This window comes from Cinclus cinclus, chromosome 3, assembly GCF_963662255.1.
Source record: "Cinclus cinclus chromosome 3, bCinCin1.1, whole genome shotgun sequence".
NCBI lineage: Eukaryota > Metazoa > Chordata > Aves > Passeriformes > Cinclidae > Cinclus > Cinclus cinclus.
This window is the reverse complement of record NC_085048.1, coordinates 70789028-70931259: the sequence shown is the minus strand read 5'-3', so window position 1 is coordinate 70931259 and position 142232 is coordinate 70789028. Positions and strand designations below refer to the sequence as shown.

Sequence of the window (142232 nt, the reverse complement as noted above, 5' to 3'; positions counted from 1 at the left end):
ATCTCTGCTGGGCTCACTGAAATCTGCCCCTCAAGTGCCCAACGAGGCAGCTCAGCCAACTCATGCCCCTTCAAAGCCACCTGGTGCCATCCACCAAGCTTTTATAAACCCTTTGGAGGAGGAAGAAGGCTCTTTAGGATGGGCTGGGATCACCAGTGGCATGGGACTGGTCACAGGCAAGGCCAGATGGCACCACAGGGCTCATTGCAAATACATCCCTGCACAGACTTTCTGGTTATCCCACAAATAATTACCATGTCCCTGTGGGATGTGCATAGCATGTGCCAGCCCAATTAAAACACATGGAGTAGGAGGGGATGGTGCCATAAAACAGCAGCTAATAATGAAAATTAGCCCTGAGGGAGGCAGGGAGGGGAAGCCAACTTCCTTTACTTTCCTTTCCCTATGTTTAGCTTCTTTCATGTTTTCTCCTTCAGCTTCTTTTCTTGTTTTGCAATCACTGCATAATTTTTTCAGTGGTCTTTGTTCTTGATGGAAGCAGGATTCTCCTTCTGCCAGGCAGGGGCAAAAATGCTTAAGGGCAGAAGCACTGCCCTTTCCAAGCTGGTCACCCATGAAGGCAGCTCCAGATGACCCACAAGCAGTGACACAGCCACATCTTGGAGCATAATGCTCTTGTAAGGCTGCAACAGAAACTTAACATTCGCTATGAATAATCACAGATTTTATTTATAGTGACAACATGAGAGGGCCTTTTATGCAATATTGACTCAGGTTACCCAGGTCAATAGCAGCCAAGTCATAGTGACTCATACTGTGGAATTAAATATTTTAAACATAGCACAGTTATAGTCTGAGCCTGACTTGCCTTCAGTAACTGCCTTGATCTCATTTTCCTCCTTCCTCCACCAAAACAGACTAGAGAATTCAAAGTATCCCATGCAATACAGCACCTGATGATCAAAGACAGGGAAAGGAATGCTCATGCTGTCTTTTGGAAGTTTTGCCGAGTGATCTATAGCAAACGGGACACATGTAGGATGCAGCTGTGATGCCAGGATCCAAGTTTTGTAGGGTCATGTTGTTGCTGCTTTTACAGTAAGGTTACTTGAGGACCCAGGTAGCTGAATGATTCATGCAAGGTCATTGAGAAAACCAAAACAGAAGAGTGGGGGATGGAGTTTTAAAGTTCTGAGTGCAAGGCCCCACTAGGGACTTGCCTGCAAGTTTTGCAGTTCTAATGACTGAAGGGAAAGTAATGTTTGCTGAAGCCTTTCAGCCTCTCCTTACAAGGTAATAAAGGACTCATGCACTTGGTCCAGGAACAGGTCCTGCTGTCCCAGCATAGCTTTAACAATGATGTGATAAAGAATCCCCCACTGAAGGCGCAAGTTGGTACCCGGGCTACTCTAAAGCAAAGGCTGGAATAAAAGCATCAGAGAAGCAGCACCCTTTGGGCTGGAGGGCATTCCTCACCGGAGACCAAAGAGTTACACTGTGAAAATTTCAGATCAGTCATCAGAAAGGATTTGAGTTCTGTATGGTCAAAACCTGTCCAACAGTGTGTCCCCAGTCCCAGGAGGATCCACCTGGCCTTGCTAGTTCCTCGGAACAGAGGAAAACCACTGCATGAATCTACCAGAAATTACAGGAAATAAGGAATTTAATAGAGACACAGGGTTTTCTACGTGATTATAAATTACCTTCTCTACAAGCTTTCATTCAATGACAAACTTCCATATTTTTTACCTTATGGGGTTAGCTTTGGCTGTCCCTGAATACATGGACCCAAACTACAGGCCTGAAACAACTTACAGGTCAGAGCAAATTAGGAGCGACCCCGCTGGATGCCACAGTGCCTCGACTGCTGGGAGGCAATTCAGACTCCGTTTGCCTCCCATGGCTTTGGGGTATTGATCGCCCCCCGCGCTGCCAGCGTGCCGACCGTGCTCTGGCACTGCAGGCACTGGGGCAGAAAGTTCAGTGGCTGTGTCAGCCCCGGGAGGCCACATGTGCTCTGCAAATGTTTTTTAAATATGCCATTCAACATGGCTTCCCGAGACTATGGAGCATGCAAGCTGCAGCCACTTTTCGCGCTAACGTGTTTTCAGTATGCCTTTTATTTTTCCTCCCAGTAAAACTGACCAGAAGAGAAACTACACTGAGACAAGGACTAAATTGCTCCTATTCAAGTCTTTCCTATTTGGAAGGGGCATTATTGAAACAATGGATGTAATAAAGTGATTCTTGTTTACATGACTTTTCCATTAGCAGAGGAGGATTTGTGGGAGATGTAAGCTTCTCCAGACATTCAATTAGAGCTGTTTAATGAAACATTATGACCAAAGCATCAGGGTATAAGAGGGTGATTTACCACAGCTTATTGCTTAGTTAGAGGAGAACACATTAAGTAAGTGAGAGTAAGAGATCAAGCCTACAACATCACAGTACTTAACAACACACATAATCTTCTCTGACCAGAGAAGACCAGAGTCATTTCCCAGACCACAGTCATCATTTCCATGAGGTCCACAGCAGCCCAACTAAGTCTGCTCAGAGAAGGAAAGGCTTCACTCAGCAGTCTCTGGTTACACAGCTAGGTCCTTCCAGGGCAGCAGTGTCTGTGTTGGTGAAGGCATCATTGCTGTGTGTCACGTAGCACCTTTGGCCTGAGCAGTGGAACCTCTCTTACTAAAAAAACAAATGTTCAGCTAAAAATTGAAGTAATTTCTTCCCTCTCCAGCAGAGACACTTATGCAGCAGGGAGGTGCAAAAGGACTATCCATTTACTCTGCTACTGAAACATTGCTTTCCTCTGAAGGAGCAATAACTCCCTACAGCTGCCCTAATATAGTCAAAGTGGTGTGAAAACAAAACTTTGTGCTAGGACTTGAACAGCAACATGACACCCAGCACTTGGGATCTCATTGAAGGGATTTATTGTGCTCTGTTCTGTGCAGCCAAGCCTGTTTGGCTACTGAGTAAAGACAGCCCTTAGTATTCTTTGGGTGAGTATGATACCAGGAAAATGCTCTCTCCTACAGCAACAGCAGTCATCTTATGGGGTGTGTCTGTGCTCATTGTAGGGAAAGATGCATAAAGTAGGAAGAATTTGTGCAAATGGAAATGGAGCCAGAGTGGGTCAGGATGCTCCCCTAATGGTCTGAGTATCAGAAAGCACAGATAGCCACTGTGCTACCACGTGGAAGCATCACTTGCTACAAGTCAGTTATTGATCCTTCATATAGCTGCTTCTTGTTTAATTAAGTCTCTGGAGTGGATAAGGGAGAAAAATAACTTCGGAAATGAAAAGTATCAATAGCTGTAGCTGAGGTTCTGAAGAGTCTTATGAATTCAGGGTGATGGAATAAACACCATGAGCTCCCCTTGCAGAAAAATTATGTTCATACATAAAAAGTCACCTGGAAGTCAAATTAGGGCAACTGCTTCTCCAAACGCAGTTATAAAAGGGAGAAATTTTTACCTTTGGGAGAAATTTAGTTTTACCTTATATCTTAATACATTACAAATTCTCCTGGGAATACACTGAATATAGCAGCCTATGGCTGGTCCTGTTCTCCCTGGAAGAGCAAAGGTATTCTGCCCTAGCACATCTTTCAAACCCTCCAAGCAAAACTTCTGAGGCCTCTCTTTTAACTGGTTTCCCACTACAATAACTCAAGTCTAATAACAAACTTGCACTGCAACATCACCAGACTGAAAAACTGTACACTTCTATTATAAAAACCCTGGTTTTTCCACACCAATAAGCCAGCAGCACTAATAGCTGCCATTAGCTAATAGCACTTGGAGCATCTTTATAGGTCAGCGGAGAGTTTGTGCACGGCATCCATACATGACATGAGGAAAGAAGTTCCCTGTTCATAAAATTAAGAGGAAAGAAAGAAGTGAAGAAGAAAACAATATCAGAAGAAGAACAAATACAGGAAATACAAGTGATAAGGTGACATCAACATGTCCAGTGTAGTTCTCAGTAATTTTGAAGGACTTGGTAACCCCACAGTTCTTACATTTGGCATTACAAAACTGGGAAATTCTGCCACAGGAAAAAATGTTAAATGCACTAGGATGCTCTCAGAGTAAATGTATGAATAGCTTGATTTGTCCTGATGGATGGATAGACATTGTCACAGTTCACTTCATCTGACAGAACTAAGACTCATATATGGTACAAATTGATTCAGAAAAGAGAAGACTGTCACATGCTATTACTGCTACATTTGATCTTAATAACTATGTACTATAAACAGATTCTGGTGCACGGCTGCTTCCAAGGGAAAAAATGAGGAGTAGCCCAACAAGAATCAGAAGCTCTCCTGAGTATGTTCCCCTTTGCACACCCTGAGCACTTTGAAGGGTGGGAAGAATCCAGTTAAATCTTGTTCTGCTTTCCCCCTTTCATCCACCTCATCATCACTGCATTTGGTACTCCTAAAGGATTTTATAAGGCCAGTGAAAAGAAGGAACTCGATCTGTGCTGCATGTGTCTTCCTGATGTTAAAACCAAACCCTCTTACAGCTGTTAGTTCTTCTTAATCTCTGTTTAGAGAAGAAATTCTGGGTTTTGTTTATCTTCTCATGCAAGACAAGTAGGATTTTAGGGTTTTTCCTATATGCTCCAGCCACTTGTCACAGTTTCATTGACTGGACATACAGAATGGCTGCATCACTGAGGAAGAGGAATTTAAATAAGAGGTATCATTGAACAGTAAATGTAAAACTCTCAAACACAAAATCTAACCAAAAAAAAAAAAAAAGGAAAATAGGCAGTGGTAACACAGAAACCCAGGTAACAACTTCCATCCCCTCACCCACCCCATGTCTCAGCAAAGGCTGGACAAAAGAGCAAGTTCTGCAGCTGGTGACATGGCTCACTGCTGGGAGATTTTCCAGCAGCTCGGGAGAAGCATCCAGCCTGGCACAGAAAGCCCTCCCCTGTGTTCAAAGAGATGACACTCTGTCCTTGGCCCTGCCCAGCACTTGCAAGGTGATTCTGGATGCATCATTGCCTGTCTCTTTGCCAGCAGTAGAGCAGCCTCCCAAGAGCAATGGGGGGAAAAAAGACATATTTGTTTTTCTGTGATCAGTCACTGAATATATTTGCTTTTTTTTGCCTTCCTTTTTTTTTCTTTTTTTTTCTTTTTTTTTTCCTCATAAATAGCTCTTATTTCTTCATGGGTACTTTCTGCCTACAAGAGCAGAGGAGGATAGAAACAAGGCATAATCTGGGTGTTAGCAAAAGTCACCCTTTGTAATCAGAAAAGCCCTAAACATCTCCTTTTCATCTTCCTTTTCTTTTCTGAAGCAAACAATCAAATGCTATCAACTGGGGAGTGTGATTCATAATAAAATCTCTCTGTCTAATCGGCATGCCCAAAAAGATTTTTGTCTTATAATTACACAGAGCACAGAATTCTCAGAGGTGCTCCTTCCCAGTGTACATGAGCCACATGAGGCAACCCTTGGAGTCCCACAGCCCTTCACCTGATGGGCAGCTTCATTCCCTGGTCACAAAGAAGAAGTTTGAATAGGTTCCATGACTGTCAAGGGCAATTGGTCTGACACCAGAATAACACATTTCTTCCCACTTCCTACTCCTCTCCTCAATGCAACACGTGTGGGCATAGGCACAGGTCCACTTGGACACACTTAGTCCACTTTCCTTGTCTGTGTGGCATACCACCGATGGATTTTGGCACCTATAGAGGCAGAAGCAGCAGGCTGGGTATCTTTACCAAGAAAAGCACTTTGCTGCAGCATGGCAAGATAGAAGGTGAGGGAATTGGAAGGACATAGTGGAGAAAGCATCGGCAAATGAAAAGATGGAGTGGATAAGTAAAGAAGAAAGAGCCTTTAACAAAAATGCACGACAAATAGAGGAATGTGAAAGATTGTTTCTATGGCAATGTAAGTAAGACTGCGAAACTGCCGCCTGCAAGCAAATGTATTTAAAATGAAACATGAGGTAACTGAGGTAACAGAGTCTGTGTCATTAATGGCAACGCAATTTAGCATCACCAAATCTTCAGCATCCTTCATGTCTTTGCCACAAGGTGCAATGCGACCACCCAGATTTTAGCACTGGGGACATTGTCCAGGCAGCTGTCACCAGGGAGCACCACTTGGTGCACAGGTCTGCAAGGGCAGGCAAGAGAAATGAGTCTATTCCCACATGGATCAGGCTCGTGTCTTGATCCAGCCATGCTGACTTGAATAATCTCTTCCTGCACAGTTTTTGGCAATCTTAAAAACCGAGCATTTTAGACTCCTGTTGAATCCCTGTTTGAATGAACTCTATAATGGGATTTACTCCTCTCCCTCTCTCTGGCTGCTGCTTTCTCAGCCAAACCACTGCCTGTACCTGGCCTCTGAGGCCAGGGAGCCTTTCTGGAAAGTGGTGGGAAGATAGGACAGACAGGGGCAGGTAGCCCCATACAAACAGGAGCTACCTGCCCTCTCATGACCCCAGTGCCATCAGCTCACCAGCACCCTGTTGAGCCCTCCCTTTAGCTTGCCTTAGACAGGTGACAAGAGATTATTAAGACCTTGAAGCTGTGTACACATAATATATTCTAAAATAAAACATGTTACTCTGTATGTGGTAGATAAGGATAATTTTAAGGTCAAACAGACTGAACTAAAAGCTTAAAATAGAGGGGAAATAAACTCCAGTACAGCTACCTGGCTGTATGAGCCTGTTCCTAACCTGCTGCAAGGAAGGCAAAATTATTAAAAAAATTAATCAGTGTTTCTTCCACATTTCCTTTCTTTGAGACCCTTCAAAGTTCTTTCCTGGAGACATACAAAGACCTTCCTTTCCAAACCAGGACTGAAATGAGAAGCCAGGCATGGAGTGAGAGGCAGGTAGCCAGCTGCCAGCAGCCCCAGGTCTCCCAGACTGGAAGACCAGCCCCTCTCACTCACCCCCAGCAAGCTGTCCTTGCTATACCAGCATCAGAAGCAACGGGCCAAAGATGACAGGTACACTTGTCTAAATTAAATGTTGCCAAGTGGTTCTCAAGAAAAGGGCTCACAGCAAAGCGTAAGATGTAAATTGAAGTGCAGAGAGAGTGCTTCAACAGACGTTCTTATCAGTTGTGCTGCTAGACGCCCTTTTTCAGCTACGTGACATTTTGGTTCCTTAAACTCTATTATGCCCTATTTATTTCCATTTTCTGAATAGTAAAAGCTGTAACCTAGCACCTCAGGCACTGGTCTGAGGCTTTGGAGAGTTTGGTCTGGCTTGTTGCTGTGCACGCAGCATAGCAATGCCTTTATTGAAAGAACAGGAATAATGTGTCCATGCTGCAACTAAACCCAGCTTATAAGAGCCTCATATGAGGGCCCTTTGAGTGCTGAGGGCTTATGCTGCTACATGTATTGTTTTTGAATTAAACGCAACCTTTTTTTCTTTTTTCTTTTTTTAAGCAAGACAGCTTATTTACTCTTAGTGCTTTTATTTGTGCTATGCCAATGCCATTTATCTAAATGCAGTTGTTGTCAGCTATATTTCTCTGCTGTTGACCTGAGCAAAACAGCAGCGAATGAGGCCCTTTCCTTTTAATTATCTGCCTTTTTTTTCCAAAAAAAATCTGTATCTGGATATATTTTCTACTATATTAATCAAGGGGTACAGATCCTTCCCAATCTCTCCAAGATGTTGCACAGAGAGCACTTAGTTCCTCTGTCTGTTTTTTGTTCATTATGGGAGAATGCCCATGACTATAAATCAATTATTTATGCAAGGAAGGAAGCCATGCTGGTGCCTGAAACATTCTCAGGTGAGGTGATGCCTGCTTTTGCTTCTCAGTGGTCCGGACTTCAATTCACCCGTACTCTTCCCTCCCACTTTAACCCGAAAAGCTACCCTCAGCCTGCTGGTAGGATGGGCTGAAAGACACCTCTCCTGTTAACATCAGACACCCCCAGTTCTCTCTTTTCTTCCCCTCTGTAAGTTCAGGGTTTGTTTTGGTAGCTGGAATTTTCTGTTTAAAAACAGTCCTCATGGAAGCAGCCTGCTTGACAGCCCTGCTGGCTAAAATCTGCTGTTTATCCACAGAATGGAATGTTGTGTGCCACAGAAGCTTTCTTATTCTCATCACCTACATGCCGCAGGTCTGCTCTACCGAAGCACCTCTAGGGGTGAACGCACGCTTCTGTCTCTAAGCTAAATTCAATCCCTGATCTCTTTGCAGAAACGAACAACAAGGGAGAGATTTGGCATGACTGATGGGAACCAAATGAATAATTCATGGCAGATAATTTATTTTGATGAATTTTATCCTCTTTTTCTGTTTGCAAATTGTCTGCAAGTAGCTTATGAACATCGCAGACGTACATGGGATTTGAAATTAACTGCTGGATACTTTCCGCAAATAATTCCTAGCCTGGAGATTGCTCATGAACCGTTCAAGAGAAGCATTTGAAATTTCAAATTCTAGCCACATTGATTAGCTTTGATTGCTTTTGTGAGCCAGAAGCTCATCTACAGTGCTGGTGTAAATGCAAAGGAATTCCATGGACTGCGCTGAGGCATGACTCCAGGATGACATTGGTGTTACCAGCCTCAGGGTCTGCCTAGAAAACATTCCTGTCCTCTGAGCAGGAAGGCAGCATTTGAAATCAAGTATCCTCAGTGACTGGGAGAGGAGAAAGTAAAACAAAATAATTTTATGTTTGTATTTATTTTCCATGAAGCATAAAACGCTTTGTTCTAGTAACAATCCCTGCCAAGTAAATATCCACATCTTTAACATGCCTGGCTATCAGTCATGAAACCTGTCATTTCTTACCTGTTTACCTGATGCATTTCCCATCAGTTGCTATGACATTTCCACTTCTAGAAATCCATTCAATTAGTTTGCTAAAGCAAATACAGGACTAGATTCATCATCAAAATGTCACAGCTTCATGCCAGTGGTGCTGCACTGAAATCAGGGGTGTAAAACTGGCAGGTTACAACAGAAGATTCCACCAGGGGAAATCAGTTTTATTTTAATATTTATCAATAGTCTGGCAGCAAAGCAGACCGAGAGAGCTTTTGTTGATGGGATGCTATTTTGGGAATCCTCAAACCTCTCATTCAACTGGATAAATCTTGATATATGCCCATTTAGTGAATGCTTATGTGATATTCATCTGAGCCTGGTGGTACTTGTGCCAAATTCCTGCTGGCTTTCTAGGGAGCACCATGTCTATTTTACACAATGTCATAAATGCCCACGCAGCTGGTAGAGCCTGTCAGCCCCTGTCATGCTATTTGTGTGGAGTACATCTGAACAAACACCCCATCAGTGAAAGGCCAAGTCACCAGCTCCCAGACTCACGGTTGTCAGCCAAGTGAACAGATACGAGTTTGTCTTAACTTACAGCTGAAAATCTGACTGCAAATCCTCTCCGATCAGGTTCTCTCGCCTCAGCAAGACCCCAGCTACTCGAAAGTCAAGACACGCTATTGCACACATCAAGAGACAACCCATCCGACCTCTGAGCGACAGCTGGATATTGGTTTTCTCCAAATTAGTCCAGCTGCAAGCAACATGCAGCACAGTGAGAGGAACAGGGAGCTCTTTATCAATGGGTATTAGCAGCTGATGCTGCTCTCTCTTCACCTTTCTACATCTCTGTGCCCCTGAAATCCCTGATACCAGACCTGCTGCCACCCCCAAGTACTTTTTACTTTTGCCACAGCTGTGCTTTGCCAGGCCTGCTGCATCATACTTGTTTTCTCACTCTGGTCTTATTGCATCAGAAACCCTGGGATGGAGGAGGAGGCAGGATGACAAACACAAGTACCCTTTGCTGCAACAGCAACAGGGCGGAGGAAGGTGCTGTGCCAGGGTGGGGGGTGGCATTTCCTCAGGGCAGAGTATAAATTGTGTGGCACTACCCAGCCCACCCCACATTTGTGTCAGCCTTTTGCTGAAATACTTGTAATCTTGTCACTGCAGAAGTCTTTTTGGCAGCCAAGTCTTAAATATAGTCTCTAATCACAACTGCACATGTTGTACAATCATCCTAAAAACTGATTAACTTTTGTATAAACTTATGTTCAAGGGGCAATTCAAGATGTGAGAGCTGGCACCAACTCAGGGTCTGGGACTGTGTCTCTTTGTCATGTATACTATAAAAACAGTGTATGGCAGACTTAAAAGAGAACCAAATAATATATATTGGGAGATTACAAGGGAGAACCATGGAACAGCCTTCATAAATTAGGTGGACCTTTGGGCTGTATTACATATATGTAATACATAATCTGATGGAACAAAGTGCTGTGAAAATGCTTATTTCACCTAGGAGTCTTCACAGGTTTTATTATTCAGTAGGGTTTTTTTTCATGAACAGCAAGTTTTTTATTTAATTTTGAGAAAAAGGCAGGAGGGAAAAATAAAGCACTCTGGCTCATAACATTTCTGTGGAAGGAAAAGGATGGTGTGGGAGAAGAAGGCATTTGTACCTATCCAAGCCCATCACCGAGGCACCCTGTGAGTTCAATTCAGACATCAGGGGATATGTTGGTAACACAGCTAGTTAGGACAGCAGTCATACCTCAAGACATAAGGTGATCTACAGCAAGGTCTACAGCTGAGACCCAGCAAAATAATTCCCCTCTGGAATTGAACTTCAGAGAAGTCTTCACCTTTGCTTGAAAGATTTAGCACTTACCATGCTGGGAGGCACAGAGTTTGACTTGATGGCCCTTTGATCTCTCCTGGTTCTTTAATTGCACACTATGCATTTCTGAGCAACTGGACATTATTTCTATGCAATCCTCCCTACAAAAATAACCCCTTTATTGGTCCGTAGTTCCCACTGGTCATATTTCATATCCCAAGTCCCCAGTGCTTCTCACTGCCTTTTGGTGCACCGAAAGCGAACTGTAAAGCAGTTAGTGTTTGAACAGCTGCCAGGAAGAGCTCCTACTCGAAGGGCTTGCTTTCCCAGGCAGTGGGTGCTTCATCTTTAAAATCAATCTGATGCATTGGCACAAGCCCAGAGAGTGTTAGTCCATCTGCTGCCTAACTCTCCCAGTTTGTTTGCAGAGGCTTGCTGTCAGCTGTTCAAATCCCTCTTTTTCCCCCTCCAAGGAATTTCCTTTCCCCCCCCCCCCCCCCCCCCCCCAAAGCCTCTACCAGGATCCCATTAATCCCCACTTTACTTTCACTGCTTTAATCAGCTTCCTGAAAGCCATGGAAAGAAGCTTAGGAGCACACAGAGCAATTAACACTATGTCTTATTCAGCTGGCATGGTGAGCGCTGTACAATGGGGCAGGTGAGGCAGGAGAAGCTCAGGTTTCTAAGTCAAGAGTTTTGCACGGACAATCCCCAAACCAAACACCATTTCCTTGTGGAGCTAGAGAACAGGATCCTACATCCCACACTTTCCTCCCACCTACTGCAGAAAACAGCAGTCTTCAAACCGCTCCTGGTAAGAATCCAGAAGACTCTCACCTGCAGCCTGCTGGTGGTCTCAGACAAACTCCCACCACTTGGGTGCTTGTACGAGACAGTCAGCTACAGCAACAAGTAAGGACTTCTGGGGCTGTGGGGAAGAGAGCACTGCTGATGGATACAGCAATGTGTTCTGTGGCTGCTAGCCATCGGTCTGAGGGGAAATGCTTTTCACAATCCAGGGGGGCCTGGAGTCCCTGGGGAAGGGCTTTTCATGCTGCATGACAGGTTAGCTGCCTCCCCAACAAAGTTTGAGGTGGCACCCATCACTTAATACCTGGCTGAACTCAGGTGTCTAGAGGAACAAGTCTCTGCACCACACTTGACTTTCTGTCTCCACCCATACTATCCTTCACCCTCTGAAGGTTCCATTTAGGGAGGAGACCATCTCCCAGGCAGGTTAGACTTAGGACTCTTCAATCTCTTGAGTTGAGCCCAATAGCTGCAGGAGCAGGATGAACCTTGTGCATGCCCTGGCTTACTCCTGAATGACCCTTGGCCATAATTCTCTGGGAAGAGCTGTAGCCAACCCCTTCTCCCTTTCTCAGTGCAGAGCAGAAATGAACACCAGCATGGACAGGCACTGACCTCAACTCCACAGGGCAGACACAGAGGATGACATTGTTTTCCCCTTGGGGCATCCCAAGGCTGTTGAACACGTGCCCTGAACAGGAGGAGACATGGGTTCGGCTTTACCAGCACCCAGTTTCTCTCTCTCCCCACCTCCTGCCTGTGGCCACGCTCCGTGACACAGAGCTTCAGTCCAGCAGCACTTCTGCTGCTCCAGCGCTGAACAAAGGCAGCCATTCAGCCCTGGCTGTGCAGGGGTTTAATGCTAAACATGAACATCTACCATTGTCGCCAGCACTGCAGCCCAGGGAAATTAAATGCAAATTGTCTTTGTTCCCCAGCACAGATCCCCATTTCTTCAGCCCTAGGAGCCAAACAAACACCCTCTGTACTCCCCATTTTTTCCCTGCACATCACCTGCTTGTCAGCTAATACAGAATTTAGCCTTGGGCACAGCCTGTTCACGTGCAACAGCATACAGATAATCTTCTAGGGCTGTAGCTGCACAAGTATCTGATACACTGGGATGTGTCTCAGAATAAAAACATTGAAGATCAGTCAGGAGGTCAAAAAAATGACACATCTAAAAGGCAGCAGATTTCCTGTTTGTAAGGGAAAGGCACCGCTACTTCAAAGACTGTCCATCCATAACTTCTCCACAGTGAGGCCAATGGTGATACCATGCCTCCAAACCTTGATGTAAGAAATACTACTTCTCCTGCCATGGTACCTTTTATTCAGAAATAAGAGGATAAAATTGAACCAATGAACTCAGGGTTGAGATCAAACAAAATTTCCCATGACAATAATCTTTAAAGGTAGGAAATACCTTCCTGAGGATACTGAGAAAGGCCTGTTTTCGGAGTGGTTAATCCTGTGACAGAAAACAAACTGCATGCAAAAACTCTCAACTTTGGACAGAACAGGTGACACGTCACATAATTTAAAGAGCTTGGTCTGCCAAGACACTTCTCATGTAACAGAGACATCCATCTGTGAGACCCCTTGATACACAAATGCCTGGATTCCCATTATTAACAACTGAACTGGCAAACATTCTGAACCTCTGCCTACTGCAGCTCAGTCTCTGTGTGACTGGACGTCAATTACCACAGAGACAGCTCAGTCTCACGGTAAGAGCCATGTGCCCTCCACTCACAGTTCAGACTCTTGATCAGTTGCTAAGCTCAGGAAGACACTGCTTATCAGCCAAGCTGCAGCGGCAGACTGCACGCACACTTGGACTATCACAAAAGGGAGATTAAAATGTATTTGTTTAAATCTTTTTCATTGTGGCTTATGCAAACATGTTTTACCTCAGGTTTGGTCACAGTACACTCACCTGCCTGAGCCTCCAGCTCATAGCAGGTTGTGATTTTAGATTCACAAATCCCAGATTCAAGCCTAGATGATGATGATGATGATGCCTAAGGCCGTGATGTTCTAACAGAGGGCACAACATGTGCACAGAGCTGACAGCAAGACAAAGGTTTGGATTTTTTATCAGCCTTATCTCCATGGCATCTGATCAACTATCCGCTCCCTGCTATCACTTACCTCTGTAAAGCAAGAACGTTCAGATCACCAGCTTTAAAGTCTGTGAGCAACAAGGGAAACAAATCTTTAGTTTCGAATAGATGAATCTCCAAATGGCTGATACATAAAATGAGAAGCTTAATTTAGAGTAGCCAAGTGGGGGGTTTTCCCCCACATTTAGAAATCTTCATCACCTGCACATAAGCTCATCAGCTTCTTCAAATACACATAGATATTCATGCTCACAATGCACCGAGGGAAAACTCCATTTCAATGAGTCAGTTCCTGGTAGAGAGCACAGAGAGCTGGATAGTCCTCTGCCAAGAGGAAATTATTAAAGCCAGAAATCAGCCAAAACCATATGGTTACAAAATGTTGGGGTTCCCCACCCACTCCATAAGGGCAGGGCAGAATTCTTGCAGATGTTGAGAATATTTCCTTGGCTCACAAAATGCAGATGAGCACATCTGATCAACTCTTAGCTGTGAAAATACCCAACCCAAGACAGGAGGAACTAAAGGATGAACACAGCAGCATGGCTTAATGCAGATGGCTCATCATTAGACTGGCAAATAGCAGGGCTTGTAATTTTCATATTGTTGCAGAAGACCCCCAGAAGTTGTTGTCATCAGAACCAGAGAAAGATATGGCATTTCAGAAGGTGCATATTAAAAACAAGAGTTAAAAAATCTTGAAACATTTAGAGCAGGTGAAGCTGCTCAGAAATTTGCTATAGAGACCGGCTTCACCTCAAGTTGTCTTACACACCACATTCATTTCTCAGACCAATTTAAACTCTCAGAAGCCTGAGAGTTATGGACATAGTTACCACATCTGGCTGGGGGAATATTTCACCCTCAGTACTGAACTGAAGCTTCACTTTTATTTAACAATCACAATAACAGCCCACATTTCTGGAACCTAAGGAATGCTGTAGTGCAGGCAAAAATTATTTCTGCAATCACTGTGCAAACAGAGGAAGTGCATGAAAGGGTGAAATGCTGCAGAAGCTGGGACGTGGCACTTAGAAAGGAGGACACACTGCCTGACAGGGATGACCCTGCCCAGGACTGAAGATTAGCACCTGGGCAAGATGAAAGCTCATGAGCGTAGCTATCCACAAGAGTTGAGCACAGAGCCACCACAGCCTTTGCTCTGCCAGAGAGCAGTGGAAGACATTACCTTTAGTAAAGGCTACAGCACAAGGAGCACACAACACGTCCCAGCTCATGCAGGCACAGCTGGGTAGGGCTCCCCTCGTGTTCTAAACACCTTGAAAGGGAAAAGTGCCACATGCCATGGGAATCCAAGGCAAGGAGAATGAAACCACCCATACTGTAACACACACCACACAGGTTTCAAGAGCCGTTTTTCAAAGCTCTGGAAGTCCACCGCTCCACCTATCATCTGTCAGCTGCAAGAAATTAGTCTCACTGTGGCCTTGCTCACCTGCAGCCTACGCTGGCTCCAAAAGAAAGGGAAGACAGGGTTACCTACCATGGCAGGGCTTTTTTGGTTTAGCTTTTTAGCCTCAATCTTTCCCTTTCCATACTGAAATTCCCATCCCAGCGGTCTTTGAAAAAACAAAATAAACACATTCTTGACGTGCTATGAATAGAAACAGCAGGGCAGATTTTGCTTTGAACTGAGTTACACTGGTGATTTCTTCCAGGGAGCTTTTGACTTTAACATTTCCTACTAGCTTTGAAACAAAATCCTGAAGGAGACCTGCATCTGAACTTGTGAATGTTTCCTTTTAAAACTGTCCCAAAAGGATGGACTCCCAAGCTGTCTAGTTCCTAAACAACAGGGGTGTTATCAGTGAACCTTGATGTCATGCAGCCTTAGTGGCTTATCTCCTTCACTGAACAAGGTTTAAAGCTCAGTTCTAGCTACAGAAGGGAAACTGCATTACAGGACCTGCAACCATAAACTTTATTTTGCTCTGGTCCAGTTTCACTCCCTTATTCCTCTTTTGCTGCAGAACTCCCATGTTGCTCAAAGAAAGAGAATCCATTCTTGTGTGAAGTCCAAGGCAAGGCTTTAAAATCAAGGCATGTCTGTTTTGCCACCAAAGGTGTAAATAACTGCAGTACATCTGGCTGTCCTTTGGCCAGCTCTAAACGAAGTGTTTGTGATGGCAGACCCTGAGGTGCCAGGGTAATGAGAGCTAAAGGAAAAACAGCACCCCCATGACCTCCAAGGTAATTAGTGGCCAAGACTGAAGCTCCACTTTTGAGCTTTGGCATCTGTGAGAAAACAGCCAAGAGCTAGTTTCCTGCTGGTGCTGTGAGCGCCTCCATCTGCAGCACACACATACTGCTGGGCGGAGTGGGAGGTGTGACAGGGCTGAGCTCCACCCGGAGTGTGCAGGACCAGCAGTGCCCTCGGATTTCAGGGGCAGGCTCCTGCTGGCCACATTGACCTAGCTGCATCTCCTTCAGGTACTACCTCGAGTTTCACCGGCTGTGTTTGTCCTGCCTGTGTGCCAAAGACTACTGTCCCACTGTCCCAGAGCAGGGATAGAGAGAGCAGAAGTGTGTTAGCTTCTCTGCAGCTCAGCGTTTTATTTTTAACCATTCTTTCCAGGGGTTTGGGGTAATGGATCAGGCTTGGAACTGCAGGGTCTGAGGCAAGACCACAGCTTTGCTCCATTGATGCTGCCATGTGGAAAGTAACCTCCAGCAGGGTGCAGAGAGATTGATACATCCCTGCGCTGCTTTGGTTAAACCAGCTGAAGCTTATCCATCCCAGGGCTGTAGAAAGCAATTGCCAGTGGTGGAGGGGGTATCATTCCTGTCACAACAAATAAACTCCGATCACTTCTCGGTGCACATTATCATCTCACCCGGTCCCTTTGCAGCCTGCCTGCAGTCCATGGCAAATTCTAGACAGCCAAAGGCAGCAAGGGGAAGAGATGAGCTCCTCTGACAGCCAGGCAGGTGGTTAGGAAGAATGCTTCCATTCCCATCATCCTGTCCTGTCACAAACACTTCTATTTTAAGTCAAGGTTTTATCCCTTCAAGATTTCAGACTAGGTTAGCTCTTACAGTAAAAGAGGATGCTGACAAATGTCTCCCTGGTCTGACAGAGTCTGAGCAAAGCTGTGGGAGTGTCAAATCCACGTTAGCTGAAAGAATTTTTACCAAAAACCCCGACTTGCTCCACTTGGCCAGCCACTTTCCATCAAAATGGCACAGACAGACTACTTGATCCTTAAATTGGGAATTAAGAAATAGAAGAATGGGCCTGATTCCCCATGTTTATTAAAATCTACGTTTGAGACTCAGAGCATTTATCCTGCATGCCACCAGCAGTAACATTTTACCCCCTTACTGCTGTATGGAGTCCAACTTACAATCTGCATTTCTGGAGAGCAGCTCCTCGTTATGCTGGTTCTGGGAGAATTTTACAACCTCCTCCACTGCATTAAAGAGCCATTCCAATACTGGTCTGCTGCTCTGCATAAGTATTTGCATACCGGAATTGAAAAGCCACCTCTTAGTCCCCTTTCTGAAAACTATGGTTCATATACAGAAGCTGGACTCACAATCAAAAAGAAAATTCAAAACAACACAATCAACCTAACAAGCTTAACCAATAAAATATTAATAGATTTTATTATAAGTAACATTATTGGTATTACCCTTGGTGTTCTTTTTCTTGGTGTTGATACTAGTTTAATAGCACTGCTGAGAATATCTAATTAAAGCATGGATAGAACACAACTCCTGCCTTGAAGAGCTTAATGTCAAAAATTTGGCTTCATGGAAGATATGTTGCAACCACCCACAGGTTATAGGGTTCACTACAGCAGTAACTATTTCTAGCTCAATCGACTGTGATGTGATACACAAGAGGTCTGGCAAGATGATCTAGTAGTCCCTCCTGGTCTTAAGCTTGTGAATCTAAATAAACAAGACAGGAAGAAGACAGAGGTGAAATCACTTGGCAAATGGCAGAGCACTGCAAAAAAATCACTAAATTCACAGTGCAGCATCCCAGGCACTAAGTTATCGAGTCTCTGAACTTTTCAGGAGCACGTACTTTTTCAGAGAAAATCTTTTCTGTCCTTCCACCAACATTTACTGCCGAGAGTATGAGCAAAACTGCGTGTGTATGATAGCAGCCACACATTGTGGATTTGTGTGTGCTATAAGGGCATGAGCAGCAATGCTTGAAGCATAAAGATGGAGAAGGAACATAGGATTTTATTTGCTTTAGATGACAGTTTTCAGCACCTTAAACTCCCTGACACAGTCTTACGTGACCTTCCTCCACCCCTGCAGCTCACCCACTGTGAAACAGTGATAGGTTATACCAGTTCTCATAAAAACACTTAAGATACAAGCATATGTAAAAGTCAAACATTCACATAGGCTTTCTTCACCTTGCAATTGCAAGCTATTTTCATGCAGATTCAAGTCATCCATTATCTCCTTTTTTTTTTTGCATTTGTGTGTGCTAGCATAAATGTTACATAGACATGCAATTCCCTGTAGGTTAGGTAAGAAAGCTTGCACAGCTGTCAGCTGGGAATTGCAGGGGTAGGTGGAGTTACACCTAAAATCAAATTGTTCCTCTCCTTTCACAGCACAGCTTAATTTGCCTTGGTCTCCTGTTCTCATCATCCCTGTTCCTTTTCACGTCTTTGCTCTTAAAGTTATTAAGAAAATTATCCATTCAATTTCTTGTAGAAGCTGCCCAAAGATAAATACATTCAGCTAATAAACCTATTTAGCAGGATGGAAGGGGAGAATGCCTAATTAATGTACTAATGATTATAATGCCGTTTGAAGATGAAAACTGCTGGGAGCTCTAAGGGCAAGTTTCTGCCCTCTGAAGTCCCTAGGAATCATGTGCAGAAGCTGATTCTAAACATTACCACTGCTACAATGTGGCAGCAAAAAAGATGCATGTACCACAACTCCTCCGCATCACCCCAGACCTGGATGCAGAGGTGAGCCCATTTTCCAGATACTGCCTACATTAAGACAACACAGCCACACAGTCTCCTCCAAAACCAGGATTAGAGGAGTAGTGCTATTGCAGGGAAAAGGCATGTGGGTCAAAGGAGGTTTCCAGCTGGTGAAGTTTCCATGGCTCAGAAACAAAACTATTTCTACTCCACAGGTTCCTCCTCATTCAGACAATATTGCACAGGCTGAGTTCTGAGGAACAGATTTGCCTCTTGCCACAATAAGAAATCTTCCTTTACAGCAAGGGAAAACAAGTTGCTTAGAAAGTCCTTTAGATGTCACTGCACAAACAAAATACAACCTGCTAATAACAGGTTTCTTAGTCACACTTCCTTTGCATGTGGCACCAGGAGGCGCATACTGTAGGCTCTCAGTATTATGGTCTTAGGTTATGAAAACTTTCATGAGCATATTTTAAATTTCAGTCTGTAGGAATCAGGTACTAGCAGCTGACATTTGCATAGCTGTCTCCTGAAGACGCTGAACAATCTCAACAAAGCCTGGAAGAGATTAAAATGCACACTAAAACATCAGTAAGATTCACTTACATCTTGTGAGAAGACAAGAGGGGCAGAAATTATGCAATTAGTCAACATATTTTCTGGGGATATCACTGGGGATACTGTGGATCAGATAAATAATGCTGTATCACTCATCTCTGCAGCAATCTAAAAAAAAAAAAAAAATAAAAATCTGTTTCCCTAGATGCCCTCAGAGCATTAAAAATTCTGCAAACTTCACAAATCTCTTGTGGGGAAGACTCCTGTCTGTGTCAAAGGCCAAAGAAGGCAAGGTCTCAGCAAGCAAAGCACACAGGTGACCTGCAGCAGCTGCAGGACCAAAGCCACCGCAAAGCACCAAGGTTTACTCCCAGCCATAGGTGCTCAAAATCAGGGGCACTCCTGAGCCTCGGGATCAGGAACAAGCAGCAGCCACTTGCATTTGGGCAGACCAGCTGTACTCAAGTGACAGTGGTTTTTTGTCAGGCTAAAATCAGCATCTGTTTGTTCTAGTGTCTCTCCTCAAGTGATAAGCACCGATGGCCACTTTCCCTTCAGGGGATTATGGGCTGACAATTACTGAATGAAGAGTGATAAATCAGCCTTCTCTCCATGAGTTAATGCACTCTCTGATAAAGCTGAGGCTTTGTTTGCGAAGACCACATAATTTACCGATGGCAGTATTGATCAAATTGTCTTTTATGGATTTGTCTGCTTATTCCCCAACATGATTTTTTTTTTTTTAAGTAACACAATCCTTTACTCTTCCTTTCTTTTCCTGGAATATTAACAAACCCCAAACCCAAGAATACTCTTCCCTGGGGTTACTGGAGAGAACTCCCACATGCTGCTCTAAAACTGGCATAAAAATCTAAACAGAAATCAATCACTTCTTCCCACAATATTGTTTCTTCTCCCACCCACTGTCTCTCACACCTGGCAGTGTGTTGGGACAGCAAATGCCCGCTCACAGTTCACACTACTGCACACGTGGTGGCCTGTTGCCCAGAAAGGTTTCTAGGTGCTTGGAGCAGACCAAATAAAGCAATGGATGTTTAAGATGTACTGAAAATCAGGAGCAGCCTGGTTTTCAAAGCTGCTCTGCTTTCAGCTACCAGAAACTTCTTTCTGTCTTGTAAGCAACTGATTCCTATCCAAAATTAAATCATTAATAAAGTCATCTCAGAGTCTTGACAATAGACTGGATGCATCCTTGACCTCCATTCCTGCTCCTTTTCTTCTCTCTTTTCCTACAGCATAAGCAGCCCATGGTTGTCATCCTTAGAACAGCAATGTGCCAGCTTTGTGCACGTTCATGAACAGCCCCAGCACAGTTCTGTGAAAGCCTGGAGAACCAATCCCCCAAGCAGAGGCTATAAAAATAAAAGCAGGTACACCCGAACCTAACAGAAAACTTGAACGGATGAATTAACAGGGGACCTGTCCCCAATTTTCATCTCCTTTTATTCTTTGTTTGCTTCCCAAATCCTCTCCTCCAGCTATCAGCAAAAACAACCTGTTCTCTGGTTGTGGGGAAGAACTGAAAAGGTATTACAGTGACTTCCCAGCCAGAAAGGGGCCCTGCAGCAGCCTCCACAAGAAGATGTCTAATGCAAAGGAGACCGTCTGCGGAGCTTCTTTGAAGAAGCAATTCTGAATCCAGCTTCTACAAAATGTAATTAAAATAATGACAACTGCTTTGGGGCAGAAATTGGTCTCCACAAATCTTAAAAGAGAAGCCTCAGGAGCACAAGTCAGAATTAAGCTCTCCTGAAATAAATAAGTCTACACCTAGAAAGGAACAAGCAGTCACCACTTGAAAGCCACACAAGGCCTGTAACTCTTGCCACTCTGTGCTTGCATTAGAAGATTCCTACAAAACAGATTTGGTCATTTATGTTTGCTACCATCTTCAGAAATAGGTACAAAAATGTCAGTATCCTTCTTTGAAAGTAAAGGGATGGCAAGACATCTTAGTCACTTGGGGGGGCGTTTATTTATTCTTTCCAAATTCTCTTGAAGAACTTCCAACATGTTTGCTAGAGGGCTCTCCTAGACTAAAACTTCTGAGAAGGTCACAGGGACACACTTGCTTTCAAAATTTTCCAGACTTTAAAGTCAATTTAAAAAAAAAAAAACAAGCTTTCATATTTTTTAAAAAAGGTGTGTGAATACAAATCAGTACCACTCCATAGCAAGTCAGGTTTCACTTCCATTTGTCTGGGACATAAATATCACTGGGTAAGTACAATAACAGGAGCCTCTTCCTTTTTGGAAATTTTGACTGCTTAAAGAATGTATCACTGATCATTCAGCAGCAAATGTCAGTACTGCCTACAACAGTATTTTTGCATGTTTTGCATTGAAAAAAAATCAAGCAGTCATTTAGCTGGGAAAAAAAAAAAATTTCTCTGTTGAGGAATCCACCACTTCCCTGGGGACATGACTCCAATGGCCAATTGTTCTCTCTGTGAAAAATTTTCCTCTTGTGTCCAATTGGAATGTCCCCAGTTTTACCACTAGCATTTGTGTTTTCCATGTGATTCCTTATAAAAAGGGAGTCTTCATCTTTTTTGTAGCCACCCTTTAAATACAGGAACACAGTGATAAGGTCTTGCTCTAAACCTTATTTTCTCAAGGCTAAACAAACCCAGTTGTCTCAGCCTTTCCTCCCATGGAAAGCTTCCCTGTCCTTTGATCATTACTGTGGCCCTTCCCTGGACCTTCTCCAGCCTGTCCACACCTCTTTTGCATAGCGGGCAATAAAATTGATCACATTATTCCTGGTGTGGCCTGACAAGCACTGAATGGAGTGGGGTAAAGACTTCTATCTCTCTGCTGGTGATGCCCTTGTTGATGGGATTGACTATCCCATTGGACTTCTTTGCTGCAGAAGCCCATGTTCACTCAAACTGAGCTTTTTGTTCATTGGGACCCACAGGTCCCTTTTGACAGAGCTGCACCCCACATGGGCAAATCCCAGCTTGTGCTGGACTCTTGGATTATGTTTTCCCAAGTGCAAGACCTTATGTTTGTCTTTGTCGATCTTCACAAGGTTTTGGTTAGCCCAGCCTTCCAGCCTATCCAGGTCTTCTTGCAGCTTGGCTCTCCTGTCCCAAGTGTTCACTTCCCCATAAAGTTCAGTATCATCAGCAAACTGTGTCACTGGAGACATGTAATGGTTCAGTAATAATGGTATAGAAATCTCTCAAAGTGCTTGTTTATTCATATTATTATGTTTTAACCCATAAAGGGAGCTTTGGATGGAGCCTTCTGTTATCCAGAAGCTCCAGAACTGCATGAAGTAAACAAATAGGAAGCTACTGATTCATTTCAAGCTTAAAGGAAAGTACACAGTACACAGTCTCTTCCCAAAAGGTATGATCAGGAAAATAATTTTTGAATAAGTAATACAAATTCTAACGTCTTAAACGTTTTGACATTTCTATCCACAATTGCAAGGTAAATCAAGTATTAAGCCCCACCACCAGGTAAGTAGAAAAATCAGCTGATTTTCACAGCAGCTACACAAAAATAAGGGATAAATAAACCCAGCGTGATTTTTGTTGGTCTTGACTGTTGTTTTTACCTTTCCTGTTTCTTGCTATTTGAGCCAGTTTTTTGGCACAGCAGACTTGGGCACTGCCCGTGCACCAGTAAAAATCATTGCACACAGAGTCACAGGCTGAGCCAGTGGCACAGCCACCAGGACCCTGAGATCCCAACCTCCAAGTTCTGCCTGCAGGAGGAATTTCTGTCCATGCTGCAGCAAGAAAAGCCCTCGGAAGAGATGTGCTCCATCAGCAACTGCAAATCTGGTCAAGAATATCTGTGGCAGAAGCCTGGAAGATTCACTTGCACAAAGCACTGCTCCAGTGAAACAAAGGTTGTGATCCCTGGCCTTGACCCCTGAGATGGTGTTTCTTCCAAACCCTTAACCTTCCTGATGTTCAGAGCTTAGTAAACTAACCCAGCCTAGGAGGAAGGGCTCCAGAACTGATTTCAGACAGCACAAGGGTGCTTTGTACCCTTGCAGGATGGCCCCATCGTGTGACAACAGAGGAAAACTGCACCCACGTGGGAATGCACTCGGGAGTACAAAGCCTGCTTTCTCAGCAGGTGGTCCTCTGCCAGCGATTTAATTTATTCTATCTGGAAAAAAAAAAAAAATCCGGAGCAGTTCTTGGACAAAGACCTGGGATTAGCAAGCGAAAGACAGCCTTCCTTTTAACCCCTTTGTCACTTCTACACAGAAACGCTGCTTTGTGCTTCAGAACACCGCTGCTTCGCATGGAGAAGGAGGGGGGCTGTGGGATGTGGCAGTTGCACAGGGTGCTTGAAATAAAGGTTTAATTGTGGCAGGATTTCAGATTTTCATTCATTCAAGCACTGTACCCTTTTGACAGTGGGGGTTTGTTAATTCCATCAACCTTGTACATCTAAGTCACTTACACATTTTCATTTTCAAAGCCAAGAGGTTAAAATCGGTAACATTTTAGAAGTTAGTATTCATGAAATAAAACTGATCTCTGCTCAGCTTGTTTACCTCCTTTGGCTTTGGTTATTTACTCTGGTCTGCACTCAGAAGCTTTTGAGCTATGTGTGTGGCTCCCACCATATGGCTGCATCAGGGGAGCCTTGACACTTACACACCAGAGATGCTACCTCACTTCCTTCCTCCCTCACTTCCTTCCTCCCCCGCTCCAAACCCAGCTCTTTTCTGCTGTTCTTTCCACATCCTCTCCCAGTGCTCAAAACCTTCCTTCATTTTCCAGTGTATGAACTGTCTCCACCTTGGAGACCTGCCATCTTTGGTGTCCCTCTGGATGTCTCCAGCTCCCACATGTTCCCCTTCTGGGACCTATGCCACTGCCCCACATCCTGGTGGGGCAGAAGTAACTCCCCTTCCCATTGCTGGCCCACATGAAATAAAATACAGAAGTAGCTCAGCGGTGCACAGGATCCAGCTTGGATAGAGTTAACTTGCTTCATGGCAGCCTATATGCCACCGGGGTTTCCATTTGTGACTAGAACAGTTAGCAAAACAGCACTATTACTTCTGAACAGCACTTGCACTTGCAGACCCCTCCAAGATGCTTTTTCAGGATGAGAAGAAGGTCATCTCATCTTCATCCAAAGGATGAAGTTTACTGAGTCCTGGTCACCTCCATCATCTGAGCCACATGGAGTCTTTTGCCCCAGACAAACTTCATCCTTTGGACCTTGCTGTGAGGCAGATGGACCCAGAAAAGTGGCAAGCCACATTTCAGCCTCCCTCTGCCCATCCCCTATCTATAGATTAAAGTAGATAATCATATGAGAGTATTGAGTTCTTTCTACTACCTACATGTACGTGTGAAGACTGTTCTACCACTTACATAAAAATTTAGATCTTTAGTACGCATCATGTTAAAAAAAATAAACTTGTCATTTAGCTAATGAAAAGGAGCTATTTGATAAAACTTGATAAAGCTTCCTGTCAGAAGCTGAGCTGAGCTGCAAGAAGTCAAGGGCTTACTTTTAACCTAGAGTGAATGCAAAGCAACAAGGCTCATCTTAGACCAAAAAGGGTCTCAGAGAGTAACAGTGCTAATTAACATTTGTCACAAGCTAAAACTGTACACTGAGAGTGATGACAGCTCAGATGACTAAGTGTAATTGCTTAATGACAGTAAATCGACCAGAGCTCCAGGTAGTCAGTACTTTTGATTATCATGAGACCAGAGGATAATATAGTTGGGAAGGAAATTCAATAGGTCAGACCAGGTTGCCCAGGGCTGGACTGGACAGCATGACCAATCAAGTAAAGAGATACAATCTTTCAAATTTTTTTTTTAATGTTACTTCTGCAGGTTTGCACTACTGTATGGCTGTGTAACATTGACAAATTTCTTCAGTTACAAAATGGAAAATAACAGGGTACAAAAATAAGCACTTTAACTACTTTAATTCTGCTTACCATGTAAGCAAAAGCAGGGGTTATATCCCTCACTGGCTTTTAGACCAGACTACTGCTTCCACAGGAAAGCATCATGCTGTGCCAAAGTCTGAAGCCTGACATCTGCTGCCAAATTGCAGTGAGTGACCCAAGGATCCCAGAGAGTTCACCAGGGGCCAGCAGAGGCACAGCAATTCTGCCACTTGTGGCACAACAAAGGACCAGAACCAATAGTACAGCACATCCTCTGTCCCCAGTTCCCTTTTGCCCCATTATGAAGGCTGGCTGCACAGGGATAAATGCAGTCCACATTCAGGATCTTCCTCAGGTTCCATCTTACTCATCATCCCAAACCAAACAGCAACTGAGCATCTTCTGAGCACTGCAAGACCAATTCATAACTGATCGTGCAGCGCCAAGCAGGATTTATCATGCAGTGTACTTTTCCTCCCCCTGCTTTTTTGCTTTGTGGTAGTGGTTATAATCATTATACAGATCCTTAAAGACCTCCCTCACGCCTGCTGGGAGTGATGCATTTAAGAACTTGATGTCCCGTTCAATGCAAAGGTCAAGGATGTGATATATTCCTTCTGTGAGATGTGCCTTCACAGCTGGGTGCAGAGTCACCTACAAGAAGAACAAAATTGCCTTAAACTTGAAGATAGTCAGTGTACATTAAATGCTGACAATGTTATCCTTTGCATCAGACCATCTGGAACAGCCCATTAGATAAAATCCAAGATTTTGACTTGTGCAGTATTTTCCTGGATTTTGCAAACATGTTTTGCAGAACAAGCACAGCCCTCGCAGTAAAATCCACAGGGGTACTACACACATTGCTGCAGTGGCAAAGACACTAATCATCCTGGAATCACAAGGACACTCCTCAGCACAACTCTAATTTAAAAAACCCTAAAATACTTGCCTTGGATTATACATTTCAGTAGATTCTGTATGTCTCCTATAGGCCATAAGCTATTAAGTCAGTTTCAAATGAGCACTTCCTTTAGGCTGCTCTCATTTACATTGTGTACTCAAACAATTTTAATTTATCACTTAATAATTTCGTATTTATCCAACGATTTTTTTTTGTTCTGAGTACTTCAATATGCAAGCTTTAATAAAAGAAGCCTTCAAAAATCTCAGGAGATGTGTATTTCCTTAATCTGTTTTAACACCAGGAATCAGGGACCTTGCCAGAAGTCATGCAGAAAGTTGGAGGAAGACAAGAAATTACTCAGGACTTGGCACCCTACTCCCAACATTACCTCTGCTCAGCCCCACAATCAGCAGCACCGCCACTAACAACAAGGAATATCAGTGCTGACTCTGGAGTCCTCTGCTGCTCTAGGCTAATTGAAATTTGTCCTGTGCTCCCAAATCACTTGCTAAATACTTCACTGCTCAAGACAGTGCTGGCCTCTGGCATCATCACATTATTTCTGCTGCAGAACCATGTCTTATCTTTGCTGAATCCCAAAATTAGCTTTATGCCTCCAGATGTGAGCTTCTGCACTCCAGGCCTAATGAAAATTACATAAAAAGCTGTCATTAAAATTCAGGCTTCTTTCTTCCTTAGGCAACTAATAAACTTTCTACTAATGAAGTGCACTCCTCATCAGTGTGACAGGCTCCTGCTCTCTTTCTGCCCTAAAAGCACAACAACTACTATGTTTTGTTAGATCCACTAACAAAGCAGGGAAAAAACATATAGCAGGCATTAAGGCGCATAAGACTTCCTTTAGATCTGCGACCCTGAAGAGTTTGCATGTCCAAGAGGTTGTAAATTTTTCCCTTCTCTGTCAGTTGATCAATTGGTTTGTTTACAACAGATGTTATTTCTCCCTACAAGGTGCAATACAGTTGGAGAACAGCTCAGTATCACAGCTCCCAGTGAATGCACTGGGCTGGGTTCTCCCTTCCTAGGGCAGAGAAATGACTGCAGAGAACAAGGACAGGCAAACCCACAGCTATTGACAATACAGACTAGACAATAGACTATGACAATATTAGACTTATCCCACTTGGTATAAGCAGCTATCTCTGAGCTGCAGTTAATGGAACTGCATCCCTCACATCACAAATTCATCTGGATCCATGCCTTATTTGGGCCATTCTTGCTTTGCAGTTCCCTATAAACACCAATAACACCATGGGAAGCAGAACCAAAGATTTAAACAGCTGCCACTACTGGCTGGCAGTTAATTATACTTGTAAGTGCTTTATGGTCTATACAGTTAGCACAACCAATTTGTCAAGCATTATAGAGCTCTTGATGTGAGACATTAAATGTGTGAAGAGGTATTTCACTATTGCTGAATTAAGCAACAGCTCACAGGCAACAAGCAGAAAGCACTGTCAACAGTATGAAAGAGATGCCACCCACTCCAGTAAGGAATCTTTCTAGATTAATACAAAATAATTCATGGTATGAAGAGGAAGTAATGAGGGAGCTGTTACACAACCACTCTAGGGTTAAGTGACTGCTTAGGCCAGTAGTTTTCATCCATTCTAGTTCACAGACCCTTAAAAAAAGGTTCCAGTAAGTGTGCAGATGCCTATGTAAAAACTTAAATATACTAACATGTTTTCCTCAGTTATCTTTGATGGACCCTCAGGGTCTTCATATCACAGGAAGAAAGCCACTGATCCTGACTCGGAAGAGATGAATGGTTAAAAAGAGTTTTTCTCTCCCTCTGCAGAGCAACATGAAAGATGTGTACATGTCCCATTTAAGACAGGCATCTGAGGTCCCCCTTTCATCTGATATCCATCAATTCTCAGCAGTCTAATGAGCAAATAAATCATCGCCTACTTGTGATCTATCTATTCTGTCAGACAGAAAACACTCCTCTGCCACAGTGTCTGGTGGCTCACTACACTAATTCCCCCTTCCGTACCCAAAGGTTCCATGCATACATTACTGATCTGCAGTTTCAGCTATCATCCATCTCTTTCCATTTCCCAGTGAACATCTTGCACAAAACTTTCCTAGAAGTCTCATGAGACTATGTACTCCTGCTTACACTGAGACAAGTGTCCTTTAAACTCAAAAAGGTCGTTTGACAATTCAAGTCAGGCTTTCAGACCTACATTCAGTGATGACCAGATTACAGAATTCACAGATGGTTAAAGGGAACAGAAGTCATCTTAACAGTAATTTTCCCTTTGCTGAACTACTACATTCACTACGTAAGCAACAGCCAACTAACCAGGAACGCTAAATAATATAGCTAAAATCTGACATCTCCCATTGTTTTGCTCCCCCACCCTGTTCCCCGCCCCCCCCCCCAAAAAAAGAAAGAAAAAAGACAGGCAACAGAGAAGGCAGCAAAATTTAACCTCTGTAATAACCTTCATGTTTAGTTACACTGGTTATACTACAATCTTTCAGAAACATAGCACCAGTTAGGATTTTTTTTTTTTAAGAGGGCCTAAAAACAAAGACTACATTTTTTTTTCTGTATTTCAACCCTGGTAACATTTTTTCCATTCACATAATCATTTAGACTATATTAAAAGATATTTTCCAGGAGAATCATCTACCATTACTTCGCCAGATGGGGCCTTAACTGTTATCAGTCCTGGACAACTGAGAGTATTTGGGAGATAAACTTAACTACCAGATGTACAAGGAAGACATTTTTAACAATGGTGGTGGCAAAACTCTGGAACAGGCTGCCCAGAGAAGTGGTGGATACTTCATCCCTGGAAACATCCAAGGCCTGGTTGGATGTGGCAGTGAGCAGCCTGATCTATTTCAAGATGTCCCTGCTCATTGTAGGGAACTTGGACTAGATGAACTTTAGAGGTTATCTTGCAACCTTTTATCACAAACCATCCTATGATTCTGTGAAGAAAAGCAACATCCAACATGGCACTAAAGCAAAGCAGCTTTGTACGTGGGCACTGCATTGTTTTACCATAAAAGAAAAAACCCTCAGCCCACACTTTTAGAAAATTTTCCATGAGTTTGGTAAGAAAGATTCTCAGGAATTTTTGTATAATGTAACAACCCAGATCAAACCTGCATCTCCATGAGGCATAACAACTTCTGTAACTTCATGAATTTTACAAAATTTAACTGAGTTGCCTTTGGAACAGAAACTGCAAAGCTAGCACAATGCTATGTCACTTTCAAGATGAATGAGAACATACCTTCTGCAACTCAGTCACGTACTGAGCCACCATGAAAGCAGAAAACACAGTGAAGTCCTCCATTTCTGCAGCAATATGAGTATACATCCGTTCCACCAAGTGTGCACATTTCAGTACCATTTCAAACTCATCCATGTTGCCTAAAACACAAAGTGAGATGCAGCCTGGCATTTGAGGCTTAAAAACAAGGGGGAAAAAAACCCCAAAGAATCACTCAGTCTTCTATGCTCCTTGAACTACCAAGGCCAAGGACAGCCTCCCTATTTTATCATCTTTTCTTATCAAGCCTTAAAAGCTAGAGGCCCCCCACAACACACAAAATACATCTCTTAGAATGACTATTTTGTAAGAGCATACTGATTCCAACTTCATGTGCACCGCAAGACAAAAATTACTTGTTATAGATGTTGAAGTGCTCAAAACAGTAGTTGCGGTCCCTTCCACAATTCAGCCCCAACTAGCACTATGGAGGAGAGAACAAGAAGACAAGAAAATTGTATTCCCTACCTAGAGAAATTCAGAAGACATTTCTTAGAAACAGCATAGTAAGAAAGCTTTCTGATGAGATCTATTATGTGGAATATAGCAGCAAAAGCTACATCACTGGAGATGTCTAAAGTGTGACTAGTGAGATCAGCTGAGAATTAACTCAGTGGGCAGAGAATGAAGAGAGCTAGTACAAACAAGGGAGATGGGAAATCCAGAAATTACTTTCATGTTATCTGTTACAAAAGCAGAACAATCCTGCAAAGATAAACAGCATCATTTTCAGCTTGAGGATGTCCTGTACCTGTAAGCTTCCTGTGATGACTTGCTTATGTAAACATACTGCAAAAGCAAGAAAATTCTCCAAATCTGGCACCAGTTTAACATACCTTTTCCTCTGTCACTGATCCTCAGCTAATATATTCCTCTATGACAAATACACACACTTACATTTTCCCACAACTGTGGGCAACATATCAGCTGAGACAAATCTGAACGTGGCACAGGCTGTAGGACATCAGCAGAAAGCTGGGATACAACCAGTTGCAGGCTGTAAAGTCAACTTGTCTCAAAACTCTCCACTATTAATGATAGGGTATTTGTGTCCTGGCCACCTTAATAATTGTGGACATCTCTGACTTGTCAACTTTGACTGTGTAAATTCTTTAATAATTTCCAGTAAGAAGTCTGCTTTTTCCCTTTCCTCTTAGGATATTTAATTACACTTATTCCAAATCCTTGACCATACAGATTTATCATCTAATCCCAACTGATGCTTCAGATACATGTGAAGTTCTTATACTTAGCCTAAAATGGTGACAACTCAGCTCTGTAGAAAAGGTAGTTCCTATCTCAAGAAATTCCATTCAGTAGCATTCATTTGGGATTACAACTCACACATATTAGCATGAAACACTGTAGCTCACAGTCACCATGCTTGCAGACACAGGGGTCGATAGGCAGAGCAGAAATTGGGCACAGCAACCCTTACTGCTTCCTGTCTACTTTCCAGCCAGTCAGTGAACAACTTATTCACCAGAAGCAATGCTGTCCGCATGCAGCTCCCTGGGAGCCCCAGTTATCTTCTCAAGCCCACAACACCACAAAGCTCATCCCCAATTTTTTTAGAAAGGACAGATAAAGCTGACAGTTTCAATGCCACAGCTAGGTTTTGAGAACTCTGTCCTGTTTAGCATCTCCTCTTCTGGAGTGTATATACATATATATATATATATATCTATATATATATATATATATATATATCTAATGCAAAGGTGGAAAAGATATGGTACCTCTGTCTCCTTTCTGACGTCCTTCATGCATGACAGAAACAACCAGACGATGAAAACTGCACAGAAAAGATGGTGCTGCTTTCAACAGCACCTGAAAAAGACATGAAATAAAAATCAGAGATTACATAGTAGAGGGAGTGGAGAGGGTAGAAACTATCTTTTCATTCTGCATCCTGAGCCATTTGTGCTTCTAGAATTAATCACACAAAAAGGAAACGTTTTTTTCCTAACCTAGCATCAGATGCCAATAACTAAACCACTGTCAAAGAACAACAACGCAAAAACAAACAAAGCAGAACAACTGAAATTATGAGATTTTTGAGATTCCCAGCCTTTTAAATGACAAACAGTACAATGCACTTTCATACTATCAAGACAAAATATTTCAAAACCATATTAAAAAATTTCTATCACTAATATGTTTGCTCTTTCTTTCAAACTTTTTCCCCTTCTCCCAGTCCCTCACAGATATATATATAGATAGATAGATATACATACCTTTGGATGACACTGCACAATAGAGAAGAGCACTTCATGAACCCCCAGGAAGACACCACGATACTCTTCTGTCTTCAGATGATCCAGAGGGACTGCTAAAAGAATGCTGAATGCCAATGAAACATGATGTGGATTCACAAGAACCCCTTCTCCCTGCCTTAGCAGAGCTGCTACAGTCTCTAGAATAGGTATAACTATGATGGAAATCAGTGACTGGTCCTGACAGGCCTCTCTGGTTTGCAGCTGCAAGGCAGGAAACAGACAATGAGAAATGCATTAGCCACTTATCATTAGTGTTGGGACACCAGAGAACCCTAAGGCTCTGACTGAAGTCAATGGAACTAGACCTGTGCTAGCTGGACTGGCAGGGAGACTCCTGCACCTGAGACACTTCCATGTAACTGTGCCCTGCGTCAGGATGCATATGATGCATTTCAAACACTGCTGTGAGCCTAACTGGAACAGCAACTATTCCCCAGTACCCTGAAAGCCAGCACCTCTTTGCACCTCTTCACACGAATCAAATGATGCAGTTCACTCTTTTACATGCATGCAGACATATCAAAAAGGGCAGAAACTGAAAGCTTATGATTCCCAGGCATGCAGAACCAACCTCTGATAAATTCTTGCCTAGAGATATCATCCCAAGAGAAGAAAAACCTACATCACTAGGTTTATATGCTGTACAAATGAAGGGCTGGAAACTTGGGTTTCATAATTCACTTTTTTAGTCTCGTTTTGCTGCTGTTGGTTTCTGCTGAAACACATGGCTGACAGTTATCTTCTCCTTTGGAAGGAGGAAGGACAGGAGACAAACTCTCTACCCTGCAGTCTAACAAGTTTCTCCCAAGCTCCATACTACACGGTGCAGTTACATAAAATTACTGTGTATAAGAAATGGATTACCTGCACAATGCACTCACAGGAGGAGATTTACTTGAGGAAGGAAGAGAAAAAGAGTCTAGACAAAAACGTTCAGATGAATCTGGCATGGATTTGTTTCGGTTTTGTTCCTATGTGCCCCTGTGCACCACTAAAGTCTCTTAACAGATAGGAGAGGTAGGTAATGAAGTTACAGTGAAGAGATACTTACAGCTAAAGCTGTGATTATCTGTGGGCTGGCAAACCAGAAAGCTTTCTCTTTGTCTCCACTTAATGGGCAGCTGAGCAACAATTTGGTTAGCGTAACAGCTGACAATACTTCCTGCAGAAAGCAGACAGATCATCAGTCAGGGGTACAAGGCACACTGGCTCCTTTCAAGTACAGAAGAGCTCTTTCAAGGCCAGTGGCACTTTTGAGCATTACCAGAGCCTTGACACATGAAAGGCCTCCCACCAATACCTCTCTTTGGAAATTGTGAAGTAAGCAGCAGCTCAACAGAATTCAATGCACTGAGCAGCACTGACCCAAATGTACTTTATGCCACATTTGCTCCACAATCAACTTATTGTACAAAAAAGCTTACATGACTTTTAAGAAAGGAAAGCCTTCTCATACAATTGCCACTAGGTAACAGAGGGAAGCAGAGGCAATACAAGTATACCAGTACACTATAAATTAAGAATGCTGCTTTTGGCAGCAGGGGCTTTTTTACTTGCTGGTTGTCTATATAGACTGATAAAAGAAGCATATTGCAAGCTACACTCAGGTGGCAGGAATTATGTGTGCAGTTGGGGAATTTCAGATACACTTTCAAAAACAGATACATCAAGAATTGCTACAGCACATCCACCTCTCTTTCTGACAAATAAGACAGGGCTGGACAACCCCACAAGTTTAATCCAGGTCATTCTCAAGTCACTGGGCTTTCTGTGGAGCACACAGCTGACTTTGTTGCCAAAAGTGTTCCATACGTCACTACTGGTGCTTAAGCTGCTCTGAAGAAGGGAACAGAATTTAAAAAGATACTGAGTGCTATCTGGTTATTGCTGAATAGTCTTTTGAGCAACAAGTACCAAAAGCACAGGTGCAGTTTTGGTTTTACTCAAAAATGCCAGCACTTCCAAAAGTGCCTTTAACTTCGTAAGAAAGAGCCACAAACAGTCACTGCTGGTATCTGTTGCTGGTATCTGTGCAAGAGGTCTGAGCAGCAAGTAGGAAAGAGCTTTCAGTATGGCCTGTAACAGCTGTTACACAGCTGTGTGATTTCTCTTGTCAATACATGGAATTGAGACTGCTGAGCCCTTAAGCTGGACAAAAACTTTTTTTGAGTAGGTCTGCATCATCTTTCCACCTCTCAATTTATATATAGAACATAGCATAGTCACCAAGCCCTTAGCCATGTAAATTAATTTGACCTGACCAATGAATATAAAGCAGGAAGAAGAAAAAATATGTAACAAATGTCATTCAGCCAACAACCTTTTTTCAAGACATAGCAGACCACAGAAGGAAGTTGACAATACATTAAGCTCATGCCTTACTTTAGCTTTCCGCTGCCAAACATTCCTCACTTCCAGTCCCTGCAGCACCAGCCTCATTATGGCATAAAACTCCTCGGCAGAGCAGTTTCCCAGCACCTTGACAAGCACCTCTGTCAGCTCCATCTCCATACTTCGGATCACCTGTGTTGTAATTGCAGGACCTGCGTATTCAAGATAGAAAAGAAATCAATTCCTAAGACAAGGACTTCCACAGGAAAGAATAGGGCAAACTGAAAATAAAACAGCTCTGGGGGTACCTTTTTAACACTCAAATACATAGAGGGTTTGCTACTTTACCTTTCCCCACTAGTGCAATTACTTGAAGATCTCAAGTATATCCTACCCTCAGGTTCACAGAGCAGTCATCATAGCAGTAAAGTCTTCAATAACACAGAAAGACTATACCAAAGCAGCTGCACAAGCCAAGGGGGCAAACTAAACAAGCCACAGGTCTTTTCTACAAATGGTGGCCATAGATCCATCACAAATCACAAAAGCATAAAGCTTTTTTTTTTATAACTACTTAATGGCAATACAAACACTGAAATCACAACCGTAGTTCATTTGAATAGTAGTCTCCAAAGCAGGGTGTGCACACCCCAGGGCATGCACAAGACAATTCACTGGGGTGTGGGAATTATAAATAAAATATCTTTAATAAATATAAAAAGATAATTAAAATAGTGTTTATTTCATCTTTTTCTCATGCTTTTTAAATATTTTCTGTATGTGTGTTTTGTAATGTACATAATGGAGTAGCACATGTATAATTTATAAGTAAATTATATTCAGGCTGCGTGTTCAATTTCTTAATGTTTTTAATGATAGGTGCGTGCAATCAACAATGTTTGGAGACCACTGCACCAGAGCATGCCAATAAGAAGTTTGGTAAATTCCAGCAGTCTGAAGAAGTGAAAGAGAACAGTTATGCCTGCTCTGTGTTTGTCTCTCTTTCTGAAAAAGACAATATAAAGGAGCCATTAGGTCCTGCAGCTGGCAAGTTTTTCATGTAATCTCCAACACTGGCTCTGACGAAGATAAAGGAACCAACGTGCCAATATGCCACAGAATTTATCAGAATTACCATATGATGTTCAGCATCCATAACAGTTAGGTAACTTCCACTGCTCTATAAACTCACCTATCAGATACAAAAGCAGATGAGTATTTTACTCTTGAGATCTGACATGGTGCAAATCAGCTGCTTCAGTGATGCCTACTATACAAATTACACAAGCAGGATACTGCACTTCAGTCCTATCTCCAGAAGTATTACCATGTTCCAGTTACTTTCAAAATGTTCCACCAGGGATGAGTAACTGAGAACCTCAACTTTATTAAGATCTTAACATCCATCAGAAGATCACTACCAGACTAGATGGTGGCTGTGGTCCAGGTACCACAATATTGCCTCCTTGAAATTTTTCCTGTTATGCATTTAAAAAAGGATAGCCTACTGTATTAACACAATTCAACAACTACAGACTTTTAAAGAAGCTGTATGCTTTGCTAAAAGGCTTTTAACTTGCAAAATTAGCAAAGGAGGTAGAGAACGAGAGTTTTCATACCAGAGAGAAGCTTTTTTATAGCAAAAACAACCATGACTGCAGTTTCTTTTTCAGGATACAGCTCTGGCACGGAGCAGAAGACGGTCAGGAACTGCAAAGCAAGCTGAAGGAACTGCAGATTACCCCCTGCACAGGGCAGCTCTTTCACTATCTGAGAGTAAAAGTCTTGGTACAGTTTAATACGGGGCTGCTCCAAAAACCCACTGGGCTTCTTCTGCCAGTCCTTGACAGGATGGCTCAGATCTGCTTTGAGGAGAGTAGTGACAGATGGTATGAATGCTAAAGGCAAAAGCTGGTTTGGGGCGTTACTCTGAAGACCGTGTTCAACAGTTCTGACCATCTGCAGAACTACTGCTTCCAACAGAGCAGAGAACACATCCACAGAATGCAGCTTCTTTTCTGGCAGCTGCTGGAGGTGCAGTGTGACAACATGACAGAGTGTGGTGAATGCTGTAAGCAGTAACTGCTCAGCTGCAGGATTCCAGTTTTTCCAGTCTTTGTTTTTGGCTGCACCTGTGTCTGGCCTGCAGCTCACCAGAAAAGACATGAACTTTTCCAAGTTGAGCTTCACACTTTGTCTTCTTTCAATAATCATCTGAAGAAAGTTTTCCAAAACCTCTTGGACTTCCTGGACATACTGTGCCCAAACAGGAACAGTAAAGACATCAGTGAAGAATTTGCTAGCTGCAAGCTGGGAGGTCATGACAGCCTCAAGAACATCGCTGGCATGTAACACCTTAAAAACAGAGTTGGCACTCCTGCCAGCTTGCAGGCATCTCAGGAGGTGGAGGCAAGTCCTCAAAACCTCCAGCAATAACAACTTGCTGCAAGAGACACTAGCCCTGGTATTAACTAGCAAAGACAGCAGCACCAGAAAACACCGAGTACAGTCAGAGGGAAGAAAACTGTCTAATTTCAGGAGAGAAACAATTTCTAGCAAACTCAGGCATCTTTGTAGCTGACATTCTTTCAGGATGACAGGGCAGCCATTTTTTGCTAACAATACTATACACTGAGCAACTTTCTCCAGTGTTTCCCAAGACAAGCTCAGCTCATCCTTCAGCAGTTTGTTTTCTGATGGTACTTCAAATGGGTCAACAGTTTTGCAAGGAGCCAGAATTTCTTCATGCCAAGGAACATTAGTCACAGATAGCTGCTGAAGTGGTAGATCTACTGAATCCCTGGTAGCAGTGGGCAGCACCACAGCAAACTGATGAATAAGATGGGTCAGAAAAGCACAGTGCAGGACCTTCATTTCTGGTAGAAGAGAGCTGTGGATCAAACCAAGGGATATCTTTCCAATGCTGATGGAAGGCTCCTGGTCCGTGGCAGCTTCCTGAGCTTCAGCCAACATCAACGTCTCAAGAAGCACTTTTGCAATGTACTCTACATCTTTTAAGGAAATATACGGCAACAGGATGGTCAGGTTGGACATGACAAGGTGCCAGTGTGCTGTGGGATAGCTGAGTTCAGTTATCATGCTGATATCTCCATCCCACGGTTCAGATTCTCCTCTCCTCATGGCGGATCTTCCAGACTCCAGGATGAAAGCTGCAGCATGCTGCAAGGCCTGTACGTCAGCTTCAGTCTGCATTAACATCTTCTTCATTTTCTGAAGTGTGAGCAGTTCTAAGCAGTATTTACTGGTGGACGCAAAACTACTTGCAAGTTCCATAACTCTCCTCCAACACTGCTCCGTCACACCAGGCAGAAAAGCTGAAATGCCCCAGTGCCCAGCTACAGGTTCAGTAACAGCAATTTCAGCTGTTGGAGATACATATTTACTGCAGCCAACACCAAACAGAGTGTCTACCTCAACCCAAGTGTAAACAAGGAGGAGAGCAGCGTCACTGGCCTTTCTTAGCCAAAGCTTTGACTTTTCTTCCTCTCTCCTAGGAGCCTGCAGCAGCTCCATCAGTGGCTGAGTTATTCCCTTCTGTATGTTTGCCATCAAACGCTGAGTGCGAAGCACCACGGGGCCAGGAGTGACATCATCTAGGCTCCTCATGTTGAACAGAAAAGCATGCAGCACCAAGCACAGTGACATCAGCTTCAAGGCCATGTCAGTTGACTGTTCAACAGCTGGAATGACAAGGGTCTGGCATTTCTCCACAAAGAGACACAGAATGTCCAGAATCTGGTTGGGTGGCAGTTCAAGAAGGCACTCATGAAGCTTTACTGTCAGGCCAGCAGAGAAGACAGATGGCCTCAGTTCATCAACAGCTGGCCGGCAAATGACCGTCAGCACTTCTTCAAAGAGCCGTGGAAACTGCCTCAGCTTGGAGTAGGTCTGGAATATGGTGCTGATGAGAGTCTCCTGCGGCTCCCTTGTACGTGGCTCAGAGGCCTCAGCATCAATCCAAGCTGATGACACCAAGTCATCCAGGTCTGGCTCTACTATAAGGTGATTTAATGACACCAGGAGTTTGAGACACCTGAACCAAGCAGGGATGGAAGCTTGGGAGTGCGTCAGCAGCATCTGCGCTAGCTTCCGGTAAAAGTGAAACTGCACCTCCTTGTGCCGGATACGGTCACTGGCGACATTATAGATATCATTGCTGAGCACCAAGGTCAGAAGCTGTTCCAGAGCAAGCAGCTCTGTGCTCCAATCCACAGGGGAGAGCACATCGCTCCTCCCTGCCTCTTGCAGGCCAGAGAGCCTGAGACAGCCAAAAAGCCTGCTGAGCATGTGGAAACACACAAGGTGGTTTTCTGCCTTACAGTACGAGTCCAGAAACAGCTTATATAGCAGGGCCACTGAACCAGCCACAACCACTCCGTGGAGGGCAGGTTCACAGAAGTCACTGCCCAGCTTGGTCTGCATTGTGTTGGCTGGCAGCAAAAGAGTTTTCCAACCTCCTTTCTTCTTCTCCTGGAGTTCCTGTTCTGGCAGCAGCTCTTCTTTGTAGGATGAGAAAAGCTCAGGCTGAAATAACCCAACCTGCAGCAACGTTTCCATTTGGCTTTGTATTTCCCTGCTCAGGTGCTGACGCACGTGGCTATCATCTGCTTGCGTCCAGCTCCTCACAGTCAGCAAGTGCCTCAGGAGCAAACATGGCTGGAGCAACTGACTTGTCACTTGCCCAAACACAAGTTTTGTGTTGGTTTGCTGCCTCTGGATCAGTAAGTACTGAGCAAAGGTAAGCTGGAGGACACTGAACAACTGGGAGCTCACTGCATCATCAGAAGCCAGCTGCTGACATGCCAGCTGGGACAGCTTGTTGAGGAGATCAACCAAAAGCTCACACTTTGCTGTGTAAATGATGGACAGTGAAGGAGTAGAAAGGATGCCACTGGAGCAACTCAGCAAGGTGCTGATGTTCTGCTGTGTTTTTTCAGAACAGGCCTCTGATAACCTTTTGTTTATGACCTGAAAAAAGAAACAAAAACAAACCCCAAAACCCAGTCAATTTAGCATTGAAAGATAAAGCCCATCATAATGAACCAACACCTTCTGGAAGCTGTGGCTGCAAGCAAGGGGGATCTGCCAACAGCTGCTGCTGGGTCTGTCACATCATGGGTTTCAAACTAGAAGCTCCACTGTCCTTGCATTTGTCTGCACCACCAGATGAGTAAGGAAGCCCTCATGCATGCTACTGGCAACAGCACAAGACTATCCCTACTTGAGACTAATAGTTCATCCTGCAGAAACGGAGTAGGGATAAATTTCTTCCCTTTTTGAATGGTTCCCAAAATTATGCTCCAACAACAAAAAACACACACAATACACAACCCTGCTCTGATACAGGGAGCTTATTTAGTAAGAATGTCCATGACTAAATATCATATTTATATTTGAAAAGGAGACAGTCTCTGGTCCTGATATTTTGAATGTGAAGGACTATTCTCTTTCCCCTTTGAGAGATACAAACTTCTAGAGACATGACATTGCATCTCTTCCTTTTCTCAAACTTTATATGTACTTCCCTGCTGTTTTCTCCTTCAATCCACTCTTCACTCGTTCCCTTTTCTCACCTTCAGATAATGTCTGCAAACAAATTCAGTTACAATTTACAAATCTGCCTCTATTCTGTTAAAAACCTCACCTGTCTCCTTACGCCTTACTTTGTGGATGGTTCATCTCCTCATCTGGAACATTGCTGGACTAAAACAGACCCTTAAATTCTTCCCATTGGACCCTCTACCACCTCTGTCCTTGATGTTTGGGGTACCCTGTCCTGTGCCTCTGACCTAATCTTCATCCAGACAGATTTTCATACCCAGACCACATTTAAATTTGGCACACTTTCTGCTTAACATCTCTGAAGCATAGGTTTCATTCAAGCAATTCTCCATACTTCACAGTTCAATTTCTACACATAAAGACAATCTTTTCTTGCTTCCCTTCAATCTGATCAAAACTGAAAGGGTCATTTACCCAGTCATTTTCACTGCCTTCGCAGCCACTCACTAATTCTGCCATTTTTAACCTTAGTGCTGCACAAATACAAATGACATTGCAGGACGGAAATAGCAAAAGTTTCAGTATAGGTCCTGCAAACTATCAGATTAATACATATTTCATGCAACATCTGACACTGTGAGGAAGAGTCAAGTACTGTAAGAGATACATATTGCTATCCAGAATTTTACCAGATATCCACAATTATAGTTACCTGTGCAATTGGAAAACTGAGACCAACTGTCTTCCCACTCTTTAAGAGATCCTGTAGTCTTTTACTATGAATAACATTGTCTAGATATGCCCAGAGTTTTTCAACAACTTCATCCTCCAGTTCAAGCTTCTTGTTGTAGTTGGAAACCAATGTACGGCTTACCCAATCGAGTAAAACCTGTTAACAGAAGGGAAAACAAGAAATCTTTAGCAACCCAAAACAGGAAAAAGCAAAAAAAGGACAAAAGTGGTACCTCTACTACTGTAGTAGTACCTACAGTTACAGCATTGGTGCCTTGAGAACTATGCTACATCCAAGCAGAATAGCCTCTGAGTGAGCAGAGAAGCCTGCTCCTGAAGGTTTCAATTCCTGAAGGTTTCAATCCTACTCATTATCTAATGCTGGACTTGTGCTTGCATATACCATCCCAAAACAGCTTTCAGGAGTGAACATCCTTAATCTGACAACATTATAATTCTAGCAGTTGATACTGGTTAGCAAATGCAGTCTTTTAAATCAGTGCTCAGAGAACCAGCTGGTTTTCACTTTCTAACAGTTGCTATTCCACTCACATCCTCCTCTTCATATGTTCAAATTCACTACCTAGATTCACAGGCCTATGAATTTAGATGGGTGCAAACTAGAAAAGGTTGAAATCTACTGATTTAAAACTGAGGTTGTGGTGTATGGCTAAGTATAATACTCTAAGTAACTGAAATAACAAGAACCCGAAACATAGACCTCAGATGTGCAAACCCTAGACCCCAAAGTACCAGCAGAGTTGGAGGAACAGGACCTAAGAAACCTCTAACCCAGGGAAACACTGCACAGACCTTCAGGAAACAGGGTCAACACAAAAGACTTAGGAGACAGGGTGGGTTCCAACCAGAGAAAACCAAATCACCTTCCAACCAGCAGTCCATGAATACACTGTGTGCTCTTTGCTCATGCACAAGTTCTGAGCACCAGAGAACACACACATAGTTCACAGGCAGTCCTCCCATCCTGAAGTTCTTGTTTTTAACTATGACCAAAAGCATCTGACTTTGGAGCATCCTGTACTGGACATAATACCAATAGCAATGACAGCTCTGAAGACAATGATTTCTTGTGCCTCTGCGAGACAGAACACAGGCACCAGCCTCTCTACAAGAAACTTTCTTCCATCCTTCACGAATGCAGGTCTTCGCCCTGAGGCTACCTGAAATATGTTGCTACAAAACCATTTCATGTAACGACAAAAATCAAGAGCTGATCACAATCCTAAATCAGCGCTATACTTACAGCGCTATCAGCTAGCTAGAAGCTAGATCCGGATTTTAAGAACGGATTCATCCACAGCAGCAATCCGCCATCAGTATTTTATTCTTTCGTCACCGTTCACCACCAAAAAGTACTCACTTGCTCCTTATTAGGGAGGACGCACTGGTGAGAAACCCACGCGAATCGGGCTAGTTTGAGTTTGTCCTCCCAAGAAGTCTTGGAGCTTTTCAGCTTCAGGTAAATCCCGGAGTAGATCGCTGCCATGGGGGCGGCACGTGGGAACAGCGAAGAAGCAGACACGCGTCTGGAAGAAACGCCATGCAAGGAGAAGGCGGTCGGACGGGCAGCGGCCCCGCGCCCGGCACTCACCCACGTGGCCCCGCTCGGGGCCCAAGCGCCGCTCCGCCCGCCCACGGCCCCGCTCCCCGGCGCCCACCTCTCCCGCACCAGCCCCCGGTCCCACTCGCCTTCCCCTCGGTCCGCAAGGCCGTCACTGCTCGCTCCCCGCACCCGGTACGGCCGGGCCCTCCCCGCCGGCCACCGCCGCCGCCAAGCCGCGCCAGCCGAGCGCCGAGCCCGGGAGGCGGCGCGCTGGGGGGAGCCCGCGCCTATTGGCGGCCAGAGGGCGCTTGCGCGGCCCCTGCCCCGCTCCCGCCCGCCCCGGCGTGTGTCAGCCGGGCCATGGAGCGGCGGCCGACGCCGCCCGCCGGGCCCCGGGCAGCACCGGCCGCGCCACCGGCACCGGCCCCGGCCCGCAGGGGAGGCGGCAGCGGCGGCGCGCCCGCCGGCAGCGCCCGGCACCGTTGGGCGCAGTGACAGCGCCCCCGGCCGCGCCGGCCCCCGCCTGCCTCCCTCCGCCTCCCGCCGCCTGCGATGCTCAGTGAGTGAGGACCGGCCCGGGGCCGCGGCCCGGGGCCCGTACGGGGGGCGCGGGGGGCGGGGCTCGGCGTCGGGAGCGCGGCCCGGGCGTCCCGCGGGCCGCCTCGTGGCGGAGGCCCGCAGGCCCGGCCTGGCCGGCGGCTCCCGGGAAGCCGGCGCGGGCACCTCGGGCACGGGTGCGGCCCTGGGGCAGCCCCGGCTGCGGACGGGGCCGGGTGTGTGCCCCGCGCCCGGAGGTCGCGGGGGGGCATCTGCTCGTGGTATCCTTCTTTCCCTTGGAAAGTGCGTGGGTTTAATGAGCGTCTTCTTATCGCGCCATATCTCTTCCCTCTTCTTTTCTTTCCTTCTTTTTCTTTTTTCTTCTTTTTTTTTTTTTTTTTTTTTTTTTTTAATATTGACAGGAGAAGGCTTTAACTTTGGCGTCCCTTCAGCGAGCGCTCTTCGGCCCGCGGAGCAGCCCCAGGACGGGCGTGCGGCCCCGCAGGGCTCCCGGCCCTGGTGTCCCCGGCAGGGCCCAAAAGCGAGCGGTGCCTGGTCCTCCCGCGGCTCCGCTCGGCCCAGGAAGGGCCCAGGGTGGCGGAGCTGGAGCCGAGGTGGTGCGAAGTGGGCTGGAGGAAAGCGGGTCCCGCAGAGGACATCGGTGAAGCACTGCTTGGCACCGCCTTGGGGCCGCGGGGGGGAGGAGGGGGAAGGGGTCGGGGGGAAACAATGTGGAATTGGCAAAGCGTCATTCGTGGATGGTGAGCCAGATCTCGGTCCAAATGCAAATGGATTCATGCTCTTTTAAAATCGCAGCTGTTCCCTCTTTGCCTCTTCACATGAATGCCGCTGCTCAGGCAAAAGCCTTCTCCGTAGTTCCTGCTATCCTGTTTTCCTATTTTGCACCACCACCATGCTCTCCAAGTCAACTTGTAATGTTTACTCGCCTGTTCTTGTGAATTGCAGCTGCTGCATGTGCGACATCCCTTGGCTCTGAGTTTATTCGTATCAGTTTATCCTTATCTCATTTATTCTGAAATTTTGTAAGTTTCAGATTATCCTAATATCACAGAATTAAAAATTGAGGCCTATTATTATTGGTAGGCCCCAGATTTCACTTCTGGTGATAAAGAATAAAAGGTTATTTTTTGCTGTTCACAAATATTCAAAAGATGCTTTAGTTTTATGCTTTTTTTGGTTTGGGGGTGGGTGTTTTTTAACATAGATCTCTGATGCTCACAGGTCTTTCCTTAGTCTTTTGGAAGAAAGAGGCTGCTGTCCCAGCATCAGGACAGGAATACTGAGTCTTTAAAAGTGTTTCCAGTGCTAGTTTTTAAGCTCTTTTTTAGTATGTCTGTACTGGGATTATTTCAAGGCCATGGAATCTGCCTAAACCTGTACTTGAAATGTAGCATAGGCAGGGAAATAATTTCCTTGGTCCAATGTTTAGTTCACAACTAATTTCCAGCTTTTCCAGGAAGGAGGAATTTGCGATGTGTTTTGTGTTATTAGCCTCTTGCTCTGTTTGGTTTTTTTCTTCTTTTTTTTTCCAATGGTTTTGGTTCCTCAGAAAAATACCACCTTAACCTTTTTTCAGTGCTCCAGTTTGGAACACTGCAGAAGATGTTGCATTGTAGCTCTGCATTCTCACAATGTGATCTTTTCTCTCTCTTTCCTTATGTATTTTGCTTCTCAGTAAAATCAGTTAACAGCATTAGCATATACTGTTGTCTTTGGCTGTTCAAGGAGAATGAGACAGCTGGGACTTCTGAACAATTGTTTCAAACTATGCATTTTGTGGACAGGCAACTCTATATGCTTTCAGTTTGTTGCATATTTTGGAGATTATCTTCAGTTGTGAGAGCTAGAGTTTTAAGACTGACTTAAAGTTAAAAATGACAGGCTTTTCCTTTTATGCCTTTAAATTTTGCATCACTGACCTGTTGTGAATTGGCTGAAGGCATTTTGGTAGGCCATCTTTATTTATTTTATGATACATTTTAATTTTGATAAAGGGCTCAATGGAGAATATTTGTAGGAGTGTTGGTTATGCTCTTGCACTTTTCATGAATGCTTTTCCTGCCTTGGTGACATTGTTCTTTGTAATGCTGAGTGTGAAATATAAAGGCAAAGTGAAGGAAGAAACGAAGAGCTGAAATTAGAGTATGGGTAACAGTGGGTCTGATTCCAGTGGGTGTTTCTTGGTGAAGATTCCTTTCATTAAGGTAGTTCCTGTTGTGTTACCTGGGAGTAAGGAAAAAAATTTCCTTGAGATACTGCAGGGGGGAGTACATAGGGGAGCAAGAAACTGTACAAGTCGCATAAATGCCGGAGTGTTGACCTGTGCAAATCACTTGTGCGTGAGTATATGCTGCTGGCTGAAATGCAGAGTGGTAACAATATATTGTGAAGTTTAGTTAAAGGTGTTTTGTAGGAAGGTGCTCAGTTGCTGGTCCATCCTTGTGTCCACTCTTGTTTGTGGTCTTGATAAGAGTTTTCTTTCCTACAGTCTTGTGCAGCAGAGGTGTTACACTTGAGACAGTGTCTCAGTTTTAACTTACTTAATTGCAGGGAAGATGAAAAGGAAGGTTGCTTTTGGAGTGAAAGAAGGTGTTGAAAACTTTTTGATCTGATGGGTCTATCTGGAAATGTTTTGAAAACTCCCACCTATTGATGCCTCTTCACCACTCTCAACAGTTACTTAACCTGTGGGAGCAAATGAGAATCTTTTTAAGGTTTTCACCCAAGCATGTGGGTTTGCAATTCCATGTATCTATTGAAAGTGAACTATTGCTGAAGCCTTGCATCCTCATCCACTTGTCCATAACTTCACAGAAGGGCTATTGTTCTAACAAGTGGAATAAGCAATAAAGTGTGCATGGGTATTAGAAAAAACTCACTTGCAATAATATATTTAAAGCTGTCCTTTTGGTAGAAATGATGGTTTTTACAAAGGGAGGAAGGGCATCCTTTTCTCTCTCGGAGGAGTTGTGTTTCATCAGAGGCAGCTGCTCAAACCAGGAAGCACTAGCACTCAGGAAGCATTCGTGTCATTAGTAGTGGGGCTGTAAGGTGCTGAACTATCTCCAGGCAGGCTTTACCTGCTGTTGTGATAGGAAAAAACCTGCTGTGGCATAGTTCTGCTTTATTTAAAGTCTTTTAGGTTATCTAAACTTTTGTGTGAAGTCGATGGCTGTTGTGAAGGATTGATGCAGTCAGCGACAAACCAAATGGCAAGGGAGCTTTTGCATTTGTCTTATTGAGAGTCCTTTATTACAAGCCAGAGCTAAAAGATAGCATTGGGCTCATTTTGATTTTGAGGTACTTCCAAGTGGTGTTTGTGAGGATGGCTTTTTAAATGTATATTTAAAAAAAAAACCACCTTCAAAGGATTGTTTTTGTTTCAGACTTTTGTAAGAGGGAAGCCTGGATAGGTCAAGGCAGGTGGCAAAGACAGAAGGCTCTGCTTTTAATTTCCCTCTTTTTTTTTCCTGGGGACCTATCTGAGTGAAGTGCCAGAAGTCTGGCTCTAACCTTCAAGTTCAGCCAATAAGCTGTTGCTTCTTGGACTCCCCAAATAGATTTGCTATATAAAGCATTATCTTCCCAAAATGTCCATCTTTGTATGTTAATTTCTCATTCCACTGAATCTTCTGGAGTTTCTTTTTGTTGGTTGTTCAGGCAGAGGAACCAGAATATGACTGATTATTCGAACTGCTGTTGTCAAAAACTCAGGGAGGAGAGACATTTCCTTTTTATGAGTTGTTTTTAACAAAAATGCTTCAGTTCACCACTGCAGTTCCAGTCCAGAATCCTCAAAACTCTCTTTTTGATTCCTTTGTGAAATTAGTATAATTAGGCAGCATAATATCTTTAGGGGTCTGCAAAATGTCTAGTTAGGCCATGGTACTGAGAGGCAAATCCCTGAAGGTTCTCTTTCATACTTCAGCAATACAGAAAATAGGGAGATGTTTGTTTTCTATCAATATTAATGCAGGTACAGTCTAAGTTGATCTCAGCTTACCCTGGAGGAGTCTCATCACCTCTTTTTTTTTTTCTTTTGAGGTCATGAAACGCGTACGCACAGAACAGATTCAGATGGCAGTGTCCTGCTACCTCAAGCGCCGTCAGTATGTGGACTCAGAAGGTCCCTTAAAACAAGGGCTGAGGCTGTGTCAGACTGCTGAAGAGATGGCAGCTAATCTCACAGGTAATCCTATCGTATTTTCCATGTCTACTTGGCAGAACCGTGAGCATGTGTGCTGGCAACTGTATGAATTTGGCTGCACATATGGACATTTCTCCTTTTGAAAGTAAGAAATTTCTCACTGTTAAGTTCCCGTGAATTATGAACTTTTAAGAATGAAAATGTGGGTAGAAGTCTAATACGGTGACATTCGTAGTCAGTGAAACATCAGGGTGAAATTCCATGTGAGGGTACTGGAAAAATACATGTTTTGTCCCAAATAATGTGAAGTCTGGTGAGTAGTGGTGTTTCGTAGTAGAGGGGAGAAGAACCTAGATGAAAAAGGAAGTAGAAGCAGGAAACTTTTGTACCTTTGTACTCCAGCAGTGTTATATCATGTGAAATTAAAGTGATAAGGCTGTGTCTTTTTCTGGCATAGTCAGCTTTGTAGTTATGAGAGTCTGCACTGTCGTTTGGGGAAAAAGCCCAAAATCTTCAGTGGATGAGGCAAGGCTTGCAGGGAGATAAACTTTCTTATCTTTCTTAAGTACTTATGAATCCTGCCATGCTGCTTCCTTTCCAAATTGTGTTTGTGACAGTTTTCATCATAATTATTATTTTCATTTTAACAAATTCTGCTGCTACTTGAGTACATACAGGTATTGGAAGGATAAAAGCTATGCAGACATGATAGAGATTAAATTTACTTGTAAAGCAATAGAAAATAGTGAGCTGAAATTTTGGGTAAAAAGCAAGGAGAAACTTTTTTCTGTCAGTGAAACTGCTGAGATATGACAGTATCTCAGACAAAGGGGAGTGATGGAGTTGCTTGTAATACAACTTGATTTGACAAAATATTAGTAGCTATATAACTGTTTGTGGCTAGGTAACTTCCAGTTTTGAAGTATTTTACCGTAGTTAGCCATCCAAAGATGAGTGACCTGTAGGTGACTGTCCAGGAGAGCTCCCTCAGGGACCTGGAGGAAATTGGACAATATTTCATTATTTAAAAGCAACTTAATGTCATAGTAGTTTTCATTTCCTTGCTTTTTTCAGCCTAACTATCAGAAGTTTATCGCAATCCCTGAAAAAGCACTGGGGAAGATGGGGAAAGAATGAAACCAAAGTTAACTGCTGAATTGTTTTTCAATGGGAGATTTTATGTTAGAAGTGGGTGGAAAGGTCAGTGTCAAAACATGCTCAGAATGTGATACCAGCCGTATGAGGAGAACACAGAAGCATCTGAAGTAGAGGAGATGAACTGGATTACAAGCCCTTGCATGAGCAAAAAAAAAAAAAAAAAAAATTCAGTAGAGTGTGAATGACCATGTGTTTGGGTTTTGTCTTATTTACTGATCTTCCACCAAATGTTATTACTAAATTTCATATTAGTCTGTATCCTCTTGCCAGTGCACGGGTTTTATGATAGTGATTGAGAATTTAGTCATCAGTTTTCATTAGAACTGAAAATGGGCTGCTGTCATATGTTCAGCTGCTTACTACTTCTTGTCAAACGTGCTTGCTGTCAGTGGGCATGCTGCAGTTCTGTCAATAACTGTTAGAAAAGCAAACCTGAGCTTACTTAATCTGACAACAGATGCTGGAAATACTTTCTGCTGCAGTCATCTTAGTTTTGCAAACTGAGTAAAAACTGAGCAGATTGTAAAGCCTACAGTATTTTGGGCAAAGTGATCAAATGTGTTCTTCTGAAGATGTTTTTGGTTTTTCCTTAGCAAAGCTCACGTTGTTTTTTATGTTCAGCTCTTTTGTTTGACTTTTAAATTAACTAGCCTGTATGAATGGGAGACTTGGAGGGGACCTTGGAAGATGATCTGGTCCAACCTTTTCTGTAAGAGAGGGAGCCCAGATGAGATTATCTAGGATTCTGTCTGATTATATCTGCAGTAAAATACAGCAGAGAGCTTCCTTGTGATCATCCCGTATTTCTCTAGAAAACAAGAACACTATCTGAGGGCGGAGTGAGTGACCAAGGAACAGGTTCCTCTAATACTGCCCGTAGCACTGTTAGCACATATGACTAGCTGAAATAATGTACAATTATGCATCATCACACCTAAAATATGAGCCAGTTGCTGTTACACAGCATTTGCAGTAGCCCCACATTTGTTAGTTGGAAGCAATTCTGCTGGTAGCCAACGCGCGAGACCAGGAGGGTATTGTCCATATTCCTGAGTTAGGAGTTATTTCCTTTGAATTTCCTATCAGGTTGCATAGCTTGCCGCACTTAATGGGTATGAAGGAGCAGATATTTCCAATAAATGTTCTTAGCACCACTGGAGAAGGTGGAAAAGAAGCTGTGGTAGGTTTGGTAATGTATGAGAAAGATACAACCAGTGTGTTATTTCTACCAGGTGGAAAATGTGCATGAAATTTTAATCTTGTTGTGGAATCAGTTGATTTCTTGATCCTTTTTGCAGTTCTCATTGGCTTAAAGTTTTGGGAAGGCAAAGAATTGGAATTTGTTAGAAGTGTCTGGTGTGTAGGATTCATTTACCATTTGCTGGGTGGGAGTGAGCTCTAGCATCATTACTGAAAGAATAGGACATAATGGTTGCCCAGTCGGACTGTTTCAGGACAGGTAGACAAAGATTATACTCCACTTTCTGAAGCATGAAGCTTAAATTTGGAATTAAGTTGCTTATGCAGAGAAATTTGTGGCATGGAGAAAATAATCTTCTAAAGTCTAGGCCAATGAGTTATGCTTGCATAACATGAGCCGGGTGGCAGGCCATTCCTGTGGAAATGAGGCCACCCGATCTCTGTGAAGAGTTGACTGTTAACATGTAATCCTGTCATAGCATAAGAGACAGGCCCTCATGTTGCTGTATTTCTTGGCTTTTACAAAGAATTTTATGGGTGACATTGGAATCTGTCACTAAGTATTCTTGAGTTACTACATGTGTATACATGCAGTTTACTTTCTCATGCTAAATATTGATTATATTCAATTTTACATCCAAATAGCAGAGCTTTTTACTTTAGCTGTTGAGTGGTTCCAGTATGTGAGCCTGGAGTCCTTAACCATCTTTGAGTTTCTGAAGCCGCCAGGCTGTAGAAAGCTCAGCATAGCTGTGCCTTTCAGCAAGTTATATTTGTTTATATCTAAACTGATTTAAGAGATGATATCATACTGGTGCTGGAATCTGGTTTTGGGGTTTTTTTTTTGTTGTTTTTTTTTTCCTAAGAGAGGATGATGAGCTCAGCCCATCTCTGTTTCGAAAGCTGAATTTGGCTCCTCACGAAACATACCTCCTGTATTTACATAAGCTGAAGGAAGGTAAACCTGTGTCTTAGTAGAGAGAGAGGAATGGGGGAAGAACAGTGACAGGCTGCCTGTGCTCCATGTGCTGATCTCTTTCTAATTAGAGGCATTGAGATGAGCTGGAGGTTGGCCTATCTCTCTTTAGTGTGTGAAGATTTGATAATGTTGTTTATAGACTTCCAGGGCTGTCAGACTCATGCCTCTGTGCATGAGCCAAATGCTGGAACAAAAAGCCCCCCAGTCAATCAGGAGGAGAAAGGCAGAGAATGGAATGTGATGCAGGGCAAGGGCGACTGAAATAAATTGAAGTGAAAGTAATAAAAATAGGGGTTTTTTTTAGGGGATGAGAGTTCTAATTTGAAAAAAAAATTGAAAGGAAGATAGCAAAACTCCTTGCCCTCTTTTGCTCTATTTAGAACAGCAGAACTTGAGTTTGTAAACACTGGTATTTGCATGTGCTTGGGGTTTCTTGATACATGTCTGTAAACTTGCACAAATTCCCCTGCGGATTCCAGGCCATTAGCAGAACAGCAAAGGTTTGGTGCCAGAGGAGAGGCCAATTCCCCTTCTAAACAGTTCAGAACCACTTTTACCAGAGTCTGGTTCTGAAAAACAGTTCAATACCATCTGAGAAGACTGTAACAACTGGGTTTGTGGTCAGTTGCCAGCTACCCCTTAACCTAAAATCCTCAGGGAGGAGGGCACATTTTGGTTAAAAATTACTAAGTGTTTGCTTAGAGATTCAGTGTTTTCTCTACCACCTCTGTGAGATTTAATAAATTATAATGATTATGATTTGTTGTAAATTATAATGACTGGGATGAGAAATTTGACAATCTGAAGTAGTATCACTTTAGACTTGTTCGTGATGGTTGGGGAACTCACTGAAATAGAAACTATATTTTGGAGAAAGTTGTATGTTGCTTTATCTTTTATGAGTGTAAAGCTGTAAAACAACAGTTGTAAAACTTCTAAGGGGTCTGTGATGGTTGTTACTCTGAATTTCTTGGGAATTTAAGGTTGTATTTGAAAACTTAAAAATGTGTTCCTGGTGGAGCAGGTAAGTTGCTGAAATTTTTAGAGTGAGTTTTGGATTTCAGTGTATTTTCTCATTCGTGATCTGTCTAGGTAGCTAATGCTATGTTTACATACTTTGGTCTATATCATACATGGATGATTTGAAGATGAAATGTCATCTGAGTGGATTTTATGAGAAGCTCTGTTTTCAGACACACATGTAAAAATCCTTAAATCCTCATGTAAGTTTTGCTTTTTTTATTTCACAGTCCAATCTGAGTCTGGTTGTGCCAACGTCGTGTCTGCAGCTCCCTGCCTGGCGGAGCCACAGCAATATGAAGTACAGTTTGGACGATTACGCAATTTTCTGACAGGTAAATCAGGAAGCAAGGAAGAAGAAAGTAGCTGACTTCTTTTGTCATTTCAGTGAATAAAGAGTGATATAATAAAATTCAAAATCATGTCTCTAACAATGTTTTGAGATTTCAGTAAAAATAGAAGTATTTAGATTTTTTGTTGTTGCTTTCTGTGTGCTGAATAGCTTTGAGTTTTGTAGATGGCTGGCTCTTTGCCCTTTCTTATTCAAGCATTTGGCCTTTGTAGGTCTTCTAGACAACACCATATTTACACAGGACGGGAAGGAAAATTAGTGTTTTATGTGAAAGGCAGGTAACTGAGAAATGACTGTACTTCTCTGTCTCCTGGTTTGAGGTTTTTAATTTTATCCATAATTGGCTTGTTTTTATGATGGTCTGGATTTTTAAGGGAAAATCTGTTCCCATAAATTTATCTGTACTGGCTTTGAGACTGGAACAGAACAGTGAAGTAAAAAAATTCTTACTTCATAATGATGCAGAAGGCAATTTTTTTTCTTTCTTTTTTGGTTTTAGTTCAATTTTTTTCTTTTTTAAGGTACTCCCAGGAATGTCCTTATTTCTTCTCTAAGTCCCCAACATGGGAAGAAGAAAGCAGATAGAGTTATGAAAGAACAGTACCAGGGAAAGTGAAGTTGTCACACACAAGATTTGTCCAATGTAGGGATTTGGTCGCAGTGTGCATAATATCAGGATTATTATTTCTGATAGTTTTGGAAGGGAGGGGGCAGGAAGGCAAAGGCAGAAAATAGTGAATTCTTGGACCCTTGCCACCTACAGCAGTTCAATACCTTTGCACTTTAGTATTTGAAGTAAATCCTTATGCTTTAATGTATTTTTAGAAGTACGATAGCTCTGTTCAGTGTTTGGTGAAGTGCTTGCTTAATGCTTGATGAAGTGCTAGGTTTTGGTGTTCAGGTTGACTGCTTTTGTCTTTTTTGTCCCTCTTGCTCTAGTTTGGTTATCTTATATTCATGAACTACCTCTGCTTGTTCAAGGGAGTAGCTTGCCAACCAGCCACAAGGCACAGCAGGACACCTCCCATTTCTGCGATGCCTGCCCCGCTAAGGAGTAGGCAGGGGATTTGTGACATGGATTAACTTGACTAACTAGTCTCTAGTTCAACCACCTGCTCAAAGTGGGACAAGATGGGTGTTTGATCAGGTTGTTCAGAGCCTTTTCCTGTCAGGTTTAGAAAATCAAACACTCTGGAGATTGCTGTGCATCTCTGGGGTCCTGTTGCAATTTAGTGAGAATTTCCCTTGTAGCAGCTTGCCTGTTGTCCTTCCACTGAGTACCTCTGAGAAGGGGCTGGCTCCTTTTCTTGTACAGTGTTGCACTGGGTACTGAAGGCAAGCAGTTGAATACCCCCTTATTCTTCAGGCTAGACAGACCCAGCTCCTGTAACCTCTTCATGTGTTCCTAGATAACATTTTCTTTGTTCCTCTTTCTGACAGCTTCCTATCTCTTCCCTTATTCCCCTACTGCAAAGTGAGGTCCTTCCTCTTGTTTCATATTGGGACTGGTGCACCTGAAAAAAAAAAAAAAAAGACCTGCTGACTGCTTAGAGCTTTTATTACATGCAGGCCACTGTTTTCACTGGCTTTGGCTCAGTTTCAGTGGTTCAGGAAGGAGAGTCGTGCTCAAGTATGCAAATACATATGTATACACTGCACACCACACATATTCTGTAGCTACTCCTGTAGAAATGAGAGAGAGGCACAGTATGAGAAAAAGTGAGAGAAAGTCTGGAAGAGTGCTTAGCACAAAGGAAAAATAACCTAATGGAAAGGGAGAAAGAGAACTTGCATTGGTGAGTGGCAGGAGGGAAGAGCATGTTGAAAAACAGCAATGCTTTTTGCATTTTGAGGATCAGCAAATGTTTGAGGATCAGCAGTGCCTATTTGTTTTCCAGTAATTTTGACCATTTGGGCCTGTGGTAGTAATTCGTTGTGGCACTGTTTGTTGCTATGGTGTTCGGCAGGGCTCCACTCCTCACAGCTCCCTGCAGCTGGCAAACAGCCCCAGAAAAGCTGGGGAAGGAGGGGTGGAGCTGTTGGGCAGATCAGCCTCTGCAAGGTACAGCACAGCCTAATCGGGGTTTGTTACACTGTGTACTAGGAATTACTGCTGGGATTTGCCTTGGCAGAGAGAGAAAAGCATGTACACGAGCAGGCACAGAAATAAAACAAGAGCGCAGCATATTGCAGTACATTTTGGAAACTGTAGCTTCCTTTCCCCTGAAGACAAATGAGTTCCAAAGCACCAGACTCAGGTTTTACTGAAGCTGAGAGAGAAAAAACTACCAAAGCTCAGGCCAGGCAAGCTAGGCAAATACTTTTGGCTTAAACACTTAAAATATTCTTTTAAATATAATTAATACATTTTAAAGTTCATTTATCATAGTAAACAAAGGGTACAAAGGGCATACTCTTTCTTTTGAAATAAATGGGGAAAATTCAGCTATCATGTGTTTTGTGAGGTAGTGTATTATTAGCTGTCCCACACCTGAAAAGGGTTTTGAGATCTGTGTTTTGTTCAGACAAGATACCTCACTGATGTGCTAATCCCTATTATACCTCCTTTAGGCGACAGAAGAGGTTTGCTTAGGTGTGCCAACAAATGTCTCTTTTTGCTTGCTCTCCAGTGTCACTGTCAAGGCTTTTTCAGTAGTTATCCTTGCTCTGTTTTATGCCCAGTGGGAAGTGGTTTGAGAAGTCATTCAAAGTTTGTTGTTTCTTTATATAGATTCAGATTCTCAGCACAGCCATGAAGTGATGCCTCTTCTATATCCCCTCTTCGTCTACCTCCATCTGAACATGGTCCAGAATGGCCTAAAAAGCACAGTGGACAGTTTTTACAGCCGCTTCCATGGCATGTTCTTGCAGAATGCCAGCCAGAAGGATATCATTGAACAGTTGCAGACTACCATGACTATTCAAGATATCCTGTCCAACTTGAAGCTCCGGGCTTTTCTGGACAACAAGTATGTCATCCGCCTTCAAGAGGACAGCTACAACTACCTTCTTCGCTACCTCCAAAGTGACAACAACAACGCCCTGTGCAAAGTCCTGACCTTGCACATTCACCTGGATGTGCAGCCTGCCAAGAGGACTGACTACCAGCTCTATGCCGGTGGGAGCTCCTCACGCAGCGAGAGCAATGGCCTGGAACCCAGTGATGTGCCAGCTTCTATTCTGCAGAATGAGGCAGCGCTGGATTTACTGCAGGACAGCATTAAACGTGTCAAGGACGGGCCCCCTTCCTTAACCACCATCTGTTTCTATGCCTTCTATAACACGGAGCAGTTGCTGAACACTGCAGAGATTTCACCAAACAGCAAGCTGCTCGCTGCTGGGTTCGATAATTCATGTGTGAAGCTGTGGAGCCTGCGCTCCAGGAAGTTGAAATCTGAGCCCCACCTTGTTGATGTGTCCCGCATCCGTTTGGCTTGTGACATCCTGGATGAGGAGGTCTGCATACCCTTTTTTTCCCCCCTTCTTCCCCTTCTGCTGGCCTGTTTTGAACATGATTGTTGAGTATCTAGTAATGTCTTCAAAAACTCTGAGGCTGTTGCACCTGTCTGCCTTGATGCACAGATTTTATAATCTACTCTCGTTCTTCCCTGCAGTGTTTGTAAATGCTGAACTGAGATGCAGTCAGTCTGTGCTTAGGTCAGAGTTTATTAGGCTTAGGTGTTGGTCCCCCTCCTCCAGCTGTCCTTGAACAGATGACAGTAGACAGGCAACCCAGAAAGGACATGTGACTAGAGTAGTCTCATTTCTATGAGGAGCATGGAGCCTTCTTTGGGATGGGAAGATGAAACAAGGCAGTATGGGCAGTGAAAACACAGTGCCAAATGAAAACTAGAAGAAAAATAGCTCAGAACCAGGCAGAAGGGTGGAGAGAAGAACAGAGACATAGGAAGAGGAAAATATAGACAAAGTAAGGAAAGAGCTAAAGAAGTCTGATCAGATTTGTATGTGCAAAACTGTTTCAGGTATCACCTTCATTTACCAGAGGTCAAGAGTTAAATTATGGAAATTTTTAATAATTTAAAATAATTTTAATATTTAACAAATTATTACTCACAAATTATGCAGAATGTCTCTGTTAAGGAATCTGAAGTATCCTGCTCCAGAGTACTGGACATAAGGACAGAGATGTGTGTACATTCACTTCACATGCAATTTTAGATGGCATCTTCTACTTGACTTTTTTTTTTTCTAGTCACACTCTTCCTCCCCTCTCCACACAACTGCCCAAGCAGCAACTTATATCTGGTTAGAGATCAAAATTTTGACTCTTCTGTTCTTTATTCACTCTTCTCCTTCAAAAGAAAACCTCATTTGTTCTTGTGTTGAGTGTTCAGCAGGAGAGACACCCTTTTCTCCACTGTTTTGTCTTCTAAATACTTAGTGGCAAGGTTGTGTTTATTTTGGAAGAATGCTGAGAGCTTGGTGTATTCAGGGATCTCTGATTATGGTTTGCTTTGTTAAACAGCTTGAGAAAAGAGGCAGGTATCAAGGTGAGACAGCACAGCAGCATGTTTGCTGCTTCCCAGCTTAACCCTTTTTGCAGAGAGAGCAGGTGAGTGAGTCAGACTAGCCCATAATGGAGCTATGGACTTGTTTTCATTAAAATCTGCAAGAGTTCATAGGGCATGTGACTGTGTATTGCCCATCTTGGAAACTAAATGTCAGCATCCTGCAAGAGAAGAGAATTTGTCTGGTAAATCAGCAGGTCACCTTCTTCAGCTCTGGACTGTGGATAAGTGAGCTATTGCCAGGTTATCAGGAGTGTGTGTATTAGCTTTCTTTGGCACGTAGTCATAGGCCTGCATACTGTACACTTACTAGGAGACAGCAGTAGAATACTGAATGAAAATGGCTTTTGATGGTTGTTTGATGTTTTGTGTACCCTGCAGTTTTTGTTCACAGGTCTGAAGCAAAAAAATGGTCAAAAAGCAGCGTAGATCAAATTCATCATTGCCCTGAATAATTTCCACCACTGACAAAACAAATAGTAACCTGAGCAGGACTTCGAAGTTGAGGGAGAATACCAATACCAGCCTGAACATGACCTTGGTTACCAGATGCAAATGGAAGTCCCTTGACTACAAGGAAATAAATTCAGTTATCTGGGAGCCCTAAGTGAAAATACACAGGCACCCACGGTGTTGTAGGTGGGAGCAGGCCAGCACTTGCTTTGATGCCATAGGAGAGGAAGCCAAAGATACCAAGACCAAACCAGACTTCCTTGACTGGGGTGCAGATCAGTGTGAGCAGGGGCTGTATTTCAGATTGTCACTGCAGTCTAATCACTAGCAATTCACAGGGTTAAAGCTGATACAAACTTTGATGAAAAACAAAATTTATGAATGTGCTTTGACATTATTTCTGTGAGTTCTGTAGAATAACTTGTGAGGATGTTAAAAGTTGGTTTGGTTGATTTCTGTATTGTCTAATTAGCTTTGGATAATGCATATAAATAGTAGTGCATTAAATAAGTAGTCTTTAGCCTGATTTTTTATTTTCTGCAAGGAAACAGATCCTTCCTTTTATCAAGTCATAAAGGCCTAAAATCATGCTAGTTTCAGTGGAGGTTGTTCAGGGTGGCACTAGAGGTACTCTGTTGGGTTTATTAATTCTCCTTGTAAAGGGGTATGTATATGTGTCTAAATGAAGTTGGGACTTAGCAAATCTGTTAGAGCAAGAATTTTTTTCCTAGTGCGTGTGAAGCCTTTGTGTCACTAAGGTCAAAATAATCTTCTAGGTGCAATTTTACTAAATTTTGCTCAGTGTGGTGCTGCAGTGTACTTCACTAGTGTAGTTTCGCTTCTTGCAACTAAGAGAGGCTTATTTTGGGATACAGTAATCCTGTTTTCTTTATAGTAGCATCTCACAAATGTCCCTTTATAGTCTCTCTTACTTTGGTTCCATTATAAAAATGAAGTTTTGTAGCTGTACAAATGGATGCATTGTCTGTCTCTTTGCAATTTTACCATGCATATTGCTGGTACTCCATAAATCAACGTCAGAAAATAATGCTCTGTCCAAGCCACAATACTGTCAGCCTTTAAATCCTGTGAAGACTAAGACTTGACCCCATTTAGCTCTGCTTCTATGGTTCTGCTTTTAAGTGCCAGTGGTCCTTCAAGTGGTAATGAGTGGAGATGATGCTGACACCTTGTTTGATGGCAGATGGGAGGGAATTCTGGAAGGGGCAGCAAAAAATGTCCTGCGAAGAGAGGCATCCTTCCTCATTGTTCCCTGCAAGGGATGTCTGCTATAGGCAGATAAGAAATCTTCCCTTCTGACATCTTAAGGGAGCTGCAGGATGAGAGAGATGATGACACCCAGGAAGGCCTGTTACTGGATAGGAAAAAAAAGGGAGGAATGTGAGATTATGGTTTTTTTGTTTGGGTTTTTTTTTGAGACTGTCGTTGTTTTTTGAGGCTTGGTGGTTGTGCTTGCAGCTGCCTTGCTGATCTGGTCAGAAGAATAACTTGGATGGGGAGGAAACTGAAAAATGTGACTCAGAAGCATTATAGATGTACTGTTTTCAGTGAGCTATGACAGGAGTGTGCAGCTGTGCTAAGTGAGTGTCAAACAGAAAGATAAGATTTGCTACCTGTGACCATATAGGAGTGTGGGTTTCAATACTATAGAAGGTGGTGTCAAATCTCCTGGTACTGCAGTACAGGGAGGGAAGGGGAGGTGCTTGCAGACAGCCCATGTAACCTTGTATTTGAATGCACAAAATTAAGTACCTGGACTTGCAAAATTTACAGAAACTGTAGTACAATACAGGCAGCTTGAATGGGACTCCACTGCTAACTTCTCAGGAATCTTATGGTCATAATCAAATAGCATAAAATGCTGCAGGTATCAGCCATTCTCCTTTATGTGGTAACACAGCCTAGAGATGCTGTGGATTCCGGTAAGCTGTGCTCTATCTGAGGTAGAAAAGCAATTTGAATAAGAATAGGGCTTTGCATGCCAGGGCCTGCAGTTTCTCCCTGCCTCACCTCCATAGTAGACATGAAGTTGGCTTCCAGCCGCATCATAAAGCTCTCATGGGCACTGACATGAAGAGAAGCAGCATTGCTAAATATGGCTTGCTGCCTACTACATAACATGCTGTTGAGATGGAGAAAGGCAAGGAGAGAGCTAAGTCAGAGTTTGCTCACCTCCAGTGTGAAATTTGAAACCACTGGAAGAGAAGCACTTTCTGGGCTATTGCTAAATCTGAAGTCAAACTGTCTGTGGGACCTGAGGTCAGAGGGGTGGGAGTTAGAGAGCTGCTTACACCACACCGACTTCTGCTCTGACTTCTGGTTGTCAACAGTCCAGCAGCCCTGGGGAATTGGGTTTCCTCTTAGGGCAGGAAGTGCTCCTTCTGCAGGAAATGGGCCAGTTCAAGATGATAAATATTAAAGGGGCTGCTCACAAACAAAAGGATGTTGTGTTGAATTTGATGTGCAGAGATTCTGTGAATGACTGTTACTGATTCAGTACTGAGGAAAAGTGTCTGCCTGACAGCCCTGAGGAAGAATGTTCTCAAACCACTATGCAGGTGCACCCTAAGCAAGGGTTATCTTGCACTACCAGTGAGACCCCAGCTTGTCAGGCAAGGACATTTCTGAGATCTGTTGAAACCTGTGTAGTCTGTAGCCTTAGAGTGTCAAGAGGTGCTACCCGAGCAGACTTTCAGAGATTCTTACCTTCCATCGGGAGATTCCTTTAGCTCAGCTCACTGAATAGTCTTTAAACACAAAAGCTTTTACTGGTTGACTATCTGCCCTGGTATTTGAATTGGAGAATAACAAGATAGAAAGGTTTCCAGTGCCAGCATTTTTGTGATTTTTCACTTTCTCCTATGCCAAAATAGATACACTGACTTAAATAAGCTGCATATATTCGCTATTTTTGAAGGCTTTTCTTGGAGGGTGAGGATGTGGAAGCATTCTGATGGAGCTTGCAGGGAGAAATAGATGTTAGAGCCTTGCTGGGTTTCTGTTCACATGTAGGGTTGAGAAAGAATGTTAAGCGGACAGCTTGTCAAATATGCTGTCTTTCCATCTCCTGCCTTTTGTTGAAGACTTCTGTGATGGTTTCCCTCTACTGTGAGATACACTTCCAACAATGACAACACAAAAAGAGTAGATGCCAAGTAGATGCCTGTTTTCAACATCTTAGCCACATGTTTTTAGTAGAGTGGATAGAGACTATGCATATGATTTTAGCAAAAGGAAAAATGTCATTAAATATTTTTTCCCATCTGTGCCTGCAGTCTCAGGTTAAGATGCCATCCGGGCTGAGCATAAGGCTACCAAATTAAAGATAATGCCTTTATAGATATCTCACCGTCTCTTGCAGTATTCACTTGGAGCAAATGTACCAACAATGATTATGTCTCAGAGTTGCACAAATGGTGCTACATCTAAAGTAAATAATGTAACTCCTTCTGTATTAGCACCCTCCTGGTTTCCTCATGGAATTTTTTATATTGGTTGAATGGATAAATATGCTTTCCTTCCTTGCTTCTTTTTCTTTTTCATGATCAGGAGGAAGAGGATGACAATGCAGGCACAGAAATGAAGATCCTGAGAGGACACTGTGGACCTGTGTATAGCACGAGGTTCCTTTCAGACAGTTCAGGACTCTTGTCTTGTTCTGAGGACATGTCCATCAGATACTGGGACCTCGGAAGTTTTACAAACACTGTGTTGTACCAAGGACATGCCTATCCTGTCTGGGATTTGGATATTAGCCCCTGCAGCCTATACTTCGCCAGCGGCTCCCACGATCGCACTGCAAGGCTCTGGTCATTTGATCGGACGTACCCACTGCGAATATACGCGGGCCACTTGGCGGACGTGGATTGCATTAAGTTCCACCCCAATTCCAACTACTTAGCGACGGGCTCCACGGACAAAACCGTGCGCCTGTGGAGCACTCAGCAGGGCAACTCGGTGCGGCTTTTCACCGGGCACCGGGGCCCTGTGCTGGCGCTCGCGTTTTCCCCCAACGGTAAGTACCTGGCATCGGCAGGTGAAGACCAGCGGCTGAAGCTGTGGGACTTGGCATCAGGAACTCTTTACAAAGAACTGAGGGGGCACACAGACAACATAACCAGCCTTACTTTTAGCCCTGACAGTAGTTTGATTGCTTCAGCGTCGATGGACAATTCAGTTCGGGTGTGGGACATTCGGAACACTTACTGCAACGCCCCTGCGGATGGGTCTTCCAGTGAACTGGTTGGTGTATATACCGGACAGATGAATAATGTACTGAGCGTACAGTTTATGGCCTGTAATCTTCTTCTAGTTACTGGAATTGCACAAGAAAATCAGGAACATTAATTTTGCTTTTTGTCTTAGGAAGTGGGTGGGTGTCTTGAATGCCAGAGTCTATTGCAGGCTGAGATTACTGACTGCGAAACACTTCTCTTCCTCTGCCCCCTTGAAAGGCATGTTCAGAGTGATGCAAATGCTTTAAGATGACACAAAAATGCTTGTGCTGTTGAACAGAATAAGGGAAAAAAAAGGAGGATTGATGAAAATACATATGCATTCTAATTTTGTACTTGTAGGAATGGGAAAAAGGGGAATAAATCCAGTAGCTTGGGGAAACTGAAAGCCTGGCCCAGACAAGTGAAACTGCCAACCAGATAAGCTGGTGACCTGCACTTAAATATCCTTCATTGATTGATGGGCACATCTTACCTACTGTTAATTCGGCTTGAGTATGTGGAGAACTACTGGCCCGGTGGTTTTTGTTTTGTTTTGCTTTTGCTTTCCTGGTATTGCAGAGGACCAGCATTTTTAAGACTCTTCTATTAAAAGAACATTATGCATTTTCTACAGTGATAGTGGTCCTAAATATTTCAGCTCCCAATAGAACTTCTGGGATATTTTGGACTAAACAAGTAGAAAATACCCTTGTTCTCTTTTTAGTAAGGGCAAGGAAATCTGACCTCAGTTGGGGCCCATCTCTGCATTGTTGTTTGGATTTGGTTCCTGGTACTAGCTGTGATTATGTGTATTTATGTTCCATTAATTAGGAAATTTTGTGACTCGGGTTGCACTGTGTTTTGAGGATGAGAGGACAGTGGAAACAGAGTGGTGGCTTTAAGGATAATGAGCAACTTGCCTTGTCTGTAGGGAGAATGGAAATGGCCAAGTTTGGACTCCTAATGTGAACAGAGCATGGCAACCCACCACTGCACCTCACAGAAAGATTTCCATAAATGGAAGTTGGAAGTCTAAGGAGAGGGGGATGAGGAGAAACACACAAAGTGACATGGGAAAAAATAGTATTACTAAATTATTGTGTGTACACAGAGGCAGCTCTGCCAGTGTTGGATTTTTCTCAAATGTTGCAATACCAGTTTCATGAACACTTTGTGAGATAAATCATCAGCATTTACAAGGATCTGCAGAAAAAGCACGTTCTAGTTTGTCATTCTGAGAGATTAAATATTTCTGCTTTCTGGAAAGAGTTATTTTGTATTTTGTTTTCTATTAAAAGCATTTAGTTTAAAAATAAAAATAAAAATTGTTTGGTCCCTTTCTGGGAAGTTTGCTCTGACTTGTATGAGAAGAGGGCAGCAGCTTCCCCTACACTGCTTGAGCCAGACCCCACTTGGAAGCTGAATCTGGTGGTCTTGCTCACTTGGAGCTGTTTTGATGTCACCCTACTTGCTTTCTGCAGAGGTGATGGGACATGTCATGGAGTGGGGTATTGATACAGCTTTGTAGGTCAGCTGATATGTATGTGGAGGATCTAAATACCCCCTGAGGTTAACACTGTGCACCAGAAGGCCTCATTCTGTAGCACTGCATTACCTTTACTTTGTTGTTAGATATTTCAAAATGTCTCTTTCAAGCAGATGTCTTCTAGAGAGGCTGTGGGTATTAAATGATAATTCCTGTCAGCTTCCCTCAGCCTTTCTGGATTTTCATGAGAAGACTCCCTTGAATATCTAAACAAATTAAGAGTTCAGACAACAACTCACAGTTGCCATTTTATTTTATTGTGCATTTACAAAATAGTAAACTACAAAAACCTTTTTACCAGAAAGGTGTTTGACCTTCCTGACATTAACACTGGCATGTGCTGCAGCTCAGTGCTGGGAGTATCAGAAACCCCTCTGTACACCTGGAGTTGAAGGGCACTGCTCATCTTCTGACAGCTGCTTGTCAGAAGTGTGAAGCAGCTTAACACTCCTAAACCAGGATTGGGCATGTTGAAGAAAAATGTATGGAAGATGGTTGTGTTGCTGAGGCTTTGTGCTGTGCAGGTCTCTAGAGAGACTTCCTTCAGCTCTCTTGAGCCAATACCACTCACCAGAACAAACACGGTGTCCTTCAACCTGCAGTACTCCCTCTAGTTGTTTTGAGTGGTTTTCCTCAATTCTGTAGATTTTAGCCCAAAGATTTTATTGTGAAATGACTGTTTTGACCGAATGCCCATGGGAATACCCTGGAAGGATATGGCCCACCAGTGCTCACTGGAACTCATTTTCATGTTTATTGCTATATGTTCTGAGCAGTGTTTAGATTTAGAGCAGCTGGAGTTTTGGTCCTGAAGTAGAGCAAACAGCAGCCAAAAGGGGATGGGGGGGGGGAGGGGAAATAAGAACAAGATGACCAGAGAACAAAGTTTCCTGTTAACATCTTACTTCTACAGCAGAATTGGGCTTTTTATTTTTTTATTACTTTTTTTTATTGCTTGGGTTGCTCTGAAGTATTGCATGTAGAAGTGACAAGAGTAAAGAGACTTCAGAAGCAAATCCTGTTATATGCACATCAGTTAAAAGATGTAAAAGTGATTCCTAAAGAGTTGGAAAAGCAGTCACTAAGTGCTTCAAACCTATAAACAACAGTGTACTGTGTGGAGAGGTTTTGGTGCTCTTTGAAGGAAGCTAGGAAATAATCTAGACTAATAAAAATGTCTGCAGTTGATTGACAGGCTGAATTTTAAGGCAGAATTGCGAAGAAAGTATGAGTGGAAGGAAGGAATACCATAAAGTCTAGCAAAATTTGGACTGCAGTCTCTATTAGCCATCTACTTCAGAAACAAGTACACTTGTACGGACCACTTTCTATTTTAAATATATACCAAAAACAACTAAAGCACTTAAGTTGACATAGTTAAGCGCCCTAATCTTAAGAAGCATCATAACAGGATCTTGCAATTTGTGTGTCCATGTGTAACACAGTTCTCAGTCAGGTAAGTAGGTCCTCCTTCCCCTGCAAAACGTTTTACTTTGTGTGCCTCCTGGATGATGTACAGGGCATCAGGCCCTGCGTGGTACCAGCTGATGGCTGTCAGGAGATACTCAGAAAAAGATGACAAATGGATGGCAGTTCTTTCATAGTTTGCATAATCCTGTCTTCTCACAATTAGGTGTGCTGGGGTCTGGGGTTTGTTTTAATAGACCCCTGGCACTGCAGGCTATGTAGCTGCTGATGCATTTAGTTTCATCTAAAATAGATTCATCTCTTATTTATCAGCTATATACTTGTAGCTTCCACAGTTTGCTGCAGCAAGAAATTCTGCACCTTGATTTTATGAGGGGGGAAAAATATTTCCTTGGTTTTGACATTTGTTAGCTGATAATTTTGTTCTGTTCCCCAACCTCTTGAACTGATAAAAACAATGAAGAGCAAAACCCCTTTCCAGGGTGTGAGGTAGTCCAGAATACAACAGGTATACATAAAGCTAAGGTTAAAGTCCATGTTTAGTCACTGAATACTGAGGAAAGGAAAGCGTATGTGCTCTAATAAATTGCTGCACCCATTCACAGGTCTATACTAAAGTTGCCCTTCTCACTTTCAACACGGGCATCTCCCAAGGAGTAGGCTGCCATACTGTTCAGTCTAAATGTCTTAATTCCTGAAATGGTAAAGTTCATCCTATTCATCCCCATTCTTGTCACTTTGTGAAGACTGTCTCTTACAAGTATTTTTAGGTCTAAAAACATTTTACAGAAATGGTATTTCCATTAACAGGTCATTCGGGCTCACCAAGAAAAATTAAAAGACTTCAGGCCACGTTGCTAACCCTGTTTCAACACTTGGCTGCCTTTTGTTAGACCTCTGGGCTCTGTGAGTTCTTCAACAAAGTCCTGAAATGACCTTTCTTCTGAGTGGTGTCTAATTGCTTATGGTGAGCCAGGCTCTAAAACTGTACCACTACAAGACAGAAATGTGACAGTAAAATTAAGTGCCTGGAAGTCCCTTGCCAAAGACTATCCTGGCATGCTGCACATCAGCTATGGGTTTGGTTTTATTTTTTAAGTACTGGATAGGAGCCCAAACTGACTGAAATAATGATGTTCACCCTGTTCAGTGTACTTCAAGTACAAAATACTAACAAAAATTTTCCTCTGGACTGGTAACATTTTTTAACAATTTTAAATCTCTGTCTGGCTTTCTGTTTCATGGACACTGCTATACAACAGCACTGAGCAGCAGGTGAACGGAGGTGGTGATAACATTCTGAGTGCACAGTTTAGGGCAAGGTGTTATCTACTCTGTGTTATCCTGAAGAAACAGTCTCTTGGGACAAGGAAGTTGTTGAACAAGGAAGTGGTAGAAGTTATTTCTATAGCTTGATATTACAAGTGTTACTCTTGCATTAAGATGAGGGTTAGAGAAGGAAGGAGGCAATTTCAGAAGCCTGCTTTATCAGCAGCCCTGATTTCCTACCTAGTCCAGATCTTTGCAGATCCTTTTAGAATAAAATTGTCTTCTTTTTACACAGATTTGTGATCTTCATTGAAGTTGTGGTCTTCAGTTTATGAAGAGCCTGATAACAATAATATTTTAGCATATACAGATGGGGGATAAGCTAACGACCAGGCTTTATAGAGTTTGATGCTGTACAAGCATATCAGCACATGGGCAGTGCTCATCTGACACTTAGCCTGAGAACAGGAGGAAGTAACTCCATCCTAATCCTTCTACCAGGCTGCCAAAGGGAGGAGATATGCTGGGATTGCTATCCCATGTCTGGAGAATGGATGGGAGGCAGCTCAGGAGCTATGGGTGTCAGGGTACAAGACCAGCATCATGATGGTGTCCAGTTCTATTTCTTTGCTATCACTCCTTTCCCCCACCAAGTAGTGATGCTTCTGTTCACTTTGCTGCAAATCATGCATTCACACTTACTCTGGCAGCCCTGGTAGGGCAGCAGTGGGGCTGGTCAGGCAGCTAATTGAAATTATGACCCTGCATTCCTTGTAAGTGGCCTGTAAATATCAAGCCTGCTGTTTGGGTTGGGCTGTTTCTTGTTTGTTGGTTTTTGTCTGTTCCATTTTTATTTGCCTTTCTTTGTTGTTATGTTTGGGGTTTTTGTTTGTTTGCTTTTCCTGTGGCTTAAAATTATTTAACAGAGTTTGGCTGTAGCAGACTGAATTGCCTGTTTCCATCTGAAAGAAACCTTTGATATTGGGATATTCTTTGGGATATTCAGGGGTATCTTGAACCCCCTGATCCTAATCTGGAAGATGCCAAATCATGTTCCATTTTTACTCTTAAGACAAGCAGGCTACCTAGACAGAAGTGAGTGCTGTAGTTCTATTGGCGATACAACAATATCTCACCGAAATACCCAAAGCTGGATTGCACACGAATCTCGGGAAGCTCCTGGAAGTGATGAGGTAGGTGGACACTAAGGGGACAAAGGCTGCTAGGTAATAAACCACTCGTGCCAGAAGGTGTTCTCTGGACTGCTGTGATACTACCTGTGCTCTCCGATGTCTGCCTTAGGCCAACCCTGCTCCTGGCTTTGCAACAGCCACTGATGCTTTGTAGTTAGTGGAGAGGGACAGGGCAAATAAGGGCAGAAAGCGCTGTGTGCTACTGCAGTGATAAACTGGGGTCATGCTGTAACACAACTCCAGACAAACTAGCGCCAGCTGCATGTGGAGAATGGCCATTTGTCTGGCATCCAGAAAAGCACAACAAAACTCATGTACTGACAAGTTGCCCTTTAGAACTAGCACAGATCCTTCCAGAGCTGCATGTCCTTCAACACCAAGAATCCACCAAGTCCTAAACATTCGCTCCAAGGGACTGGAATTGTGAGCGCACATGTGACTTTTTAGTATTTCAGGTTAACATGTCACAACTTCAGCCCATTACTGGAGTTAGTTGAAACAAGTCATATTTGCACTTTTTTTTTTTCCCAATTGGTGACTAGCTTGGAGACATGTGCAGAACTGCTGCTGCTTTTTGCAATTTTTGCTTAAGGCAATAGCAAAGCAATCTGCATCTGGTTAACAGACTGGAAAAGAATAGCCAGAATTTCAGGAACTCTCTTCTCCCCTGGCAACTCCACTCTACTAGTGCAAATATTTCATGACCATTTAGAATGACTGTGTAACCATCTGTGATTTTGGAGGTGGTTGTGTTTTTTATATATTATTTTTTAACCCAGAAAAAAAACCTAAACCAAACTGGAGTGTAAAGCTGTGCTGCACCTAAACTTTCTGGTGCCTTTTCTAGGCAGATCTCCTTGCCCTGGATGAGGTGGGGAGTGCTTTGCTTTCTCTTTTCAAAATTATTTGTCCGTAAATCTCACCACTCCAAAGTCTCTCAAGAGAAAACATCCTGTGTTCTCCAACAGCTCTCATCCTGCAACTAGCATAGGATAGACACAAGTCTGTCTGAAGCACTGTTTGTGTCTCCATGGATTGTTGTATTGGACAGAGAGACCACACACCTCAGTGACATCTACCTGTAGAGATGCCAGAGCCCCACCCTGCACACCTCACTGCTCAGGTGCATCTGGCACTGGGAACAGTATACTTCATTCAGGTTTAATTTCACAATGGAAATGTTTCGTTTTCCTTTAAAGGGCAGTTTGAAAGAACATGTACTATGGGCTTTCAACACTCTGTTGCTTTTGTACTGCTTGCTTCACTCAATGCAAACACTTTTGTCCTGAAGTGCCTGGTTTGTTGTTTTTTTTTTTCTCCCTGAAGATGCAGAGAGGCTACAAAACTATTTCAGTATCATGCAATAATGAAACAGAAATTAAATGTTTCCAGTTTGATGTACAACATCCAACCCCATCAGCTTTCATACACTCAGTCAGATAACCTGGGGACAGTACAGGTTTGACAGCACCTGAAGCTTCACTGCAAGACTTAAATTCTCATCCCTGCAAACTTGCCTGGGCATGCCCTTCTGGTGGTTCTTTCACCTGTATCCCCCCCTGCACCTTCCACCACCCCCCAGGAGCAGAGGGCCAGCACTGCAGCAGGTCTGGCAAGAACCTGACCCTTGACATCACACCAGGTTTGAAGTTTGCTCCGTCCTGTGTCCCAGACCCCATTTAATCCCCAACCCTCAGAGACAGGGGCAGCCAGCCTGGGGCTGTTGTGGGGGATAGGATACAATGCTGGTCCCTGGGGCGCACCACAGCACACAGCCTGCAGTGACCTGAGGCTCCTCAGGCCGCAACAGGGTCAACCCTCTCAACTAAAATATACTGAGTGCTTTTCCCTTTAACAGCCTTGCGTAGTGTTGTCTCAGAACTACGCCAGTACTTTTCCAAAACTAGGCTGTTTAGCCCACAGGAGGTTCAGGTGTAACCTTCTTGCTCTCTGCAACCACCTGCAAGGGGGGTATAGCTAGGTGGGAGCTGGCCTCTTCTCCCGGGAAGCCAGCGACAGGACAAGAGCACACAGCTTTAAGGTGCGCCACGGGAGGTTTAAAGTTGGACATTAGGAGGACTGAAATGGGCTGCCCAGTGAGGTGCTGGAGTCACTGTCCCTGGAGGCGTTTAAGGAACGACTGGAAGTGCCACAGGGTGCCATGGTCTAATTGACCGGGTGGTGTTTGGCCATAAGTTGGACTTGCTGATCGCAGAGGTCTTTCCCAAACCAATTGATTCCGCCCCTCTGTTTGGGAAACGCGGCTTCGGTCAGGACGATCCCGCCGAAAGGAGCCGCCCGGGCCCTCTCCTGGCTCGCGGGAAGCGGCCACACGCTGCATTGCCTTTTCCAGCGGGAGAGAAATACTCCAAAAAAAACCAAAAAAAAAACAAAACAAAAAAAAAAACAACAAAAAAACTAAACCGGGGCACGGGGCGAGCGCAGCCCAGGTCCCACACACCCCCCACCGGCCCTCCCAGGGAGCGCGGCCGGCCCGGCGGGGCCCGTCCCGCCGCTCCCCGAGGGATGGATTGGTCGGGCCGAGCGCCAGGGAGGATCCAACCCCCGCCCCCCCCCGGGGCCGACCCCGCCCCGCGCGGGCCCGACCCTGCCCCCTGGCGGCCCCCGGGCCCCGGCGCGGCCCCGTCCCGCCGGGCTGGCTTCCGTGAGGGCCCGCGAGCGCCGGGGAAAGGTCACGGGATTTCGGCTGAAGGCACCGCTGAGAGGGGGCGTCATCAGTGCGTACAAATAGCTAAAGGGTGGGGGTGAAGAGGATTCAGCCGGGCTCTTCTCGGTGGTGCCATGCAATAGGATGAGAGGCAACGGGCGGATCCTGATACACAGAAAATTCCACCTGGATATGAGGAAGAACTGCTTCATTGTGCAGGTGACCAAGCACTGGAGCAGATTGTCCTGAGAGGGTGTGGAGTCTCCCTCACTGGAGATGTTCAAGAACCATGTGGACACAGTCCTGTGCCAGGTGCTCTGGGATGGCCCTGCTTGAGCAGGGAGCTTGGACCAGATGAGCCCCTGCGGTCCCTTCCAGCCTGACCCACTCTGTGATTTAATGTGTAGTATATACAGCATACCCTCCTAGCAGTGTCTAAGAGCAGCATTATAGAGGGCAGGAAGGCTGGGTGTGGGAGAGGAGGAAACCCAGGGGCTGGGGTGAAGCTGTGGAGCTACTGTCCCTGCACTGCAGGCCTCCCACAAGGAAGGTTTTCGTGAATTCATTCAAGTATCAAGGGAGGTTTATGCTAATTCACTCAAATATCAAGGGAAACTGCTCCGGTGGTTTTCCCAGGATGAGGCTCCATTCTTCAGCACTGTCACTGGGTGTGCTAACCCCTTGATTTCCCTAAATACTGGGAATTTGGCTATATCATTTGCAGTGGCAAAAGACTGTTCATGTTTTCTCGTGATCTTTCAATACAATTTTACTCATTTGTAAACTTTAAAGTGTGATTGTTCTGTGTCAAACCTAGTCTCACAAACCAATGTTTAACTTTTATACAGAAACTTGACCCAAACATTTAAAATTGAAGCATAGGTATCCCTGTACTGGGAACTCTGGGGCAGGGTGGGGAACAGGACGGTCACTTCCCTGCTCTAGCTGCTAGTCAGGAAAGCTGTGACTCTGTTTCTTAAATCAGGTTTGGGGCAGGAGATTGTTTGGTAAATGGCTCATACCTTGACCAATGATACATGAAGAAAATAGTAATGTTAAGGGGTAGGAAGAGACCTTAAAGACCCAACCCCCTGCCATAGGCAGAGACACCTACGACTGGACCAGAGCTCCATCACAGCTGGTCTTATTATTTCCAGGGATGGGCCATCCAGAACTTCTCTGGGTGACCTGCTGCAGTATCTCACCACGCTCACAGTAAAGAATTTCTTCCTAATATCTGTCCTAAATTTCCCCTCTTTTTATTTGAACCCATTAGTCCTAATCCTGTGGGCTCTGTGCCAAGTGTGGGCACATAAGGCCAGTTTATATCCATCCTGTAGATACCAGCCTGAGCATGGGATCAGGCACATGGTGTCCCCAAAAGGCAGCTCTCCTCTGGATGGACATTCTCCCTTGCAGTTTTGCACCAAGACCAAACTCAAGGGACACAGGCCAGCAAGGTCCGCTGGCCAGCCTGAGATGGCTGGAGATGTTGGGACCATGTGGGTCTGGAAGGGAGGAAAACAGGAGGAAGCCAAGTCCCTGCTTTCTTACCCCGAGATCTGCTGCCCCAGCTCCCCTCCCCTCCCAGGTGGGGTCTCTGACACCACTGGTAGGGCAGGGCAGGCTCAAACAATCAAGACACTTGGTAGGGTTAGAAGGTACCGCTGGAAGATCTTCCAGTCCAACCCCATGGCAAGGCAGGGTCGTCTCGAGCAGGTGACATAAGAACACGTCCAGGTGGGTTTTTAATGTCTCCAGACAGCAAAAGTCCACAAGCTCCCCAGGCAGCCTGTTCCAGTGCTCTGCCACTCTCAACGTAAAGCTCTTCCTCACATTGAGATGGAACTTCTTATGCTTTCAGTTATGGCCACTGCTCCTCACTGTCTCACGGGCCACCACTGAAAAGAGTCTGGCACCATCCTCTTGGCACCTGCCTTTGAGTACGGAGAGCCCCTCTGTCTACTCGGGCGCCATTTCGGCAATCCCGGGCCCCCTCCCGTGCCTTCCCCGGGCCGGGTGGCGGCAGAGGGCGCTGGCCGGGGCGGTCGGGAGGAGGCCGGCAGCCGCGCCCTTATCAGCGCGCCGCAGGCCGGGCCGGGCCCTCGCGGCCGCGGGTTCCCGGCCGCCGGCCCGTGGGCGGCAGCGGCGGCTCGGAGGCGCCTCCTCCCCTTCCTCCTCTTCCTCCTCCCGCCGCAGACCCGCGCGGCGGGGACCTGCGACCGCAGCAACAGCTCGGGTGCCGCGCCGGCCGCATGGCGGGCTACGCGCCGCGCCTGCCCTGGCTGTTGCCGCTGCTGCGGCGGGCGGCACCGCCCCCCTGGGCACGGGCGGCCGCCGGGCTCCGCGCCCCGCCGCTGCCGCTCGGCAGGTGCGGGGCGCACCCCCCGTCTGTGCTGCCGCTGCCGCCGGGCTCCCCGTCCTACCGTCGCCGCCTCCTCCCCGCCGCGGCGGCAGCGGGCGGCGCCCCGCGCTCCCTGAGCACCGCGGCGGGCGCGGAGCCGCCGCGGGGGGCTGCGGGCGCTCCGTCGCGCTTCGAGGCTCGGAAGCTGCTGGCCCTGGCGCACCCCGAGCGCCGGAGACTGACAGGTACCGGGGCCGCCCCGGGGCTTCGCCCGAGCGGGAGGGGGCGGCGGGCGCCCCGCCCGGAGGGGCTGCCGAGGTCGGGGTGCGCGGCCGGAGCGGCCGCCGCCGGGGCGAAGGAGAAGGTCGTGTTTCCCTGGAGAACCGGCCTTGCTGGCAGCATCCCAGCACAGCACGGAATCTTAGAGCGAGCCTTCCATACGTGTGAAAAAACAAAAAACATACATTCTCCCCCCTCTTCTCACTTTGCCATCTCTTAATATGCTGGTTTTTGAAGGGAAGGCAAAAGTTTTGAAAGTTAACAGGGCCCGGTTCCATTCAATGCCTCTGTGCGTGTTCAGCGCTGGCTTCACAATCTGCCTGCAATAAATTTGGGCGCAAGACTGCATTAAATTAAGTAAAAAGGGGAACCTGATGCGTTTTTGTTTTTGTTTTTTGCTTAAAACTTTTTAAGATGATTTGAAATTTGTTTATTTTCTAGTGTCTATCCAGTGAAACCAAAACACTGTGGTTATATAAATTACACCCTTAACACTGATACTTTCAACAGAGTATAAACTAACTTTTCTTGACATTGCTTCTCACGGGTTAATATGATAATAGCTGTTTGTAAGAAAACAATGTCAAATTATTATGTGCTTTGGGTTTTCAAAAGTATCTTTATTGGCAGACAGCGTATGCACTGTCTCATGAGTGAGAGGCCTGTAGTCCTCTGTAGAAATTTAGGTAGTTCCCATGAAATGGGTAAATGGTGTTTGAGAGGAGAGGCGAGGTAGGTAGACACATAAAGAGGTGGTTTGTGGAATACAAAGCACTTTGCACAAGATTTTATTCACAGTGGATATTTACAGAGTTTCATTACATGTTGGTATTATATACCCAGCATAATTTGGATCCAAATGTATGTTTATAGATTTTAGACTACCTGCTGGTTTTACAATGAAGTTTTAAAAGTCTGTGGTTTTCCCATTTAAATTTAATCAAGTATATAAATCAGTTATTTTAAGGCTGACTTTTAGGACCCAAGGCTTCTAAATAACTGTAAATTTAATTTAGTTCACTTTACTGGGCACTCGGTGCAAGCTTGTTTATCACAGGGTATGGTATGTTGGTTTGTAATTATGTTTTAAAATAGAGCAAGATATCATTTGTGCAGTCTGCTGATGGTTTTATCTAAGTAATCAGCTATCACAGTTACTGAAAACCAGCTACATGCAGTTTTGTCTTTTGAGGTAACAAAATGGTCTGGATTAAGGTTTAAAAAAACACTAACACAACATCTTGAAGATATCAAACAACGAGGATGGAAAAAAATGGGAACGTAATAACTGTTTTTAGTTCAGTAGGTCCTCATTCTGGGAGAGGAGTGAATTTATGTGAGATTCTTCTTTACTGACACCCTGCTTAAGGGAGAAGTTGTAGTTAAGTTGTAATTAGGTGGGGTGATGGAAAAGGTAACAGGGAAAATGCTTTTGGTCATTATAGAGTGCACGCAGGACAAATATGGGTAAAATGCATTGTAGGTGGTTGTTGGGAAATTGCATCTACCCATTGTATCTAAAATACATTAAAATATATTGCATTTTGTTTCTATGGCAGCTTTGTACTGAGAAACTGGTCCTTAAAAACATAGTATGTCTGGGTTTTCTCCATTCAAAAAAAAGAGGAAAGTTAATGGTTTCACTATATGAAACAATGAACCAAGGGTAAAACATTTAATTTCTTCTTCAGGTCCATATAACCATTAAGCAAATGCTGTGAGATCTCTTCAGAGGTCTGCAGGTGCTCTTTAGTTCTGTAAGAAGGTTGAGTTCTTCCAGATTTTTTGTGTTTTATAGAGCCAGTGGCTGCTAACATTGGGGAGTAGCAGTACCAGTGTGGAGTGCTGTGTACCTTTTCTGGCATTCCACATGGCACAAGCCGTGATGGTCTGTCTGCTCCTTGCAATTGGAATTCATAGTCACCGAAGGTGAAGTGGTTGCTGTGAGGGCAGTGGAAGACAGTGGGAGCAGAGGATGATTTATGAGGAAGTTGAGCAAGGCTAGCTTCACCTATCTTGGTGTGCTGGGGAAGTGGTGTCAGCTGATGAGGTGCAGGTACAGAGGTGAAGGTGACCCACTCCCCATGTGATTGGCACCAGAGGAGAAGATCCCATCTTGCTCTGTGCAGGACCTCTTCACCATCCAATGGCTCAGGAAGAAGTCATGTGCTCTGCACACAGCACCTCTTGCAGAAGGAACTTCTGACCCTCTGGAAGCTCCTAGGAATGAAAATAAATATATCAAATGTCATACTGTCCAAAATAAAAAAAAAGTGTCAGTGTAATATGTTCCATGTCCAGTTACTTCTGCAGCAGGGTAGAGCTATGAATATATTTTAAATGGGACATGTGTGTTAAATTTTGTGTTTTGCAATTAAAGCGGTTAAAAGACTATTGTACTATGGTACTAAATACTGTGGTGGGAATTCACTCTGTTAGTTACCACAATTTTGTGCAGTGATTAGTAGTTTGTAAATCCGGTAATACCTCCCAGGTTTAGCAAAGGAGAGAAGTAGTTGTAGGAATTCTTTGGCTGGTCTGTTGTAGTCAGGTAAGGTAAACCTGCATCTTCAGTTAAATTCAGTTCCTGGGGAAGAGGACAGGGCTGTTGTTGGAATTATTAAATCCTACTTTGTGTGTGTGAGACCACAAAAATGCCTTTTCAAAATGATCCCTTTTATATCCTCCTGCCTCCTTGTTTTCTCCCCGTGAGAATCTGTCTGCTGCACTTTATCCAAACCACACTCAAAGGAAACAATAGTTGTATTGAATTGTAAAGTAAGCACAAGGAACTCTGAAATTTTTAATCCCATAGCAAAGTGTGCCCTTTCTCTCTATTAAACTTTCTCTGCACCGAGTAAGAAGGTTTGTTTTGTACGCAGGTCTTCTTTAGAGGCATTCAAGAAATGGTATTTCATAAATTTTATTCGGTAATTTTTGGCAAGTTTGTAATAACTGTTTTCCTATGGATTAAAATTTCAATTAAGTCAGAAGACCACTGCTTTATTCATAATCGGATTTTATTTTACTTTAAAATTACACCAGGTGATGCACTTTGGGTTTTTTGAAAGGCAATTCTTGTGGTTTTTAAATCGTAATTCCTATATATGTAGGGGTAAATTACTGAGTGTTTTCTCATGTGCGGTGCACCAATAAAATAAAGGCTAGGCGCTTTTTGTTGTTTTTCCCACTAGTTTTTCTTCTGATTTTGTCAATGTTTGGTATGAAACTTACAAAAGGTCCAAGCAGCCTTGTAGCTTTATCACAGAAAGTTTGTTTTTCTGTGCCTTATTGGTGACAGTTGTATAGTTTAAACTGGTGGGGAACTGTTAACGAAGCTACTTAAGACACATTGCAGAAACAGTAGCTGCTGATCACTGTGATCAGTTCGGTGCTTAGACCTTAATTTCCTTGGGGAGTGTTGTTGCTGCATTATTTGTGTGAACTGTGGAGACAGAAGGAGTAATAGCTAGGTTGGTCTGACATAAACAGTCTTCTATACAAGGTAAAAATGAACAAGTTAAATACTTTATTGTTAAGTGCACGATTAAAAAAAAAAAAAAAAAAAAACAAGCCGTACCTTTCCCCTATAAACCTAGAGTTATTCTGTTACTTTCTAGCATTTTGTGAACTGTATTTTTTTTTTTCTGAGCGCAGTAACACAGTTGTTCTTAACGGTGTAAGGAGGGTGGTTCTAAAATGTTCTTGCATAATAATAGATGTAGTGCAGATGTCATGTATGAATTTACTTGAATACAGAAAGAAAATCACGCAACTCATACCTAACCTAGAACTATTGAGAACATTATTAAGTGCTCACAGTGTACTCTGGAAAAAGATTTTTATCTTGTAGTAAGTATTTGCAGGGTTGATACCTTTGCAGGGTTGATACCCAAAAATATTGTGGACCAGGGTCCACCAAAAGGAAATTAATTTTATTTGTCCAACAAATACAAAATTTACCAGTGCATCTTTCTCCCATAAAAGAACAACTGAAGAGCCCAATCTTCCTGAATGAACGTGATAATGTGATTTGTTTTATTCATCACTCCAAATGCCCTTGAGGAAAGCCAGTCAGTGTTAAGCTTAAATTTTTCCCACATACTAAATAAAACTGCACAGATAACTGGTAAACAATAAGCATTCATTGTTATTGGTAGAAGGATATTTCTCACAATGCAAAGCTTGCTTATGACCCACCAATCCCCCATATTTAAATGAAACCGGTACAATAGCTAAAATATTTCAAGAGGTAACACTCTCAGCTTATGGAACAGTAAACACTAGCTACTATGACCTGTTGCTGGGTTACTGTGCACTGCCAGATGTCATCAGTACCTCATTTTTCTGTCCTTCATCCCTGATTGGGTTGGATGATCTTAATTCATCTGAGGTAAAATCCTTATGTATTTGTCTTCAGAACAGCCCCTCACCAAACAGGCTTGCAAGTATTTTGTCTTTGTGCACTTCTGTGTGCTATACTGGGTGAGAAGGTTGCTCTGGTAAGAACCAGCAAAATTAGAAAAATTCACTGTCTTGGTGTTGCTTTTTGTGTGTAGAAAAGCAATGACTCTTTGGAGTCACTTAATCCACATTCTGAAGAGAGGTTTCTGATACCTCTGCCTGGTTATTGCTTGTAAGCATCATGGTTTATCAGTTGGCAGCCTTGGAAGGAAGCTGCAGGTTTGCTGTCAAGAAGCAAGCCCATGTCAGCCTTAACCAAGTGTGTTGGTCTTAATAGTGATAAAGGCATCACTTTGTGCAGCAATCTGGATTTCTGTGCAAGTAGACTAACAAAATGTTTGCCTAACATTTCCAAGAGGGTTGTTCAGCTGCTGCTGCAGCCAACTTTCCTTGTCATTGCTCCTGTAGCTACTTTGAAGTCCTGGTTTTACAAGTTCTACTGATCTGCCTCACAGTTTCTTTATTGTCATCTCATACAAAAAAAAAAAAATGCTTTAAAAATGAAATTGTGTGTTTTGGAAGCTTTGTTTGATGTAATTTTCTGGGTAACAAAGTAAGCCATGTGAAGCTAATACTATAGAGTTTACGCTGACATTTTTTTTTCTATCAGTAACGACCTTCAGTGTCACTGGAGTGTCTTCATATCTGGTTGCTGAACACACTGAACTCCTCCCTTCAGCCAGTTATCACCATGACAGCTCCTTTGAAGGAGGCGATGCAATGAGTGTTTGCTTGTTCCTATTTTTTCAACTAGTCAACATTTTAAAAGAAACAAAAAAGAGCAGCCAGTTGGCAACTGTACTATTTGCTAGTTGGTCTGCTGGTATAATCAACATGAGAGTTTAAATTGGAGAGCCTTATTTTGCATGAGATTTGTGATTAAATTAATAAAGACGTGTATGTTGCTTAGTTCAGTAGTTTCAGTTTGTTTTTGGTACTAGTATTTGTTCTTCCTTTAGTTAAGGCTGTTGGAACTAATTACAGTGAAATCCATGCTAGTTTGAATGAAGAGAAGCTGAAGATAAATTCAAGCCACTGGACAGAAACATATGGGGAGTTTAGCTATATACTCCTCTTGCTTCTGTGAAGTATCTGCAGTTCATATGTACTGTTCCATCCATAACTGAGAAATTGTCTGGACTAATGGAGATGGAGCTGCCATGCAGTATTGTGTTTATAATCAATGCTTTTGTCCATCTCCAGCTGCCTTGGAGACCAACCAGCTTTTCCTGACAGGAAATAACCTGGGTTTTGTTAGATCTTTTTCCCTGCTGCTTCACAGCTTGAATACACCAGTACTGCCAGCCTGTTAGTAAGGTCATTCATAAATTTTTAGCTAATAAGTAATATCCTTATGAGATGTGTCTATGGCATAGATCAGTAATTTTGCACCAGAAAGTTTTTTACTTTCTCCTCTGTTTCTTATAGTCCCTATAGCTTCAAGTTAAAGATCCAATTCCATGTCTTTCATACACTTGCTGACCTGATTGTAACACAAGTGAAAGATTGCAATCAAATTTTGACTAAGAAGCACAGGCTGCAGCTATGCATTTTTTGTACTCTAAATTCTTCCTTATAAGTACACAGATGTGTTTACACTTCAATTAAAACTGAAACAAAGCTTTTCACATATGTGTGAAGGTAGTAAGAGGCATCAAATCATATGTGTCAGGTGTTATAAATAGTGCTTACAGCAGTGTGCAGTAGGGAAGCTGGCTGCTGTCTTTGTCATAGAAGTCATAAAAGTGATACAAGAAGCTCAGGACTTTCAGCATAGTATATTTTTTTCTTCAAAGGCATTATTTGCTAGTAGTTTTGCAGCAATCCTATGAATGGTTGCTTTAAGTCTGTGGTTGATTCTTGGAAAATGATGCTGTATAAATGTCATTGTTTGTTGTGGTTCAGTGGTTTTCATATCAAGTTTGTTCAGTTTTCAATTAAGATGTGGGTTTTTTTCTAGCTCTCAGCCTTCCAAGCTTGGCTTGCCTTTTTAGAATTAAACTTGTTCTTGGCTCAAAAAAATTCTCTGCAAATTTAAATTCAAAAGGCTAAGTTTTGGTCCAGTGTGATTTTTGTACTTCGTGATACACCTTCAAAAAGCTACACAGGCTGTTCCATGGGTGATCCTGCAACTGGAATTCAAGCAGTCTGCTCATCAGCAAATGTACTTCTAATTAAGATTTACACTATTTTTCTTTTAGACCATCAGTAGTAAAGAGTAAAACAAAATGAATGTTTATAAAATTTATCAGTTAAGAAGAAATCAGATTTGGGTGGGTTTTTTTTTTGGCTTTTGGTTTGTTATCTCAAAAACAGACAACTGGAGGCATCCATACAGTGATAATAATGAATAATAAAACCCAAACCACACAGAAGTTGAAAGTTTGTGTGTGAGAATTTGGTAACTGTTAATGCTCTCTAAGGGCATTCTGTGAAAAGCTAATCTTTTTGGATGGTGCTGTTGAAAATTACACAAGACAAGTGATTCTAGGACTGTGACTGTGTACAGAGGCTTTTCAGAGTATTAAAATGTGCCTTCCCTAAGTTAATTTATACAGTGGCTTAAAATAGAACTGTGTGTTAAAAGAGTGCTGATTATTTCAATTGGCACTTGCAAGCTTTGTAGAAGATTAAAGTGAAAAATCATTTAACTTGTACTATTAACAATCTTCCTTTTTCTTGTTGATTTGCAGCTGCTGTTGGCTTTCTGGCAGTTTCCAGTGTCATTACCATGTCAGCCCCTTTCTTTATGGGGAAAGTTATTGACATTATTTATACAAATCCCAGTGAGGATTTCACTGACAGCCTGACCAGCCTGTGTGCCTTGCTGAGTGGAATCTTTTTATGTGGTGCTGCTGCTAATGCTACTCGTGTCTACCTCATGCAGACTGCAGGTAAAAACAGAAACAAGAGAGTCATCTTGTTTTTTGCATAGTCAGGATATCTAATGATCTTAAATTATTGGCAATGGCCAAGAGATGATTTTGGAATCAGTAGCTTTTTTTAACCAGAGCGAAGGTAAACTAATAGTGCAAAGATAAGTGTGCTGGAATGATTGCTCATTTTTATTTGCTGTTAGGTGAGATCTTAAAGATCTCATCTGACGCGTTGCCAGACTCTCTTCTCTGTAATGTGCCTTATTCAGTGCTCTACAGTCCTGTGATTTTTATATTGTTGGTGTCTGTGTAAAGTCTCTTGTGTCATGCTTGACAGACTTATGGTTTTGACAGGACAAAGAATTGTGAAACGTTTGAGAGCAACCATGTTCTCCTCTATTGTGAAGCAAGAAACGGCCTTCTTCGACAAGACCAGGACAGGAGAGCTGATAAACCGCTTGTCTTCAGATACAGCCCTTTTGGGCCGCTCAGTGACTGAAAACCTTTCAGATGGGCTCAGGGCAGGAGCACAGGCATCTGTGGGGGTTGGAATGATGGTATGGTGGTCTCTTACTTCCTTGACACTTCTTGTCTTTTCACATTTGTGTCAGTTCTGTTAGGTGAGTATGAGTCAGTCCAGGAACAGCTGTGTGCTCTTGGGTACAAGTGTATTTCATTGGTTATCTACAACAGATGCAGAGATTATTTCAATAGGTGATGTGCCTGTAGCCAGCCACTTGATGTTTACTCACAAACAAAATTTGGAGGCTGATGGATTGATATTAACTACCAAAGTTAACCAAAGTTATTGAGCAAAGTTATCGAGCAAAATGTAGTAGGCAAATCACTGAATTCCATTCTTGCTGAAGATACTTAAATCAGTGATAACATTCCCATGGTTGTAGGTAAAATATGGTATGAAGGGCCTCATCATTAATGTCGGTTGATTTTGGTTAAAGCCTAGGTGAGCAAAGGCAGCACTGCATATCTAATTAATGCCAAGGGTTTTTACAAGCATTAGTCTTCTGTTTTAGTCTGTCGATGTAGGAACCTTGTTAATGAAGGCTTCAGTGCAGGGTATCAGTTAATATTCCTTGGTGGTCAGTTGGATTACATGAACATTTGACTTCTCTTGAGGCTTTTATTTGTTTCATTAATTTTTTTTATGCTTATGCATTGGTTGCAATTATCTTAAATGCAAGTGTAGTAATTTCTGCTGTTTACCTGGAGTTAAAAACAGACAGCAAATAGACTCCTCATAAAATTAAGCATCCAGTATTGTCATTATTGCAAACTGTTAAGAGTTTCCACTATGAAGCTTTAAAGCTTTACTGTTTTGTCACTGATAAGAATTGCTGATAAGAATGGCTTTCTGTACTTTTTTACAAAGGGAGTCTAAGGTTTTATCTTGCCATAGATAAAATGAGATAACTTTATATAATGTGTTCTGCTCCAAAATACAGCCATGAGATGGTTGTAAGAGGTGGACTACAAAAGCTTGCCAAGAAAAGAAGGAAGATACTATTATGAAATAATTATAATGCCTCTTAATTATGTTGATTTTGAATATTTCTGGAGATTTTTGTTTTCAATACAGAAAGCAAGTTGAAATTAAAGAACATTAGATCTAATGTTAGTAAATCTTATTAAGAGAACCTCTTTAAGTGCTTTGATGGTGATCATTACAAGCAATAAGTTTTGCAGCAATAAATGAAATACTGTGTTCCACCCATTCGTGGGTGCTAGGGAGTACTGGTGACTCCATCTGTTTGTTTCTCAGTTACCCAGAAGTACTGTATGATATTTCTCTACTCAGAGCTTCTTTATTACACCATCTATTTAATAGTTGTGAAAGCACTTTAGAAACTGTGTAATAGCTTATGTCTTTCAGCATCCCCAAGAGATTTCCTGGTAGGCCTGTTTACTGGCAGGTTAAATGCTTGACTAAAACCACACAGTGAGCCAGTGAGAAAACTAGAAATGAAATCCAGATGGCTTTGTTTATAGTCCTTTGTTCTAACTTCCCAAATGGTGTGGAAGAATGGATATTTTGCCTGGAAAAAAATTAAAACATGATAAATGAAAGCATGGCAGCACTAAATCCCTACTAGTTTTAGAAAAGTAGCAAGGGAAGTTGCACTTAAGTAGTCCAGGGATTATTTTTAAGCTGAATGCTTAACTCTGACAATACCTTTTCTTCTAGTTTTTTGTTTCCCCTAGCCTTGCTGCATTTGTTCTGGGTGTTGTGCCACCCTTGGCTGTCCTGGCTGTGATTTATGGCAGATACTTGCGAAAGCTTACTAAAATGACTCAAGATTCTCTTGCAGAAGCAACACAGGTAACCTTTCTAGTTAACTTTAAAGTTGCTCTAATGTATTTAGGTTAATACCTCTAAAGTTACAGATCTTGTGAAGACAGTTGTGCTATTAGTTCTGACCCTGTAGTTTTGCACCTGAGTAGTATGAAAAGTGAATGTCAGTAACATGCCTCCTTTGTCCATAACAATATAATACAGAGAAACCAGGCCTTGAGAATTTGGAAATGTAAGAAATGACAAGGAGCTTAGGCTCTAGTTTTGTTAGAGCATAAAGAAAAACAGTCTATGAAGTCCTGTGTCAGTGCTGGGTTTGAAAACCACTGTTCTTGGATTATGGTTTTGAGCTCAAAGCTATCAGAAGCATCCTAAATGATGCTTCCTTTGCTAGCAAGTCTTGATGCTTGACCTTACTGTCAGCTGTTGAATGTTTATGGGGCAAGTTTCTTAAACATTTTCCTCAAAGGCTTATGGTGAGGAAACATTATTATAAAGCATAGAAATATAATTAGGAAAGCTGTAGTTAAAATAGTCACACTTGTCATCTGTTACAAACTTAGGATGTCCTTTATAGAACTGTGCAAAAGGAAGGTTAGCCCTCTTCTGTCTTTCTTTCTTCCTCTCTCGGTGGGAAGCTTGTGCCTTTGTAGATAGGGTACGGGTCTTCGTATGAACAAGCAATTGTTGAGTTCCATTCAAATTTTCAGGTTGAATGGGAGATGAAAGGAGGAGAATTATATTTTTGTATCATACTTTTGCTTACAAAAGGGGAACTTGTTCATTCTAAGACCATCAAAATGTCCAATAATAACTTATTGTAATTGGTTACACTTGAGGTATTTTTGTATTAATACTTTGCTGTATAGAAGTTAAAATACCGAGTTGAAATGAGACATTAGCAACTGGGTTAAATTAATTCCTGGCATTGCTTTGATCAAATGAGTAGAATTGTTTTAGGAAATAACTGCAGGCTTTTTTGCATGACTTAGGTTGGAACAGAATATTCCTTATTTTTTCCCTTCTCACATTGCATATTGTGAATAGTAACTTTCCTATGGGTATTATTCACTGTATTTTTTAACCTTACTTTTATATTTCTCTACTAGCACTTAAGACAATCTTGAGGGTTTTTTTAAACTGCCTGGGTATGCAGTTTGCTTTCAACGTAATATAATTTAAAAAAAAAGGCAGTTGGGATGGGGAGAGGAAGGAATGAGAAATTCTCCAGTGCTATCCAAAGATATGAAGATTAGGGAAGTGATATTGGTTTAACTTTCAGACATTCTGTAATGTGAGCATTTCAAATTGTATGTCTCTGTGGATCAGTTTTGTACTTTGCTTCAATGCAGTTAGCTGAAGAGCGTATTGGAAACATCAGAACAGTTCGAGCTTTTGGGCAAGAAGTGGCTGAAATGGAGAAGTACACAAATAAAGTTGATTATGTGCTACAGCTGGCTAAAAAAGAGGCACTAGCTCGGGCAGGCTTCTTTGGAGCAGTAAGTATATTTAATGAAAGGAAGCCAACCATGTTATGCAAAGTGTCAGTTATTTTAAGACTCCTGATGGTACTTAAAAATCTGCAAGTAAATGACTAAGAATAAATTGAACCTACATAAAATTTTGGGAAGACTGGACTTACATCAGTCTAAATTGCTGTGAAACTGCATCTGAAAATGAAACAGTATGATAAAGTCACTTTAAGCCTCTATTTCTGCACCACACCCTATAGCTGTGGTCTACTTATCTGAGGCTACACCTTCTATTCAAGGAATTAAACCAGTGGAAACCTTCCCCTACCCTTAGCATTTAGAGTTTTAGCTCCCCAATGAGAGGAGCGTCAATGCATAGGAGGGTGGGGAGTGCGCAGGTAGGGGAGGGTGGCTTGGCATTTTCCATAACTGCTTGTCTAATGGAATTCTAAAAATGGAAGATAGCTGCAGACTATCAATTCTTCCTTGGTGATGATGGTTGAGAATAATGTTTAGTGTTCCTTTCCACCTTGGGGGAAAAAAATAGCCAAAAAAGGGTTCCTTGTTTTTTGTTTGAAAACTTTTTGTATAGCACAGTGCCCCGGAAGTCTGACTGGCTGTTGGCTGGCTTTACGTTAGATTTGTTTAATTTACCTCAGTCCTCCAAAAGCCTGGATAAACCTATAGGGTGAGAGTTCTTTTCATTACAAGGTGAATTCTGAAACAACATCTTAGAGGATGAAATTTAAGATGTATATGACAAAATCTGCCTTTTCCTTTTTCCTTAGACTGGCCTTTCTGGGAACTTAATTGTCCTCTCAGTGTTGTACAAAGGAGGACTACTAATGGGCAGTGCCTACATGACAGTTGGTGAACTCTCATCTTTCCTAATGTATGCTTTCTGGGTTGGCATAAGCATTGGAGGTATGGAATGGGAAATTAGATTTTCTTCATTTCAAAACATTGCAGTCATTATAGGGGTGGGAGGGAAGGAGCTCTTAAAAAATCTGACTTTCTTAAAAAGTTTTCCAAATTAACTTCTCAAGAAATCATAATTATTCTTTTTTTTTTTTTTTCCTGAAGACATAATGAAAACAATAATGTATAACTTAACATTAGCCTTCTTTTTCCCCAAAAGAAAGGTCAGGTTTTTTCAATGTGTGCATGTAGCAGTATATATTGCTTTAATTTTCTTTAGGTCTAATTTAAGATACTTGCTGTATTGTGTAAAGCAATAAAATATGTGGGTCTATGTTAAGCATACTCTATTTAGAAAAGCATGTAACATTTAGCTGTAATTCAGTATAGAGTGTCCTCAACTGGAAGGGTAAATAAAGGTCCGGCAGAATACTGCACTTGGTGCTAACCTTCTGGTTTTCCTTACTCCTGTCTCCTCCTGGGAGCCCACACTCTGTAATCTACTGGCCCAGCAGCAAGCTGTTCATCTTTTTGACAGATCTGTCTTCATGGCTGCATACAGGCAAAAATGAAGATAAGTTGTTCAGAAGCTCCACAACTTACTGGAAGCATTCTTCTTTAAAATGGGTCTGTTACTTCTGATAGACTTGGAGGGCAATGCAGCTTGCCTGTATTTTTCTAAGACTAGGCCTGATATCATGGGGAGCACAAAGATGAGCTTGAGAGCAAAATTTAACAAGCCTGCTTCCTTGTATATATCAAAATTCCAGTGGCACCCATTCCAACCACCTTTTCTTCTCTGCTTAAGTCACTGAAGTTTGTTCAATGGAGATGTACCTGGCACTTTGAAAATATGGGACAAGCTAATATTAAATAAATGAAGATTAGAAGCACTGCTAAAATATAATTGAATTAACTTTTATTTGCTATTAAAACATATTTAAAAATTCTAGTTCAGATTTTATTGTAGAATATAGTTCTGCACAGAGCTCATTCTCATAGAGACTCTGAAGCAGAGGTGTCTTGGCACAAGAGGCCTGACTTCCTAGAAGCCTACAAGGCATATAAATCTTCCAAGTGCTGAGTCTGCTCTGTATGTCATCAGTACATGTAGGAGTTGATGCAACAACTGTGAAGTTCACTGCATAATCTGTGACTTTGCCCCTCTTTGTTGTAAATTTGCCTGTTTTCTTCCAAACACAGAGCATGGGTTATGAAAAATAAGAACATTTTATAATTTGTATTTGCTGTCCATATTATGTAGTAAGGTTTTTTTATGAGTGGTTGTGAATTTGCAGACCTCAGTGTTTGAGTTTGAAGTTGCTCTGTGAGGCTTACGCCTTCCCCTGCCATGCCCTGCTCTAGGATGTGGTGCTTTGGCTCTTTTTTCCAAGCAGACAGCTTCTCGCCATGGCTAGTGTTGCAAACTTTCAGATAGTCCTCAGCAACAGCATGATGAAACACCCTGCCTACACTTACAGACTTGTGACCTTGAGCTGAGCTTCTTGCTCTGCAAAAATAAACCAGTAAATCCATTGTGTATGTATTTAGATAAACATATTTTTATATGCACCTTGGTTTTTCTGCCCTCCTGAGATAAGTCTTAACATTATGAGCACTTTACAGTGTATGTAAATACACTGTACATACACTTTACAGTGTATGTAAATATGTATTCTGTTGGAATTCAAAGATCATGAAATCAATGTCCTTCTTCTGAAAGGCACCCAAAAATTTAAGGAATTGGACATTTTATATCTATTTTTAGTTCTGTATTGGTTTCTGTGTTTATGTCAGCTGGAAAGCCCTTCAGCCAAGCTACCTCCAAGATGGTTCACACAGCTGCTAAGAGCTGGGACCCTGTACTGTGTACAGGCCTTGTCCTTAGCTTTTGCTTTCTCCAGTACTGTTTGAAGTATTCTGGCATGGGAGACACATTTCTTTCCATTGTCCACTCTCCACACACCTTCTCAGGCATCACTTCAGCCTTAGGTTTTGTGCCCTCTCTCTGCTGTGGCTGACTCAGTCAGGCTACCCTGTATTAGTGTAAATCTCTCTGACAAAGAAGAGCATTCAGAATGCTCTGTTCTACTGAATGATCTGGGAATATAGTTGATTGAATGCAAAGCCAGTTTCCTAAAGTTGGATGCTCTTCTTCCTGACAGGTGAATGAAAAAGGGCATACATAAGCTGAGTATTAACATTTTCTTTTTTTCAGTGTGATTTGTTTTACAGATATAAGAATGGTGAGTAAGGTTTGTTGGCAGCTCTCAAATGAGACTAGATAAGATTTAACACATTTAGCAGTCTGTTGGAATAACAGATCCTCTACACAACTGATCCTTCAGTGCTTCTGCTGAAAAGTATAATGTATCTCTTCTATGTCTTCCATTGCATATGGATGCGTAATACTGTTCTGCTTTTTGTTTAGGTCTAAGTTCCTTTTATTCTGAGCTAATGAAAGGACTTGGTGCTGGTGGACGTCTTTGGGAACTTATTGAAAGGAAGCCCCAACTTCCATTTAATGGTGGGTTCTTGGTTTATTACTGTTTAAAGGTTGATACTCTCTTATGGGTCAGCAGTACTTAAGAAGGGTGTGTGTAACAGTTAAAGGTAGCACCGACTTACATTCTTTTCAAAGAAACTAGATATAGTCATAATTCTTCTGACTTTACCAAAGTATGAAACAGATGACAAAAAATTCCTTTAATAAAAAGTTTTAGAAGCCAAAAGTTTAGCTTAATTAATTACTTTTGATTTATTTATTCTTTATGTAATTCAGAATATGATTTTAGATTATATTACTTTCTACTTTATGTGACAGAGGACATGGTCATTTCTAGGTTTTTGGAATTTTTTGTTGATGTCATGACTACTTCCTCTTGATTCAGCTTTAGAGTGAAAAGAGTGGAAAGAAGAAAAAGGAGAGGAGGGAGGAGCTCTGAGATGGCTGTATCTCGTATTTCCACTGAACAGTTTCCCGTGCTCGTCTCTAATGGCTAAGAAATGATCAGAGACACTTTCAAAACCAGGTGGTTTTCATTAAGAGTATTGCAAGCTTAAACATGTCATACTGTTCCAGTGAAAATCAGCCTATAGTAAGACATGTTGATTTGAATCCTAACCTGCAAACACACAGTTTGAGGCCTTTTAGCAACACATACTAAACTGGGTTCTTGAGTTGTTCTGTCATAGGAATCAGGGACTGAGGCATGACTGGGGAAAAAATGGAACTAAAGGGCAGGGATGATAGGGGGATTTCTGCTTTTGGGGATAGTGTAGATGTGCAGCTGCAGCAGGTGCTGCTTTTGGAGTGATTTGCACCTTTCTCCTCGCATTAATACTACCCACATTTCTTCCCTATTTGAGGAGGGCAAGATTTTATTTTTGCAGAACTCTGGTTGTTGCTGGTGACAGATATCTCAGGAACAAATAATAATGTCTTTTTTCTTGTGTTTAGAATTCAAACAAGAGACAAGTGCATAGCTTTTAGATATTTTTACAGTAATATATAGAGGAAGGACTTGTGGTAGCAGACTTCCTGTATTGCAGTAGATGCAGTGTTTTGGGCCATGGATAGACTGTGCAGTAACTGAAACTGAGACTTAAGATAAGCAATTACTTGCTACTGTAGTAATAACGAGGATTGTGCTGCTAACACAGCATTTAGCAAATACGTTTTCCCAAAAGGAGGTTTACAGGCTACTGTGGAAACATTAAAATGTTTATGTCCATAGGTTAAAGTCAAGGAAGGAATCTGGAATTGTATGTTCTTGCATTTATGCTACTATCATTGAACTGAAAGCCTGGAGAAAAAAATGGAAACCTGAAAAAAAAAAGGAGCAGAACTAGTGAAATCTTGATTGCTACTGATAGGTGTCTTTGTTTCCTATCAACAGTTACTGTTTAACCAAACATTGGCACATGCTACCCTGTGCTGTGGCTGGTTGGGAGTTACTTGTGTGCTCAGTCTGAAAACAATTAACGGTTTGAGCTGTGCTTCTCCAGCACAAACAAACATGACTTGGGTATGGCTCTAGCACTGGCAGTTTTACAAAGTCAGTGGGAACTTCGGCTTTTGGGAATGCAGCCCCACTGTTCAATTAATTTTCTTTGTACGGATATGTGTCACTGGGTTTTAACAGGGCTTGAAGAAATTTTGTTTCTTTGTCTTCACTATTTATCAGCTTTTTCTAGTAATGGTATTAAGACAATTGTTTAAGTCAAACGCTGTGTTCCAGAAAGAAGCTGGTTTTATTTAACTTTGGTAGTTGTTCATTCATGGTGGTTTCATTAATGGAAAATTTCACAAACTGAAATTTTCATTTCAGTGAACTGTTGCCTAAGAGTTAGGCCTCTGATTGGTATTTGAATTTATTAAATATGATTTCCACTGAAAGGCAAAAATAAAAACTTAGCAGCAGCTTTATTCAAATGACAGGAACTGGTCTTGTTCAGAGGAGGGTGCTTCAGGTGACTTCTGTGTCTCGGTGAAAGGGCAGTAAATGATTTGCAATGTTTATCTTTTTGTGTTCTATGGTAATGGGACTTTGGCCTTCACCAATGCCTTTTTATTTCATTGCTCCTAATTGGCAAAGCTTAAATTGCTTATAGTATGTTTGCTAATTCAGATAATTCTGAGAGGTGATTGTTGTTAGTGGTTAGGAATTAGCAAGATGCAAATTTTCCCTCTTGCTGTAGGGTAACCTACAGGTTCAGTGATGGTGAGCAACCTGAAATTGCATTCAGGAACGATTGGTATACCACACTGATTCACTCATGGCTGAAATATAACCACTGTGCTTCTGAATTGTGGCTTGCAGTTATCCATAGATTGAATGTGGAGATCCATACTTCTACTGAGTGTCTGTAAAGCAAGCTCTAGGACGGCTGAGCTAGTTTTTGTTTCTTTTGACATTTCTGTATTTTATTCTTTGTTATACAGAGGGAATCACATTAGGCAAAGACATATTCAGAGGTGCTTTGGAATTCAAAGATGTTGAATTTGCATATCCAACACGTCCAGAATCACCAATTTTCAAAGATTTCAGCCTTTCCATTCCAGCTGGCTCTGTAATGGCTGTGGTTGGCCCAAGTGGTACAGGGAAATCAACAATTGTATCTCTTCTGCTGCGGCTGTATGATCCTATCTCAGGTATGGTTTGTGTGTTGCTCTCATTTGCAACAATTAATTCTTTGCATCTCAGATAAACCTTATAAACAGTTGAGGTTCCCCTGCTTGAGGTCCATGTTTCTTTCTGGGGTGTAGGGTTACCTTGTGCTGGTGCCTGCATAGCTTTGCATTTCTGATCCACCCGTACAGTGTGTGCTTCCCCAGGGGTTGTCGTTCTCAGCTGTTCCTTCACACTCTTTTCAGTATGTGTCAAACACACTTGATTTCACTGTTTCCTAACTTAAGGTACTATCACCGTTGATGGCTTTGATATCCGTCAGTTAAACCCACTGTGGTTGAGGACAAAGATTGGAACAGTAAGTCAGGTAAGGAAGAAGAAAAATCCAAGTGGATGAAATAATTTTTTGATCAACTAGCTTTTCCTCACTTTCCTTCTTTTTAAAAAGACACAGTCTTGCTTCTCAGTGAAATCCTTCCATCTCACCATAACTGCTGTTACACATGCTTTGTTCTAAAACTAAGTATTTAGAGCTAGTTCCAGTACTCTGTAGTCTGTTTTTACATAATCGCAGGGATCCAAAATGTTAGTTTGGAAGAAAAGTGTGCATGTGGAGACTGGAAGGTAAATTGCTGTAAATTGTGTAATTTAAAATGCTTGCTATAATTTGTTGAAGAAAGTAACAAAAATCGTAACACTTAATTACATAAAACACTTATGGAAGTCACACAATCATATTTTACACAGCTATTTAAAAAACTGACCTTCTGTGCTCTGAGTGATTTCCAGGAAAACATAATTCCATAATTATGGTTTCCAGGAAACCATAATTTCCATTAGGAAAGCATGAAAATACAGCACAGTTGGCACTTACTTTTATAATGCCACCTTCCTAGCAACCTTCAGACTCTAAGTCAATGGTGTCTTAAAAATAAACTATTTCATCAATTAAAATGTTTGTTCCCTTGTCTCCCCAGATGCTTCACAGAGCAATTAAGTGTTAGGCTGATGTTCTGGTTAAAAGCATAAGAGTAACTGAGTATTTGCTGCATTTCAAAGCAATTTCTTTATGTAATAATGCCACCAAAAGTTTTTTTGCAAAAATTATTTTCCTGTTGCCATATTAGCACTTTTCTAAATAATCTATTCCATTTATCAGTAGGAGGTCAATACTGGTATTCAAACAACATGACTCTACTTTCTAAACAGACTCACTTACCTTGTTTCAGACATTTTTCTATTGTACATCACTTGTCCTATCTCACAGTTCTCTGTTGCAAGCTTGAATACAAATTAAATGCACATAATACTTTAAAATCTGTGCAGAGGTTAAGAAAAGAATCATCATTGTTGCAAATCATAGAATAGTTTGGGTTGGAAGTGACCTTTAAATGTCATCTAATCCAATCCATCTGCATTGAGGATGGACATCTCCAACTAGATGTGGTTGATCAGAGACCATCCTTGAATGAGCCTGACTTAGAATGTTTCCAAGGATGGGGCATCCACCACCTCTCTGGGCAACCTATTTCAGTGTTTCACCATCTGCATTGTAAAAGTCGTCCTTATGTCTAATCTGAACCAATCTTCCTTTAGTTTAAAACCATCGCCCCTTGTCCTATCACAACAGGCCCTGCTAAAAAATCTGTTTCCATCTTTCTTAGAGCCCCCACTTTAAGTCCTGAAACACCAAAGTCAGGTCTCTCTGGAGCCTTTTCTTCTCCAGGCTGAACAGCCCCATCTCTCTCAGCCTTCCCTCACAGGACAAGTGCTCCATCCCTTCCATTATGATGATAAGTGGCAAAGTGCAAAGGAGGGGCTTTTGATGTTTGAATGTATAGCTCTTCCTAAACTCTTCCTAAAATATTATGAATGGAGAGTTATGTTTAGTCAGTTAAAAGAGCAACTTAATTTTTAATTGGTTTTCACTGTCCATTTTGGTGTTAGGGGAGGAGGTATTTTATTAGTCTTTAATTCAGCTTACATATTCTTTGTATGAATATTGTAAGTGGGGTCTTGTAAGTGGGATTGATGTTATCTGACATAATATATAACACATGCATACAATTACAGATCTACCATATTAGTTATGTGTTTGCATTTGTCAGGAACCAATTCTCTTCTCCTGTTCTATTGCTGAAAATATTGCCTATGGTGCAGAGGATCCTTCTACTGTGACTGAAGAGGAGATTCAGAAAGTTGCTGAAATAGCTAATGCTGCTAGCTTTATCAGAGATTTTCCAAAAGGGTTTGACACTGTAGTTGGAGAAAAAGGCATTTTGCTTTCAGGTACGTCTTTAAGTTGCTTATTTTAAAAAACTGGATATTATTGATTGAGGTAAAAATTCCCTCATTTTTTGTTACCACTTTTTTCTCCAAGCTGTAGCCTACCATAAGGATTAAAAGAGTCCACCTCTCAACTCCATTCCCCACTAAAGTATATAAGCCTAATTCTGCTCAGCCCAGATGTTCAGTTAAAATTACCTGACATCTGTTTTCCTGCTTCAGTTTACTGATTCTTTTCCCCCAGGTGGACAGAAGCAACGAATTGCAATTGCTCGAGCTCTGCTCAAGGTAAGTCAGCACCTAAACTGGTTTATTTAACTACTTCTTGGGGGGAGGCTGGAAGAATCGATTAACAAGAAGGAGGTATTTCAATGGGAGAGGTAGGAAAATACTTTAAAAAGGGACAACTGTATCTTTTATGTTAATGAAGTTTGAAAGGGCTGAGTGGCTTAACTAATGGCAATTTACTAAATGTCCGTGCTTCTTCCTATCTTTCAGCCATGTTTTTTGATAGTTCTTGCCAAGATTGATTTTAAATCATTGTATAATGGCCCATTTCCATAAGATGAGGTCAAGAGTGAAGGAAGACTTCAAGAATGGGGTGCTATTAAAGGCATAAATGACACATCTGTGTTCAGGTCTCTATCATTCATGAGTTAATTTTTCTGCAGTTTACTAGTACTTCAGATGCCTTGTCTTAGCTTTGAGGGATTTTGGACAAGGTGATATTTCAGGCACAGTACAATGTCATGTTTTTCTTCAAAGATTGGTATGGGTCTAGCTTCAGAGCAGGATCTGTGCTGCACACATTTGAGGGGGCTTCTGAGGATCAGAATGACAGAGAGTTTGGCTCAGGGATAGCCACTGGGCCTTGCAGGGAGGCAGTTTGGTGCTGATGCTCAGCTGCAAGTTTTGATCCTTGCTGAACAGTTTGCATTCATGTTAAGCCACACAGGTGTCTGTAGTGTCCTGGCATACCCAGTTCTGCTAGATTAATAGGAATTCCATTATACCAGTTCTCTTTTACTACAAATGCCAAGAAGCTGATTGTATTTCAAGCCATGCATTTTATACGGTTCATGGGATTGAAGAGTTTATGTTGTGGAAGTAAAAAGGTTTTAAAAAATAAATGAGTAGTTGATATACTGGGATAGCTGTGGATGCAGTAGAGTCCCATCTGTCCCAGATAAAGCTTAAAGCTTTTGCTCTCAATTTTATCAAGGAAGTTTGGGTGTGAATTCAGGAGTGAATTCTTCTAAGGGATTTGAATGCTGGCCATTTTTTTTTTTTAATAATCTAACTGGGAGAAGTTCTTAAATGCTATTTCTTAAGTACTGTGTGTTTCATCTGTGAGTGAAATACTGCCTTTTGGTAGGGCTTTGTTACTTTCAGTTATTAAGACAGTTTTATATAGCAGACTGACTGCAAGCAGAGGGTGGCTGAGTCTTTGTGAAAGAGCCACATAAGAATGTAGAACTTTTGACCACAGTGCTGTCAAGAATGCCTTAAAAATCATCTCCCCCTATTTAGTTTGTATATTTCAGATGGTTATCCAGGAATAGTATCCTGCTGTTTTAGTTTGAAAAATTTGAAAATGGAGGAGTGTTGTTTCTGTTTTGTTCTCTTAGCATTTAGATTTCTTAGAATGATGCTCAGTTCTTTTGATGAAGTATGTACTCTTACTTGGAGTTTTAAGCTATATGAATCCTGTTATCTACTGATAAAAATATTCAGATCTTGTTTAGGTGTTATTACAACCAATTTTACTTTCTTTTTCAGAATCCTAAAATTCTTCTGTTAGATGAAGCAACGAGGTAAGAAGAAATAGAAACTTAGAAATTTTGTACCTATAAAACTCAGATTCGGGAACTGTTCTTTCTCTCCTTCTCTCTCTCTCCTCTCTCCTTCTCTCTCTCTCTCCTTTTCTCTCTCCTTTTCTCTCTCCTTTTCTCTCTCCTTTTCTCTCTCCTTTTCTCTCTCCTTCTCTCTCTCCTTCTCTCTCTCCTTCTCTCTCTCCTTCTCTCTCTCCTTCTCTCTCTCCTCTCTCTCCTTCTCTCTCTCCTTCTCTCTCTCCTTCTCTCTCTCCTTCTCTCTCTCCTTCTCTCTCTCTTTCTCTCGCTCCTTCTCTCACTCCTTCTTTCTCTCCATGTCATTACACATTATCTAGCCCCTTACTGCTCTCTACTTAGAAAAAAGAGTGTGCCTTCCAGAATGTGTGATGTGATTAGGACACCTATAATAAAAACTGTTTATGCAAAGCAGAAAGGATAGCTGGTACATTGTGTTTTTTCATGGAGTTAAATTCCTAATATGTAACATGATTTTGAAAAATCTACTTAAAGCTTTTTTGTATCTTTAAACTTGCATCGTAGTATAAAAGAGATCGGGTTATTTTGCAGTGTAACCAATTTTTTTTTTCCACTGACTTAATTTGGTGTTATTTCTCCATGCTTATTTTTGCATATGAGAACATGTAATGCCTGTAACTTGGATGTGAGCACTGACCAAGTTCACGAAACTTTCCTGCAGTTCATCTTCACCACAAATAGAGAGGGTTTGCAGTTTTGGCAAAATAAGCCTGATGCATACAAACCCAACGTGTCTTACAGTAACAAATATCCTCCTCTCTCCCATCCCCACCCCACTTGTTACTAGTGCTTTGGATGCTGAAAATGAGTATCTAGTGCAAGAAGCTCTGGACCGGCTGATGGAAGGGAGGACAGTCCTAATTATTGCTCATCGTCTGTCTACTATTCAAAATGCTGATTTTGTTGCAGTCCTTGGCCAGGGTAAAATTCTTGAATGTGGGAAGCATGAGGAACTACTTGCAAATCCAAATGGACTTTTCAGGAAACTAATGCAGAAACAAGCTTTTCTTCAGAATAATGATACTTTTGTATTAGATTTACAATCCAGAGAAAAGAATATATTAAAAGAAAATGTATGAGACAACGTATGAATAATGGAAACTTAAAAACTACGAAGACTATAACTTATGTTTCAGTTATGTAAAGTAAATGTTATATTTTTCCAAAATGTACAAAGTATTCTTTTGAAACTTAAATGTGTTTAAACTTTTTATTGAAAGCTTTTTAATAACTATTGTAACTTTTAAAAATATCTATCACACTGAGATAATTTCAGTGCATAGATTTTTCTGCTTGTGTTACTTTGAGACTGTCCAGAATCTTGTTTGCTGTATGTATGAAGATGTGCTCCATTCTCAAGTAAGTTCAGTATTTTAAAGGTAATTAAATGACAATCTTATGATTTCATATCATTGTCTCTCTCTTTCCAAGGAACTTACGTGTTTTGTGCTTGTCAGTAGTCTTAAAATGCTGGAATTCAAAAAATGCATGACACTAACACACTCTGAAAGTTCTGTCTGCCTTCCACTGCGCTGTCCTTGCAGTTACCCTTTGTTCCAAAGTGTGATTATGCGTTCTGAACTTGACTGTGATCCCCATCTACAGTTCCTGTAGGGAATTACATATTAAAACACATTTTAGAGAGTATGAAAGCATGAATTGGAGGAAAGCTCTTTAATTAAACGAACAGTTTATTAAACAACCCAACAGAAAAAAGGCAACCAAACAAAAAAACTGATTTTACATAAGGACAAAGGAAGTGTGTTGCTATATGAAGTCACATAAGAAAATGTAAAATTTGCATGTGTTTTCTTCCCTTTTCTATTTTCCCATTTCTTTAGTTTCATTTCCTTTCTAAGATGAAATCCGAAAGAACATGCCCTCCCATATATGTTTTTGTTATTTTTAAAGGCATATGTAAGTTTTATATTGTCAATTAAAATTTCAGTGATAGAAATCATGAGTTTTGCCTAACTACTTTATTATAAACAACTAGTGAACAACCTTCTCAAGGACAACTAGTAAAATAGCAGCACTACATTAATTTCAATAACTGCAGGGGGATGTTTGGCAGTGAAGAGTTTGCCTCATGTTTCTGATTAAAGAGAGAATCTCTGAAGATGCAAAACCCTACAAGGAGATTTTAAAAAGCTAGAAACTTCCCAGACCAGATTAAAACTCTTCCATGCTAAGAAAACTTGTTGCTGGAAGAACTTATTGGCAATAGCTGACATGCCTAGTGCTGAGCAAGCTTAAAATGTTAGTGCCATTAGTGGCATATTGTGGAATATAGTGAAAGTATTAGAGAATTAAAATAAAATTACATCCAGATGTGGGTTTATCTTCAAATAAAATTTGCCTAGAAGCATATGTTGTACTAAAGATATGCAAAAAATACTCCTGACATTAATTTCAATGTTGACTAATAGTTAATGTATTTAGAGGGATTTGCATCTTTAATCCTCACTCATGTAATTTCTCCTTATGTGAGATCCAATGAGCCCCTTGATTCCTGTATTTACACATGTTACAGGAATTACTTGCAGCTGAACGGAATGAGTGTTTCATGTCTTTTGTTCATTAGTTGTTCTGGCAGGTATTGCAGCCGACAGAAGTGTGAAAAGCTGCACAAAAGCTCTAGTCCACCAAAAGGCAAATGTTTGTCATCAGAGGTACATTGGTTATCAGATTTTATTAAAGTTAGAACCTCTCCAAAAACTCCTTAGGATATTTATGAGACAGTCCAAAACTGGTTAAGTCTGTAACTGGTATCAGTACAAATTATTTCTGTGTCTAAAGTGAGGTTTGGATGTTCAATTGTATCTCTCTCCTGAAGATGGAGCTCTTACAGGGCTAGGACCGCAAAAGGAAACCGACTAATTCCCTGAGGAAATGCAGCTGCGTATAGATAGGGTTTAATCAGCAAAACACAACTGTTCATGCTGTATCATTTTAAATATTTTGGGAACGAGCTGTGAAGAGGAGCTTTCCGTTTTTAAAATAATTTGAATGTCATCAATCGTGGCTGTTGGGAAATGTGGATGTCATCTTAAATTTTCTTCCAGAGTTTTCTGTATTTGCTTGTTTGTGTATGTATTTCCTGGTTTGGTTAGTTTATCATGAAGTGACAGTAACATGATGGTTTAGCATCTTATGTATTAAAAAGGCAATCTAGAAGGATACTATATTAATGTAACAATAATGTTTAGTTAAAATGTAGTAATGCTCCACTAAATTATGGTATTTTGTTTTTTGCATAAAATCAAAGCCAAAGGAGCTTACTTGAATGAAAAAGACAAAGCACTGATGTGTGCCTCATACTTCAGCCCTGCCAGATGAACAATCTCAAGTTTATCTCATCTGCATTTGGGTTCAGTCATTTGGGACCACAATCCACACAGAAAGCCTAACAGCGCCAGATCTATTATCAAAGAACACATTTTTGAAAAGTTATGTGATTTTTTAAAATATTCTTAGTTAATTTTATCTTAACTGATGCACTTTGTTGATAATATACATTCAACTCAACTTCTTCCCCAAGAGGGTGGTACATACTTACCTTCTGAAAGCTTTTTCATATAAACCATTGCTATTGAGCATTTAGTTCCACTTGAAGGCTAAAATCTATTTTTATACCATAGTATATCTGTAGTGCATGGCTGTTATTTACCATAGATGTGAAGCGTGCCAGAGATTGCATGGAATGTGGGTTTGTGTATTCATTTAGTTAATTAGACATTTGGGGACAAACACAGGTATGCACAGGCTATTTGAAAGATAAGGCAACTCTACTGGAAAATAAGTTCTTCTAGAAAGAGTGTTTGAACAGCTGCTTCTTGATCATATCCAGCCTTTCCCTGCTACAGCTGCTTAGTGCCAGATAATTGCATGAACTCAGTGAGGAATGGTACCCAAACCCACCCTTGTGAATCCGCCTGGGAAAATCTCGAAGGACCAAGCATAGCTTCAGGAATATCTGAGCGACAGGACCGTGTTTCGCTTTAGCGCTGAGGGCGTCCAGCGCCCAGGAGGCGCCCAGGCCTCCATTCACCCGCTGATGGACGGGCCCCATGTCCCGCACGGCTGCCGCGGGGTTTCCGCCGCTCCCCGGCAGGGTCCGCGCCGCGCTCGGATCCTCTCGGCTCTGTTCGGCTCCACCCGGTGACGTTCGGCTCCTCCCGGTCGCGCCCGGCTCCCGGCGGCTCCCGCGCGGCCCCGCCCCGCGGTGACGCGCTCAGCGGGCGCCTGGCGGGAGCGCGGGGCCGGCTCTGCTCCCGCATCCACAGCCATGTTCCCGTCGGCTCCCGCCTCCCCGCGGACCCCGGGCGGCTCGGCCCGCAGGGCCCTCGGCAGCGCCGCACCCAGCCCTCTCTCCCGGCCGGGCGGCAAGAAGGGCCTGCCCGTGGTGGCGGCTGCCGCCTCGCCGGTGCTGTTCTCGCCGGCGGCGCGGAGGAGCGGCTCCCTCTCGGCGCGGTGAGTCCCGCCCCTCGGCGCACACCCGGCTCCGTGTGAGGTGCTCCGGCTCGCGGGGGCTACGTTATAGGACTGTACATTGAAGCCGTAAATACACGGTGTTCACCGAGTGTTCAGCGTTATGAATACCTCTTACTAGGTTGTGAATTCGCGGGTTCCTCAAATATATCCTTGTCTGATACAAGTGTGATAGATGAGAGTAATAACTTGCGTATTTACAAAGAAGATAAAGTAGTCAAAGTTCAGGCATTTCACGCCCACCCCTCTCCCCAGCTTCTTCCCCTGCCTTTTCCTTTCCATGTGGATCAAAATTGAGATATAGCATGAGCCCCAGATCAGTTTCAGGCTTCATAATCTCTTTTCTCAGGAGCAGCTATTTGTTGTGTTGTTGAGATGAAGAGGATCGCCCGTGTTCAGTTTTGGGGAACTCGTACTTCAAGTCTGCTTAATAATTTTTGCAGACTGGGTGTCAGGCTTGTGCACTAGCTCTGTATCGACTTCTGCCATTTCACACGGAGAGATCTGAGACACCATTTCACTTGTGAGGAGAAATAAAAAAGAGGGCAGTAACTTTCAAGAGCAGATAAATTTGCCTGCCTGATTGTGTTCAAAAGACAACACGGACCTGTGCTGTTCCAGAGAGAGAAGGTGGGGAAAGATGCAAAGGAGCTTTTCTAAATGATATTGTGAGGCAGGTGGGAAGTGCAGTCTCCACAGCCAGCTGAGGGTGGTGGAAGTGCTGTTGGATCCAAGCTGCCCTGGGTGTTTAAAGTGTTGCACAGTGTGTACTGCCCAGCAGTGCCAGAGCTACGGATGGAAGTAGACCCTGCAGCCAGGGAAGAGCTTCTGCTGAGCTTCTTCTGACATTGTGAGTGTCTTAATTCTGTAGATAACCAGGGTGTAGAGAAGTTGAACAGTGAGTTTGTTGCTGGTGGAGTAATGCACGTTCAAAGTCAGTTCTTTTAAAATAAAAAATTTGATGACAGCTAGCAACTTGTAAGGAAGCCACCAAATTATTGCTTTAGGTGGTATTCCCAGAGGAAGCATGTTTATTTCACATAAATCCATTTCTAAATAGATACTCCTGTAGTAAATGTCTGCTGAAACTGATGAAGAAACAATAAAAAAATTAACTGTAACTTTTTGTTTTGTTTAAGAGCGACTCCTACTAGAGTTATCCAGCTTCCTACAGCAACTGAGACTATTAACTATGATGTTAAGGCTTTTGGATCCTCTCTGCCTGTTAAGGTTATGGAAGTCCTGAAGAAGGCTGATGGTAAGAATTGATGTTATTTTTCTCCATGAAAATTGACAGGTGAGAGAATTCTTAATGTGTCGTGTTGTTAATGCCACTGAAATGCTGACTTTGTAGGGGAAGCTAAAATGTCTGTGCCTTGCTTTGAATCCAAAGCCTGGTTACGTATGTAGCAATAATTACAATAATACCCGTGTGGGTGTGAATGCGTGGAAATATCCATCAGGTGCTGCTTATGCAATTTATTGTAAAAACCCAGGGTATAATGAAAGCTAATAGTAACTTACTTTTAGTAACTTACTTATTGGTTATTACCTCTTTTACTTGTTTTGATTTTGCTATGTCCTAGAGTGGATGCTTAATTTTTTCCTTTATTTCAATTCCCATTTGTTATCTTTTCCAAAAGCCCTAGTGATGAAAACCTTTCCCTGAGTTCAAGAAATTGGTTTCCTAAGTAATTTTTTCTTTGTGGATAAGTTTTTCCTTTATAGTAGTTATAAGAGGAACCAAATATATATCTTTAAAATAATGTTAAAATTGTTGAGCGGTTTACACAGCTTTTGTAATCCACTCTATAAATAGATGGAAATGGGTTTTAGGGTTGTCTTTTCATTCTCAGAGGTTGAGGGTTTATCAAATGGATTTTTAAACTAGATGTAGTAATTTGGTATGTTAATCAAATAGATAGAAATTCTAACATGGAAACTAATTTAATAGTAAATATTTGTTATTTTCATATAAGAATTAAAGTTTGTTGGCTTAAAGTCTGCAGCGTTTTAAAAATCTGAATGCTTTAAAAAAGTTACTTTTTTTTGTAGCTGATGATCAGCTGAGTGTCCAAGTGGATGAAAGTGGATGGGCCTGGCTAGTTCATAAGGAGAGGCTGATTATTTGGAAGATTGGTCAGTGTGCAGTAGCTAAGGTAACTGAAGGGTCAAGATGGAAAGTCTGTATTTTATGCTATTTCAACTGGTTATGCAGTTATGGGGTTGGGGTTTTTTTCAACTGGAATTTGTCTGGATTCCCCCAGAAGCAGCAGGACTGATATGAAGTCATGCTAACAACAGTAACTGAAACTCAAGCTTTTGAGAGAGCTTGTAATTTTTGTATTCATCTCTTCAGTTTTAATTGTCACATTGTCACTAAGGTTACTTCTTTGTATTTTCATGGGCATGGCTCTTAGGTTAGATAGTCTTGATAAATCTTATTTTGATAATTAAAATCTAGTTGATGTGTTACAGATTGGTTTAGATTATTCTGGGACCAGTTTTCAATTTGCAACAAACTCCAAAAACATGGTTAGTTTCAGAGGTACTGTATGTATGTTTCACCTAGATTTCTTAAGTCAAGAATTTTTGTATCCCCTCTGGAAAGTGTTTCTTTCAGCATCACTTCAGTGATTGATGGTCAGAGAAAAACTGTAGTTATAAGATCAGTTTCTTTCAATCAGGGCAATATATGCTAATTATACAGGTCTTGCACTTACAGGGGAGCATCAGGTATACACATTCTGGCACTTGGAGAGATTTTCCAAGGAATTAAAACTTTTCTGGTTGTTTAACTTCCAGGGCATAGGGGAGTGAAGAGCATTTCCCCTCTCTAGCCTGTTAGGACCTAATAAGATTTCTCAAGTGTTTCTAGTTTATTTTTTTTAGAATATTGTATTAAGGAATAGTCAAGTAATCTCCAGTACATATAATCTAATACTATAGTGTTGTGAGAAACACTCAGAAATAACTAAAGAAAACCAGTGATATTTGAAAATTTGAAGATGTTTTTTAGCTGTTTGCTGGTTGTGGCAACCTTGTTGAAATTCTTTCATGACATTTTTTTTGGTTCCCTTACATAGTGTCTGTGTTAATTGAAATGTAATTTTTAGCAGGGTCAAAAAGTCTTAAGATTTTGGGACAGAGAAATAAGTTCATCCAGTCTCATATTTATTACAACTTCTCTTTCTTTCTTCCAGTTATCTCTGTGCAAGGAATTGCAGCTGCCACCCAGTGACTTCCAGTGGAGTTCTAATTTAGCAGCTATATCTTGTCTCAATTCTTCAGGTGAAGCACCTTCTCTTCAGGTGATCAAATTTTAAATTTTAGATTCTAGTGTTTAAAAGCACCTTAAGGGTAACTTTGAATATATTCAAAGTATTTGAAAACACATGGGGGTACGCTATCTGTTCAAAAGGTCAGGATTGATAGTTTGCATTAAATACCTTTGCAGTAAACAAACTTCTGCTAGTCCTTTTAAATTGCACCATGTGCATCTTATAGGATCAGATTAAATAATAGTTTTTTCCAGGGATTACTTGACATGCTTTCATAACAAACAAAAATACAGTAAACTAAGAGGTGTTGTGTTAACAAACACCAGGGCAGTCAAAAATGGGGTCTGACAAAGTGCAATTTAAGTGCTGGCTGAAAACAGTGTTCAGTGAATTAATTCCCAGTATCCATAGATGAGAGGTAAACCCCAGAACCCTCCCTTGGCTGATCTTTGTAAGGAAGCTGATACTGGAAGAGCAGACTTAATCTGTCTCGATTGATTGGTTTCCTAAGTGGCTTTTTGTAAGTTACTATGCTAGTGGGTGAAGTTTGAAGATAGGTTGTGTTCTGAAAGTGTGTTAAGGTGCCTCTTAGTATCATTCATTAAAAGAACCTCTCATTTTCAGTCAGCTTAGATTTCAGTTAATATATGTGATGCTCTGATAAAACTGGCTAAGAAGCTGTCCTTGGAAGTAAGCAGCAGCACAGAATATGTAATAGGATCTTTTATTTTGATTTGTTGTTTTACTCTTTCAGATGATCAGAAGCAATCTTAGTATTTTGGGATTATCTCACGAAACCAGAAATGTTCTGATTTAGTAAAATTCAAAGAAGTTTAAGAGGAATTAGTGCACCTAACCCTAATACTTTATTTATTGTATTTTTAAATTTCATTTTTCTTTAGCTTGTGAACTGAAAGTCAGTGTCTAGTAAAAAATTAGTTAGAAAACTCCAAGGAGCTCAATAACAACTCCCAGCTACAGTTCTTCTGCTTCTCTGGTTTTTACATTTTTTTTAACAACCAGTAGATTAAGTAAATGCTTTTCTCTAAATCTCTCCCTGAACAGTCTCTTGCTTCACACTTCTAATTTGGTATCTGATTTCCTGAGTTACATTGTAGGCTCATGCTTTTGAAGAAAAGAGCCACCATGTGATTTGATATTTCTCTTAAAGACACTAGAGCAGTTTCTTTGTTGAATTATAGTCTGCATTTGAAGTTTTTCATAGTAGCTTTTAACTTTTGGCATCTGAAATTCTCCACTGGCCCTTTTCTGTTTTACAACTCTAAGTTTTGTTTGCATTTCAGCAGCAGACCCTGAATTATCAGGAGCAAGAACTAGTAGAAAATGCTCTTTAGGAAAATAAGCAATTATAACATTCCCTGCATGAATTAAGTTGTGCTGCAGAATGTTTTTGTGATTCAGTTTCAGGTTTGTCAGTGTGCATCCATATGTATTTACTACTTTTTCATGTCTTTGTCACCCACAGTCTTGATATGTAAAATAACATGTTTTAGTTAATGCTGCAATCTGATTTAACATTATCATTATTATCATAATAATATTGCCTGTTCTCTTAATTACTTTTTCACTTCAAGTCTTTGGCAATAATGGTTGCTACCAGTGAAGGTTCTGTGCGCTACTGGCCCAATCTTGCGCATGAAGGATCCTATACAGAAACTTTCACAGACTTCGGAGGCTCTCTGTGCAGTTTCCTCACAGCAGTAAAGGTAAAACAGTATGATTTATATTAAAATACCTGTTTTATTCCTAATCTAAAGATGCAAAAGTATGCTCAACTTTATTAGTCTTAAAAATCTGCAATAAATTTTGTGAAGGTAACACTATTTTTTGTCGTTAGATTCCAAGGCTTATGTGAGAGTTTAGTTCTGTTGTTTAACTGAAATTGAGTTTCGTGGATAAAAATGTCATACAAAGCTAGGCAAATGAGTCTCTGTCAGTGCTAAGTACCTGCGAGATATTTGTCTTTTTCTAAGGATGCCTTGTGTCTTGTTCAGCATTTACCCATGTGAACTGATGTAAAGACTTTTAGCTGACAGTAGATTTTTTTTTAGAATGTGATTTTAATTTTTTTTTAATGTAGTTGCTGTCTTTTTGCTAGGGAGGAAGCTTTATTTTATCATCTTCAAGAGGTCAGCTAGTCCGGTTGATACCTGATAGCTCTGGCAAGATTCATCAACATGCCCTGCCACACGGGCAGGGCATGTTTTCTGGAATTGGTAGAAAGGTTTCTTCTCTCCTGGGTATATTGTCTCCTGAAAGTGATGCTGTGGTAAGCTTGAGAAACATTTATCTTCTTAATTTCTCTTTGTAATTTCCAGCCTGTGTTTAAGAAAGGAAAAAGAAAAGATTGTATAAGGATGTGTGATTACAAAAAAAAAGACAAGCTCACTCAGCTCATATATGTTACTTATATTTCTTTGAAAGTTGAAATAAAGACAGAAAACAGATAAATCTGTATGTTTTGTGAAGGCAAATGCTGGCTTACTCTTTAGCTCTGAATAAAAGGAGACTTTGGAATAATAATCCTTCCTGGGGAATATGCATGTCCTACCCCTTTTTGGTGATAGCCTCATTACTAATGGAAGAAACCAGCCTGTAGTTCTTCTTTTCTGATTTAGCACTGCCAAGTGCTAAATGATTGGGTTGAGTTTTGTCAATGAGCTCCACAGAAGCTGTCAGGAAGTACAAGAAATGTATTTAGTATAGATGTTCTTTTCATCTATAAAATAAGACTTCTCTTGGAAGTTATCAAAATGCTCCTCTTGAGTTTGACTTTTGTAGATTGCCCAAGGAGGTGACTCTTTGTGGACTGAGAGTGATTTTGATTGTTCCATCCAAATGTTCAGGCTTTCCTTTAACCTTCTTAGCTTTTTCATTTTTAAAATGCAGATTTCTAATGTTCTTTGGGATAGAGAGAGATCAAGCTTTTACATGCTAACAAGTTCAAATCTAAACAAATGGGAGATTGATGATTCATCAGAACGTTACATTCTCAGCTGGGATATCAACAAGATCCTGAAAGAACCTATTACAGATGCAATTTGGGTAAGAGCCAACCCAACTGGAAAGGGTTAGTGTGTTTGTTCTAATTGATAGCCTGTTTATATACAGTTTTAACATGATAGATGTATTTCTTTTTTTTTTTTTTTTTTAGGGATCTGAAAGTAACTATGAAGATATTAAAGGAGGAGTAAATATACAATACATGGATTTGCAACAGAATCGGTAAGGAAGTGCATTTGCATCTGGTAAGACCTTCATTAGTGAGATAAATCTGTTTTCCTAGAAAAACTTCATGTAAGTAATTGCAATTTGAGTTTCGTTTTACTGGAGTGGAACTGTTGATAAAATAAGCACCTTATATTAGGTAATTAGGTTATCCTATATTTAATGCTATCATCTTTTTAGCATTACAAATCTTTTACCTGATAATAATTCCCTGTACTTTTTTTAGTGTCATTTTATCAGGATTGTGTATTTGTTTTGTCTTGATTTTATGATGACAAAAAACAAGCAATTGTAACTTGTTCTAGCAGATGCAGAGAACTTAGTATCTCCTGCATTTGATTTAATTACATGAAATTACAACTGCCTTGGTTGAGTTTTGTACTGCAATATGAATATTGTTAATAAAGAGGAACAAATAGTATAGTTTTTCTTTCTAAATGAGTAAAAGGTAGAACAAGATCTAGTTGAGATTGTAGTTAGATTTTTTTTTGAGTGGTAGTGTTTGAGCAAATAAAATATCTAATAATCATCTCTCAATGATGTGATACCTGTTGTTGAATAGTGATGGACTGGTCATACTTGCTGCAGCATGGCATCCTGGAGATCATCCATGTCTTGTTTACTACACTCTGATAACAGTTGAAGATAAAGGCTGTCAGATGTCTGAGGATGTTGTTGTGGAGGTCACACAATATAATCCAACTTTTCAGGTATGATAACTGAGGTTCTGATCCTGACTTAAAGTTCAGTGTTTCAGAGAATTCCTGTACATAAATCATGTGTCAGGTTTTGTCTAAAGGAAAATCAGTTTCCCTTGGAAGTATGTATTTGTAATACTCTGAGGAAAATGTGTATCAGCATCTCTTCATGTTTAATAATAATCATATGTAAAGTTTATGTTATAAGGTGAAACCCTCAAAAATAAGTCTAATCTGACTCCTACTGATTTATTTTAGTTTTTGTGTGTCTGTGAAAGTTTCTTCAGAGTGATGTTATCGTATACTCTTGTAATCCATTTAGAACAGATCTCAAACTCTGAGACTCTTGTTGCAGGACAAGGAATTACAAGATCTGTTTTTTGGTCCTTGCTAGGCAGCTGGCTTGCTGGGAGGGGAGGACACTTTGGTTGTCTGTGCAATACATTGTCTATGCTGTGTCTTCTGGAAGCATAAACCTGGAGATTAGATTGCTTTGGTAAACTTCTACCACTCTTCCCCCTCTTCCCACTGTCTGTAATGGCATCTTAAAGCTCAAAGGTAGAAGAAGAGTGTGAAAAATGTTGAATAATTGATCTGTTTGCTTATTTCTCCATGTGAAATTAGCAAGAATATAATGCATATGGAAGGGGGAAAATACTCCAGGATCTAAAATTTTAGGGCAAAATTAAAAGCGATTTTGTTTGGTTTTTCAGGTTGTAAGTTATATCCATACCTCATTGTTAAAAATTAAAACAAGTTCAGGCAGCATGGATTAGCATCTAACATTTTGAATGTTTAAGGGATTGATTATGTATGTGATACTGTTTGTATTCAACACTTTCAGTCAGAAGATGAAGTGTTGTGCTGCCTGGTAGTCCCAGATTACTTCAGCCATGCTGCTTACCTTTATAAGGAAGATGAAGTGTTTGCTTGTTCCACTGGAACTGGCAGAATTTCCTTACCACAGGAAAAAATCATATTCGGCATACAAGGTAACTTGCTATGGAGGAAAATCACATTTTGTTGGTGCCTCCTAATTCAGTATTTTTACAGCATTTAGATATCTCTGAGGGCAGTGTCATAATTGTGCTCCTTTATTAAATGTTTCAGTTTGGGAATTTCTCATGAGTATATGGAGAAGGGCTGATGTGGCATCCAGTATTGTTACTCTACAGTGTTTAAAATTAAAATTAATCAGATTCCTGTTCTTGATATATGAAAAGATGGGGGTTTTCCCTGTGGGGCTTTTTCCCTTGTTTTTTCTCTTTCCTAACATTCACTGTGGGTTGACTTTTTCCTTGAATTTAACAAAGTGCCAATGTCTCTTAAGTATGTTATCCATGACCTTCAAAGGTCATAGATATTTTCAAGCAGGGCAGGAACATCAGTCCTTAGGTAGAATTTGAATTAACTGTATCTTGAATTTTTTTCTTCTTTTCTTCTCTTTTCTTCATTATTTTTTTTTAACACTTGCAGTATCTGGAAGTCTACATCTTGAGTAGCAAATAGTTCCAGAATTTTTCTGTCAGGTGCAGTTATCAATTACTCTTGATTGATTAATGGCAAAGGATTAATGACAGAAGTCAGCAGTTGTCTATGAAATTCTTACATTTTGGTTTTAAAATAAAGTGGTAGTTATGTGCTTTTTTTTTCCCCTCTCCTTATTTTAGGAGATAGTATTTTAGGAGCAGGTTCCTGTAATAGCCTTCCCATCTTCTTTTCCAAAAAAAGTGGACTTCTCACTATCTTGTCCAGGGAAAATATTTCTGTGCTTCCTGAAGACCTTGAAGATGCCCTGTCCTCTTCTATAGCTGGACCAAGAAGTGAGGTAATGTTTTTTTTGCTTGCCTGGTTGAAAACAGGGAACAAATAAAGTGGTTTTTTTAATGTGACTTTTGAATTTTCACCATGGAAATCTTGCCTTGTTTGGGTTTTAAAGTTGGTTTGTTTTTTTTTTTCAAATAGAGAGTCAAACACTTGTGATGAAGGCAGTTTTCAAGACAAAAAAATTACATCTGTCAGTTTGGGTAGCTTTTTTTGTTTTCCTTTGTTTCACAGTTGAGGTTTCCATGAAATTTGCATTTTTTCCTTGTAGGTGTGCTGCTGTCTATCACTAGGCCTAATATAACACTATAACCAGTTATTAGCTAGTATTTTAGTGGAAGGCCTTTCTTTATGTGATTGCTCTGATGAAACTGCGTTTTTCTCAACAAACTAGTTTCTAGTTAAGTATGTCTGCAGTTAAACTTTTTGTGTATGATAGTACTCAGGGATACATTTTAAATGCTGCCAGAAATTGTGGCTTTGAATCTTCAAATAATTATCATTAGAAAATCTGATGGGCAGAATAAGTTGGTGCAAGTTCCTTTGCATATGGTGTGAATTTTGGTCAAACCCCTGTATGACTTTGATTGTAATGTATCTTAGAGGTTTATGTTTGACTTAATAAACACAACTGCCTTTAGGTGATGATTTTATTTTAAATCTGTGGCATTGCCACTTAAAAAAAATCGCTTTCATTTCATAATGAAGTTTAATAATTGCCTTTCAGCTGAAGTTTTTATTTTGCATTTTCAGAGTCCTGCATTTGATGCAACCGGTAGGCTAGAAATCATAGCTCAAGAAGATAAAACCAAATTACTGAAAGCTGCTTTTCTGCAGTACTGCAGGTAGAAATTGCATTTCATTTTTGAGACTTTATTTGCTGGTTTTGAAGGCACTCTGGTATTTGAGTAAGAGATTCTCTTATTTAGGATATTCCTGTGCTATTTTAGTTGTAGATATTTTAATGACACACATCTTTATTAGGAAAGCATTGATTAAGCCTTAGGCTAGTGAAGAAGGGATATGTCCTAGAAAGGGGCAGACTTCTGTAATCTCAATCACTTGTCACTTACTCTGTGTAAATTCTATGTGTACTTTTGTGCCAGTGAAAAAACTTTCAACTTTGCATTTTGACTTCTTTCTTCTTTAGTAAGTGGTGCTTAGTTGTTGAAAAAACTTTTTCACACTCATTTTTATTTGCCTAGCTGTTTTCAGTAATACTTGTGAATATACTTATGGCCATGAAGATTAACTGGTACGACAGACTTTGGGCAAGAATTTTTTTTTTTTTTTGGTGGTGGTTTTTATTTTTGGGGTTTTTTTGGTGTTTTGTTTTGGTTTGTTTTTTTAGATTGACTGATATGTAAGAATGAGTGGAAGAAAATACCCTGTTTGTCAAACTGTCCCGATTACAACAGTTGGAGTGTGGGGAGGCATGCGATGTTCCTGAAAAGTTCAGTGTTGAGATGAGTGATATAAACAAAGGAGGAAAAGGAGAAAGAAGATAAACAGATCTGTAGGCTTAGATTAATTATACTTAGAGGGGTTTGTTTTCAGTATTTATGTATTTAAAAACAAAACAAACAGCCTACAAACCCTCTTAGGACTATTCTCCTACGGAATCTTAAAACTTGGAAAGAACAGGTTTAAGATAATGAGAGGTAGGAGTGCTTTTGCCATAGAACTTTATGTGAGGTGAAAGATGATGAAGGGGATTAGGCACAGAGGATAAGGGATACTAACACAAGATCAGGGACAATATTTAGACAAATTCTGTATGCGCTCAGAAGTGTCATTAAACAGAGTGCTGCTGAAGATGGCTGGAATAGTTGTGGTCTGAGTGCATGGTGAACAAACATGATGTCATCGAGGATGTGTAAAAGGGGGTTGGAAACAGAAGGAAGTGGGAGCTAGTAAGGAAAACAGAGTGAAACAGCATGAAAGTTGGAAGTTATTTCAATAAAAATCTGGGTTATATTTATGAAACCAGAAGAAAATAATAATTTTATGTATATAGTAGTTATTCTGATTTTTCCTGGGAAAAAAATGGTCTGGTAAAGTGAACGGAGCAGTCTTCCACAGAACAGATGTAGCAGTGACTTATCCAGATAGCCAGTGAGTTGATGCAGACCAAATAATGTAAGGTTGTGCAGCCACTGGAAGTGTAAAGTATACCAGCTGTACAGTGAGCTCTGGCAGCTTTACAGACCTAGTGATCTTTAGAGGGGATAGGAAGTTCTATGGAAAGATCCAATTGACCCTTTCTGGGGGCACTTCATGATTTGAAGGAGCTAATAAAATCCCATGTAATTTCCTTAGAAACACCTGCTGCTGGGTAGTAAAGGTGGGACTTCGTTTTTTAATAGAAGATCCAGTATATTCTAGTTTTCCAAAAGCATCCTTTACTTTAGTTTACCATTGTGCAATTTCTGAATGCACTGCTGAGTTGATTTTTTTTTTTAATTTGTAGACATCTTGATTATGTAAGTGATCAAACTGAAAGTTTCATGAAAAATATAAATACTTCCAGTATTGAATTCACAATATCCCTTCTCAGTTGGAATATTGTAATTTTTAGTCAGAAAATCAAATCTCTGGGCTTTGTGTATGTATATTGCATAATTCTTACATAGAAGTACAACTTCATACCTTGGAGGTTTGTGTTTACTTGCTTCTTGCTCTTTTACTTATTGATATGAGTAAGAGAGGTTTCTTTGAAATTATAGGAAATAAAAATAATGCATAATATTTGCTGAAGCATTGTCCTGAGAGCTTTTACAAGCTTCCCTTCTATTGCCATTAGTGGGAGTGATTGAGAAAATTAGAACATGTAAAAGCAAGTAATAGAAATTTATTGACTTGACTGCCAGATACATCCAGGCTTAGCTCTGTGTGATGAGTCTTTACTCTTAAATAATAATAATAATAGAGCTAATAATAAAAAAAGGTGTGCCTTGACTCCTGGCTTGTGCTTTTTTTAATTTGTAAGTTGTGCAGCCTATTTGCTTTTAAGGATTTGGAGTACCTTTTACCCACAGTTAGTTTAGAGAGAGTGCAAAAAATGCTTGATGTATATAATCTAAAGCACTTCACAGAAAATTCTATTAACTGAGAGGTTCTTTTTTTCTGTAATCCTGTCAGTTGATTTTTATTTACCAAACTTTGTTTCATGTATTTCAGGAAAGATATAATCAATGCACAAAGCATGGTTATTGAGCTGTTTCCAAGTAATGCAGATCTGGATAGTGATGCTGAACTAGATCGAGCAGTGACTCAGATCAGTGTGGACTTGATGGATGATTACCCTGCCTCTGATCCAAGATGGGCTGAATCTGTGCCTGAAGGTAAATGTAATTTGTTGGGTTTTGGGCTTTTTGGTTTGTTTTTTGGGGTTTCTTTTTTTGTTGTTGGTTTTGGTTTGTTGTTGTTGGGGTTTTTTTTGGTGGTATTTTTTTGTTTGGGTTTTTTTTGCCTTTTTTGTTGTTTTTTTTGGGGTTTTGTTTTGTTTTGTTTTCAGTAGTATCTACAATATTCTAGGTAACATTATACTTTAAACTTTGCAAAGGAGGTATAGGTGTCCCTTGCCCTCTATCACCACTAGATAAATTTCCAGAAAGGCTTAAAGAGGCATCTTTTTCATGTTTAAACTTGCAGTCTGCTATGATTAGTTCTTGACTTCATACAGTAAACACAAACAGCAAGGAAAAGGTATTTCTGATAAAGGTACTTTGTGCAAGGATCAGGTGGTGTTGCTTTAGTATTTCCATGATTCCTTGTGTAGTTTTTAATCATTTTCCAAAAAACAGCTGTGTTAAGAGTGTTTATTTATCAAAACTCTGGGGCTTTGGTATTTATGTCTGCCTGAAAGAGGACTAGAGAAGTTGGTTTATGAGTATTTGTTGTTCATAAAGGATTAAAGCGGACTTGTTTTCAGCAAGAATCTTTTGTTCATGCTTTGGTGTCCCTTACAAGTTTTAATTTGTAAGTGGCCTCAAACCTCTATGTGGTAGTTGACAGTTACAGAGTAGAGGCTTAATTTGAAAGTTCATGTAAATAGTTACAGATGGTTGATGTTTCCTATTGTTGTTTGTGTGGGGCAGCCAGTTGGAAATGGTCAGGCATTAGATCCTCACTATTTTCTGAATCAACTTTATTTTTAATTTGGCAGCCTTCTGTGTTTATTTCTGAACTAAAGCCAGAAATGAAAATTGATAGCTTCTTGGAGATCGTCTTGCTAATTTTGCTCAGTGAAAGCTCTTCCAAGTTTCTTTTCTTGATATTATGAGCACACTTAGTTTATACAAAAAATATGGATGCAGAGTCAATTAGATCTGAATGCCTGTTAACACTGTAGTTTCTAGTAGCTGTGGTCTAGGGCATAATAGATAAAGCAGTAGCTAGTCCACCATGAGGATAAAAATCTTAGTCTGGATCCTACTAAAACTAGAATTGCTTGTGAGCTGCTATTTTAGCAGCATAATGAATTGAGTATTTCAGAATAATACTGGTCTAAAGCTACTTTATTTCTTCTGAAAGCTTTACTTCAGCCATGATAGAGTTGAAAAAAAACATATTAAAAAGAGTATGATAAGCAGTGTAAATGTGTGTGTGTATACTGTAAAAAGTACCACTGTGGTACCGTAGACAGACAGACAGACCTATCTTAGAGGCAAAAAAACATAGTTATCCAGAAATAAAGAATCAAGTGCTCTGACCTAAGATTTTACTTTTTTTAGAAGCAGCGGGTTTCAGCAATACATCTCTCATTCTTCTTCATCAGCTAGAGGATAAGACAAAAGCACACTCCTTCTTCATTGAGTTTCTTCATCAGGTAAGTCCTGCTGTTCTTTTGGTATCAGCACACAGAGTTTATTACTTCATTGTGATTCCTCTAGAACACTGTTTAAAGTGCATGGGGTCTTTTGTTTTTGGTTTATTTCTGGTTTGTTTGTTTGTTTTTGTTTTAACAAAAGGTTGGTGCATTTGAACGTCTGGGCAGTTTTCCAGTGAGAGGGATGCCGATGGCCACTCGGCTGTTGCTCTGTGAGCATGCAGAGAAGCTGGCAGCAGCTATTGTTCTCAAGAATCACCACTCTAGGCTGCCTGAGCTGGTGAATGCTGCTATACTGATTGCATTAAACAAAAGGGAATGTGATGTTCCACCAAGCCTTACCCCTGCTGATGTCTTCTTCAGGGAGGTAAGATCCGAATTACTGTGTAGCCTTGCATGTAGTAAATGTTACAGTGCTTTGAAATGTACTTTGAAACTTTTCCCTGTGAAACTGCAGAAATCAATTCAGCTTTGTGCAACTACTCTTTAAATAAGGTTAATGTGGTAGTATTTTCCTCACTTTAGTGTATGTACTTTTTTATGTCTGCAGCTGAAATGTGAATTCTGACAAATTTTATGTAGCAGAAGTGAAGTTGTTACAATTTCCAACTACCCAACATGGATAAGCAATGAAAAAGACAACTGAAATTCTCTGACACATAACAAGATGCATGCTAAATTATAATTTTTAAGGGATGAACTGAAGAGTATGAAGCTTTCCAGATGGGAGAACTGCTTTGTACTGGATGAAATTATATTAATTCAGTCATTTATAAGTTTTGTCCTTTGTAACATTAGTCAAGCTAAGTTAGTTCTCAGTTTATGCTGTGTTCCAGTCAAGTGCTCCGTCTTTCTTTCTTTCTTTCTTCCTTCTTGAGAAGAACTATGCACAAAACATTTATTCTTAGGAAGTTTTTTACAGCAGAGAACAATAGTTGCTAAGGGAGAAAAATAAATATAAAAGAAAACAGAAAAAATAGTCTACTATTTTAAAGCAGATATGTTATCCAGTATACTACATCTAAAAATGACTCTGCTGCCAAATATTCCAGAATATGGTGGAGGAATATGCTTAAAGGAAGTGTATGGGGTTGTCTTCAGAAATGAGTTTTTTTCTTTCAGGTTTAAGTCCAGAAATAAGGTATTTTTTTGTATTTTAAGTATTGTATGAACCATAAGCTGGTGATCTCATTATACATTAGGGTAGTTGACACCTTTTAATATTTTTGGCTATTTATGTGGTTTATACTAATATATTTATTTTTCTGTGCAGCTCTTGATACCTGGAAGCAGGTATCAGCTGGTAGTGGACATGTTTGTGTTCAATGTAACTTTTCTTTCTGTCTTCAAGGTATCCCAGATAGATTCCATCTTTGAGTGCTTATTAGAAGAGGAGGAACAAATCCTGAAAGATATGCCTATTGAATCAATTGAGTGGGCCCAGATAGTTGTCAATGTGAACAACATCATTAAGGTACAGAACTGCCTTAACCAAGATGTTTGTGGGAGGGGAAAATAAACACTGAAGAGCACAGAGCAAGTTGAGTGCAGCACGTCCAAGTTACTGAAGTGAGAAGAAAAATGAATGTGCTTTTCACATGTCCAAATACAGTAGGAAGGAAAGACAGTGTTGGGCAGAATTAGGGATATTCCTTTTCCTCCTGAGCCACTGCTAAAGATAGTTTGACAAGTTGCAGCTTTGTTGGAAGTTGTGAGTCATGAATATGTAGCAAAGAGTGAAGAGCTTGTATTTGAGCACTGAGGTTTCTTGCTCAATCAGTACGTCCCTTTTTGTCCAACTGAGAAAGTTGTGTAGAAGGAATGTGGATATTAAAAAGACATTTCAGAATTACAAAGGACAACATCTTTTGTGGTCTGTGTATACTGTATATACTGTATACACTGTATGTATGTGTGTATACTGAGGTAGACATTAAAATACTCACGTCCTTACCTCTCAATAGGATATGCTACAAGCTGCCTGTCAATATCGTCAGTCTAGAGCCTCTTTATATAAAACAGGAGAACTTCCAGAAAGAGAACCTGAATATATTCCATGGACAGGTGAGAAAATACTATTACAAGTTCATAACTTTCAGAACACAGGAATTTCAGTCTGAATTTTTAAACTTACTGTTAAAAGCTGCTACAGAGTTGTCAGTGCAAGTAAGTGAAAATCAAGTTTTCATTTGGGGAATGAAATGGGATGAATCAATGAACACTTAGTTTGTCCAGTATTGATGATATTTTTTAAAACTTGCATTGCAAATTTGGCTGTAAAACAATAAGTTTGGGAAACAAAACTAATTTTAAATTTTTATAATTTTTTAAAATGCATTAGTTCTGGTTGGCAGATCTGTGGGGTAAGATGACATCAAAATAAATAATAAAATGTGATCTATAGCTGTTTTAAAAGGAGTCATGATTCTCTGATTGCATTAATGTGTTTTGTTTTGATTGTTTAATAGTGTGAAAAACTATCAGATCAAATATTCGAAAAGCAATCACTTTTCCAGTTGGTGCTTAAGCTTCCTTGTAGCCTCTACATGTAAAACACATTTGTTTAGTGCTTCCAGGACAGAAGTCCATATTCCTCCTCACAAAAGCAGGACCCATGCAGACTCTTTTGATATTGTGCTTTGTTGACTATATCAAAACATTTAAATCAGGTTAACAGAAGTTGCCTTTTCCTTGTGTGTATTCTCTTACTTTGCTTAGAAATAGTGCAAGTAATTATTTTCTTCTGGAAAAAGAGCTGATGTTGTAGTTGGCAGCATAGATCTGTGTAGTTCAGGCTTTTTTGTTTACCACGTCTTGGAGTAGTTGTTTCTTGCAGGGGTGGAGTGATGACGGTATTACTTTGATTTTCAAACTGAAAGCATTTATTAACTTTTTTCCCTCTTTGTTTTTTTTTTGTTTTTTTTTTTTTGCACATAGTAATGTTTTTCTTACGCTTTGCCATAGGTGGCTGTGGTAATTGGATTTTTGTTTTAACGTTCCCTGTGCTGTTTTCCCAAGCCTCCAGCAGCCTCCGCGCAGCAATAACGCGTCAGCACGGCGTCATCCTGAAGGTGGTGTATCCCCAGGTGGACAGCAACCTCCGCAGCGTCGTGGCCGAGCAGCTGGTGGCTCTCCTGGATTGTTTCCTGGATGGCTACGTGGCTCAGCTCAAGTCTGTGGATCGTCTGGCTGATCAGGAGCGCTACAGCAGCGTGGAAATGGAATACGTCCAGAAAAGATCCGAGCTCTTGTCCCCTCTCCGTGAGTGCTCTCCGTTGTTCTTTAACGCCAGGATTAAATGGTCTGTTTGATGAGGAAATGGCACCAATTAGATGGAGTAAATGGCATCTGTGTGTGAATTCTGCTTGCTTTACACAGTTGCTTTCAGTGTACAAATGACTGGTTTATGATTTAATGAGATAATTACAAAATAAAAGCGGATTACAAGTTAGCATCCAGGACTGCACTCCCTGTGTGTACCTCTTATTAGACACCTGGGTGCTTGAGCTTTTGTCTTCTGGTAACTTGTTAAATTTTTTCTAGCAGGATTTTATCATGCCCTGCCTGGCTGAAATTAGCCTGTAAATGGATTCTAAATAGTTATATTGTGGCAACCTGAGATAAACCTATATGCCTGGAAGCTTGTTTGGTGTTTATCAGTGAATAGTTACTTTTTGAATCCCGATAATTTAATAATTGTACCTATTGTTAAACGTGTTGGATGTGGTCAAGTTCTGAATGAGTAAGCCACAGTAAAGCTCCCTTTTAAAATGGAAATAAGTTGGTGTAAATGCATTTTAGTGACTTTGGAAAGTATATTTTTTTTTTACTGAAGTAAAGTATATAAGCAGAACAATCTAATGATAATTTTTGAGCATTCATAAAAAAAGCTTCATAAAATTATCATTGAACATAATGATACTGAATATAATTATATAAAATGTATTTATAAACTGACAGAGCCCAAGGATATCAGGAAAATGGACAATCTAAGGTTATATTTCCTTACAAACAAAACTAGGTCTTCTGCTGATTCTTACATATTTAATTGAACAAAAAGAAAGATTCTGAGTAGATTCTCTTTAATGCAAGCCCAATTGTCCTTATTTGTCCTGTTCTTTTTCAAAAGCCTATGGCTGCTGCTTTTTTGCTTTGTGTATTTAATTGGCTGTTATTATAGATGTTAAGTCATAGGTGGAATTCCCTCCCCCAGTGCAAATAGCAGATGATGCTAACTTCCAGAGGAAGTAGAAGCCATTATGTTGTTTAGTATTCCCTTTTTCCCTCTTGTGCTGTGGGACAGAGGTGGTAGGTCTGTGAGCATGCATGTGCAGAGATGTGTGCAGGGCGGGAATGTTCCTTTGGGAATGCGTACTTCCTCCCTGGAAGCACTTGAAACTTTGTTTTTTCTGGTCTCAGAGGGGAGGTGAGCTTGTTTGATTAAACTTCTTTTTCTTGGTCACTTAGTTTCCCTGGGACAGTACCAGTTGGCAGCTGCTTTAGCAGAGAAGTACTGTGACTTTGATATCCTGGTGCAAATGTGTGAGCAGACAGACAACCAGGCCAGATTACAGCGCTACATGACTCAGTTTGCAGATCAGGCAAGTCTCTTTTGTTTCCTTCAGATAGTGTTTTATAATAAGTTTGCGCCTGAAATGTTGCAAAATTTATTCTTTCTTTTGGGGGTTTCTTTTAATGTTTTTTTTTTTTTAAATGCGTATGTAATTATGTATACATACAGGGGGAATGTGGAAAATTGAAGAAGATATTCACTGTAAAATATTCAGTGGAGTATTTTACATTGAGAAGGCAAAGCTAGCCAGCAGAAATAAAGGTACTACCTGTATGGGCAGTGCCTTTTCATGGGACCTTTTAGTACTCCAGACATTTTCTCCTCACTCTTAACATTTTTCAGCATTTTGTGACTTCTTCACTCAGGCGCTGTTGTCATTACACTGTTGTTTTATTAAACCAACATAAAATAAAATGGAGGATAATTTTCAAAAGAGATTAAATTGTTAAATTTATAAATAGAAAAGTAACTAATGTATAAATATAAAAGTAGTTAGGAAGAGTAGGAAGGTAGGGCTGTTGCTTTGGGTATTTTTTTGCATTGTCCTGCTACATATTTGTTGGACAGTTTTTCTACTGTCTGTTAAAATCTAGTGTAAAAACTAAGTGTGCTGAAATACTAGAAAGCATAAAGAAAAGCTAATAGAGATGACTTGAAATGGGTGGGACTGGAAGAAAAGGGTCTTAATTTGAGAATTGGTGAGATAAATTTGTTTAGCTTTACTATTGGGGGAGGAGAAATCCTGCAGTCTACATGTTTCTTAGTAATGAGAGTACATAAAGGTTGTTTTAATAACAAAAACCAGAAGTATCAATAATGGACAGAAATTATAACAAACGTTTTAAATAGTGCATCTTAAATACCTGGCCTGACTGTCAAAGGGGATAAATAATCTTTTTTTCTCTCTCTCTTTACGTGCTTTATTTTAAAGGGGAAATGTAAAACTTTCTGAAAAGAAGGTACTGTGGCAAATGTAGAGCTGAATAAATAAGTCTAATGGATAGACTGTCAGACTGATGGCCTCCTCAGACTTAATTTTTTTAATTGCTAATGCAATTAAAATTAAATGTTACTCTAATATTGTCCTGTAAAGCCTAAATTAAATCTCAAACAGAAATCCTAATTATTTATTTCACATTCAAGTTTTTGAGGATAAAATAGGGTGGTTTTTCTCTTGGAAAGACAGGCTTTTTGAACAGTGCCTGAGAGAAGGAAAGTTGCAGGTTAACTTGTAGTTAGGAGGGAATGTTTCAAAAACAGTAACAGCTGAAGTAAATATGTTTATGAAAGCGAATAGTAAGCATGGAGTTTTGAGGGGAGGCAAAGGAGCAGGTCTGAAAATGAGACAAGAGGAGTCGTGGTTGATGTGATTCCTGTTCTTGTGTATTAATGTGAATTATTTACTTTTGGCACCTCCATCACTTAGGAGGATTCTGTGTTTATCAGCATCTGTTGCAGAGAGCTCATGAATGCTTTAAATACTTTCTATCAGGACTCTTAAGGGGATTTTTATCAGCACTGTATTTTGTGTCATATGTGTGTATGTCTGGCTCTGTCAAGCAGATTCTTACTATTCTCTTACCAATTGTAATTTTTAAAGCACTGAGAAGATAAATCAGATATTGAAATGTAACTTTTAAAATTTGTTCATATTTCTGTTATGTTCAGAACTTTTCAGATTTCCTGTTTCGCTGGTATCTGGAAAAAGGAAAGCGAGGAAAGCTGTTATCTCAGCCTATTGCTCAGCATGGACAGCTGGCCAGTTTCTTGCAAGCACATGAACATCTGAGCTGGTTACATGATATCAATAGCCAGGATTTGCAAAAGGTAGGGTTTCTTAAATATGGCCAAATGGAAATACCACATGTTGAACAGGTCAGGTACATATTCAAGTAGGTAGTTTACTGAGTTATGAGTCTTCTCCATCCAAGTACAGCTTATCCAGGTGAGTTGGGGAAAGATGACAGATAACTGATTTGGTACTTTTGGAGTACCAAAAGCTTAGCTTCAGGCATCACCTGATAGCTCATGTAAGCCACTGCACCATGTAATGGAAATTAGGGCTGCTTTTCATCTCTGGCTGGTGGCTAGTACTTTTTGCTGAGGAAGTTTGGTTTGGCTACATGATCACTACTTTGATGGAATTGGGGATTTATAGTGAATATCAATAGCATTACAGTATTATCCAGCCAGGGAAAAACTGAAACTTCTGTTTCAAGACTAACATCTTAAAGCTAAGGAATTTGGTGGTAGCATGAAAATAAAAAAGCTATTGATAACTTTCATTACTTATATTCATAGTTTAAAGTATTTTAATAGCAAATGGGCATGTGGATAGATTAATGTGACATTGTTTTTGAACATGATCATTTGTTGCCTTCTGGGCTTCCCAGTTACATGCCCTCTTCTTGCTGGTCAGTCTTTCCATCCTTCTGCTAGACCTAAAAATACATTTCATTTAACAGTTAAATGTATTTCAAATCAAAAATGGCTTCTTTCAATCCACATGCACATTTGTTAAGCATGAAAACCATGGAAACATTTATCCTACTGCAAATTCTAGGTTCATAATGCTATATCCCTCTTAAACAAACAAAAAAGTCTTACCCAGCAACCCCAACCAAAACAAGCAAAAAACACTCTGAGAATATTGTAATATGCCATTTGTGTTAATTGAGGTTTTCTATGTCAAGGCAAAACACTTGGAGGGAGTAAGAATTCTGAAATAAACAGTTAATTCAGTGTAGATAGTTTATTTCTGAGTAAGTGCTCAGAAACTGCTTCTTTATCTGATAAACAAATTCTTGCCCCTGTATTTGGTTACTGCAGCAGTTATACACAATGCTGGTTTTTCAAATTCTCGAATTAACAGGTAAATCAATCTGCATGCAAAACTGTTCTGTCAAAACATATTTGCCTGGCTTTTATTACAAAGTATTGAATTAGATACTAAAGAAACAATGTGTGCAGTTGCAATTTATCCTGTGAGAATGAGGTAGGTTCTTTTTATTAGCAATTAAAAGATTTTTAAAATATATTGTTGAAGGAGAGAGCCTCTTCTTGAAGAGTGTAATGCAGAGTTTCACTTGCAAATTGTGCAGCTTTTAAAATTAAGGATTATAATGTTACAAACAAGAAATTACTGTGAGACTTCTGTTCAGATAAAATTCTTGTCTGTTAACCTTATGGTCCTGATGTTCAAAGATTTCTAGCATCTTTATTGATTTTAGGCTCACAGAACGTTACAGACTTTAGCAAATATGGAGACACGATATTTTGCAAAGAAGAAAACACTTCTTGGCTTGAGCAAATTAGCTGCACTAGCATCAGACTTCTCAGAAGACATACTACAAGAGAAAATAGAAGGTAAGAAATAGAAACAGGGGAAAGTGAAGAAAAGACTTGTTAAATTACTGAATTAGAATCCCATTAATTTTGGAGATTGTTGACTTTTTTATGATGAAGGTGCTGACTTAGTGTGGTAAGGATAAATGGGCTGGTGATTTTGCTCATTTCAGGAAGCACAAGGGAGACAGTGGGAGGCACTAACCTCAGTATTCAGTTTCACGTGTGAATTAGGACTATGAGTGTGGCAAATTTGTACCTTTTCACTTTTTCTACTAACATGTAAAATACTGGGAAAAATAACAGACTGCACCTGTACTTTGAGAAGTGGCTGAAAGTTGTCAACCATTCACACTGAATGTATTTTAATGAATCTGCATTTTGTATTTCAGATGCAAGGTAAAAATTAATTAATTACTTAGAGCCCGTAGCCTTTGTAGAATGGCTTTCACTTTTGAATTCTTCTCAAGTCCTGAAGCTCTTAGGCTGTACAAGGAAACCCTGTAACTGTATTTTAGTGCAGTAATGCAATTGCAAATATATACAGTTGTGATCAATAAGTGTTTTCTCAGGGTTTTGCTCTCTGTATCTAGGAAGGTTACCATGACAGTTTTTCATTGTACTCTATCTGAAATGATGTGAACAGGGAAAGAAACATCTATCCTGCTTCATTACCAAATGCAATGGTTCCACTGCTCTGCCATTCTTATCCCTTGGAAAATACTGTTTGCACTGTGTAGCACATGTGCTGTGAGTTTGAGAAAAAGCAGTTTTGCCCTACTGGTTAAAGGATTCTGGCCACCAGGGGGAAGCTAAGGAATATGACTCAGGGTCGCTGCTCAGGCTTACTTCTGTTTATCTGTGTATTTATCCATTTATGTAATGAATAGTTCTTAAATCCCATTGAAAAATCCTGGAAATAATTAAGTTAACTAGATAGGCTTTAAAATTTATTTTTAGCTCGTAATAATAATGTATTATCTCATAATAATAGTGTGTTATCTGCCTTTTAAATTGTATGGAATTGCATGAAATCTTGAAGTTTAAATTTGTTTTTATATCACTGTGAAAGTGCCTATGCTGATGTGAAGAACCTCACCTTTAAATGGGAAATTTAAAAATGGCAAATGAGATGATCAAAGCTTTTTTGAGAGTCCTCTAGTCCATTGAAATATTTGTTCTGGACTTCATTCTGCTACACATTTCTGTGTGGCACATGATGGAGATTTTAAAACTTAAACTCTTTGTGTATCACTTCCCTATTGATAAAGAAAGACTAATTACTTCTGCCACATTTTGCTTATTCCTCTAAACAGATAACATGCTCCACAGAATTATTTTTCGTATTCTAACATGCAATGAAGGTTGGTGGGAAGGACAGAGTTCATATAGTGTGGTTGATATTATTCCATTTTGAATGTCTCAGACTAGCAAGTTTCTCATCCTAAAGCAGCTCACAGTGGCAAATATAAAAGAGTCAAAAATTGAAGAGTTAATGAGATGCAACATGTCCACTGCACAGCTCCTTGAAGTTGCAACCAACTCATTTTCCTACACAGTGCAACAGCTTCCATCCAATCCTCTGTATTAATTTTGAAGTTTTGGAACAAATTAGAGTTTTGTATTTTCATTACACTGGGAACATGAGTGGAAAGTAAGAACTAATTCCCTGGCATGGCAGTATTGAAGTGGAAGTATTTCTGTGCTTCGGGAACATGGAGGAGAGTCCAAATAGAATGCTTCATAACAAACGCTTGTAGGTTTGAATAATATTACGACTTGACAGTTACTGTTGTGCCACAAAATTTATTATTACATTTTAATAACATGAAACATTCATTTCCTTAAATGACTACAAGAAATATCAGAGCAGGAGCGCTTTTTGTTACATCAGGAGACACTTCCCGAACAACTCCTGGCAGAGAGACAGTTGAACCTCAACGATATGCCAGTGCTGTCTGCATCTCAGCTCATTGATGTAAGTGTGTCATGTTTTCTTCATTACACAGGTAAACTTCCAGTATGTTTTCTGCCCCCTTGGGATAAAATAAATGAGAAGGTCACAGCTGCCTTTATCCCATATATGACTTGCTAAGCACCTAAAAATCTGATGTGTGAGTTAGTTTAACTTTGCTTAGTTTCCACCAGCAAACATCAGAATGATGGGTTTAGTCCTGGGTTTTTTTCTGTTGAGTGTGTGCTTTGGAGTGCTGCTACAAGAAAAAGCAAGTAGATCAGTGCCAGAACTGGTCTAAACCAGTTTTCGGGTGTGAGACAGTTTTTACCTTCCTTTACATTCTTGGTAGGGCAGAACTTGGAAAAGATGCTGCAGGAGAGAAAAAGGAAGTTCTAGAAGCAGGAAGAGGCTTTTGGTCACCTGTTGCAAAGAGGCACCAGAAGTCTTTCTACTTCTGTTTTCTTTTACAAAAGGCCAACATGTAATGAAACAAAAATCCAAACTGTTCCAGTTCTGGGATAAGTAATAGTGCTGACTCCTTTTTCACACTCCTTTCTGGTATCAGCCAGGAACCTGTAGCCGATTCTGCCTTGTTGGCCGCGTATTTTTACCATCCAGTGATGCACACAAAAAATACTCCATTAATAACAGCAGTACATTACAAAAGAAGTCACTTATGTCTGGGTGTCAATTTTTCTGTACTTTTCTTTAATCCTGTGGAAAATCAAAAGCTAGCAGGTAAGCAAGCATGCTTGTTTACATTCTTGTTGTTTTCTGAGAACTGTGCTAATAGCAGATTGTGAAGTCCTTACCTGTGTCTTGAATTAAGGCCATCTGTGGGATTAGGGAAGGTTAGGAAGTGTCAGTCAGGACTTGGCAAGTGCTGGCACCACAACAGTTTGCCTTCTGAATTCTCTGTTATTGTCAAACCAATGTTAATACTTGTTACTTGCAATGCAAATATAAAACTCAGAAAGTGTAAATTAAAAGAGTGTTAATGTTAATTTTTCTCTGAAGTACTAATTTGTAACTGGGGGATACGAAATACTGAGAGGAACTTGTTGTTTATAAGTGGTGAAAGGCAGCACATGTGCTGAAGTACTGCTTTAAGCTTAATTACCAAAATAATTCAGAGAGCTTATTTGTGGAGCTGAGCTCTGGCTACAGTAGTCCAGGAATGTTACAGCCTTAAATGGCACTTAAATTTGAAACCCAGCAGCCTTGTATCCAGTATCATTTGTCCAGAGACCATTGTCACGTAGGTGGAATGCTGCTCTAAAACCTTAAGTATATTCCTTACTATAAAAATACTAGCAGTTGAATCAAGACATAGTTTCATGAGAAGGTCATGTAAGTAGAAAATACATGGTGGTCTTCCCACAGTGCGTTGTCCCTGATACCAGTTATATTAGTTTATAGGCTAAAAATAATTTTCCATGTTAATCTCTGATTTCATAGATGTTCATATGTGATGAGAACAGAAGAGCCAATGAATATGACTTTAAGAAAGCACTTGATCTGCTGGAATATATTGATGAGGTAGGAAAACTTTCTGAAGGATTTCTAACCTAGAGACTTTTTTATTATTATTTAAGCTAGGGTGGTGCATCTGTATTTATTAACATATTAGCTTAGTGTATTGTAATTAAAGCAACCCCTGATGTGTTTTTTAGTTTGTTTTTAAGTCACTGGAGACATAATGCCAAATGTGGTTTAGATAATTTAAGAAAAATTGCACTCTTCATCTTCACTTCCCATTTATAGAGATTTGCTTCCCTACAGGACAAAGATCAACTGTTTTTAGTAGTTTAGTTCTTGTGTCTTCTGTCTTGACAGTTTGACTGATTGTCATGAGGTGACGTGGGGTAGTCACCCACTTTCTACCATGTAAATAGCTTTGAACCACAGATTTGTCATCTGCTGTTTTTCCAACTGTATTTCTTTTTCATCTCATTAAAATAAATGTTACTCTTAAACCATGTAATTTCAAAATTTTTTCCCGCTGATATTAAAGTTTCTAGCAACTTCTGTAGAACCATTCAACACAAATCAGAGGTGGTGGTTTTTGTGCAATTAGGAAACTGCCCTTTGCAAATCAAATGTATATCTTTGAAAATACTTACTAATATATTCATAAAACATGTATCCTGATGTGGATACTGATGCATGTTAGTTCTCTTGGCCATATTGAAAAAGGAGCTTTGACTCCAGTCATCATTTAACACATGGTAAAATAAAATTTGCCTAGAATACAATGTTTTACAAATCAGTATTTTAAAATGTGCTCTTTTACAAACTGTGTTAGTTGGTCTTCAGCAGTTGAGAGGTGATGTAGAAAGTCTGAATCCATGATTTCAAATGGAAACAAACAGTGTTTGGTGTTTCAGCAGTCCAATCAGGTCAACTGTTAAAACAGCATATGTTAAAAATCATGTTTGGTGATTGAAGAATTTAATTCATTGGTGCAATCTATGTGACAGAGTGGTTATTTCTTAAAAACCCTAAAATTTTAATTTGCCTGTCTTTTCTCCCTATATGAATTGAAGGAAGAAGATGTGGATGTAAATGATCTTAAACTGAAAATTCTCTGTAAGGCTCTCCAAAGAGATGGGTAAGTATAAATATAAGTTACTGAGACTCAGCTTTTACAGAATTACATTTTAGTGTACTATTCTCTAATTTCACCAAAAAATATTTAATTTCACAGGATAAGGTTAGTAAAGTATAAAGTATAAAGATCAGGACCTGTATTCTTATTTGTAAAGTGAAACCAAAGCAAAAAAATCTGCAGTGCTTTGTTGGTTTATCTCACTGGTAACCTACTATGCAGTCCTGGCACCTGACACAGAAATGAGCCCATGCAGCTTTTGTTCTTGAACCCTTTCCCGAGGTAGAAGTGACCAATGCTGAACCTTTTTAACCTATTTTTTTTTTTTTTTTGTCCTTTGAAGCATCTCAAATAGAAGCTTTTTAATAAGGTAACATAGGCTGAGGTTGCTCCTGCAAGCTTTTATTTCGCTTGGGTTTTGCCATTGAACCACACTGGCAATTTCATGACCTTTTTGAGTCAAAACTGCATTCTTGGCTGTAAGAGATCAAAGCCTAAATAGTGCTTAGAAGAGCCATTCTTACGGATGTTCAAAACCAAATACAGGCAGAATCCAGCTGGTCACAAGAATCTTCTATCAGAACAGTAGTACTGTTCTCTCCCAGGTTAAATAATTCAAATGGCATTTCCTTCCTTTCCTTTCTAACTTTCAGAAGTTTTCTGCCTTTCCTAACTCCTGCCTATGTTCCAAGAGGGACCTAAGGAAGAAAAGATGGGGAGAGAACATATTCCAAATGCACTGTACCATTTGTTAAGTGTGGGATTTTACGGGTTGAACATGTACAATGCTGACAAGATTTTGGCCATTCTGGCAGCTAACCAGGGACAATTTGACATGCAGACTTTAGACTGAATAGTGGGTAGAAAACTTGATGTCCCAGCTGAGTTTCCAGTCCATCAAGGCTCACCAAGGCTTACAGAGAGGTGGTGTTAATTTTCATCTGTGTGAAGTAAACATTTGAGATGTGAAAGACTTCTAAGGAAAGTCTGTGGTTTCTTACTTGAGGGCCACAGATGGTAGTAAGGTTCTTGGGTAGGATGGAGAGCCTTGCTGAGTGTGCTCCTGATCCTCACTATCCTCCTCTGTGCCCAAGGGGAGAGAATCCCCCTTTCCTCCCTCCTTTCTTCACATTCTTCCCAGTGAAATTAAGGATGTAATCCTAGACATTTAGGAGCTGAAGAGACATCCAGGGTAAAACCAGTGAAGTACAGAGGATTTGTCAATAATAGCTTCTGGATCCAGGTCCAAATCTGTTACAAGCATGTCCCACAGGCCTGTGGTAGTTTAGGGAGTGATATGAGAACCAGTTTTGTGTGACAGCTTAGCACATGGAACAGGAAATTTTAACAACTGCAAGGTTAGAACCACAGCAAAACAAGTTAGGTTGGTGTTGACTTGAAACTGGCACATATAAAGCTCTGCAAGGATGAACAATTGTCATTTAAAACAATCTTCCTCTTACAAAAATATCCCAAACAGATTTTTCTATCACAGATGAGACTGGTATGCATGAGTCTTCACATTTAATCACAAAGTAGATAAACTATTTGTTTTGTGGCTGTGTGTGCTATTGCAGGCCTGCAACATAGATTTTGCAAATTTTTCCCCATTTCTTTTCTCAGTATTTGATTTCTGTTTTGTTTTGATTTTTTTTTTCACGTTAGAGAATTGCTTCTCTTGCTTTGTTCTACCAAGAAAAATAAATCTACACTTTCATCACTGCAATTGTAAAATACAATTACTGAGAATAGGTAGTTCTTGTGTCAGTGGGTAATACTTTTATTTTAATCAAAGAAATAATGTTGTTTGCTTGGGATTTTTAATGGTTTAGATGGAAAACATTTCTATTCTCCTCCTAACTAGACTACATTATAGTAGTGCAGTTTCATTCCAGTTTTTCTCTTAGAACAGATAACACAAGGTAGGAAAAAACCTCTTGCTTTGAGCTATAACCAAGCACATAATGCTTCCATATGGACATGTATTAATCACCTCTGATAATTTATTTAATTTTCCTGTGGGTTTTTTCTCTTGTCAGCTTTCCTATTATTTTATGTAATTCTTTCTTGAAATTATTCTTTGACTTGCAGATGGTCCTGTTCAGATGGTGGAGATGATCCAATTGAAGCATCTAAAGATAGTATATTTGTGAAAATAATACAAAAGCTATTGAAAGAAGGTAAAGTATACTTAAATACTATTGAATGTCTTGAAATTGTTGTTTCAAAAGCTGCTTAAGATCAACACTAATATGTAAAAAGTAGCATTATTAAATTCTCAAAGTAATAAAAAATTTGTTCCACTAGGCAGTTAAAATCATCTGGAGCTAATTCTATGTCTATAAACTGTTCAGGGTGATAAGAGATGAGCAGATTTCTTGGTTATAATCATAGTATCTTTAAGTTATTTGCTCAGTAGGGCGCTCAAGATATTTTTAGCAGTTGCTTACTGTACAGTAAAGTAGTTCTTCTGGAGTAAATGTGTCTCTTCTGTAAGATACAGGATAATAACTAATAACTGACTGTTGCTCAGTAGAACTTAATCTGTTTTAGGCAAACTTTTTTCTGCTATTGTTTTCCCTCTCCAAAAGCCAAAACAGAAAAATATGCTTCCTATTCTCCACTTGAAGTTGACTATAGGAAGTTATGGCCATTGAATTTACAGCAAGAGAAGGGAAGCAACTGAGAGTCAAAGCCTGTTTTAAATATTACAGCATAGAACTTTTTGCAGAACACATAACGCTTCATGTGAAAAAGACAAAACTTAAGTTCTTCAGAACAGTTCCAGTTTTGTGTGTTCAGTCCTGCCAGTTTTGTTTTTGTAGGATTTGCACACCTGAAGCTGGAACTGCTGCAACTGATAGATAGTTATTGTATGAGCATTCTTTTGTCTTTCCTTTATTTATTATTTATTTTTATTTTTATTATTTATTTTTATTTTTACTTTGGTGAAGTGTTATGCAAAGACTTGGATTTGAGGTTTAATCATTATATTACTGAAGTCTGGATAAAAAAGAAAAAACTGTTTTGCAGGCTACTTAAGCTTTATTGTATTTCTTGACTTGTATAATAGAATCAGAGCTTCCCAATTCCAAGAGTAATTTAGCTGTGAGGCAGGCACAGGTGTTTACTTAAAAATTGTATTAACTGCTAATGCAAAGTACTTCAATCAGCGTTGTAATAAATGATTTTGTTTTGTAGGAGTTCAGTTAAGTGAGTATTTGCCAGAGGTGAAGGACTTGCTTCAAGCAAACGAACTCGGCAACTTGAAATACAACGCTTACTTTGAATTTGTGTTAAAAGCAAACTATGAACTCTATGTTCAGGGACAAGCATGATTCTCACTGGGATTGTTAAATATTTTTTCTAAAGAACTGTTTAATTTGTGTTTACTTTTTAATATTCTGTTTGGATTTTTTTGCTAAAACTTTGTGATAAAGTCTGTATGAGTAATATACTTGGTATTAAAAGTATACACATTGATGCTTTGGTCCGGGGAATGCAGAGTTGTGTTTTCAGGCAAAGTAAAAATAAAGTTTTCGTTTTCTGTGCCTTTCATAAACTTGCTGTTTTGTTCTGTATCTTGATTAGAGTGTGTCAGTCTGATACTCCAGGATACACAGACACACAGGGTGAAATGCAGAGACCCACTGCAGAGGGTGGGAAACTTATGTTGTCACCACTGGGGCTGTGGTTTCAGTTCAGAGAAAATACTGAACACATTAATGAGGAGTGACTGCATACACTACTTAAGAAACAAGAGGTTCTTCTGTTAGGTAACTCCACTCCTCCTTTGTACAACATTTTTTGCTGTAGAAACTAGGCAATTTCAGTTTTTTATTAAAGGCTACTTGCACAAAAAGGGTAGCTGTCTTGTCCCTGTTCACTCAGCTTGTCTGTGACAGAAAATAATAAATCACAGCTCTCATTCAAAGCCTTCTGGTCCAGTAAATACTCCATTCTTTCAGTTTGTACCTGTTAAATTAAACTTTTTCCAAACATTTTAGTATTGTATCCATTTAACTTCCCTTTAAGCTATTTCTAGCATACATGTAAAATGGGATTAGCAGCTCACCATGCAGTCATTCACAACAACTGCTTGTGCCTAGGTTCAGAAGAAACCTTGAAAGCAGTTACGAAAGTGTGGGAGTACAGCATGATCTTCCTTACTTCCATGCCTTGGTGTCTCCTGGTAGGCACTACTAATTTCCTTTTTTCCTTTTTAATCCCACTACCCCATTTAGTTATCTCTGCCATGGGAATAAGGGAAAAAAAATAAATTTCTCAATTATTCTGATTAACAGCAGAATTTAGTCTTTCAGTAGAAGTTACTGCAACCTGCTGCATTGCACCTTTCTTTTGCATGTAGCTCAAGAGCCAGAAAATGACTGCAGAGCAACTTGCATGCCCTTCTGTTTTACTTGTCTGGCTTCATGCCTGCTGCAACAACTTGATCTAACAGCTGAGAAGGTCAGAAGTTAAACTGGTTGAAGAGAATCCAGTTTCTAGTTTTAAAAGCACAGCTCCCCTTCCATGGCTTCCCCTCCTCCCTGTACTAATACAGTAAGCTGGGCTGAGAGTCTGAACATGTTTGGAAGAATAGATTTATGTAGAGAGGTTCAAACTAATATGGGAAAGAAATGCACTAGCAGTCATCTTCTAAGATTGTTCTAAGCAGCGAACTTTGCTCTTCTGCAGTGTTGCATGGCTGAGAAGTGTGAGCGTAACTCCCAGCTCTGGCTTCAAAGGAGTCGCTCGTTTAAAGCCTTGGAAGAATTCCACGTGTTTGCCTGAATGTCACTTTGAGGGTGGTTTCACACTGATGAACTTAGCAGGGTTTGGGGAGAAAGAGACTAATGGAGCAAATGATTGCTTCCCCCTGCCAATGGATGTTCTGCCTTAACTTTTCCTAGACTCCTAAATTTTGCTTGAAGAGGAATCTCTTTAACTGACTGTCCACCATAAATCACTTGGGAAATATATCTTCCTAGACTGTTGGCCAGATCTCTGTGTTCTCTCAGGAGTGGCAGGACAAGCCCTGGACAGCTTTCTCCAGGTGCAAGCGGCTCTATCACCTTTGTCCATTGTTTCAAGGTGCCTGGCTTCTCTGCTGGCTCATGTTTATCATGGTTGGTGTAAAAGCATTCTCCAGGTTTTTGGGAAAGGATGAGCTGTGTATGGTTTTCAACTGTTCTACTCCACTGCTGGGTTGGGAGGCACTTGGCATTTGTACAATGGCTTTCCATCTGACTTTTGCCAAAACAGAAGGCTACTTGCAATGAGTTTACTTAAACAAAGCCTCATTAAAATAACTTCCACGTCTAAACAGATGTTTAATGTTCTTGTGCTAGTAATGTTGAACTGGTTCTCAGTTCTGTTGGAAAGTTTAAAGCGCCTGGGATTCAGGGTTATTCCTCCTCTCTGTCCTCCGCTTCGTTATGTAATAAGCTGTGCTGGTGCAGAATTCCTGTCTCAGATTACTGCTCCAGGAGGATGCCTTCATTTACCACTGCATATGGAAGGTGGCAAATGCCGCAGCTCTAGGTTGTTTCTAAGTGTAACAAAAACAAACTTGTGACAAAAAGATGGTTAAAACTGGCAAGGGGGGATGGACAGCTCCTCTTGAATAAGGATATACATTGTTTCTTAAACAGTTATTTTCGCAGTAATGGAGAGTACACAAAGTACTGGAGGTACGCATTTGCATCCTTTGTTGTCACCAGAGCAGTGGGAAAGTTCATCAGTCATCATTTGTGATCCATTTCAGAAGCTATGCATGGTGGATAACGACTTCTTTGTGCCCTATACTGGAAACTAACTCCAACTTTCTGACTTGAGACAAAAGCTACATTCATCTAGTGGATCTAGATAAACATCAGATCTACCTGCAGAAAAAGATATTTTGCTCAGAAGTGGGAGAATTTAACATTGCCATTTGGGCACTTTGCTGTAAACTAGATTGGGGTAGAGAGAAAAAAAGGTTTTAGAGAGTTTAAGAGTGGGTTTATGCTGGCATCATGTTTCATTGCAGGATTAAGGATGTTTATCTTTCAGCGACGCTAGGGTTTCTATTACTTGATTTCTGATTCAACACAACTGACCGTATTTTGGAAACCACAATGAAGCACTACTGTTCTGTAAATAGATTTAGTGGCTGTGATGCCTTTAAGTGCTTTCAGGCTTCCGATTTTTGTACTGCCAGTTGTTGATGAGAGAACTGAAGAACAATACAAGCTGAGGAACAGAGCGAGAGAAGACCACATTTTAATATAATAACTTGGCAGGAAATCAAAATCTATAGCAGAAGGAATTAGATGGCTGCCAGAGGTAAAGAGGAATACTGCCAACCTGGAGGATGCAGAAGTTAAATAGAGCAGAAGTTGTCTGCTTCTCTGCCGAGCTGTCTGCTCTGCCTTGTGGCAGAGGAAATCACCTGCAGAAATGCCTTCACTCGCAGGAGACTTCTCACAGCACAGTGCTTCCAGCCTACTATTCCTCTTCCTTCTTGCCTGACTCACTAAATTTTCAAAGGATTTACTTGACCGGTTGTGCCTTCAGAGGAGATCTTGAAAGTTGATTTCATCAAACATAGTGTCAGGGCTGCAAATCTGCTTGCCTTACTGCCTCTTCTTTCTGTTGGAGACCAAGTATCTGTAAAGTCTTCCAAGTGTCCCACATGGAATCTCTGCTTAAACACTCACAGCTGAAGGAGATGAACTGTTCCTTTTCACTTGCATAGTACCTTCAGCTCGTCAGAGATGACTTGCCTGTGAGACCGCACTCCTTTTGGAAAGGGTGAGCCACAGGGATGGCTGAAGGATTCCGGTGTTGCCTGGCCGAGCTCAGCGGCCAGCAATGGGCACTCGTAATGGCACCAGCATTCACAACTACGTCAGGCTTCTGGGATCAGACCAGGATTAATCCTTTACCGGGCTTCTCTTCAGGCGTTTGTCTGACAGATGCTACCCCGTGCATCTATTTTCCATTTTTTAAATCACAGCAAGGAAACGACGCACGGCTTAACTTGATGTGTGAAGTTGTGGGTTTTGCACGGGCTGTCGCCGTGTGCCCTGCAAACCGGGGCTCTACCTTGTCACTTCTCTCCAGTTCCCTTTCTCCCCCTGGGCTCACCCACAGCTATGGGAAAGAGCCGGGAGAGACGCGTTTCCCTTCGCAGCCCCGAGCCTTGGCACGTGGTGGCCGCGGAGCCGATGGCCGCTCGCGTCCTGCCCCGCTGAGCCCCGCGGGGCTCCCGGCCTCCCCCACCTGCTTTGCCCTTAACGGGGCCGGTGCTGCCGGGGGATTATTTCGGCCCCGGCCGCGGGCGGTGGCGGGGGGGGCTCGGCAGACGCGCCTTATACGGCCGGGCCCGGCTCACCTGGGCCGGGGCCAGGAGCGCCTTCTTTGGGCACCGCCGGGCCGGGGCCGACGCCCAAATATGGGGACGGCCGGGGCCGCATTCCTGGGGGCCGGTCGCTGCCGCCGCCCGCCGTGATAAAAGGCTCGGCGGCTGCCGCGGCGGCCACGAGTGACCCGGCGAGGAGCGGGAGCCTCTCTCTCTCTCTGCCCGACGCGCGGAGCCCGCAGCCAGCCCAGGTAAGCCCCGGCCCCGCCGCCACCGTCCGCGGCTGCCGGCCGGCCGTGAGGCTCAGCCCCGGTGCCCTGTGCCCCCGCAGACACAGCCGAGACCATGTGTGACGAGGACGAGACCACCGCGCTCGTGTGCGACAACGGCTCCGGCCTGGTGAAGGCTGGCTTCGCCGGGGACGATGCCCCCAGGGCCGTGTTCCCCTCCATCGTTGGCCGCCCCCGCCATCAGGTACGGCGCGCTCCCCCTCCGAGCCTCCCCGCACGTCCTGCCACAGCCGTGGTTGCGGATCCCTGCTGCCTTCCAGCTCTCTGCGTCCTCCCGTCTTGCTGGGGAGCCCCGTGCTGCTGCCCGTGGACGGGTTGCTGAGCCCCCGCTTTCCTCCCCTGCAGGGCGTCATGGTGGGTATGGGTCAGAAGGACTCCTACGTAGGAGATGAAGCCCAGAGCAAGAGAGGTATCCTGACCCTGAAGTACCCCATTGAACATGGCATCATCACAAACTGGGACGACATGGAGAAGATCTGGCACCACACCTTCTACAATGAGCTGCGCGTCGCCCCAGAGGAGCACCCCACTCTGCTCACTGAGGCCCCCCTTAACCCCAAGGCCAACCGTGAAAAGATGACCCAAATCATGTTTGAGACCTTCAACGTCCCTGCCATGTATGTGGCTATCCAGGCTGTGCTGTCCCTGTATGCCTCTGGCCGTACCACTGGTGAGTGCAAAGTCCTGCTGGTCCCTCTTTCCCAAGAAAGGACACCCAGGACTGGCCCCCTACATCTGGCAAGCGCTCTGCCCCCCCAGGGCAGGACCCTCTGTGGGTCACATCTCTCAGATGGTTGCTTCTTGTCTCCCCAGGTATCGTGCTGGACTCCGGGGATGGTGTGACACACAACGTCCCCATTTATGAAGGGTATGCCCTGCCCCATGCCATCATGCGCTTGGATCTGGCCGGCCGTGACCTCACAGACTACCTGATGAAGATCCTGACTGAGCGTGGCTACTCCTTTGTCACCACAGGTAAGCACCATTCCCTCCTCCAAAATGTTCCCTCTCGCTTCCAACCCTCGCACTTCTAGAGATTCTCTCACCCCATTGCAAGCCCCAGAAACAGTCCCCGGTGGGAGCTTATGTGTGGCTGGGGGTGTGGACACCAAGCAGAGGTGTGGAGGCAGTGCTAGTGCTCCCTGTCTCTCCTCTGCAAACAGTGATGGCTTTGCTTCCCTCTGACAGCTGAACGTGAGATTGTCCGTGACATCAAGGAGAAGCTGTGCTATGTGGCACTGGACTTTGAGAACGAGATGGCCACCGCTGCCTCTTCCTCCTCCCTGGAGAAGAGCTACGAGCTGCCTGATGGGCAGGTCATCACCATCGGCAATGAGCGTTTCCGCTGCCCAGAGACCCTCTTCCAGCCCTCCTTCATTGGTGTGTGCCCCCCTCCCTCACTCTTCCCTTGGCAGCTCTCCCCTCTCTCCAGAGCCACCGCGTAGAGCTCTTGCTTTGCACTTAACTTGTCCCTGCCTGTTTCCCCCTGCTGCCCCCAGGCATGGAGTCCGCAGGTATCCATGAGACCACCTACAACAGCATCATGAAGTGCGACATTGACATCAGGAAGGACCTGTACGCCAACAACGTCATGTCCGGGGGTACCACCATGTACCCAGGTATTGCTGACCGCATGCAAAAGGAGATCACAGCCCTGGCCCCCAGCACGATGAAGATCAAGGTAAGGCTGGAGCACAAAGGTCCCGGGAGCAGCCTTCTCTTGCTGCCCTGCACGGGGCTGTGCCTGCCCCCTGCAGCAGAGCCATGTTTGCTGACCTCAGCTCTCCTGGTGTTTTCCAGATCATCGCCCCACCTGAGCGTAAGTACTCTGTCTGGATCGGTGGCTCCATCCTGGCCTCCCTGTCCACCTTCCAGCAGATGTGGATCACAAAGCAGGAATACGATGAAGCTGGCCCATCCATTGTCCACCGTAAATGCTTCTAAACATGTTTACATGATCACTTTGCCAACCACGCTCAGGATGACGACCTTCAAGGTTGCAGGTGGCCGAGGGCCTGCAACAGCCATGTAACTTTCTATTTTGTAACAATTCCTGGTTACTGTTGCTGCAAAGCTCCACGTGACACAGTGTATGTAAAGTGTACATAAATTAATTTATTTTCTCTCGTTTTGTTTGTTTTTAAAACCAACGCCCTGTGGAAGGAAACAAAAAACTTCAAGAAGCATTAAACCATCAGTCATTCTGTCACACCCCTGATGCTGTCGTTTGTCATTTGCTCTGGTCCTTCCGTCACTTGCGGCGTGAGGGCGGCGGGGCTGAGCTCCCAGGACAGGAGCAGGGCTGGGGACAGGACCGTGTCCAGAGGGAACATCCCTGTGACTCCCTGGGGGCACGGGGGGCACTGCGGGGCTGGCTGCAGCGGGCTGTGCAAAGGGGTGCCCGACACTCCGCACTGCGCCGCTCCCAGCCGGGAAAGGGTTACCTGCAGCCTTTGCTCACAAAAATATTTCTTCTGGCTCAGCCTGCCAAAAAAGTAGCCCTGGCATGCTCCCGAGGAAGGGAAGGCCGGGGCTGAGGGCAGGTGGCGGGTGCAGGTTAAATAAAGAGCTTTCCACTCCACTTATGGGAAACCCACCTGCCATGGTGCTGTCCCTGGGGGCTGAGGGCAGCCAGGGCCATTTCCTCACCCTGCCTGACACTCTTGCCCTTGCCAGTGGTCACCCTGCCTGCGAAGGGACCACCCCCTCCTCTGCCCCCTTGAGCCACCCCTTCCCGGGATCACATCCTGCACTCAGGAACTCCCTGGGAGCCCGAAGGAAAATCCCAGGGGCTTCCCCTTGCCAAGGACGTTTGCCTGCCCTGCTTGCTGATGAGGAGGCAGAGCAGAATGGGAGGAGGGAAAGGTGCTCCCTGGCCTGTCTAATTTCTCTGTTAGTGAAGCAAGGGGGCTCCAGGACACCCCTTTATATCCAGCATTCACACACACACACACACACCCCCCGGGTGTTCCCTCTGGGAGCTCCACTCCCTCTGGGAGCCACCCTGAAGCCCCACCAGGCTTGTCACACACTCCTGGGTCAGGGCACACGTGCAGAGGCCATCAGCCTTTGAGGGAGGAGGATTCCTGGGGCACAGGATCCTGTCATGAAAGCAGTGCCTGAGTTTTGGGGTGGTCTTTTGCTGTGGGAGACAGCAGTACTAGGGGAAAAAAAGATGATTTTCAGGTAAACCTCCAGCCCGGGAAGGTTTGTTGCTCTGTTGTGGTTATGCTGACGTTGCATTTGTTTTGCATTTTGGCTGGTTTTACTTGCATTAAACGGAGACCCATACAAGAGTTCACTTTTTCTTTTTTTTTTTCTTTTTTTTTTTTTTTAGCACTATTCCAAAGCAAAACCTGAGGGAGGAGCTGCCCTGATCCTTCCCTGGTATCTGGGGACAGGGAGGACCACAGGGCAGCCCTAAGGATTCTCAGTGGCTGGGAATAAACTGGAAACTAGTTGCTTCTCAAAAAAAAAAACCAAAAACGTAAAAGGAAAAAAAGAAAGAAAACCTCACAAACTTTTATTGCCATTTGTGTTGTGGCACATACTCCATCTGTCAGCTCCTTGCTGGGATTTCGGGAGGCACTTATCAGTAACTCTTCAGTACCTGACCCCTGATATCAGGTTCAGTTGTGGCTTATGTGGTGTTATGAAATTGATTTTAGGACTTGTTTCTATTATTTAATTAAAAGACTGTTTGAGAAATGCAGATAAGTGTTAGCTTAGAATAGTAACCTCATGAGTTAGCATTCACAGACTCTGCTTTTTCACCTAAAATATTAATTCATGGTCCTGAACCCACAATGCAACAGGCTGATTTTTGAAAGAGGGAGTGATGCTGAGCCAGCCACTCGTCTCCAGCCTGACCAAAATCAAAGGGATCAGGAAATGCTTACTCCTTCTGAATGAAGACCTATATTCTGAAGAGCTGAACTTGGGTTTAGGACCCCTCATGAGCACAGCTGTGTGCAGAGGTGAGTCCTTCAGCAGTCAGGATGCTGCACAGGCACTGCCTGGCACCGAGAGGCTGATGCTGCCACTGGCATGGCATTGTCTGCTGCCTCCAACAGCAGCATTTAATCTCACTCTAACCCACAGCATCAGGTATGCTCAACAGCCTCAGTGCCAATTTCATTCAGCTGAAGATAAATGCCCTAAAGTACATTCTTACAGAAAGAAAAGAAAAATAAAGAAAAGAAAGAAAAAATACTGGGTTTTGTTTGTTTGTTTGTTTGGTTGGTTGGTTGGTTGGTTGGTTGGTTTTTTGTTTGTTGTTGTTGTTTAATCAGTGAACAGGGATGCCATGAAAGCCTATGAAACCACCCTGTTCAGGTTTTAATTTCAGACTTAAACACTCTCTTTATTCTGAAACCAGCCTTTTATTTGGGCTTGGGGTTTTCCTTAATATTTTTAGCAATTGAAGACACAGATTGTTTGGAAACAGGTGAGTTGGATTTTCATATGGCTTCCATTGTTGGGAAGGTGTTATGGAAATTCTGCTTTTGCACACCACCAGGGTTTGGTCTTTGTTGTGCCATTCTCAATAATGTCATTACCCTCCCTACACCTCTAACAGTGCTGTTGGCAGCAGGCAAAGGATCCCCAGGACCCAAAGGATCCCCAAGACCAGCATGCTGTATTGGGAACAGCAAAAGGATGAATGGGGCATCAGAGGAGTTAAAGGGGATAGAAGGAAGGATGCAGGGCACTCACATACAGTGGGAGGGAAGGTAATGTTGGGGCATGGCTCTTGCCTGAACCAAAAACCTCCTCTGGGGCTGAAGCTCACTGCTTGCTCTACAGCCATCTGGATCCAGGGCTGGAATCCCTCCATAACTTAGGTCTGCATTCAGTGGGCAACCCAAGAAGCTGCCCTTGGTCCAAGTATCACCAAGGGATGGAAAATTTCAAGAGAGGAGGAGTCCTTGAAAGGACAAAAATTACGTGGGGCTGTTTAGATGAGCTTGGGAGGCACAGTCATGACTGGGTTTCGATGGAAGCTTCCCCTAGATCTGCAGATGCCTGGGCCATTACCTCAGTTATGTAAGGAGCTAAGGGAAAACCTGGGCTCTGAGGGAAAGTCTTGAGGGAACCTCTGAACAAAAGAGCAAAGGAAATCCTGGAGACGACAAGCACACTGGAGGTGTTTCCTAATTTTATTTTAATACAGATTTTGTTAAAGTGTAAATCTGCATTTGTACAGAGAGCAGAATGTGGCCCAGGATGGGCCTCCCACAAAGGTTATGTGCAGAGGGAATTGACACCCCAACATGCTTCTTCCCTTGGGTTCCAAAACTGCAGAAACAAAAAGCACTTTGACCCACAGCATTTACTGGGCTTGACTTTGCTGAGAGGACCAGAACACCCCTTCAGACCTGACACCAGTGCAGCCCCACTGTGTACTCTGTTCACTGTGTGTCTTCCACAGACATTTGGCTGGTAATACTTATTCAAAGTGTTTTACTAAATGGACAAAATAGAGGCCACTTGAAAATTATCACCACTTTTCACAGGAAACAACTAAGCAAAAAATTCTGCGGCAATCTTTATTTCTGATAGTGGGGCATTAAAATGAAGACCTTCAAAGATTCAAACAATTTTATTTTATGGGAAAATTTTATGCTGTTTTTATTTCATTAATTCACAGGAAAAAATAATTTAATGGAACATTTCTTGTTAGCATTTATTTGTTTATTTATTTATTTTTGAACCAAACAGGCGCTTTTCTTAAAAAAATAATAAAAATTAAAGATCTATGCAGTTGTATAGATTTTTATGGCTCATGTCCTGGGGCTGGAAAATGAAGTGCACAAGGGTGACTGTAACCTATTGATCAGCCAGTGGATGACTGCAGGCAGTGCTGGTGTGCAAGGCTCCCATGTAGGACAGATGACAGTCAGTGTGGGCTGCTTTAGCAGCAGGACCGACCATTTGAAATATCCCACAGCCTTGTGCATTTTCCTGGGAATTGCTGGCAGCTTGGGAGATCCTCTTCAGACCGTCATGGCCAGAACATGATTTGGAGGGACCAAAAGGTTCTGGCTGCAGGCTTTGGGAAGTAGTTGCACTTGCAGCTTGCAGAGACTCTGTTTTTCATTTCTCCAGGATCTGAAGAATTAAGCAGCTGCTGATTGCTATGCAGCAGGGAAAGCTGGAGCATTGCTGGCTCCCACTAGGGCTGTGTGCTGTGTGCAATGGGGATGAGAAGATGTTGGAGAAATCCTTCATTTCCCCACTTGTCTCCTTCCCCTCTCCAGGTCACCCTGCCAACCTTGTAACTACACTGCCCTGTGCAGAGCTGTGGCCAGCAGTGTGCAAACCCCCTGCACTCTGGTGACTCTGGGCAACTCACGCTCTGTGCTTGCAGGGACCACAGCCAACCCCCGTCTTGTCTCGGCTGCTCAAGGCCACGCTCTGAAAATAAAGCTGCAGCTTGGAGGCAGCTCTGGCTGTTGATGTTCAGGGAGTGCCACAGGCAGCCAGGGAATGAGCCTCAATGTAACCCCACCTCAGGGAGCTGCGTATATATAGATCCCTGGAAGCAGTTTTCTTCCTTGGCACATCGCTCCCACCCATAACTCACTCCAAACAAACACTCCCTGCTCCCCTGTGGCCTCACTGCTTGGCTTCCAGCAGCTTCTCTCTCTTCCAGGGTAAACAAGGCTTTAAAGTTGAGAAATCTATTGCTGGAGGGAGGAGGGAAAAGGGGGGAAGATGGCCTTGTAAGAAGGCTCCAACACATGCTCAGAGATGAACAGCCCAAAGCCAGCATCAGCAGGCATCAGTCCCTGAACTTGGCTCACAAAGGCACGAGGGCTGCATTTGCAATGCAGGTCACACCTTGCTGCACTTTTGCTGGGTTGTCTTCTTTCCACAGCAGAAGTCCTGTAAGGCTTCAGGTACAGGTGTGTAAGGAGATCTCTGTATGGAGCTCTGCCTGTCCTGCACTACATTCTGTGCTGAAAATTAAGAGGTCCAGGTGCCAAAGCTGCTCACTTTCTTGCCACAGGTTTTTTGGAGTGATGTGGGGGGACTGAGGCACTTTTTCCAAAGGCAGAGTAATTCCTCTAGAAGGTTTTCTTGTCCTGGAACCCCTTATCCTCAACACTAAAAAAATGTAAAAACAAACAAAAAAAATCTACTAAGAGCTAGCAGAAATCCCTTATCCCAACCATTTTGAAGTGGTGATGGTTTTATTCCTACCGAATCCCAGCAGCACTGCAGCAGGTGACAGGCCATATTTTGTGACTACAGGAACCAAGCAGGTCACATTGGAAAGTTGGTTTTCTTTCTCCTTTCTCCTTTCCCATACCAAGCCTCCAGCGCAATTTTCCTCTGTGACCATGAGCATGTCAACATTCATAGCTCTGTTTGTTGCCAGCAAAGTGGCTTTTCTATTTTCCGTCTCAAAGGAAGATAAAGATGAATAGCTAATGTCCATGAAGGGTTTTGAGATGCTGTCATAGAAGGTGTTTGGGGAATGTGAAATACTTGTGATCCTAAATTTAGCTTTGAAAGTCATGCAGCCCAGTTTCCTGGCACAAATACCAGAGAAAGCCTTGAAATCTGAACATTTTCCAATTGCAGCCACAAGCTGGAGGCTTCAGGAGCCACAGGTGGTTCTGGGAATCTCTGGCTGTGCCTCCTGCAAGTCCTTTGCCTTGCTGAGAGCCCAGACTTCCCACTTCCTCTAAAGCTGCTCCCACCAGCAGCCCAAACCACCAGCAGTTTCTGCCCTTGTTCTGGGTGTGATGCCTCTATACTGGGCCTCCAAGAGCCCTTTGTGATTAGATTATTCTTCAAACCTAATAAAAGTTTGCATAGTGGCAAATTTAGGAGAATTACAGTCTACTGTCTACTCAGGGAAATTATATAAAATCTTTCTCGGGATAAATCTTTTAGGAGAAATGTGGTGGTTGATTTTAGACCTTCTACTCTGAGATTTATTCCCTCTTTCCTTAATTTATGTTAGTCCACTGAAGACAGCCCATCCTGGTCAAGACTGCATGGTCAAGGTGTTACAATTCCTCTGTTCACATTTGATGGGTTAAATGCCAGACAGGTTAATAAAGATTGGTTCTGCTTATATAGCAAAATATGGCATTCAGTGGGCCTTGGAGCTAAATTCCAAGGTCACCTTAAAAAGGGTGTAATGTAATCCTTCAGGTGCTTAGCCTCTGCTGACACCTTGCTTTCTTTCTTTCAGTGCCTGCTGCACAAGTTCCTAAGTGAAGAAGCAATTGTTTGACAGAAAGCTGATATAACTCCTGTCACAAAGTCCTGATCAGAATCCCGAAACCAGGTGTAGCTCTGCCCAAACTGGAGGTGGCTTGGTTTTTTCACCAGTTTCAGCTTCCCATGGCAAAGGCTGCAGCAGGACTGCGGGCAGCCCAGGGAGTGCACCTGCTGAATGTGCATCACCGTTTAAAAATAAAAAGGGGAGAGAAAAGAATAACACGGAAAATATTGCAAGGCCAGCAGATGGCAGGGGGAGAGCTCATGCCTGGGCAGGGGGGTTTGAGCAAGGACAGGACAAATACTGGGATGGAGGCATAGCCACGTAAAGAGGTGTCTGGGATGTTCTGCAGCACAGAAGTAATGGAGAAGGCTCTGTGGTGCTGTAGTGATATTACACTCAGTATTAATTTCTACTATTTGTGCATGTCAGATTGGCTCTATTTCAGCATTGCAGCAAAGTTTCAGCCTGTGTACCCAGTCTCAGATACCCTCTGCTGCAATGCACATATGCTGGAGTTGATTCAGCCCCACTGAAGCTGAGGGAGGGCCAGCAGATTTGGTTAATTTTTAAGTGCTTGAATGATCAGACTAAGAAAAAAGCCCTAGCAATAAAAGCAATCACAAGTGGAAGCAGAAAGGAGAAAGAAGGAATAATTAATTAATTTTGCTGTCGTAGGTCCAGAACCTGGCATGGCTTGAGGCCATGAAATGTATAAGATGTATGCATCGAATCAGTTACCCGTTCTGTAGAAATTTTATTGCTTGTTTCATAGGTCACATCTGTTTTTCTACATTTTCTGTGGAAGAATCTGTCTGAATTAAGGATCAGTTGAGCAAGTCAGCATGTAGAAGAAAACTGAAGAGCAGTAAGACCCAAGCCTGGACCACAGGTGTCCTGTAGGGGTTGTAGTTTTGGCTAATAAGATACATGGATGGAAAAAAAAAAAGCCTTAAAAGAGAAGATGTTTTATAACGTAACTGTTGTGCCATTGACTTTGCGCTGGGAAAGAGTGCTGAGTTGCAGTGCTGGAAGCAATGGCAAGCTTAAGGTCCGAGGAGGTATTTTCCCTTTCTGACTTTGCTTTATCTCTGACCAGCACAACAGTAAGTGGCTTTGGAATAGTTTTGGAGAAAGTAACATAAATACACTGACTGCACACGGGAAGGGTGTTTTTATATGTTAGGTGTAACTGTAAAGAAGGTTTGGTATTGCTAAATGAATATTTAAAGCAAATGTCTGATAAGTTCTTCACTGGCAGTTTGACTCGTGAGTCATGTTGCACAGTCCCCAACCATGCCCCTCTCTATTTATAACGTCATGCCTTGCTATATCTGACTCACTAAATAAGCCTTTCAAGTTGTGGAGGGGATTCTAGTGGCATAGTGTGGGAACCAGGGAATAATTCGGAAGGGTAAGGGAAGTTAGAAAGGACACAACAAATCACTGCATGATCACTGCCCTCTGAAGACAAGATCAAATGTGCTGCTGGGCTTTTTCACCACAAACAGGTCCAGGAGGCAGGGGTCAATGGCTTCAGTCTGCTGGCCACGAGGTGGAGAAAGAAGAATAGAGTGAAGCTGAGCCCCTGCAGGTGTTCCAGGATATGTGGAAGAGCAGGGGGAGGTTACTCCAGGGAAACAAGCCAACAAACCCAGCAGCCAGTGGTTTTCTCCCTGTGCACAATGCCTGGAGGGAGGCTGGGGAGCTGCTGGAACTGCTCCCTGCCTCAGCTATGGAGCAGAGTGGAGCCTCAGTGGGGGTCCCGGCCGGCATCTGCCCTGGTCCCCGCCACACTCGGAGCCCTTTCCGGGCCACTGCCCCCGGCTGGATGTGGCTGTGGGGTGCCTCGGTTCTGACAGGGCTTAGATGCGCAGGACAGGGGGACACATCTCCAGAGCTGCATCCTCCCCAGGGCTCCAGCTGGAGCTGCAAGAAAGCATGTTTCCAAATGCTGATAACATAGTGGTTATCAAGCAGGTGCGGGACAGGGAAGATGAGGCAAAAAGGTATGAGGAGTGCAGTGGAAATTGTACTGGGAAACACAGTAGGGGCCACTAAAAGGAGAAGGAAGAGTCCTGACCAGTTTTGTCCATCTCCACTTCACAGACAACAAGCTAAGAGGGACAAACACATGCAAATTGCTTTTAAAGAAGGGTTTGGATGAATGCATTATTTTATTTTTTCCCTGTCAGTCGTTTTTCCATGGTGGTCATCTGCAAATGACTGGGCAAATGAGAGATGAGGGTTGAATGTGGGACACACATACGTCCTGAGTCTCCCTTCACAGAAGCAGAACCCCATCACTTGTAATGGTTATTTGGAGAGACAAACGCCATCAATCCCAATGTCCCCTCCTTCCTTCTTCTTCTTCTTCTCTTTATATACTGGCACAATGTCACATGGTCTGGATCATCCCTTTGGTCATTTTGGGCCAGCTCTCCTGACTGTGTCTCCTCCCAGACTCCCATTTCCCCCCAACTTCCTCACCAGTGTGGCAATAGAAACAGTAGAAAAGGCCTTGGCTCTGTGCAAGTCCTGCTCAGCAATAACAAAAGTATCACTGTATGATCAACCCTGTGTTCTGCACAAATCCAAAACACAGCCCCATACTAGCCACTGTGAAGAAAATTAACTCAGCCAAAACCAGCACCTTGGAAAGCAGATTACAGCATTACAGGGTTACAGCATCCCGTTTCTGAGACTTTAGTGACTGAAGGAACTAGTTTTATTCCTGCTCGCCTCTTTCTGTGTGTGCAGGAGCTACCTGCTTTCTGCTGGACATGGTTTGGCTCTGAAGGACTTCACAAGTTTCTTTCCTATCCAGCTCAGCAAGGCAGCACTGCCATAGTGTTCATTCACCTACCCTGAGTGCCTTTCTCCAAAGATGTTTTGGAGCAGACAGTGGGTCTGAGCACCATGGGGGCAGTATTTGGAAGCAGTCACATAGGGCTGTACAACTACAAATGAATGAGTGTTTTATTCATTTGAGCCAGAGGAATGTGTTTCTCTGGTGGTTTCATTTCAGGGCAATGGGGAGCAAGACTGCGGGGTTGACAAGGAGGCTCACACAACTGTGGGAGTGTCAGGAGCACAGGCCAGAATCCCAAACTCCCAGTCTCCTCTCTCAAGAGTAAAGCCAGCAGCCTCATCAGACACTGCTAGCAAAATGACCTGCTCAGTAAGCTCCTCCTGCGAGCTTAGTCTCAGTGAAGCTTTTTTATTTCT

At 41.8% G+C, this 142232-nt stretch overlaps 5 protein-coding genes across 10 annotated transcripts; 4 read left to right on the top strand and 1 right to left on the bottom strand.

The window, feature by feature from the left end:
- Positions 1-24901: 24901 nt before the first annotated feature.
- URB2 (URB2 ribosome biogenesis homolog) lies at positions 24902-41528 on the bottom strand. Its single transcript, XM_062489139.1, has 9 exons — positions 41403-41528; positions 40002-40178; positions 35386-38755; positions 33818-33978; positions 32487-32597; positions 31394-31636; positions 30896-30986; positions 29118-29257; positions 24902-25586 (listed from the first exon to the last, which is right to left on the bottom strand). The coding sequence occupies exons 1-9, from the start codon at positions 41526-41528 to the stop codon at positions 25389-25391; spliced, it is 4617 nt and encodes a 1538-aa protein (XP_062345123.1). The 3' UTR covers positions 24902-25388.
- A 585-nt stretch (positions 41529-42113) lies between these two features.
- On the top strand, positions 42114-61559 carry TAF5L (TATA-box binding protein associated factor 5 like). Of its 2 annotated transcripts, XM_062490183.1 has the most exons (5): positions 42114-42144; positions 46188-46332; positions 50878-50982; positions 53731-54455; positions 59552-61559. In XM_062490183.1, the coding sequence occupies exons 2-5, from the start codon at positions 46191-46193 to the stop codon at positions 60347-60349; spliced, it is 1770 nt and encodes a 589-aa protein (XP_062346167.1). In that variant the 5' UTR covers positions 42114-42144; positions 46188-46190; the 3' UTR covers positions 60350-61559. The 2 variants fall into 2 exon arrangements, with proteins under 2 accessions (XP_062346167.1, XP_062346168.1); XM_062490184.1 differs by lacking the exon at positions 42114-42144 and having other exon boundaries at positions 44245-46332; positions 59555-61559.
- Positions 61560-70521: 8962 nt separating this feature from the next.
- On the top strand, positions 70522-94236 carry ABCB10 (ATP binding cassette subfamily B member 10). 2 transcript variants are annotated; one of them, XR_009933064.1, is made up of 13 exons: positions 70522-70912; positions 78104-78304; positions 78641-78843; positions 80490-80624; positions 81950-82096; positions 82858-82993; positions 85419-85514; positions 87933-88142; positions 88407-88486; positions 90228-90408; positions 90500-90693; positions 92185-92219; positions 93061-93131. XR_009933064.1 is itself a non-coding variant. In XM_062490182.1 (13 exons), the coding sequence occupies exons 1-13, from the start codon at positions 70579-70581 to the stop codon at positions 93350-93352; spliced, it is 2094 nt and encodes a 697-aa protein (XP_062346166.1). In that variant the 5' UTR covers positions 70522-70578; the 3' UTR covers positions 93353-94236. The 2 variants fall into 2 exon arrangements, 1 of the variants encoding a protein (XP_062346166.1); XM_062490182.1 differs by having other exon boundaries at positions 90650-90693; positions 93061-94236.
- Positions 94237-96561: 2325 nt separating this feature from the next.
- Positions 96562-126686, top strand: NUP133 (nucleoporin 133). The gene is made up of 26 exons (XM_062490181.1): positions 96562-96746; positions 97904-98022; positions 98820-98923; positions 99968-100075; positions 101641-101772; positions 102165-102335; positions 102956-103111; positions 103221-103291; positions 103857-104004; positions 104837-104984; positions 105663-105820; positions 106570-106661; positions 108997-109160; positions 110553-110647; positions 110790-111014; positions 111999-112121; positions 112612-112711; positions 113666-113908; positions 115115-115248; positions 116889-117047; positions 118451-118586; positions 120425-120543; positions 121981-122061; positions 123069-123133; positions 125222-125310; positions 126332-126686. The coding sequence occupies exons 1-26, from the start codon at positions 96562-96564 to the stop codon at positions 126466-126468; spliced, it is 3462 nt and encodes a 1153-aa protein (XP_062346165.1). The 3' UTR covers positions 126469-126686.
- A 4134-nt stretch (positions 126687-130820) lies between these two features.
- On the top strand, positions 130821-132709 carry ACTA1 (actin alpha 1, skeletal muscle). 4 transcript variants are annotated; one of them, XM_062490179.1, is made up of 7 exons: positions 130821-130949; positions 131111-131237; positions 131349-131435; positions 131579-131740; positions 131954-132145; positions 132265-132446; positions 132566-132709. In XM_062490179.1, exons 1-7 carry the CDS (start codon positions 130821-130823, stop codon positions 132707-132709), a joined length of 1023 nt encoding a protein of 340 aa, XP_062346163.1. The 4 variants fall into 4 exon arrangements, with proteins under 4 accessions (XP_062346163.1, XP_062346162.1, XP_062346160.1 ...); XM_062490178.1 differs by lacking the exon at positions 131111-131237 and having other exon boundaries at positions 131240-131435; XM_062490176.1 differs by having other exon boundaries at positions 131111-131435.
- Positions 132710-142232: the final 9523 nt, after the last annotated feature.

What these genes read in the sequence shown, in the direction of transcription:
- URB2 (XM_062489139.1), bottom strand. Translation starts at nt 41,528, where the DNA reads ATGGCAGCGATCTACTCCGGGATTTACCTGAAGCTGAAAAGCTCCAAG. An exon ending in TTTGGCAGCGGAAAGCTAAA is followed by an intron (nt 32,598 to 33,817) that starts GTAAGGCATGAG and finishes TGCTTTCTGCAG; the next exon opens with GAAGTATTGTCAGCTGTTAC. An exon ending in ACGTGACTGAGTTGCAGAAG is followed by an intron (nt 25,587 to 29,117) that starts GTATGTTCTCAT and finishes TTCTTCTTGTAG; the next exon opens with GTGACTCTGCACCCAGCTGT.
- TAF5L (XM_062490183.1), top strand. Translation starts at nt 46,191, where the DNA reads ATGAAACGCGTACGCACAGAACAGATTCAGATGGCAGTGTCCTGCTAC. An exon ending in ATTACGCAATTTTCTGACAG is followed by an intron (nt 50,983 to 53,730) that starts GTAAATCAGGAA and finishes TTCTTTATATAG; the next exon opens with ATTCAGATTCTCAGCACAGC. An exon ending in GTGACATCCTGGATGAGGAG is followed by an intron (nt 54,456 to 59,551) that starts GTCTGCATACCC and finishes TTTCATGATCAG; the next exon opens with GAGGAAGAGGATGACAATGC.
- ABCB10 (XM_062490182.1), top strand. Translation starts at nt 70,579, where the DNA reads ATGGCGGGCTACGCGCCGCGCCTGCCCTGGCTGTTGCCGCTGCTGCGG. An exon ending in GGTTGGCATAAGCATTGGAG is followed by an intron (nt 82,994 to 85,418) that starts GTATGGAATGGG and finishes CTTTTTGTTTAG; the next exon opens with GTCTAAGTTCCTTTTATTCT. An exon ending in AGATTGGAACAGTAAGTCAG is followed by an intron (nt 88,487 to 90,227) that starts GTAAGGAAGAAG and finishes TGCATTTGTCAG; the next exon opens with GAACCAATTCTCTTCTCCTG.
- NUP133 (XM_062490181.1), top strand. Translation starts at nt 96,562, where the DNA reads ATGTTCCCGTCGGCTCCCGCCTCCCCGCGGACCCCGGGCGGCTCGGCC. An exon ending in ATGTGAACAACATCATTAAG is followed by an intron (nt 112,122 to 112,611) that starts GTACAGAACTGC and finishes ACCTCTCAATAG; the next exon opens with GATATGCTACAAGCTGCCTG. An exon ending in ATAGCCAGGATTTGCAAAAG is followed by an intron (nt 117,048 to 118,450) that starts GTAGGGTTTCTT and finishes TATTGATTTTAG; the next exon opens with GCTCACAGAACGTTACAGAC.
- ACTA1 (XM_062490176.1), top strand. Translation starts at nt 130,821, where the DNA reads ATGTGTGACGAGGACGAGACCACCGCGCTCGTGTGCGACAACGGCTCC. An exon ending in CTACTCCTTTGTCACCACAG is followed by an intron (nt 131,741 to 131,953) that starts GTAAGCACCATT and finishes TCCCTCTGACAG; the next exon opens with CTGAACGTGAGATTGTCCGT. An exon ending in CCAGCACGATGAAGATCAAG is followed by an intron (nt 132,447 to 132,565) that starts GTAAGGCTGGAG and finishes GGTGTTTTCCAG; the next exon opens with ATCATCGCCCCACCTGAGCG.